The 144,179-nt window shown below is 46.3% G+C and overlaps 2 protein-coding genes across 2 annotated transcripts; both read right to left on the bottom strand.

Annotated features, from left to right (window-relative positions):
• Positions 1-10,529: 10,529 nt before the first annotated feature.
• LOC137535476 (oocyte zinc finger protein XlCOF22-like) lies at positions 10,530-26,159 on the bottom strand. Its single transcript, XM_068257308.1, has 7 exons — positions 26,146-26,159; positions 22,669-22,788; positions 22,415-22,549; positions 22,226-22,304; positions 22,007-22,104; positions 21,603-21,891; positions 10,530-12,237 (listed from the first exon to the last, which is right to left on the bottom strand). Exons 2-7 carry the CDS (start codon positions 22,762-22,764, stop codon positions 10,943-10,945), a joined length of 1,992 nt encoding a protein of 663 aa, XP_068113409.1. The 5' UTR covers positions 22,765-22,788; positions 26,146-26,159; the 3' UTR covers positions 10,530-10,942.
• Positions 26,160-32,221: 6,062 nt separating this feature from the next.
• Positions 32,222-138,198, bottom strand: LOC137535495 (zinc finger protein 585A-like). Its single transcript, XM_068257329.1, has 8 exons — positions 138,154-138,198; positions 122,342-122,476; positions 122,135-122,213; positions 121,915-122,012; positions 121,300-121,810; positions 107,777-109,113; positions 100,185-100,189; positions 32,222-35,914 (listed from the first exon to the last, which is right to left on the bottom strand). The coding sequence occupies exons 2-8, from the start codon at positions 122,363-122,365 to the stop codon at positions 34,693-34,695; spliced, it is 3,276 nt and encodes a 1,091-aa protein (XP_068113430.1). The 5' UTR covers positions 122,366-122,476; positions 138,154-138,198; the 3' UTR covers positions 32,222-34,692.
• Between the last annotated feature and the right edge of the window lie 5,981 nt (positions 138,199-144,179).

The following is a 144,179-nucleotide window of genomic DNA, read 5'->3' as shown; positions in this document are numbered from 1 at the left end:
AGAAGACTAAGAGAATAGGACCAGCAGAGCGAGCATTCATATCTGGGGCTACCAGAGACAATTACAGCCATAACAGAGACAGCACAAGCTGTGTTTGCAGCATTACTACCTAATCTGGACACTGAAATGTTCTGCATAATGTGCATACATGGAGCTCTGCCACACTTATACAGCCCTGAAATGCCCAGAGATGTGATTGGTCGCATTACATGGAATAGAGAGATCTAATCCTGCAAGCTGCATGATTTTTGTGTAAACTGAATGGTGTAAGCACCGGGGAGGTTCAATAAACTTTGTGCAGCTTGAAGGAACCGTATTGCTTCTCCTGAAGGATACCAGGGCCTAGGCCAGTGATGGCTAACCTTGGCAATCCAACTGTGGTGAAACTACAAGTCCCAAGAGGCACTGCAATACTCTGACAGCTCTAAGCATAATTCAAGGAGGCAGAGACATGATGGGATTTCTAGTTTTGTCACAGCTGGAGCGCTAAGGTTAGCCATTACTGGCCTAGGCTACGGCCTACCATTGGAAGTCCATACTACCAACATTACTCTTGGATGTTGGGCCTCTTTAAAGGATACCCGAAGTGACACATGACATGATGAGATAGACATGTGTATGTAGAGTGCCTAGCTCACAAATAACTATGCTGTGTTCCCTTTTTTATTTTTCTGCCTGAAAGAGTTAAATATCAGGTATGTAAGTGGCTGACTCAGTCCTGACTCAGACAGGAAGTGACTGTAGTGTGACCCTCACTGATAAGAAATTCCAACTATAAAACACTTTTCTAGCAGAAAATGGCTTCTGAGAGCAGGAAAGAGATAAAAAGGGGAATTTATTATCAGTGAGGGTCACACTGTAGTCACTATCCTAGTCAGGACTGAGTCAGACACTTACATAACTGATATGTAACTCTTTTAGGCAGAGAAAGAAAAAAACGGAACACAGCATAGTTATTTGTGTGCTAGGCACGGTACATACACATGTCTATCTCATCATATCACCTCGGGTATCCTTTAAAGTGAACCTCCGGACTAAAAATCGACTCAGCAGCACTGAAAAGGCCTGGTGTTTCTTTAACAGTATCACAGCATCAGAACTTTGTTTCTCTTATCCAAGCCTCATTTTTAGCTGCACAGAAGAAAACTGCCCGGGCTTTTTTCCCCTGATGCTGTGCAAAGCATGATGGGATTTCTGATGTTGTTGCTCTCGTTCTGCTGTTGTGGTGCAATTTTTTTTTTTTACATTTTGAATTTCACATTTGAAGCCTAGCGTGTGCAGCTGGGAGGGGTTATCAGGACACAGGACAGTTGGAACTGTGTCTCATACTCCCTGTCACCTCCTTTCAACCAAAAAGATGGCTGCCCCCATGACAAAGATGGCAGCCCCCATGAATCACAAACATTTGCCTGTTCTTTTAAAACAGGGTGGATAAAAAATTATATTACCTATCTATTCTAATTAACATAACTAATGTAACATAATGACAGTATGTTTATTTAGGCTGAAGTTCCCCTTTAAATTCATAGGTCCTGAGTGCAAACTTAAAGGACAACTGTAGAAAGAGGGCTATGGAGGTGGCCATATTTATTTCCTTTTAAACCATGCTAGTTGCCTGGCACCCCTGTTGCTCTATTTGGCTGCAGTAGTTTCTGAATAACACCAGAAACAAGCATGGAGCTAACCCAGCCAGATCTGACAATAATGTCAGAAATATATTATCTGCTGCATGCTTGTTCAGGGGCTATAACAAAGTATTAGAGGCAGATGATCATCAGGGCAGCCAGGCAACTGGTATTGCTTAAAAGTAAATAAATATGGCAGCCTCAATATCCCTCTTGCTTCAGTTGTCCTTTAACACAGTAAGACAGCTACTTGGTCTAACTGACTCGGTACAGATTTTCACTGACCCTTCTCCTGCTACCTTGGCAAGTCAGACGATTTCCATCTAATTACTCTACAGGAAGCTAACATAAGATACAGATGGGGCTTCCCCTTCACCTGACACTTTCTGCACAACCAACGGCAGCTTCCTGCGAGAACTCGTGAAGATGGAAGGAAAGCCCTGAATAGTGCCGGCATTCAGGTAATCGCTGGGCTTCTCCTTCGGAGACCACAACCCACATGGGCAGTCAGATGGCTTCACACCACACCTGCTACTCCAAGACTGAATAGGAGAGGACAACTCACACCAAGAGAGGATATTTTTTTTTATTTCTTCTTTCTCAAGAAAAGAAAAGAAAAAAAGATCAGATGAGACAAAGAACTGGAATGCAAGTCGATTTAGGTGCATCCCTTACAGTCGTCTCCTGAAGCTTTTACAGGGAATCTTCCCCCCGACAATAATGGGTCCCCAATTAAGCAAAGGTAGTCTCTATAAAACTCACTGGAGCCTCTCCATAAACTCCAACCATGCTGTCCATTGGCCATGAAACTTTCCGGACTTATTTTGTGCCGTTAGAACCAGTTCCTCCATCCTCATTGTATTATTGAGGGCCTCAGCCAGGTCTACTGCCCTCAATTGGGCATCTCATTTCCAATTCTTAGCTATCAAATACCTGACCAAGCGAGGATATCAATTCTCCGTGACCTTCTCCAAAGCAGTTCACCATCCCGCTAGATTGGGGTTGTAAGTTGCACTTATTCCATGAAAGCTCTTTAATTTAGAACTGCCACTGATCATTAAAGAGAACCTGAGATGAATCAAAAATAAAAATGTATACATACCTGGGGCATTCAATAAAAATGTGTTTTCCTACCTTTTATTACCCATGCAGTTATGATATTTGGGAATTTGTAGACAATATTACTTGTGCACAAAAGCAAAGTACAGTTTATCTGCTCTGAAAGCTGCCATTGCATTTTACTGCATAGCTGCTATATTTATATATTAATGTATCTAGCGATCACTTGAGGATACAGCCGGTATGGCTTACCCTGCTGCTGCACAACTCCCGTCGGTGTTAATTACTATTCCCCCTCCCGGTCGGTGTGGATGGTGGGGAATGATGTAATTCGTCTTCTAGCTCTTGCTGGCGGCCAAATTACAGTGTTTTAAAAGTAACATAAGCTCCATTGTCTAACGGTGCCAAAGTTACTCACTGTGCTGCTATAGCTGTAATTCCTATTACGGTCTATGGTGGCGCCGGCTGCACCCAAATCTCCTGTGCTGGATTCCTTGTGCTCGTCTTGAGGATGTCCTCCTCCCAATTAATATGCCCCCCCCCCCCCCCCCTGTAATTATTCTGTGTCCGTCTCTGTCTCCCTTGTGTCCTTCTGTGTCCCCCATTGTTCCCCTGTGTCCTCCATCATGTCCCTTTGTGTCCTTCCTTGTCCCACATGTGTCTTCCTTAATGCCCCTTTGGGTCCTCCATTGCACCCCCTCCTATCCTTCAATGTTTCCTTGTGCCCTCCATTGTCCCACTCTGTGGCCACTATTCTCCCTGTGTCCTCCTTTGCCCCCCCCCCCCCGGTTCCTCCTTCGCTTCAACCATGCAGAGTAATTAGCAGCAGGTATGTGTCTCACCTGATCCAAGGATCCCCACGGCAATCAGCAGCTTCCCTTCTCCCTCACCCTTCCCCTAGTGCTGGCTTCTGCTGATTGCATCAGTGCACACGAAGCCATACCTCCCATTTCATGGAACATCCATATGCAATTAATATATGATCAGCCAATCAATGAGTGCATGGTTGTTCAAGTGTTGAACCGAGTGGTCCTGGTGAGTGGCGGTGCGATTACGGTTTCTGGTTGATTGTTGTTTATGGCCCAGCCTTCCCTCCTGGAAACAGGTGGTGGGGCTGGCTAGTGCTTTTTTAAAACAAATCTCTCACTGCCTGGTAAATTTATTTTGGCAATTATACATGACCGCCACTAGGGGAACAGTAAGGGAGAGGAGAAGCCGCTGATCGCTGTGAGTGCCCTCAGATCAGGTGTGACACCGCACGGTAATTACTTAGTAATCACTCTGCAGGGGAGGAGGGGGTGAAAGAGAACACAGGCCAGTATAGAGAATCCCCGACATCGCAGCAGGTTGGCAGTCCGTATCAGTGGCCATTCGTAATTCTGGGACTCCCTGTATTCAGAATATAAGATGCAGTATTTGCCCCCACTTTTGGGGGAGGAAATGTGCTTCTCATAGTCTTAAACATATGGTCCATCCCAAACTCATAGCCTGACCGTGGCTGCCTGTATGTGCTCTGGTCCTTCCCACAAAAGCTCAGATTCAAAACCAGTTGGAGGCTGAATGACTCCCTTTTACTGAACCCACGCTTGAAAAATGAAATGAGGTATCAACAGAGGAAATGCGGTTGGCACTGCAGCTTTTAATAAAGATGCTTGCAAAAGTACAGTGGTACTGTATAGTGCAAACAGTGATAACATGTGCAAGATCAATGACTAGGGATGCTCATTCGGATTCCGCGGAAATGCAATTTCTGAAATTCCGATCGGAAATTGCATTTCCTCATCGGAATGCGGAAATCGGTAATGCAAGTGCAGTAGGCGGAAATTTCCGCCGGAAATCGCGGAAATTCCGCCCGACTTTAACATAGATTTTCTCAAAAACTATAAGTTCTTTTTGAAAACTTTTTTTTGCATCTTGTTCAGAAGATTATGTTTAATAAACCCTGAAAATTTGGTGTTTCTAGGAATTACGGGGGCTTTGCTATTAACCGCTAAAGTCGGCGGATTTTTACTGTAATATAAAATGCAGAAAATCTGCATCTGCCTATTTTCTGCATTTTACATTACAGTAAAAATCCACCGACTTTAGCGGTTAATAGCAAAGCCCCCGTAAGTTCTAGAAACAACAATTTGCAGGGTTTATTAAACAGAATCTTCTGAACAAGATGCAAAAAAAAGTTTTCAAAAAGACCTTATAGTTTTTGAGAAAATCGATGTTAAAGTCGGGCGGAAATTCCGCGATTTCCGGCGGAAATTCCGCATTGGAATGCGGAAATTAATAGCGGAAAGCGGAATCGGTAATTGGCAATGGCGGAATGCGGATTTACCGCGGAATCGGAAATTGGCATTCCGACCATCCCTATCAATGACCAGACAAGTACTTATCGTGACAGTTCTGCTGGGGGGGCAGCTGTGGGCGCCAGAGGGTGCACGGTTCCACGACCGCCTCGCTGTGGTGTGAACCTTGCCTCCTCTGAGGCGCGTGCACACAAGCACACTGCTTGGACGTATCTATTTACAATCCATTCAGGATCTAATCTTATACACTACAGCAGTTGTTCGGAGTGTCTGCCAGTCATCTACTACTGTTTGCAAAAATGAAATTAGGGCTGAACTAAATCATTACTTTACTGGTAATGATACTAATGGATCCACCCACAATATGTTTGTCTGGCCCACAAGGGCTTTGTCAGGGCCATACTGACTTAAAAATGTTCCTGGCTAAAAAGCCAAGTGGAGAATTTACAATATAAGCTGCAGATTGATGATCCGTGGCTCATGAAGCAGCACCAGCCAGATATATCTTAGAATGGAATAAAGACACGGAGCTGCAAGTGAATGCTATATTAGCCAATAGTACAGAGAAGGCTCTGCGCTGGACAAGGGCAAAGTATTATAGACAAGCCAACAAACAAAGCAAAATGCCGGCAAACTGAAGCAGGTCGATAACTTTAATCTCATACATAAGATACAATCAAATAAAGGAACAGTCACTGAAAATCATAAGAGAATCTATGAGGTCTTTTACACAAATTCTATAAGCACTTGTAATCTGAAAGGGAGTCACCCAATAACAAGAGGATAGATCACTTTGTTACATCAGAGTCCTTCCCCAAAATGTGCTGTGAGCAAAGAGACAGCTAAACCTCCCATATCTCACAAACTGAAATATTAGGCACTATTAATAAACTACCCACTAGAAAGTCACCTGGCCCAGATGGTCTTGTGCTGGGTACATGTTTTTCAGCTCGATAGATGAATTCGATAGATAATTCCCGACATGTCTGATATTCCTTCTGATCGATTCTGCCCTCAATTTCTCATAGAAGTGAATGGAAAAAAAGATAAGAAAAACGAGCGGAAGATAAGAGAATTGAGTGCAGAATCGAGCAGAAAAAAATGATCGGGTGGAAAATCGAGGGGAAAAACATATCGTGTGTACCCAGCATTACAGGCATTTATTATAAATACCTTGCAATCACACTAGCTCCCTATCTCGCAGTCACACCAGCCCCCTATCTCGCATTCACACCAGCCCCCTATCTTGCATTCACACCAGCCCCCTATCTCGCATTCACACCAGCCCCCTATCTCGCATTCACACCAGCCCCCTATCTCGCATTCACACCAGCTCCCTATCTCGCAGTCACACCAGCCCCCTATCTCACATTCACACCAGCCCCCTATCTCACATTCACACCAGCCCCCTATCTCGCATTCACATCAGCCCCCTATCTCGCAGTCACACCAGCCCCCTATCTCGCATTCACATCAGCCCCCTATCTCGCAGTCACACCAGCCCCCTATCTCGCAGTCACACCAGCCCCCTATCTCGCATTCACACCAGCTCCCTATCTCGCAGTCACATCAGCCCCCTATCTCGCATTCACACCAGCCCCCTATCTCGCATTCACACCAGCCCCCTATCTCACATTCACACCAGCCCCCTATCTCGCATTCACACCAGCTCCCTATCTCGCAGTCACACCAGCCCCCTATCTCACATTCACACCAGCCCCCTATCTCACATTCACACCAGCCCCCTATCTCGCATTCACATCAGCCCCCTATCTCGCAGTCACACCAGCCCCCTATCTCGCATTCACATCAGCCCCCTATCTCGCAGTCACACCAGCCCCCTATCTCGCATTCACACCAGCTCCCTATCTCGCAGTCACATCAGCCCCCTATCTCGCATTCACACCAGCCCCCTATCTCGCATTCACACCAGCCCCCTATCTCACATTCACACCAGCCCCCTATCTCGCATTCACACCAGCTCCCTATCTCACATACACACCAGCTCCCTATCTCGCAGTCACATCAGCCCCCTATCTCGCATTCACACCAGCCCCCTATCTCGCATTCACACCAGCCCCCTATCTCACATTCACACCAGCCCCCTATCTCGCATTCACACCAGCCCCCTATCTCGCATTCACACCAGCCCCCTATCTCACATTCACACCAGCCCCCTATCTCGCAGTCACACTAGCTCCCTATCTAGCATTCACACCAGCCCCCTATCCCGCATTCACACCAGCCCCCTATCTCGCATTCACACCAGCCCCCTATCTCGCATTCACATCAGCCCCCTATCTCGCATTCACACCAGCCCCCTATCTCGCATTCACACCAGCCCCCTATCTCGCATTCACACCAGCCCCCTATCTCGCATTCACACCAGCCCCCTATCTCGCATTCACACCAGCCCCCTATCTCGCATTCACACCAGCCCCCTATCTCGCATTCACATCAGCCCCCTATCTCGCATTCACATCAGCCCCCTATCTCACATTCACACCAGCCCCCTATCTCACATTCACACCAGCCCCCTATCTCGCAGTCACACTAGCTCCCTATCTAGCATTCACACCAGCCCCCTATCTCACGTTCACACCAGCCCCCTATCTCACATTCACACCAGCCCTCTATCTCGCAGTCACACCAGCCCCCTATCTCGCATTCACACCAGCCCCCTATCTCGCATTCACACCAGCCCCCTATCTCGCATTCACACCAGCCCCCTATCTCACATTCACACCAGCCCCCTATCTCGCAGTCACACTAGCTCCCTATCTAGCATTCACACCAGCCCCCTATCTCGCATTCACACCAGCCCCCTATCTCGCATTCACACCAGCCCCCTATCTCGCATTCACATCAGCCCCCTATCTCGCATTCACACCAGCCCCCTATCTCGCATTCACACCAGCCCCCTATCTCGCATTCACACCAGCCCCCTATCTCGCATTCACATCAGCCCCCTATCTCGCATTCACATCAGCCCCCTATCTCGCATTCACACCAGCCCCCTATCTCGCATTCACACCAGCCCCCTATCTCGCATTCACACCAGCCCCCTATCTCGCATTCACACCAGCCCCCTATCTCGCATTCACACCAGCCCCCTATCTTGTAGTGACAACAAAGGATGATTTGCATATTCAGCAGTGATGCATTGTGGGATGCATCATATTCTCACTCCACTCGGAATAATCACAAATTCCATCTGTTTTAAGAAGGCAAACTTGTTTTGCATAACATTTTAGTAAGAGGGCTTTTTGGTCCTTTGTAGCCCCCTTACACACACCTAGGGCTTCCATTTTCTTGTAAAAAACACATTTAAAATTTCACTGGGTAGCTGTAATGTAAGCCAATGAAGTATTTTGAATTTTCTTTTTTAAATCAAAATCAATATTTAAATCAATAGAGTATTGTACCATGTTAGCCGTAAGTAAAAGCAAGAGGTTTTGAATCAGGATGATACCATTTATTGGCTAACTTAATGGATGACTGTAGTAAGAGGTATATGGAGGCTGCCATATTTATTTATTTTACACAATACTAGTTGCCTGGCAGCCCTGCTGGTCTATTTGGCTGCAGTAGTGTCTGAATAACACCAGAAACAAGCATGCAGGTATTCTTGTGAGATCTGACAAGGTCAGATGGGCAGCACGGTGGCGTAGTGGTTAGCTCTCTCGCCTTGCAGCGCTGGGTCCCTGGTTCGAATCCCAGCCAGGGCACTATCTGCAAAGAGTTTGTATGTTCTCTCCGTGTCTGAGTGGGTTTCCTCCGGGCACTCTGGTTTCCTCCCACATTCCAAAAACATACGGATAAGTTAATTGGCTCCCCCTAAAATTGGCCCTAGACTACAGTACTTACACTACATAATATAGACATATGGCAATTGTAGGGATTAGATTGTGAGCTCCTTTGAGGGACAGTTAGTGACAAGATATATATATACACTGTACAGTGCTGCGTAATATGTCGGCGCTATATAAATACTAAATAATAATAATAATAATCTGACAAGGTCAGAAACACCTGATCTGCGGCATGCTTGTTCAGGGGCAATAGCTAGAAGTATTAGAGGCAGAGGATCAGCAGGATAGCCAGGCAACTGGTATTGCTTAAAAAGAAGTGGATATGGCACCCTTAAAAGAATAAGAGTAACCAAGCTTTCTGCTATTTCAGAATAGCTGAATGCTTGCTTACTCAAATTCTTTTAAGTTAGCCAATAAATGGTATCTTCCCGAAGATGTAACAGTCCTCCTCAAACAACAAGTAGCAGAACAGAGCACCCACATCCTTGTCCCTGTTTAAATTACCGACCAGTAATCGCAATTTCAAGTTCATAATCGGCATTCGTAATTGAAAAGAATTATGAATGCCGATTACAAGTGTACACAAAATTGGGCCTAAACAAAAGTGGGGACACCGAGAGCCCAATATAGTGTAATAAGCAACACTATAGGTTGGAATTGAAAAGTATATAGTGTGTATACTCACAAAAGTGGGTTACCTCCTAGGTAACAGGTAACCAATGTACAGGCAGGTGAGGAGATTAGACCTGTCCTCACTCACACCAGGATTAAAAGTCACTCTCTGTAGATAAGGAAATAAGAGATGGAGATTGACCCCTGTAACAGAGGCGCTTATCGTGACCTTGACACTGTACTGCGTGTACTCCTATTTGTTATTGCCTGAGGAAGCGGGAATTTACCTGTGAAACGCGTTGCATGGTTGTCTGGAGTATATAAATAAACCTGCATTGTTAAAAAGCTGACAGTATCTTGTCTACTTCAAGGAGGCGAGTCCACCACCACCTCCTGAGGAATTTTAAACTTTTTAGTACCTTTTATCCTGCTGGTGCCTCTGTTCGCTCTTATATTACAAAATTGGGCCTGTAAGTATTTGAAATTTTGATGACCCGTCAGCAATTTTGAGCACTTTGAGTAATGTTAATTTATAACAAAATTTCAATGGCTGGCCGAGGATTGCTATACAGTGCTCTCCCCAGGCTCTTTTAGCTCCACCCGGCTAATTTTGGTGGGCACCCAGCTGTCCTCCTTATTCTCCTCCTGTGCTGTAAGCAGAGTTGCACCAGCCCTGCATTTCCACCTCGCACCCCACCCAGCTACTTTTTCATGCCACCTGTCTGGAGAAAAATTCTGGGGAAAACACTGCTATACAGCCACAATATGGCTGTATAATAATCCCATGCCCACTTCAACTACTGTATTTTTGGACCAAGAAAAAAGTTTTTGTTGTTCCCAGCTTGGGAAATAAAATAAAGCTGCAGGGCCCCACCTCCTGAGCCTGTTTAACCCCTAATCCCCCATGCAGACTGGAATAGCCAGAATGCGGAGACCCGGCCATGTGGGCCTCCGCACCCTGAGCTATACCATCCCGCATGGTCCATGGTATGGGTGAGGAGCTCTGGAAAGAAGGGCTGGCAAAGCCAGATGCTCGCCCCCTCCCCAGGTAAATGAGTATAGGGGTACTTAGCCATTTCCAGAAAGAGTTCAATGTAAATAAAAACACAACTACAAATATGTAGTATTTGATGTTCTAAATTAACAAATAATACGTAACTTTAATTAATCAGAATTCTGTGTAAAGATACTTCTGTGTACACTTTGCAAGAAATAAGAGACTTTGAAAAAGAAGATTTATAGCCCAGTGATTTACACCTAAAATATTTCCCCCAGTCAGCACGATTAGGGCTTCTCACCAGTATGAGATCTTTTATGTGCAACAAGGTTTGATTTACTACCAAAATACTTCCCACACTCAGAACATTAATAAGACTTCTCACCAGTGAAAGTTCTCTCATGTATGAAAAGGCTGGGTTTTGCTAAAAACAAACAAACAAACAAGAAAATCATTTCCCACACCCAGGCATGAATTGGTTTTCTCATTAGAGTGATGATTATGACTGACAAGATTTGTTTTATGCCCAAAACATTTCCCCTAATAGGTCTTCTCATTAGTGTGAGTTCTTTCATGTATGTTAAGACTATTTTTATACCCAAAACATTTCCCACACTCAGCACATGAGTAGGGTTTCTCCCCAGTGTGGGATCTCTCATGCCTGGCAAGATTTGTTTTATGCCCAAAACATTTACCACACTCAGCACATGAATAGGGCTTTTCATTAGTGTGAGATCTCTCGTGGAGGGCAAGGCCTCCTCTGTCTCCAAAACATTTGCCACACTCAGTGCATGAATAGGGCTTCTCACCAGTGTGAGTTCTTTCATGTATGTTAAGACTTTTTTTATGCCTAAAACATTTCCCACACTCAACACATGAATATGGCTTCTCACCAGTGTGAATTCTCTCATGACTGACAAGCAGTGATTTACACCTAAAACATTTCCCACACTGAGCACATGAATACGGCTTCTCCCCAGTGTGAGATCTCTCATGTCTGACAAGATCTGATTTAAAAACAAAACATTTCCCACACTCAGCACATGAATACGGCTTCTCACCAGTGTGAATTCTCTCATGACTGACAAGCAGTGATTTACGCCCAAAACATTTCCCACACTCAGCACATGAATAGGGCTTTTCCCCAGTGTGAGCTCTTTCATGTCTGTCAAGACTTTTTTTATGCCCAAAACATTTCCCACACTCAGCACACGAATAGGGCTTTTCCCCAGTGTGAGATCTCTTGTGATTGACAAGCAATGATTTACGCCCAAAACATTTCCCACATTCAGCACATGAATAGGGCTTCTCACCAGTGTGAGATCTCTCATGACTGACAAGATGTGATTTAAACCCAAAAGATTTCCCACACTCAGTACATGTGTAGGGCTTCTCACCAGTGTGAAATCTCTCATGCGTGACAAGGTTTGTTTTATGCCCAAAACATTTTCCACATATAAAACATGAAAAGGGCTTCTCACCCGTATGAGATCTCTTATGTGAAAAAAGATTTGCTTTCTGTGCAAAACATTTCCCACACTCAGCACATGAATAGGGCTTCTCACCAGTGTGAGATGTCTCATGTCTGACAAGAAGTGATTTCCAAACAAAACTTTTCCCACATATGCAACAGGAATAAGACCCTCCAGCAGGGGGAGAGCTGTGCTGGGTATGAGGCCCCTCAGGGTTAGACAGGTGAGGCGAGTCTGAAGGAATATTTGGGGTAACCAGGATATCTGCAGGAGACTCTTGTCCAGTGACATCATCATCCGTTGTACAGTCTGTGGATACAGAGAGACGAGTCTCTGAGAGGTTCCTGATGCCGGGACTCCGCCCTGCAAATAGAGAAACATCATCACTTCCTGTTAGAGAATTCTGAGGGGAGGAACAATTATCATTAGGGATGAGAGGAAAGAGGATGGTCGGCACTGCTGTACAACTTCCTTTATTTGGCAATGTGCAGACAAGTAGGCTGTGTGTTACATCATCACCTCACAGTCCATAAGAAGAGACTAAACACGTACCGGTGCGGGGGTGGGTAATGGTGGGTGCTGGTTGCTGGGAGCCTGACGGCAGTTTCACACACAGGCGCTTCTTCAGAGGCTATGACAAGGGGGCGGGGCTATATCTGTTCTAGTTGGAGAAAGTGCTTTACTGTAATAGTAACCTGCAATCCAAGATTACAGTGTGGGGAGGTCAGGGAGAGCGAGGCCAAACAACACGGCCGCTATTCCTAATGGAATTACAAGTCCTGCTGCAGCAGCTAATTATACAAGCCACTAACATAATATCCCATGATGAATATAGGGCAGGCCATGCAGAGCAGAGAATCTGGCTGGAATAGTCAGCAGTGTGTTTTATGGTAAGGCTGTAGCAAGGAAGACAAATACATGTAGTCAGTAAGGCCTAGTTGCCACATGGCGTCTATATGTAAAATCCAGAGCTGCTTCTTCTCTATAGGATATTTGCTCCCTATTCCCACCCCTAGAGGGAGTGCTTCCTGAATTTGTTCTATGACACACCTTGGAGACCCTCACACATTGAGCTTTGCTGGAGTATTACATGTCTACTAAAAATACATACACATTTATAACCCCTCCTACAGGAAATACATACACGTTTATAACCCCTCCAACAGGAAATTGGCCACACACGGAGATAATTGGGGAGGAATAAGTGAATACTAGATGCCAGTAGTGGTGGTGAAGGATTATTGGGTTATGGGCGGTGCACTACTAGGACCAGCAGACCTGTCTCCAACAGCACTGAGGTCTTATACAGGGGCCAGTAGTGGATACTAGATGCGAGTAGTGGTGTAAGTACTCCTGGGTCGCGGCTTGACTTCCTATTGGAGGAAGCTAATAGAGGCAGAGAATGGAGGGGGGGAGCAACTTATTGAGGGTTGATGCGGAGGAGGCTGATTGACAGCCTCACATAAACAAAGCAGGCTAGCAACAAGCAGATTGTCGCTAGCCTGGCGATCTTTTAAAGCGGAATATAACCCTGCATTTCAACTTTGCTCTAAAACATTATTTACAGTATATTATATGCAAGAACTATATGTAGAGTGAACACCGCTACATCTCACCACACTCCACGACAGTGCACGACCTGGTCAGCAAGTCCAATAATCATGAGCAAAAAGAAATGGTCCGCACTTGTCAATGAAGGTTTCCTTTATTGTTGGACATATCCAAAACATCCGAGGCAAACATCAGATAGCTGACATGTTTCGGACTAACTGTCCTTAATCATAGCTAACAGAGTAATGACCATCTGGACATATAAATAGTGTCTGCACAAGGTTACCGCCCCCAGGTCCCACCCGCACGGGCGGAGTCACCTGGGCAGGTGCAGAATAAAAACACATATGCAAATATACAAAAATAAAATTAAATGAAATGTAAAGTGAAAACTATTTATAAAACAAGGAACAGCGTTCTCAGATTTAAGACAAACAAATAATAAGGGGTATACATGCAGAGAGCAAGGAGAGAAAAAATCATGTAATAGTGGTGAGGTCCCATCTGGCATTTAAGCCATGTGGGATTCTAGTATTTAGTTCAAATATCCACTCGGCTTCTCTCCGCAATAATTTTTTGCGCAGGTCGCCGCCTCTTGTGGACGGCATGACTCTCTCTATACCACAATATGAAAAATTAGTCATATCCCCCCTGTGGACTTCCCGAAAATGTTTCGCCACATTACTGATGTGAGAGGTATGCCAACCTGCACCCAAGTAATGTTCCGCTATCCTCTCCCTCAAGGGCCGGGTGGTGCACCCCACATACTGCAGGGAACAAACCCCACAGGTAATGAGGTACACCACATATCTAGTACCACAGTTAATGAACTGTTTGATGTTGTAACTTCGGCCCGTTGAGAGAGAGACGGCGACTTTGGCACTGCCATGTACACGACAATATCTGCAGGTCGGCACACCACATCTGAAGGAGCCGACAGTTGACAACCACGTTCTACAGGTGGACCCAGAGTTAAATAGACTAGGGGACAACATCTGTCCCAAAGTTGGTCACATCGACCGAGATCACGATCCCGTGATAAACACAATAAACGCAAGGTCAGTTTTAGTTCCCCTGAGGCAACAGTTGTTCAGGAGGCACCAGCGTTTCCTGCTGGTGACCCCCAGTCAGGGGTGCAGCCGCAGTCAGGGAGCCAGCATGTGGAGCAACTGTCAGGGTCAAAAAACTTGCAGGGTCAGCCATCCTATTACAGGAGGCACAAGTTTCACAGGAAGAGGGGAGGGGGCAGAGGAGGAAAACGCGGAGAGCAGGTATGAGAAATCGTGGTAAATTACCCACCTTTTCTCATGATGGAGATCAATCCAATAATGTGGTGAATTTGTCTAAACATGTATTAAGTGATATTGAAATAAAGATCCTTTCTAAGGGCTTGTCTTTTGCACCTACTTGCCACTTGAATGTTTTCGAAACTCTTTTGGATGTCAATAAATTTGTTAGATCATTGTTACTCAGGAAGCATTTTGATCAAGGGGACGACTCCTCACAGGCTCAGTCCTCTCTGCGGACTTTTGACATCCCCCAAATCGGGGACTTCAGCAATACCCGCGCTAGGTGGACATTAGACGCCTTGTCGTCTGATAGCGCGGGTATGGTGACTCTGAATGATGTCAAACCAGTCGGCATAAGAAACCCGGATTTTTATCCGATTTCAGAGAGGTCTTTGCATGTGGAGAATTTCCAAGATTTGGTGGAGAAAGATCTCCTTGATTTGGCTGGCAACTTGACTGGTGCAGGTCCATCTAATATCACTGCTGCGGAGCGACTAGCCCTCAGGAGTCTGCAGAAGAATGACAAAATTGTCATCAGAAACGCAGACAAGGGGGGATCGGTGGTCGTTCTCGACAGTGATATGTATAGAAATGAGGCTTTAAGGCAATTGGAGGACAGTGACACATATATGGTCTTGAAGACTAACCCCACTGTTGATTTCCAGCAGAAGCTATTCAGCCTCCTATCTTGTGGTGAAAGTATGGGAATATTTGATCATAAAATGTCGGAATATTTGGGGGTTAAATCTCCTGTTGTGCCCATCTTTCACCACTTGCCAAAGATCCACAAGCCGGGCTATCCTCCAGAGGGGAGACCCATAGTGGCGGGCATTGGCTCTCTGGGCGAGCGCCTGGGTTGTTGGGTGGACTCTCTGCTACAGCCCCTTGTTAGGCGATTGCCGGGTTATGTGAAGGATACAAAACATTTACTAGCCAGCTTGGAAGATTTCCAATGGCAGGACAATTACTCGTGGGTAACCATTGATGTAAAGTCCTTGTATTCTTGTATCCCACATGACCTGGCACTTCAATCCCTGGAGTTCCATCTTACCCGTTATGCCGATTATCCAGCCGACCTCTGCACATTCATCTTGATGGCCGTCGAGTACCTCCTGGCCCACAATTACTTCATGTTTGACGGCAGGTTCTTCCTCCAGAGGCAAGGCGCCTCCATGGGCGCCAAATTCTCACCGTCCCTTGCTAATCTTTACATGGGATGGTGGGAGGAGCGCTATTTGTTTGGGGGAGCCTGTCGTCTGCTGGAAAGTGCTGTGTGGTACGGGAGGTACATCGACGACCTGTTAATCATATGGAATGGCAATAGTGCGGAGGTCAGGTCTCTGGTTGAATATTTTGGTAGCAATAACCAGAACTTACAGTTTACTTACTCCGTGGGTGAGGATTCCATTAGTTATCTTGATTTGACTCTTAGAGGTGACCCCATTCAGGGCGTAATTGTGACTACTACCTACAGAAAGCCATGTAGTGGTAACACTGTTTTGAGGGCAGACAGTTGCCATCCTGCCCACACCATACGTGGCATACCTGTGGGCGAATTTGTAAGAGCGAAGCGGAATTGTTCCGACTCTTGCAATCTAGAACACGAATTGAATGTGGTGGAAGCTCGCCTTAAGGAAAGGAGGTATCCAGGATGGTGCATTAAACGGGGTAGATCCAGAGTGGACAGGAGATCTAGAATCGACTTAGTTAATACTCCAGAACCCCATCAATTAGAACCCTCCAGACCCACCTTTGTCACAATGTATTCATCTGAATACAAGAAAGTTGTTGATATAGTTGCTAGATACCTTCCGGTCTTACAGGCGGACAGTGGCCTCACATCAGTTTTACAAAACGGAGTCAGGTTTTCTAGTAGAAGAGCGCCAACTTTGGGACAGATGTTGTCCCCTAGTCTATTTAACTCTGGGTCCACCTGTAGAACGTGGTTGTCAACTGTCGGCTCCTTCAGATGTGGTGTGCCGACCTGCAGATATTGTCGTGTACATGGCAGTGCCAAAGTCGCCGTCTCTCTCTCAACGGGCCGAAGTTACAACATCAAACAGTTCATTAACTGTGGTACTAGATATGTGGTGTACCTCATTACCTGTGGGGTTTGTTCCCTGCAGTATGTGGGGTGCACCACCCGGCCCTTGAGGGAGAGGATAGCAGAACATTACTTGGGTGCAGGTTGGCATACCTCTCACATCAGTAATGTGGCGAAACATTTTCGGGAAGTCCACAGGGGGGATATGACTAATTTTTCATATTGTGGTATAGAGAGAGTCATGCCGTCCACAAGAGGCGGCGACCTGCGCAAAAAATTATTGCGGAGAGAAGCCGAGTGGATATTTGAACTAAATACTAGAATCCCACATGGCTTAAATGCCAGATGGGACCTCACCACTATTACATGATTTTTTCTCTCTTTGCTCTCTGCATGTATACCCCTTATTATTTGTTTGTCTTAAATCTGAGAACGCTGTTCCTTGTTTTATAAATAGTTTTCACTTTACATTTCATGTAATTTTATTTTTGTATATTTGCATATGTGTTTTTATTCTGCACCTGCCCAGGTGACTCCGCCCGTGCGGGTGGGACCTGGGGGCGGTAACCTTGTGCAGACACTATTTATATGTCCAGATGGTCATTACTCTGTTAGCTATGATTAAGGACAGTTAGTCCGAAACATGTCAGCTATCTGATGTTTGCCTCGGATGTTTTGGATATGTCCAACAATAAAGGAAACCTTCATTGACAAGTGCGGACCATTTCTTTTTGCTCATATTATATGCAACCAGCATTTTTTTTTACTAGACCAGCATTGGAAGGGTTACACAGAGTTTTAAAGTTCCTGGAAAGAACTGCAGATGCATCCGAAGCTCAGATAGATACATTTTGTTTACATAAATGTATTTAAGTGTTGAATGTTACACACTTTGGCTGTCCTCCAGCTCAGTCAGAGAGAGTGAGTCACATTCAACACTTAGATACATTTATGTAAACAAAATGTAACTATCTGAGCTTTGGATGCATCTGCAGAAATCTCCAGGAACTTTAAAACTCTGTGTAACCCTTCCAATGCTGGTCTAGTAAAAAAAAAATGCTGGTTGCATATAATATACTGTAAATAATGTTTTAGAGCAAAGTTGAAATGCAGGGTTATATTCCGCTTTAAGAGGGGACAGCAGAAAGCAGGGGGTTATCGGCTGGTCAGAGCTGAAGGTGGCTTCTCCGGACTGGAATAACAAGAGCCCAGCAGAGGTTGCCAGTGTGGCTGAGGGGTGGCCTATGCCCATGAGGCGCTGTCGGGCCCGTTTGGCCATCTGATCTGGGGAGTCCTTTCATATTGGAGGGGGGGGGGGAGAATACTGTGGCTTGCCATTTACCCCTCCATATTTTGAAGTGCAAGTTAAGAGCCCTAATGTATGAGAGACTGGACTTGAGTATTGATCCCTATTTTACTACAATTCTTAGAGTGCGGGGGGGGGGGGGGGGGGGACTGGCTGGCAGTGGCAATAGAATGACTCAGAGGCATGTCATTGTGCACACGACATGCCTCTGGGTCCTATTAGGATTTCAGTATGCCGCCTCGGGTTCTCTAGAAGCTCTACACCCAGCGGTGCACACTTGTGAGGTGTTACTGACCATAACGATTCATCCGCCTGTTATCCACCCCCGCACCGGTACGTGTTTAGTCTCTTCTTATGGACTGTGAGGTGATGATGTAACACCCAGCCTACTTGTCTGCACATTGCCAAATAAAGGAAGCTGTACAGCAGTGCCGACCATCCTCTTTCCTTTCTGAATAATGTATTGCTGAAACTCTAGCCAGAGCACGCCATCTCTCTGCAAAAGCGGGGGTGATCCAGATTAGTAATGAGAAAAAAACAAAACACATAAATTCAGGCACATCACCTCTGGTTACCTGGGTACTTCTGCGCAGTGTAGGTGACTAAGCATAAGAATGCATTCTTCTGTGAACAAAGACCCCGGCTTTTAACTTAGCTGTAGGGATAACAGTTGTGCCTGGATGAGTGAATCTGTGAATACATTTGTTTGAACATTTGTATGCAAGTGTGCGAAGGGTTACTTATTTTTGCCAGATCAGTGATGTCATGTCTAGGAGAACCCATGGAGAAGCATGTGACTTGTTTGATCAGCTGATAGATTTGCAAAGCTCTGATTTGCAGTGATTATATCTCACTTTAGCACATGATCCTGACCAGCAAATGAGAGACTTGCACATCTCTCACCTGACCACACTGATCACATGCTTCTCCATGAGCTCTCCTAGACTGACCATCGCTGATGCAGATATTGTCCCTCCTCCCTCTAGAGCCACAGTGCCAACGGTATCATGAATCCACATACATATATCATTAGGGAGGGTCAGTGAGCTCAGGGGAGCAGACACTGCGGCAGCCGGGGGGGCCAGAGCTTTAAGGGGCCCTTACCTACTACTTCACTCCCTCTGATAAAGGGGCCCATCCTTCAGATCAGGTGTTTTTGTGGCTACACTTGTTATGGGTGTGAAGGTTATGATGGCCACACTTGTCTTATGACCCTTGTGAGATGGGCCTCCAGGCTGTGAGCATTGGAGGGGCATCAAAATATTGCTGGGGGCCCCATAATTTGTAGTTATGCCCCTGAGTGAGCTGCTGATAAATTCAAGTTGATGCAAATGCAGCTTGAAAAATGGACCAGATGCAGCAGCTGCATAACTTTGCATATCATTAGCATAGGATTTGCACCATCTCAGAGTTATTAGCATGTCACTGCCCAAGTGTTTCCCATCTCTGCTGAGGATACAGAATGATGCAGAATTATTAACATTAAGCAGGTCAGTGACATATTACAGCAGCATTTCTATAGTGTGGCCATGTGGACAGACAAAGGGGACATTTAATATAGATAAATGTGAAGTCAGGCACTTTACATAGTTATGTTTTATGTACTGGCTTGAGACAAAATTCAAACCCTGGTCAGAGTCTCAAATCCCACATCAAGGGCAACACCCTCCTTACCAGCACACTATCCATCTGACCCAATATAGGAAGGATATTTACCTTCTAGAACAGGTACAAAGATGGGCATCTAAATGAATCAGAGGGATGGAAGGGCTCACCGAGAAAGGTTAGAAAAAATGGGCTTACATCATCCCTATAACTTCATAATCAAAGCACATTGCATATGGGGTATTATTTGATTCCTCACATTCACCCCCTAACCAGCTCCTGTCATAACCAGCTCAGAATCTCATATCTGACTTTTTCTCACTCAGGTCACTTCTAAAATGTTAGTACATGGTCTTATAATATCTTGTTTAGGCTATTGTAACATACATAGTGTGCTTATCCCTCATTACAGGCACACTGTGCAGTCACATTACACACATCACACCCCTATTACTTCTCACATTCCCTCTGTACATAGTGTGTTTATACCTCATTACAGGCACACTGTGCAGTCACATTACACATCACACCCCTATTACTTCTCACATTCCCTGTGTACCTAGTGTGTTTATACCTCATTACAGGCACACTGTGCAATCACATTACACATCACACCCCTATTACTTCTCACATTCCCTCTGTACATAGTGTGTTTATACCTCATTACAGGCACACTGTGCAGTCACATTACACATCACACCCCTATTACTTCTCACATTCCCTGTGTACCTAGTGTGTTTATACCTCATTACAGGCACACTGTGCAATCACATTACACATCACACCCCTATTACTTCTCACATTCCCTGTGTGCATAATGTGTTTATACCTCATTACAGACACACTGTGCAGTCACATTACACACATCACTCCCCTATTACTTATCACATTCCCTGTATGCATAGTGTGTTTATACCTCATTACAGGCACACTGCGCAGTCACATTACACATCACACCCCTATTACTTCTCACATTCCCTGTGTACATAGTGTGTTTATACCTCATTACAGGCACACTGTGTAGTCACATTACACACATCACACCACTATTACTTTTTACAAATTCCGTTTGTACATAGCGTATTTATACCTCATTACAGGCACACTGTGCAGTCACATTACACACATCACACCTCTTTTACTTCTCACATTCCCTGTGTACATAGTGTGTTTATACCTCATTACAGGCACACTGTGCAGTCACATTACACATCACACCCGTATTACTTCTCACATTCCCTGTGTACATAGTGTGTTTATACCTCATTACAGGCACACTGTGCAGTCACATTACACACATCACACCCCTATTACTTCTCACATCTCCTGTGTACATAGTGTGTTTATACCCCATTACAGACACACTGTGCAGTCATATTACACACATCACACCCCTATTACTTCTCACATTCCCTGTGTACAGTGTGTTTATACCCCATTACAGACACACTGTGCAGTCATATTACACACATCACACCCCTATTACTTCTCACATTCCCTGTGTACATAGTGTGTTTATACCTCATTACATGCACACTGTGCAGTCACATTACACACATCACACCCCTATTACTTCTCACATTCCCTGTGTACAGTGTGTTTATACCTCATTACAGGCACACAGTGCAGTCACATTACACATCACACCCCTATAACTTCTCACATTCCCTGTGTACATAGTGTGTTTATACCTCATTACAGGCACACTGTGCAGTCACATTACACATCACACCCCTATTACTTCTTACATTCCCTGTGTACATAGTGTGTTTATACCTCATTACAGGCACACTGTGCAGCCACATTACACACATCACATCCCTATTACTCCTCACAATCCCTCACCCCACTTCATGTGATCTATACTGCACCCAAAGATAAATATCTTGGTCAATTTAATAATTTTGCAGAATTTCTAATGTTTGTCACTCACCACTGCTTAAACTTGTAATAATGTCTTTCTCTTTAGATGCTCCCATCATGTTTCCCTCCTCCACAGACTTCTGTTCACTCCTCACATAAAACTCTTTTTCTTCCTCTTTACATGCCTCCATCATGTCACCCTCCTCCACAGCTTGCTGATCACTCCTCACATACGCCTCTTCTTCTTCCTCTTTAATAGTTACCAGCATGACACCCTCCTCCATAGACTGCTGATCACTCCTCACATATGTCTCTTCTTCCTGTTTAACCACAGCACTTCCATGTATCAATTCTCCACCCTAAGTGCACAAAATGAGAGATAATTAAAAGTAAGTGAAGACAGACAACAGGATATGCAGAAGGAAAAAAATGTCACACAGTCTGGAGTCTCTGATGACAGTCACTTCAACCTACCTGATAATGGTGGGAGATGGTGGGATCTTCCTGTGGACAATCCTGGGAGTAAAGAGGACCTGTACATCTCTCTGGTGGGTTTCTGTTACTGGATACATCTGTAGGAAACACACACACACTGACTGAATACATTGTCTCTATGTGTTTATCAGATAATGGAGGATCTAGGTGGACCCCATACTGCTCTCTCCTTTGTAAGAAATTTAAGTCTCCTCTTACCCAGTGATGTGATGTGAGGCTGATTCTCCATCATGGCTACCTTAAAGAGGTCCTTGTGTCCTTCTATATACTGCCACTCCTGCATGGAGAAATAGACGGTGACATCCTGACACACAATGATACAGTCACCTCCCATAGACAACCCTTGCTGTTACTGATTAATATCCCATAATTCCCAGCACCGCTCACCTCTCCTGTCAGCAGCTCTATCATCTTCCTGGTGATTTCCAGAATCTTCTGCTTGTTGTGTCCCTCAGATATCAGGGAGTGAGATGAGGGAACTGTGATGGTCACATGATCACCAGACTTCACTGGAGGAAAACTCTGTATGGAAAGACCAACAATAATGTCACATGAATCCCACTCACCACTCTGGTCACCTGTTTTTTTTTTCTTATTAGAGATAAAAGTGATGCCATGTGACCTCCCAGAATCCTCCTCACCTCTCCAGTCAGCAGATAGATGATCTCCAGGGTGAGGTTGAATATCCTCTCGGTCATGTGACTCTGGTCCTCGTCCATCCTCAGTGATTTGGTCATGTGATCTGTACAGGATGCAGCTGCCTTTTGATAGATAGTAAGAGGAAAATAATCTAGGTTGCACAGTTGTCAGTGGTGAAACTGCTGATACAGGATCCCCCTCCCCCAGCACTCCCCATTGCAGTGGCGTACCTAGGGTATTTGACACCAAGTGCCACCTTCCCCCCTCAAAAAAAAGAAAGAAAAAGTAGTGAGCAGCTAGACAGTGGTAGGATTACTGCAGATTGTGAGCCCCTTTGAGGACAGTCAGTGACATGACTATGTGCTCTATACAGTGCTGCAGAAGATGTCAGTGCTATATAAATACATAATAATAACATGGTAGGACATTACACTATGACTATGGTAGGATTAGATTGTGAGCTCCTCTGCGGACAGTCAGTGACATGACAATGTACTCTGTAAAGTGCTGCAGATGATGTGAGCACTATATAAGTACATAATGTTGACCCTGTTGTGTTCGGCTACCCCAGCTAAGAAATTCAATGCAGAGTATTGCATGCTTGGAAGCTGTGCTGATAGCTTACCTCATCTGCTGTGCATTTTCTGACCTCCTGTCCACTCAGCTCTCCTCCTAGCATCTGGCCCCTCTTCCTGCATCACGTGATTTCATGCGTGCAGGGAGAGGTGCCAGCACTAGGGAGAGAGCTGAGCAAACAGGATGTCGACAGCACTGGACTCCAGGCGCAGGAAAGATCAGCACGGCTTTCACACGCGCAATACTCTGCAAGCTGGGGGGAGCCGAGCACAGCGGACACGGGTGGCTGCACAGGGCTCAGGGTGTCACCTCCCAACATGAAGACACCCGGGGTGGGTCATGCTGCTTAGCAGTAGAAACGCCTCTGCCCCAATGCAATCACTGGTTTATAGCTGCCTGTGCACTACACTCACAGCTTGCTGCAGTCCTGTCCTCCCTCTGCCTCCTCTCCAGCTGGCCTTCTCTCCTCACATCCCCCTCCCACTGTTACCATTCCTGTGATGTTACAGCAGTGCTGGTAGTGGTAGATGGATGAGGATATGAGGAGAGGCAGAGACTGAGGCTAATGGGAGCAGAGGACTGGAGCACACTGTGACAGCTAGCTATAAACCAATATAATCCTTCCTCTTACTACTCTGCATGAAGGTGGGGGAAGGGAGCAATACTGGAGTGTGGGCATGGCTATACTGGGGGAGAAATGGAGTTACTGGTGTGGGGGGACATTATATACTAGAGGATAATGGCAATGCTGGGGACACAGGGTGGACATGGCTATACTGGGAAAGAAATTGCATTACTGGGGTGGGGATATTATATACTGAAGGATAATGGCAATGCTGGGTACACAGGGGGACATGGCTATACTGGGGAAGAAATGGCATTACTGGGGTGGGGGACATTACATACTGGAGGATAATGGCAATGCTGGGTACACAGGGGGACATGGCTATACTGGAAGGACATGCTGTCTTGTCTCTGATGTGACTGGAATGAATTAGTACTAGGAAGGTGAAATGCCAACCATAGTCAGTGCTGTGTAGCTGCTTCCTAGGTGCTCTGCTATTTGCAGTTCTCCAGCCAGGGAACGCCCAATAGTCCTTTTTGGGGACTCTTCCTGACCATCAAAAACGTTTTGAGGACTCACAAGGACATTGACCCTGCTGTACTTACTGCATTTGTTGCTGATTTTATGTTACGTGGTAAGTTGCAGCAACACAAAACCTCCATATACAGTGTTGTGTGTGGCTGTGTCATGGTTATAGCCCAGCATCACTGCGCAAAAGGAATTTAGTCTCCAGGTGTGCCATTTCAGTGTTTCCCCCTGGCCCTTTATTTCTTAAAATTTGGTGATCAAATGTAGTGAGTTTTCCATAAGCAGGAAGCAGACTTATCTATGCAGATTACCACTGGGTCCCCTAAAGTAGACTAGCACCCCATAATCTATGGCACATGTAGGGGGACCACTAGAAAACTGGAAAACAGGTCACATCAGTTATATAAAAGTAGAGGTGGGGCAACAAATCCACACATCCCACAAATATTTTAAAAGATCTGAGACTCATGAATTTGAATCCCGAGGTCATTTACTGCAATTTGGATCTGACGAATCTTGACGCTACGTCCCAATGCTTCCACTGCTCCCCTGTCCTCCTCTCCTCCCCCCTCCGCATAGATACAAGTAATGGTTTACCTAACCCATTGAGCCTGCGGTGATCAGAGACCTCGCTCTTCCCCTAGTGCCGGCTTACGCTGATCATGTCATCAGCAGAAGTCGAGCACTAGGGGAACAGTGAGGAGGAAGAGAGGCCTGTGGTTGCTGCTGGAATCCATGGATCAGGTGAGCCGCTACTTGTATTTATGCAGAGGGGCGGAGGATTGGGGTGAGCGCAGAAAGACAGGGTGAGCGGAAGACACGCGGGCTACCTATACTGATGGCACCCTAACCTAGCTATCTATACAGGGGGCAACTATACCTGGCTAGCTATACTGGGGGCACCTTTACCTAGCTATCCATATGGGGGGCAGCTATACCAGAAGCTTCCTATACTGGGGGCACCTTTACCTAGCTATCTATATGGGGCAGCAATACTTGGCTACCTATACTGGGGGCACCTTTACCTAGCTATCTATATGGGGGCAGCTATACCGGGGGCACCTTTACCTAGCTATCTATATGGGGCGGCTATACCTGGCTACATATACTGGTGGCACCTTAACCTAGCTATCTATACAGGGGACAACTATACCTGGCTAGCTATACTGGAGGCACCTTTACCTAGCTCTCTATATGGGGGCAGCTATACCTGGCTAGCTATACTGGGGGCACCTTTACCTAGATATCTATATGGGGCAGCTATAACTGGCTAGCTATACTGGGGGCACCTTTACCTAGCTATCTATATGGGGGCAGCTATACCTGGCTAGCTTTACTGGGGGCACTTTTACCTAGCTAGCTTTATGGGGGCAGCTATACCTGGCTAGCTATACTGGGGGCACCTTTCCCTAGCTACCAATAATACTGCGTGTACCTTTACCAAGCTATCTATACAGAGGGGCAACTATACCAGAAGCTACCTATACTGGGGGAATTTATGCCTGGCTACCTACACTGGAGGCACCTATACTCGGGGCAACTATATCTGGCTACCTATACTGGGGGCCCCTTTACCTAGCTCTCTATATTGGGGCAGCTATACCTGGCTAGCTATACTGGGGGCACCTTTCCTAGCTACCAATACTGAATGTACCTTTACCAAGCTATCTATACAGGGGGCAACTATACCAGAAGCTACTCTCTTGTATGCCAATTACTTCAAGGGGGGTGATCAGGATAGTGACAGGAGTAACAAACTATGTCCACTGTGACATTTGCTCTGCTCAATGTCTAACAATCACACAATTACCTCCTCCAGCCGTGTGCTCTCTCCACTTCCTGCAAATTCTCTTCCTGCTGTGATACATCACTTCCTGTGTGTAAGGTTGCCATCGTGTGGTGAACAGACTTATTGCAGCCTATATTTGTGGACTATCCTACACTCAGCAATCTATACTTATTATTATTATATTTTCTGTAGCTATACAACAGCCTCATCTACAGAAGCATTCCATATAGTAATATCAATAATAATGATGTAGTGTGTAGTATGATATAGTGCTGTGTGTAGCAGTCAGTGTAGGGGGAGGAGGAGCTGCTGCTGCTGATACAGGTGCAGTGTTAGAGAGGCTGCAGCTGCTGATACAGGGACAGTGTTAGAGAGGCTGTAGTGTGATATAGTGCTGTGTAGCAGTCAGTGTAGGGGGAGGAGGAGCTGCTGCTGCTGCTGCTGCTGATACAGGGACAGTGTTAGAGAGGCTGTAGTGTGATATAGTGCTCTGTAGCAGCCAGAGTAGGGGGAGGAGCTGCTGCTGATGCAGGGACAGTGTTAGAGAGGCTGTAGTGTGATATAGTGCTGTGTAGCAGTCAGTGTAGGGGGAGGAGGAGCTGCTGCTGCTGCTGCTGCTGATACAGGGACAGTGTTAGACAGGTTGTAGTGTGATATAGTGCTGTGTAGCAGCCAGTGTAGGGGGAGGAGCTGCTGCTGCTGATACAGGGACAGTGTTAGAGAGGCTGTAGTGTGATATAGTGCTGTGTAGCAGTCAGTGTAGGGAGAGGAGCTGCTGCTGCTGATACAGGGACAGTGTTAGATAGGCTGTAGTGTGATATAGTGCTGTGTAGCAGCCAGTGTAGGGGGAGGAGCTGCTGCTGCTGATACAGGGACAGTGTAGAGAGGCTGTAGTGTGGTATACTGCTGTGTAGCAGTCAGTGTAGGGAGAGGAGCTGCTGCTGATACAGGGACAGTGTTAGAGAGGCTGTAGTGTGATATAGTGCTGTGTAGCAGTTAGTGTAGGGAGAGGAGCTGCTGCTGCTGATACAGGGACAGTGTTAGAGAGGCTGTAGTGTGATATAGTGCTGTGTAGCAGCCAGTGTAGGGGGAGGAGCTGCTGCTGATACAGGGTCAGTGTTAGAGAGGCTGTAGTGTGATATAGTGCTGTGTAGCAGTCAGTGTAGGGAGAGGAGCTGCTGCTGATGCAGGGACAGTGTTAGAGAGGCTGTAGTGTGATATAGTGCTGTGTAGCAGTCAGTGTAGGGAGAGGAGCTGCTGCTGCTGATACAGGGACAGTGTTAGAGTGGCTGTAGTGTGATATAGTGCTGTGTAGCAGCCAGTGTAGGGGGAGGAGCTGCTGCTGATACAGGGTCAGTGTTAGAGAGGCTGTAGTGTGATATAGTGCTGTGTAGCAGTCAGTGTAGGGGGAGGAGTTGCTGCTGATGCAGGGACAGTGTTAGAGAGGCTGTAGTGTGATATAGTGCTGTGTAGCAGTCAGTGTAGGGAGAGAAGCTGCTGCTGCTGATACAGGGACAGTGTTAGAGAGGCTGTAGTGGGATATAGTGCTGTGTGGCAGTCAGTGTAGGGAGAGGAGCTGCTGCTGATACAGGGACAGTGTTAGAGAGGCTGTAGTGTGATATAGTGCTGTGTAGCAGTCAGTGTAGGGGGGGGGGAGCTGCTGCTGCTGATACAGGGACAGTGTTACAGAGGCTGTAGTGTGATATAGCGCTGTGTAGCAGTCAGTGTAGGAGAGGAGCTGCTGCTGCTGATACAGGGGCAGTGTTAGAGAGGCTGTAGTGTGATATAGTGCTGTGTAGTAGTCAGTGTAGGGGGAGGAGGAGCTGCTGCTGCTGATACAGGGACAGTGTTAGAGAGGCTGTAGTGTGATATAGTGCTATGTGTAGCAGTCAGTGTAGGGGGATGAGCTGCTGCTGATACAGGGACAATGTTAGAGAGGCTGTAGTGTGATATAGTGCTGTGTGTAGCAGTCAGTGTAGGGGGAGGAGCTGCTGCTGCTGATACAGGTGCAGTGTTAGAGAGGCTGTAGTATGATATAGTGCTGTGTAGCAGTCAGTGTAGGGGGAGGAGCTGCTGCTGCTGATACAGGGACAGTGTTAGAGAGGCTGTAGTGTGATATAGTGCTGTGTAACAGTCAATTTAGGGAGAGGAGCTGCTGCTGGTATTACAGGGACAGTGTTAGAGAGGCTGTAGTGTGATATAGTGCTGTGTAGCAGTCAGTGTAGGGGGAGGAGCTGCTGCTGATGTAAGAGAGGCTGTACTGGATATCTTGAGAGATACCAAACACACTCTGCAGGTCCTTGGGGAAGTGAGTCTGACTATCCGCACGCTGTTGGGGACAGCCGACGTGTCGTGTGCGGTTAAGCAATATCTTACCAAAACTGATATGAAATCTGAACAGTGTAATTTTATCCTATGTTTGTTGGAACTTGCCCTCACGCATAATTATTTTTGGCATGGGGGTGACTACTATGTCCAAAAAAGGGGATGCGCAATGGGAGCGGGATTCTCTCCCAGTTTCGCCAATATCTTCATGGCGGCCTGGGAGGAAGAGGTTTTGAATAAGAGTGAATCTATAAAGGTCATCAAATGGTCAAGATATATAGATGATCTGCTTATTCTGTGGGATTGAACTGAAACAGAGTTTCAATCCTACATAGAGGTGCTTAACGGTAACGATCTTAACATCGACCTTAATGCTGTATGTAGCCAAGAATCGGTTGTGTTTCTGGACCTGGAAATACTGAAGAGTGGTGATGAGTTATGGACCAGAACACACTTCAAGAGCACCGATAGAAATGGTTACATACCAGTAGGAAGTTGCCATCACTCCAGGTGGATGAAAGCTATCCCGAAAGGACAGTTCCTTATGCTGGGGATACACGGTACGTTTCTGTACCGTGTATCGACCAGCTGATCGGGCCAGCTGATGATATTCAGCTGGCCCGATCAAGCCGCTCGACCCCCGCTGGCGGACAATGGCAGGGAATCGAGCGCCGATAAGGAAGCGCCGGCGGGGACGATCAGTAATCGATCCGCGCGGACGCAGCTGGGGCTCAATCCGGCGGCTAAAGGCCCATACACATGTTGTATTTTTCCGAACGTCCTGTCGTTCACACGCCAAATTGAGCGTGTGTACAGTCCATCGTTTGGGTGATAAGACTAATTTTGAGCGATCCGCCAGGCGGATCGCTCAAGACCAGTCTTATCACCCGAACAACGGTCTGTACACACGCCCGATTTGGCCTTAATCGGCCTCCGAATCAACCCGTGTATTCCCAGCATTAGACTGCGGAGGAACAGTTCTACTCTCTCTATCACCAGCAGTCTGTTAGCACAGAGATTTAGAGATAAGGGGTATAGTAAGATGGAGGTGGAGAGAACTAGATTGGAGGTGGCACGAGTCGATAGAGCTACCACATTTATCACTAAAGTAAGGGGGGAGAGGAATTTTCATTTTGGGTTCCTTACAGGGTTTAGCAATCAACATAGGCAGTTAGAAAATATTATTAAGAAACACTGGGGAATACTGAAACAGGACTCCACTCTTAAAACTGCCATTCCAGATAAACCTAAGATCCTTTATAGAAAGGCACCTAATTTGGAAAATTATTTGGTCAAAAGTTGTGTCAATCCCCCTAAGCAACCTACTAACCCGTGGCAAAAGGACGGGTTTCACCCATGCAGAACATGTGAGGATGGGCTGACTGTTAGAAGAAAAAAGATACATTCACAGCGGGGAAAACTTTTAAAATTAAAGGATTCATGACGTGTAGAACCAAATATGCAGTGTATTTGATCTGGTGGGAGTGCGGCCTTCAGTATATAGGCCGCACGACCAGAGCCTTATACAAAAGGTGGGGAGAGCATCTGTATAATTCTAGCAAAGGCTTTAAACAGCATAATCTATCTAAACATGTTGGGGAGACCCATAGCTCATGCATTAAGACCCTGAGGATATTTGGGCTTGAGAAATTGACCCCAAGCTGGATGGGGTGTAACAGGGAAAGAGCCATCTCGCAGAAGGAAACACAGTGGTTCTACAGGATGAACACTGACACCTAGTGGACTCAATGTGGAAATAGATTTAAACTGTTATATTAATAATAGCTAGGGGGGGTGTACATGTCTTGAACTATGATGACTTAGCAATGTCTTTGCACTAATGAGGGTGACAGTATTAGTAACCTTATGTACTCCATTTGTAACACTGAGACAGTATGGTGGTTGGTGACAAGTGTACCCAGCCATACATACGCAAGCGTGGAGCTGACGATTGGTGTGCAGGCGCCGGCCAATTCTGCCGAATGTGCGCAGATGCGGAAGCAGTTGCTAATCACGCCCATGTCTACACTCAAAACAGCAAGAAAGGGTATTTATTAGACGTCACTCTTCGTGGCTGTTAGCCCCTGATGAGTTGCTAAGGCAATGAAACGTTGGGCAGAGCCACAGAGTGACGTTACCCACGTGTGCTGCCGGTCGGATGCGGCTGGATAAGCGCATGTTGTTTTTTTACAATTTTTTTACTATTTTATATTGTCTTACTGGATTTGACTATTGACACAGCCTTGTTTGGGAGGAGGTGACACACTGCTATATATGGTGTATATTTGGATGAGTGTATATCACCGATAGCATCCCCTACTCGCCGCTGAGTGGTTGTACATGTCAAGCCAGTTGTGTTCTTTAAAGGCATACCACGCCTGAATTTCTGTAAGCAGTATTTTCTTTTACAAATAAACCTTTTTTTATGCTTTTACGCGATGTGGAGTATATTTTTTCACTAACAGTCGCAAGGAGACCCGGCGGAGACAGTGCCAGCCAGCCAGGCTGCGAGGTGACTAATACCTCGGATGCTGATACGGGCCCGGAAGGCCGCACCATCTGGTGAGTCTATGCCTAAAGGGGGAAAGCCCAGATGAATTTACTGTGAAGTTGCTCCCTTGTGTGAGGACTATCTGAGCGCCTACCTATTACCTATCAGAGACTGTATGAGTGAAAACACACACTGAGGAGGAGTGCTTCATCGGTTGCAGTCTTTATTAGGACACTCTGATGTGAATCTATTGCATATTATATTGTAGAAGTTTTTTATTTTATATTGCATGAGCGCAGTATTGGGTGTTTGTATTTGATTTTAGTGGATATAGTGATGTGTAGCAGTCAGTGTACCTTTCCTGATGCTCACCCACCCTTCTACTTTCCATGTCACCTCTTCTGACCTTCACCCATGCTTACACCCACGTTATCTCTATGGTCCCTTACTCCCATGTCACCTCTCCTGACCCTAACCCACCCTTCTACTTTCCATGTCACCTCTTCTGACCTTTACCCATGCTTACACCCACGTTATCTCAATGGTCCCTTGCCCCCATGTCACCTCTCCTGACCCTAACCCACCCTTCTACTTTCCATGCCATCTCTACTGATCCTAACCACCCTGCCACTCCCCTCCATGTCATTTTGTAAAGATTGATAACTTCATACAGATGGTATCTAGGACCAAGGTTTTTGACTTTTTTTCCTTAAACCAATCAGAAACCTGAAATGCATTGTCCTTTCAGAAAATGTGACACCTAAGAAGACAAATCTCTCTCCATAGCAGAAGGAGTGTGAGGGGGTTTCTCATGGGATTGGGGCTGTCTATGGCCATTATGCTTCATGTATTCCAGTTACTCTGGAGGTTCTGACCAAATTCTGCTATAATCTCTGTATCTGATGGATGTGAGTCACCCAACACCGGTAACAGATCATCTGCATAATATGAGATTTTATCTGATAAACCTGCTGCTACTAAGCCTTTCTCCTGTGGTTGGGGTGTAAGTCTAATGCCAGGGGTGCCATGGCTGGAGCCAATAATAGGGGTGATAGAGGGCACCCCTATCTATCCCCCGCACAGGAGGAGCCTCTGTCCCCAGCATCTTCATCTCCACATTCCCATACACCCCCCATATATTATTCATGGTCCTCTTCCTCACAATGACCCCAGCGTGACCCCCATGGAGAAGAGGAATAATTACTGTGATTACACAAGAAGCAAGGAATTCTGGGACAGGCATAATGTCTTTATTCAATAAAGAAACAGGTCTGTAAAACAAAGAGAATACACCAATAAAGGCAGATACAATGTTTATTTCAGAAAGGATTAGAGCACAACAATCACTAAATGATGAAGTTACAGAATATCTGGAGGAATAAAAATGATAACACACAAAGCAGCCAAACAGAATAACCCCCCAATAAATTATGTCTCTGCAGGTTATCTAACAATCACACAGCCATGTATACCCCCCCCCCCCATCTGCCAGAGAGACCTACAGAAGCCTGAATGTGAGGGGCTAATGCCTGATACCTCTCAGAGGAGCAGCCGTGTATAAATCCCCCAGAACACTGAGCACAGGGCACCTCTGAGCCCTTCTCTATAGGGAGGAGTCCTGGTTACCAGCCCCCAGTTACACCTCATAGAGAGAGGTAAGGGGCCACATACCCCCCAGCTATAGGTGCAGGGGCTGCTCTGACACTCCTAGGATTGGAGGGACCCCCCAGAACACTGTGCATGAGGCACCTCTGAGCCCTTCTGTATAGGGAGGAATCCTGGTTACCAGCCCCCAGTTACACCTCATAGAGAGAGGTAAGGGGCCACATACCCCCCGGCCATAGGTGCAGGGGCTGCTCTGACACTCCTAGGATTGGAGGGACCCCCCAGAACACTGTGCATGAGGCACCTCTGAGCTCTTCTCTATAGGCAGGAATCCTGGTTACCAGCCCCCAGTTACACATCATAGAGAGAGGTAAGGGGCCACATACCCCCAGCCATAGGTGCAGGGCTGCTCTGATATTACTAGGATTGGAGGGAACCCCTTGCCCAAATGACTGAAGCCACACAGACAGAACACCAGACACCTCTATGGAGACTGCACAGATCTAGGAGGACCACTGTGACAGAACAAGGGGCTCTCACCTTATACTGCTATGAAACTGCATGAGATAAATGAATGTAAAATACCTACTAAATGCACACCACCTCCTTTCTTCCCCACAGAAATACCTTTATCAGCATCTGACATTGTACTACAAACAGAATATAAAGTTTGTATTAACCAGAATGGATGAGCAAATAAAATGTGTGAGTTTAACTTATAGTTGGCACTGTTTATTATAAAGCTATAATGGATGTAAATGGAGAAATAGTGTGTTTTTTTCAATTTTTTCCCTTATTTTCTCTTTAAAATGCATAGAAAATAAGGTGATTACTGAACAAAATTATCACACACTAAAAGCCTAATTTGTCCTGAAAAAAACCTCCAAAAAACAATATATAGATCATTTAGGTGCGATAAGTAATAATAAAGTTATTGACGAATGAATAGGAACAGCGCTGATAAGTGAAAATTGCTCTCGTCCTTAAGTGGTTAATCACAGGAGAGATATTTGGAGATGCACCAGATTTCCACCCTAATAGGATTTGCAGTGACCTCTCTCTTACAGGAATAGGAAGCTATAGGGGCCCTCTTACTCCTCATCAGAAAGAGGAGGTGGCAGCAGAACACATATCTCATGACAAGATTGCAGAATGCATCAGTTAGCCATGCAATGAAAATTGTATTGTTAAGGGACACTCCAACAAATCTAATTTGTTACTTTGTGTATACTGTAGTGAGGAAGGCATCCTGGGGACTCTCAGTTTTCAGAGAGAACAGGGCTGTGTGAAGTTGACGCAACCCCCTTCCCCCCCCCCAGTGATCCAATCTCTCTGAATATCAGTCCTGTGTGTATCCAGCGTAACATTGCTGGGAGATAAATCCCTCTCTGCTTATCTTACTGGACTTTGTGCATTCAGCTCACATCTCTTCATGTTTCCTGAATATAAAACAAAGACACAGATAGAGGGAAATTTCTTCTCCTCAGTTCAGTCTGGATGAATGGGAACTTCTAATATCCCCACATCTGCAGCTCACAGCAGGTAAATAACAATGTTATATAGAACTTTCCTAGAGTCTCACATTCTTATTTTTACATTAACACGTTATATTCTGAATAATGGACAGCAGCCACAGTGAAACAAAATCTAGTTTATTCAGCTCTATAGAAAAACAAATACTTATCTTTTAGCACTCTATTGTTGTCAGGAGTGTTTGTTCAGCCAGATAGAAGTGTTTTGGCTTTTATGTACTCTTCAGGAAAGCCATGGCTGCATTAGACTGCAGATCCTGACTTATGTCCATACATAAAGCACCTGGTTTACTAACCCTTACAATGGAAAAAAAAGTTTAAACTAGGCTGGGTACTATTCAAACCCGTATCTACCTCATTATGTCACCTCAGCTCAAGGACTTTAACGCTATAAAGTAGCATAAAAGAGTCCTCGGGATTCTGGGTAAATAAACTTCCTTATACACTTTGCAAGAAATAAGAGAGCTTCTCACCAGTAAGATATATTTCATGCACAATTAGGTTTGATTTACTACCAAAACATTTTTCACACTTAGCACATGGATAGGGCTTCACACCAGTGTGAGATCTCTCATGTCTGACCAGATGTCATTTAAAGTCAAAACATTTCCCACACTAAGCACATGAATAGGGCTTTTCACCAGTGTGTGATATCTCATGTTTGACAAGACTTCTTTTATGTCCAAAACATTTCCCACACTCAGCACATGAATAGGGCTTCTCGCCAGTATGAGATCTCTCATGTGTGACCAGATGTGATTTACGAACAAAACATTTCCCACACTCAGCACATGAATAGGGCTTCTTACCAGTGTGAGAGCTCTCATGTCTGACAAGCTGTGATTTACAAACAAAACATTTCCCACACTCAGCACACGGATAGGGCTTCTCACCAGTGTGAGATCTCGCATGTATGATAAGCAGTGATTTACAAACAAAACTTTTCCCACACTCAGCACACAAATGGGGCTTCTCATCAGTGTGAGATAACTCATGTCTGACAAGCTGTGATTTAAACCCAAAGCATTTCCCACACTTAGCACATGAATAGGGCTTCTCACCAGTGTGAGATTTCTCATGTCTGACAAGATCTGCTTTATGCCCAAAACATTTCCCACATTCAGCACATGAAAAGGGCTTCTCACCAGTGTGAAATTTCTCATGTCTGACAACCTGTGATTTGAACCCAAACCATTTCCCACACTCAGCACATGAATAGGGCTTCTCAACAGAGTGGGATCTCTCATGTCTGACCAGATATAATTTAAGAACAAAACATTTCCCACACTCAGAACATGAATAAGGTTTCTCACCAGTGTGAGATCTCTCATGTCTGACCAAATATGATTTATGAACAAAACATTTCCCACACTCAGCACATGAAAAGGGCTTCTCACCAGAGTGAGATCTCGCATGTATAACAAGACTTATTTTATGTCCAAAACATTGCCCACACTCAGCACATGAATAGGGCTTCTCACCAGTGTGAAATCTCTCATGTCTGACCAGACTTATTCTATGCCCAAAACATTTCCCACACTCAGCACAGGAATAGGGCTTCTCACCAGTGTGAGTTCTCTCATGTCTGACAAGACTTATTTTCTGCCCAAAACATTTCCCACACTCAGAGCATGAATATGGCTTCTCACCAGTGTGAGTTCTCTCATGGCTGACAAGATGTGATTTACGAAAAAAACATTTCCCACACTCAGCACATGAATAGGGCTTCTCACCAGTGTGAGATCTCTCATGTCTGACAAGGTCTGTTTTATGCATAAAACATTTCCCACACTCAGCACATGAATAGGGCTTTTCACCAGTGTGAGATCTCTCATGTCTGACAAGACTTGATTTCCATACAAAACTTTTCCCAAACATGGAACGGGAATAAGACCCTCCAGCAGGGGAAGAACTTTGCTGGGTATGAGGCCCCTCAGGGTTAGATAGTTGAGGGGAGTGTGAGGGAATATTTGATGTAACCAGGATATCTGCAGGATACTCTTGTCCGGTAATATCATCATCCATTGTACAGTCTGTGGATACAGAGAGACGAGTCTCTGAGAGGTTCCTGATGCCGGGACTCCACCCTGCAAATAGAGAAACATCATCACTTCCTGTTAGAGAATTCTGAGGGGAGGAGCAATTATCATTAGGGATGAAAGGAAAGAGGATGGTCGGCACTGCTGTACAACTTCCTTTATTTGGCAATGTGCAGACAAGTAGGCTGTGTGTTACATCATCACCTCACAGTCCATAAGAAGAGACTAATCACGTACCGGTGCGGGGGTGGATAATGGTGGGTGCTGGTTGCTGGGAGCCTGACGGCAGTTTCACACACAGGCGCTTCTTCAGAGGCTATGACAAGGGGGCGGGGCTATATCTGCTCTAGTTGGAGAAAGTGCTTTACTGTAATAGTAACCTGCAATCCAAGATTACAGTGTGGGGAGGTCAGGGAGAGTGAGGCCAAACAACACGGCCGCTATTCCTAATGGAATTACAAGTCCTGCTGCAGCAGCTAATTATACAAGCCACTAACATAATATCCCATGATGAATATAGGTCAGGCCATGCAGAGCAGAGAATCTGGCTGGAATAGTCAGCAGTGTGTTTTATGGTAAGGGTGTAGAAAGGAAGACAGATCCATGTGGTCAGTAAGGCCTGGTGGCCACATGGTGTCTATATGTAAAATCAGTGCTGCTTCTTCTCTTGGTATTTAATACTCCCTATTACTACCCCTAGAGGGCACTGACATTTAATACTCCAGCAAAGCTCAATGCCTGAGGGTCCCCAATGTGTGTCATAGAATGAATGCAGGAAGCACCCCCTCTAGGGGTGGAAATAGGGAGCAAATATCCTAAGAGAAGAGGAATTACTGATTTTATGTAGTGACACCATGTGGCCACCAGGCCATACTGACTACACGGCTCTGTCTTCTTTTCTACACCCTTACCATAAAACATACTGTCGACTAGTTAAGCCAGCTAACTTAGCTAGTTAACCTGACCCACCTCGGCGTCAGCTGGTAGCCTAAGTGGAAAGCAAGGTAGTGCTGCTCCTACCCCCATTCACCACAATGGGGATGGAAAAGGAGCTCTTGGTAATCTGCACAAACTGTAGAAGCAAATCCACAACACATCGATGGCTTCAATAAAACTCCTCTGTTTATTAAATGGTGAAAGCTGGACAGACAAATGTGTGACGCATCTCACACAGTGATGTGTGTTTAGTCATAGCCTGACACTGACATGTACAGACAGGAAATACATCCACCTTTATAACCCCTCCCACAGGAAATGGCTGACACGTCTCACACAGCGATGTGTGTTTAGTCATAGCCTGACACTGACATGTGCAGACAGGAAATACATCCACCTTTATAACCCCTCCCACAGGAAATACATACATATTTATAACCCCTCCCACAGGAAATACATACACCTTTATAACCCCTCCCACAGGAAATACATACACCTTTATAACCCCTCCCACAGGAAATACATACATGTTTATAACCCCTCCCACAGGAAAGTGGCCACATACAGAGAAAAGGGGAGGAGTAATTAACCTACATATCAACAAACCTGAAAGTGAGGGAGAGAAATAACACACTAGAACATCAATAAATCAGATGCAATTCCCAACATGCATTAAGGCCATCAGGTCTCTGTGTACCAAGGTGGAAAATCCACACCCATCACCTCACATACCAACAGCTCATGATAAATATCTCCTCTACAAATAGGACAAATAGTTATCTCTAACCCTTTACATATCATCTTTATGGAATTCAGCAAATTGTTTTGATAAATTATATCCCAAGAAGTTTTAAAAGCTCTCCTGAAATGTTCAGCAATCCTTATCCTGAAAGGCCCAGTGTGAAAATCTGAGGTCGGGATGGAGAGCGGGCAGAAGTCCTACACCCAGTGGCCAGCACTTGTCAGGTGTTATTTACTAAAGCAATTTATCCATCCATTATCCACCCCCGCACCGGTACGTGTTTAGTCTCTTCTTATGGACTGTGAGGTGATGATGTAACACACAGCCTACTTGTCTGCACATTACCAAATAAAGGAAGCTGTACAGCAGTGCCGACCATCCTCTTTCCTTTCCGAATAATGTATTGCTGAATCTCCAGCCAGAGCACGCCATCTCTCTGCAAAAGCGGGGGTGATCCAGATTAGTGATGTCATGTCTAGGAGAACTCATGTGATTTGTGAGATCAGCTGATAGATTTGCAAAGCTCTGATTTGCTGCGATCACATCCGGCTTTAGCACATGATCCTGACCAGCAAATCAGAGACTTCTATATCTATCACCTGACCACACTGATCACATGCTTCTCTATGAGTTCTCCTAGACAGACCATCGCTGATGCAGATATTGTCCCTCCTCCCTCTAGAGCCATAGTGCCAACGGTATCATGAATCCACATACATATATCATTAGGGAGGGTCAGGGAACTCAGGGGTGTGATTACAGGGAGCAGACAGCCGAGGGGGCCAGAGCTTTAAGGGGCCCTTAGCTACTACTTCACTCCCTCTGATAAAGGGGTACAGCCTCCAGATCAGGTATGTGTGTGGCTACACTTGTTATGGGTGTGAAGATCAGGATGGCCAAACTCGTTCTATGACCCGTGTGAGATGGGCCCCCAGGCTGTGAGGCTGCTGATAAATTCTAGTTGATGCAAATGCAGTTTGGAAATGGACCAGATACAGCAGCTGCATAACTTTGCATATCATTAGCATAGGATTTGCCCCATCTCAGAGTTATCAGCATGTCACTGACCATCACCTGTTATCAGACTAACAGAGAACTGCAGAAGGTTCAGTCTATTTATTAATGATCCAGCAGATGGAATACCGAGAAGTGTTTCCCATCTCTGCAGAGGATACAAAATGGTGCAGCATTATCAATACTAAGCAGGACAGTGACATATTACAGGAGGACGTCTATAGTGTGGCCATACAGAAAGAGGGGAGGTCTTTAATATAAATAAATGTAAAGTCAGGAACCTCACATAGTTACATTTGGTTAAAAAAAATTTCTATCAAACAAAAAAGAAGACAATAGATGGTGCCTAAGAAGAGAAACAACAGAGGAGAAAGAAAAACACAGCAAAGCACTACTCTGTGACCGGTATTCCAGACCAGTAACCTCCAAATTAGCGGGATTTATGCATCCATGTCATACCCCCCCCCCCACCATCACTTCCACTCCGTCCTGCCAGTCATCACCATCTATTCCCTCCATCATCTGTCATCCAGTCATCCAAACATCTCTACTCTCTCATATCCGCCATATTACACTCCCTCCTCTGGTGTACGAGAGGAATCAGCGCAGGAGACTTGGGCATGGGATACAGCCTGTATGACTTGTCCTGCTCCTACTCAGATTCTCATCGATATTAAATACTAGTCCCCCTCCAGGCCACCATGGATGGTGGGGAATGACATAATTCAGCTTTCAGCAATTGCTGGAGGCCGAATTATAGTGTTTTATAAGCAAGTTCAGCTCCGTCTTCTGACGGCGCCGACGTTACTCAATGCTGCGCCCAAGTCTCCTGCGCTGGAATGAAAGTGTTCACTCCTCTGTTCCATGAAACACCAGTCACCTCTGCTCCTTCATGTCCCCCATACACAATAATTCACCCCATCCCATAACCACACGCAATGCCAATCATCTCTACTCATATCTGCCACTTGCCAGACATCCTGAGGCCCCCACTCACACCAGCTGCCAGTGAATTAGAAAAGTAAAGACAGACAACCGAATATGCAGAAGGAATAAACGTCACACAGTTGAGTCTCCGATGACCGTCACTTCCACCTACCTGATAATGGTGGGGGATGGTGAGATCTTCCTGTAGACTATAATTCTCACTCAGGACACTACTAAAATGTTAGTACATAGTCTTATAATATACTGGTAGACCTAAGCCCGTTTAAAAATGGGCTCTAGTCTCTCTCACTGCCGCCACATGTCAGCGCGCATGTGTGCACGTGAGCACAGCCGCCCCCCCCCCCCCCCCCCTCCTCCTGTCCCAAGGGCTACAGATGCACAGTAGCCAAAAACCACGGACTCAGGGACAGGAGGATCACACAGGGACAGTTAGGTTTTGTTATATAGGATTGTTTGGACTATTGTACCATACATAGGGCAGCATTCACTAAAGGCACAGCGGTAAAATCATTCTGTTTGGTACAATATCGCATTCGGTATTTTACTCTTTTTCTTCCACATTCACTAAAAAGTTTTCCCGCATAAGGCAGAAGTTTGGTAATTTACCGAACAAACATGCCTCAGTTCACTAAGCCCTGGTGACTAAGTGTCACCTACCAGCGTGGAGCAGGTCAGCGGTGGGCCAGGGAACAGTGGCAGTGAGTATGGTTTGGTATTTTCTGTAAGCAGGGAGCTGCACGTATCACTCAGGACCCGTTTCCACTAACGTAAATTCGCATGCGTTGTCCGCATGCAAATTCGCATAACCAATACAAGTGGATGGGGCTGTTTCCACTTGTCAGGAATTCTGTGCGGTCTGCTCTGCAGAAGAAATCTGCACGGCAGAGCCGTCAGAATTCGCTTGCCGCACACAAATCGCCGCTAATGTAATAGGAAAACCGCAAGCATGTTAGTCTTGCGGTTTTCCCAGCGTTTCCGCGTGAAAACCCATGTCAATGATTGCCGGCATAGACATGGTTAATATAGCATAGCGCAAACCGCGAGCGATGCAGATTCGTTGACGCGATTTTCGCGTGAAAAACGCAACGCACAAGTGGAAACGTACCCTCAGAAGTTTTCTGTCCTGTGCATCCCGTCATCCATTTAGATCTGCTGCAGCCACCAGGGGGAGCTCTTCTGCATGCCAGACTACAGATTTCCAGAGAGATGCAGGGATGCCTCTTGAAAAGTCACCTTCCTCTGCTTTGATACCGTAAAAACCCAACCGAATACCCTTCGCATCAAATCAGAGTGAGAAGCAGGCTGTGTGGCTCTCCCCAAAGGCTGTCTGTCAAATCTACCGCACAGAGACAGCGTGGAGAGAGTTATCAGCAGGTAAGAGCTGTCGCTAAATACTGATCGCTTTGCCCGGTAAACAGAATGCAGACGTTGTAAATTGCAATTTCTTCACTTTTCCTGAGCCAATTACCAGGCAAGTCGGTAATATTAGTTTTCTGTGTGAAAATAGGTTTAGTGAATTGTAATTTGGGAAGGTGATCGGTAAAATCAGCTGTTTTCAGCATTACCGAATGTGGTAATGCTTTGTGAATGCTGCCCATAGAGTGTTTATACCTCATTACAGGCACACTGTGCAGTCACATTACACACATCACACCCCTATTACTTCTCACATTCCCAGTGTACATAGTGTGTTTATACCTCATTACATGCACACTGTGCAGTCACATTACACACATCACACCCCTATTACTTCTCACATTCCCAGTGTACATAGTGTGTTTATACCTCATTACAGGCACACTGTGCAGTCACATTACACACATCACACCCCTATTACTTCTCACATTCCCTGTGTACATAGAGTGTTTATACCTCATTACAGGCACACTGTGCAGTCACATTACACACATCACACCCCTATTACTTCTCACATTCCCAGTGTACATAGTGTGTTTATACCTCATTACATGCACACTGTGCAGTCACATTACACACATCACACCCCTATTACTTCTCACATTCCCAGTGTACATAGTGTGTTTATACCTCATTACATGCACACTGTGCAGTCACATTATACATCACACCCCTATTACTTCTCACATTCCCTGTGTACATAGTGTGTTTATTCCTCATTACAGGCACACTGTGCAGTCACATTACACACATCACACACCTATTACTTCTCACATTCCCCTGTGTGCATAGTGTGTTTATACCTCATTACAGGCACACTGTGCAGTCACATTACACACATCACACCCCTATTACTTCTCACATTCCCTGTGTACATAGTGTGTTTATACCTCATTACAGGCACACTGTGCAGTCACATTACACACATCACACCTCTATTACTTCTCACATTCCCTCTGTACATAGTGTGTTTATACCTCATTACAGGCACACTGTGCAGTCACATTACACACATCACACCCCTATTACTTCTCACATTCCCTGTGTACATAGTGTGTTTATACCTCATTACAGGCACACTGTGCAGCCACATTACACATCACACCCCTATTACTTCTCACATTCCCTGTGTACATAGTGTGTTTATACCTCATTACAGGCACACTGTGCAGTCACATTACACACATCACACCCCTATTACTTCTCACATTCCCTCTGTACATAGTGTGTTTATACCTCATTACAGGCACACTGTGCAGTCACATTACACACATCACACCCCTATTACTTCTCACATTCCCTGTGTACATAGTGTGTTTATACCTCATTACAGGCACACTGTGCAGTCACATTACACACATCACACCCCTATTACTTCTCACATTCCCCTGTGTACATAGTGTGTTTATACCTCATTACAGGCACACTGTGCAGTCACATTACACATCACACCCCTATTACTTCTCACATTCCCTGTGTATATAGTGTGTTTATACCTCATTACAGGCGCACTGTGCAGTCACATTACACATCACACCCCTATTACTTCTCACATTCCCTGTGTACATAGTGTGTTTATACCTCATTACAGGTGCACTGTGCAGTCACATTACACATCACACCCCTATTACTTCTCACATTCCCTGTGTACATAGTGTGTTTATACCTCATTACAGGCACACTGTGCAGTCACATTACACACATCACACCCCTATTACCTCTCACATTCCCTGTGTACATAGTGTGTTTATACCTCATTACAGGCACACTGTGCAGTCACATTACACATCACACCCCTATTACTTCACACATACCCTGTGTACATAGTGTGTTTATACCTCATTACAGGCACACTCTGCAGTCACATTACACACATCACACACCCCTATTACTTCTCACATTCCCTGTGTATATAGTGTGTTTATACCTCATTACAGGCACACTGTGTAGTCACATTACACACATCACACCCCTATTACTTCTCACATTCCCTGTGTACATAGTGTGTTTATACCTCATTACAGGCACACTGTGTAGTCACATTACACACATCACACCCCTATTACTTCTCACATTCCCTGTGTACATAGTGTTTATACCTCATTACAGGCACACTGTACAGTCACATTACACACCCCAATTACTTCTCACATTCCCTGTGTAGATAGTGTGTTTATACCTCATTACAGGCACACTGTGCAGTCACATTACACACATCACACCACTATTACTTCTCACATTCTCTGTGTACATAGTGTGTTTATACCTCATTACAGGCACACTGTGCAGTCACATTACACATCACACCCCTATTACTTCTCACATTCCCTGTGTATATAGTGTGTTTATACCTCATTACAGGCACACTGTGCAGTCACATTACACACATCACACCCCTATTACCTCTCACATTCCCTGTGTACATAGTGTGTTTATACCTCATTACAGGCACACTGTGCAGTCACATTACACATCACACCCCTATTACTTCACACATACCCTGTGTACATAGTGTGTTTATACCTCATTACAGGCACACTCTGCAGTCACATTACACACATCACACACCCCTATTACTTCTCACATTCCCTGTGTATATAGTGTGTTTATACCTCATTACAGGCACACTGTGTAGTCACATTACACACATCACACCCCTATTACTTCTCACATTCCCTGTGTACATAGTGTGTTTATACCTCATTACAGGCACACTGTGTAGTCACATTACACACATCACACCCCTATTACTTCTCACATTCCCTGTGTACATAGTGTTTATACCTCATTACAGGCACACTGTACAGTCACATTACACACCCCAATTACTTCTCACATTCCCTGTGTAGATAGTGTGTTTATACCTCATTACAGGCACACTGTGCAGTCACATTACACACATCACACCACTATTACTTCTCACATTCTCTGTGTACATAGTGTGTTTATACCTCATTACAGGCACACTGTGCAGTCACATTACACATCACACCCCTATTACTTCTCACATTCCCTGTGTATATAGTGTGTTTATACCTCATTACAGGCACACTGTGTAGTCACATTACACACATCACACCCCTATTACTTCTCACATTCCCTGTGTACATAGTGTGTTTATACCTCATTACAGGCACACTGTGTAGTCACATTACACACATCACACCCCTATTACTTCTCACATTCCCTGTGTACATAGTGTTTATACCTCATTACAGGCACACTGTACAGTCACATTACACACCCCAATTACTTCTCACATTCCCTGTGTAGATAGTGTGTTTATACCTCATTACAGGCACACTGTGCAGTCACAATACACACATCACACCACTATTACTTCTCACATTCTCTGTGTACATAGTGTGTTTATACCTCATTACAGGCACACTGTGCAGTCACATTACACATCACACCCCTATTACTTCTCACATTCCCTGTGTACATAGTGTGTTTATACCTCATTACAGGCACACTGTGCAGTCACATTACACATCACACCCCTATTACTTCTCACATTCCCTGTGTACATAGTGTGTTTATACCTCATTACAGGCACACTGTGCAGTCACATTACACACATCACACCCCTATTACTTCTCACATTCCCTGTGTACATAGTGTGTTTATACCTCATTACAGGCACACTGTGCAGTCACATTACACATCACACCCCTATTACTTCTCACATCCCCTGTGTACCTAGTGTGTTTATACCTCATTACAGGCACACTGTGCAGTCACATTACACACATCACATCCCTATTACTTCTCACATTCCCTCAGTACATAGTGTGTTTATACCTCATTACAGGCACACTGTGCAGTCACATTACACATCACACCCCTATTACTTCTCACATTCCCTGTGTACATAGTGTGTTTATACCTCATTACAGGCACACTGTACAGTCACATTACACACATCACACACCCCTATTACTTCTCACATTCCCTGTGTACATAGTGTGTTTATACCTCATTACAGGCACACTGTGCAGTCACATTACACATCACACCCCTATTACTTCTCACATTCCCTGTGTACATAGTGTGTTTATACCTCATTACAGGCACACTGTGCAGTCACATTACACACATCGCATCCCTATTACTTCTCACATTCCCTCAGTACATAGTGTGTTTATACCTCATTACAGGCCACTGTGCAGTCACATTACACATCACACCCCTATTACTTCTCACATTCCCTGTGTACATAGTGTGTTTATACCTCATTACAGGCACACTGTACAGTCACATTACACACATCACACACCCCTATTACTTCTCACATTCCCTGTGTACATAGTGTGTTTATACCTCATTACAGGCACACTGTGTAGTCACATTACACACATCACACCCCTATTACTTCTCACATTCCCTGTGTACATAGTGTGTTTATACCTCATTCCAGGCACATTGTACAGTCATATTACACACATCACACCCCAATTACTTCTCACATTCCCTGTGTACATAGTGTGTTTATACCTCATTACAGGCACACTGTGCAGTCACATTACACACATCACACCACTATTACTTCTCACATTCTCTGTGTACATAGTGTGTTTATACCTCATTACAGGCACACTGTGCAGTCACATTACACCCCTATTACATCTCACATTCCCTGTGTACATAGTGTGTTTATACCTCATTACAGGCACACTGTGCAGTCACATTACACATCACACCCCTATTACTTCTCACATTCCCTGTGTACATAGTGTGTTTATACCTCATTACAGGCACACTGTGCAGTCACATTACACATCACACCCCTATTACTTCTCACATTCCCTGTGTACATAGTGTGTTTATACCTCATTACAGGCACACTGTGCAGTCACATTACACACATCACACCCCTATTACTTCTCACATTCCCTGTGTACATAGTGTGTTTATACCTCATTACAGGCACACTGTGCAGTCACATTACACATCACACCCCTATTACTTCTCACATCCCCTGTGTACATAGTGTGTTTATACCTCATTACAGGCACACTGTGCAGTCACATTACACACATCACATCCCTATTACTTCTCACATTCCCTCAGTACATAGTGTGTTTATACCTCATTACAGGCACACTGTGCAGTCACATTACACATCACACCCCTATTACTTCTCACATTCCCTGTGTACATAGTGTGTTTATACCTCATTACAGGCACACTGTACAGTCACATTACACACATCACACACCCCTATTACTTCTCACATTCCCTGTGTACATAGTGTGTTTATACATCATTACAGGCGCACTGTGCAGTCACATTACACATCACACCCCTATTACTTCTCACATTCCCTGTGTACATAGTGTGTTTATACCTCATTACAGGCACACTGTGCAGTCACATTACACATCACACCCCTATTACTTCTCACATTCCCTGTGTACATAGTGTGTTTATACCTCATTACAGGCACACTGTGCAGTCACATTACACATCACACCCCTATTACTTCTCACATCCCCTGTGTACATAGTGTGTTTATACCTCATTACAGGCACACTGTGCAGTCACATTACACATCACACCCCTATTACTTCTCACATTCCCTCTGTACATAGTGTGTTTATACCTCATTACAGGCACACTGTGCAGTCACATTACACACACCACACCTCTTTTACTTCTCACATTCCCTGTGTACATAGTGTGTTTATACCTCATTACAGGCACACTGTGCAGTCACATTACACATCACACCCCTATTACTTCTCACATTCCCTGTGTACATAGTGTGTTTATACCTCATTACAGGCACACTGTGCAGTCACATTACACACATCACACCCCTATTACTTCTCACATTCCCTGTGTACATAGTGTGTTTATACCTCATTACAGGCACACTGTGCAGTCACATTACACATCACACCCCTATTACTTCTCACATCCCCTGTGTACATAGTGTGTTTATACCTCATTACAGGCACACTGTGCAGTCACATTACACACATCACATCCCTATTACTTCTCACATTCCCTCAGTACATAGTGTGTTTATACCTCATTACAGGCACACTGTGCAGTCACATTACACATCACACCCCTATTACTTCTCACATTCCCTGTGTACATAGTGTGTTTATACCTCATTACAGGCACACTGTACAGTCACATTACACACATCACACACCCCTATTACTTCTCACATTCCCTGTGTACATAGTGTGTTTATACATCATTACAGGCGCACTGTGCAGTCACATTACACATCACACCCCTATTACTTCTCACATTCCCTGTGTACATAGTGTGTTTATACCTCATTACAGGCACACTGTGCAGTCACATTACACATCACACCCCTATTACTTCTCACATTCCCTGTGTACATAGTGTGTTTATACCTCATTACAGGCACACTGTGCAGTCACATTACACATCACACCCCTATTACTTCTCACATCCCCTGTGTACATAGTGTGTTTATACCTCATTACAGGCACACTGTGCAGTCACATTACACATCACACCCCTATTACTTCTCACATTCCCTCTGTACATAGTGTGTTTATACCTCATTACAGGCACACTGTGCAGTCACATTACACACACCACACCTCTTTTACTTCTCACATTCCCTGTGTACATAGTGTGTTTATACCTCATTATGATCTGGTCATCTAAGATGGCGCCCACGAGGCTGCCTCGGTCACAAGGCTCCTGGCAATTTTAGATGTTTAGCCAATTTTAGTTAGTTTTTAACTAGTTTTCTTTGCGTGACCACGCTGACAACTGTACTGTCCCACTCCTGTGAACTGAGCGAAGCAATTTCAATCGAAGGATGAAAGGGGAAAGTGGCTATTAGGCATCTGTGCTTACCTGCCAAGAGGGTGATCCAGCCGCCCTGCTGCCGACTGAACAGCCTGCTCCGGCATATCCAGGCAACCTGCTCCAGGACACCAAGTGGGGAGCCATCGGCATCCGGCAAGAAGCGGTGATCCGTGACTGATGCAGAGAGCCGCGGCGCGGACTACTGGGCTGCCATCGCTACAAGGCAGCTCTGCCTTCGCCCAGCGCCGCCGCTGCTGTACAGAAAAACTTACGCCGGGAGGGCCTCCACCTCCGACGGCCAGCCCTTCGGCATCTACGCTGCCTGCTGTGATAAACGCGGAATACCGGGCTGCCATTGCTCCGGGGCCGCCCTGCGTGCCCCACGTGTGCACCACGTGCTCGGGCTGCCTCTCCTGCTTCTCCTCCCGAGACGGCTTCTGGGGCCAGGCAGGCCGGACTGCCTGCTCCTCCTGGCCTGCTTCCAGCTGCCGCTGCCACCGACGATCAGAGCGTGTCCTCCCTGCAGCGGGCCCCCCCTAGACCTATCAACACCGGGGAGGGACTCCTGTACCGGCCTGTCGGGCATGCCACATGCTGCAGCTGCGGATCCTCCACTCCACAGAGAGACCTACTCCGGGAAGGCCTCCACCTCCTCTCCGTCGGCCAGCGGGCTCCTCCTCTGGCATCATCTGGGATCTTCCGTGCCCCCTGGGTTCTACCACCACCAGAGGGGACTCCTGGATCGGCCTGTCGGGCCTGCCGCTGCTGACCCTCTCCGGACACCACCAGGCCACACGCGGTGAGACACACTCCTCTGTCTGCTTCTCCCCTGCTGCTGCATACACACCAGCCACACACGCTGAACCCCATGCTGGAGATTCATCTGTCTGCCACCCGGTCCTGCCAGTTGTCCCCGCTTGTGAGTGGCTTCCTGCTCCGTAACACCGTAGCAGGCCCCTGACGTGGCTCCCACGAGACCTTCAGCTTCGGTACTGCTGCCACTAGGCCCCCAGCCCTGGTACTGCTGCTGCTTCTTTCCTGTCCTCCTCCACATCTGCCTTGGGTACCTGACTCCCACATCGGTCTCCAGTCCCAGGCCCCACAGCGTCACTCTGGACCCTGATGAGCCAGGTCCTTGGTCCACCAACAGACCCCCCTGCTCGACCCAGGCCCAGCTATGGCTATACGGTGAGACCGATCACATTATCCTCCTATTTCTGCTATAAACTGTTGCCTGTATAGCTATCACGAACTATTGCTCATTTGAACTTGCCTGCGCACCTACTGATCTATTGCCCACACAACTGCTACGAACTACTGTCCACATAACTGCTATTTCTAGGATCTTGTGCCTGTAAAACTGCTACTATCTACATTGTACTAACTGCCCGTAAAGCTGCTATTAGCTACTACTACTACTGTAAACTACTGCCTAGATAACTGCTGCATAAACTGCTATATACCTCGATCTATTGCTTGAACTACTACTGGAACCGTTGCTGCATAACTGCTATGTTCCCCGAGCTACTGCCTGCATAACTGTCGTGGTTTGACCCATTGCTACCACCGCTTCATGTGCTGCCCTTAGCTCTGCCATTGTCTAAAACCGTGCCTTGCTGCCAACCTGTCGGCCCCCAGGAACCCAGCTGCGCCTTTCTCACTGTTGTCAGGCACCCGGCACCTTCCCTGCCAGGGCTCCCCGTCCCTGTACCCCCACTGGGCCCTGTACCACCATCCAGGCCACAGCACTTACACCTATGGGAGGGGAGTCAGCTTTACAGAATATCACCACCCTGACCAGAGAGGAGATCCTGAAATGGGAAACCATCGCCGGAAACAACCCGCCAAAGGGTGAGCCCCTGTGGGACATAGTCACTGAACACATCAAACATCTCACAAACAGAGCCGAAGTTGCCCCAAACAAACGCTACAGAGGTAGAAGAGCCGGCGCACTCGTGAGACTCAAGAGAAAAGGCCTTCGCTCCTCCATTCCTGCCATCCTGTTAGCGAATGTTTGCTCTCTGCCCAACAAAGTGGATGAGCTGCTCCTACTACTTAGCAGCAAATCCTCGATCGGTAGGAACACTCCGGTCCTCTGCTTCACCGAGACCTGGCTGAGCGAACGTGTTCCTGATCACTCCCTGCTTGTACCAGGCTACGACCTTCTCCGTGCGGACCGTGACCCCACGCTCTCTGGGAAAAAGAAAGGAGGGGGCATTTGCTTTTATATTAACACCACCTGGTGCCCCAACACCTCCATTCTCAGCAAGGCCTGCACGCCGGAAGTCGAGTTTCTAGCCGTCATCTGCAGACCACAGTACTCCCCCAGGGAGTTCTCATCTCTAATTCTTGTCGGAGTCTACATCCCACCTGACGCTAGCACCAAGGATGCTCTACGAATACTCAGCGACAGCATCTCACGGTGGGAGACCGCCCACCCAGAGGCCCTCATCATCATCCTGGGCGACTTCAACAACGCAAATCTGTGGCAGGAGAAGCCCCGTTACAAGCAGAACATCACCTGCCCCACCAGGCACGACAAAAACCCTGGATCACTGCTACACGGTCCAGAAGGACGCATACAAGGCCTGCCAGGGTGCCCCACTGGGAAACTCCGATCACAACCTAATCCATTTGATCCCCACCTACACGAGGCTCCTGGAGACCGCTAAGCCCACTATCAAGTCTGTCAAGAAGTGGACAGATGAGGCCAAGCTGGAGCTGCAGGCGTGCTTCGACTGCACTGACTGGTCATCCTTGGAGGCACCCACCCTTGATGAATGGTCGGAGATTGTCACCTCCTACATCAGTTTCTGTGAAGAAATGTGCATCCCTTCTAAGACCTTCAAGGCCTACCCCAATAACAAGTCCTGGTTCAACAATAAGCTGCGCCAGCTTCGAAAACGCAAGGAGCAGGCGCACAAGTCTGGCTCCCAAGAAAAATTATGGAGGCCAGGTACGCCCTGAAACGGGAACTGCACGCCGCAAAGAGAGCCTACTCTGACAAGCTGGGACTCCGTCTCCAATCCAACAACTCGAGGGAGGTATGGCAAGGCCTAAGAGCGGTCACTAACTTCAAACCCCCCCCCCCCCTCAAACGGTGACCCCAAGCACTCAGCTGGCCGAGGAACTGAACGAGTTCTACTGTAGGTTCGAGCAACAGCCCAAACAGGTCGGGACTCCGGGGTCGGTGATGACAGCGGCACCCTCCTCACTGAGTGACCAAGACATCACTGCATCGGTTGCAGTCCAAGAAGCAGAAGTCCTCATGCTGCTTCGCAAGCTCAACCCCAGGAAGGCTTCAGGCCCGGATGGAGTGTCATCGAACTGCCTAAGAACCTGTGCAGACCAGTTGGCTCCGGTCCTCACCACTCTATTCAGAAAATCGCTAGCGGAAGGTACAGTCCCCTCCTGTTTCAAGAGGTCCACAATTGTACCAGTCCCAAAAAAGCCAGGCAGCACAGACCTCAACAACTTTAGACCCGTGGCTTTAACACCTACCATTATGAAGGTTCTAGAACGGCTAGTCCTCGCTCACCTGAAACGCACCACTGATGCACTGCTTGACCCACTCCAATTTACATACAGGGCCAACAGGTCCATTGAGGACGCCATAAACATCACCCTGGCACACATTATGGAGCACCTCGACCGGCCTGGCTCCTATGCCAGAATCCTGTTCCTGGACTTCAGTTCAGCCTTCAACACGATCTGCCCAGACACCCTGGTTGACAACCTGGCGCAGCTCGGTGTTGACCCCACACTTCGCGCATGGGTCAAGAGCTTCCTTTCAGACAGGACACAACAGGTCAAGCTCGGAAACTGCTCCTCCAGCATGAGAACTACCAATACAGGGGCACCTCAAGGGTGTGTACTGTCCCCGCTTCTATTCTCTACGTACACCAATAACTGCACTTCCGCCTCAGACTCCGTCAAGGTCATCAAATTTGCTGACGACACAACAATCATTGGTCTCATCGGCGAAAACGGAGAGCGGGAATACCGCAGGGAGATAGGGAGAATATGCGAGTGGTGCAAGAACAGCAACCTGGTCCTCAACGCAACAAAGACTGTTGAGCTGATTGTCGATTTCAGGAGGAACCCTCCCACCCACCCACCAGTCTACATAGGCGAGACCGAAGTCTCCAGAGTATCATCAGTCCGGTTCCTCGGCACAACCTTATCCACTGATCTAAGGTGGGAACAGAACACCATCAAAATTCAGAAGAAGGCACAGCAGAGGCTTTTTTTCCTGTGTCAACTTAAAAAATTTGGTATGCCTCGGGAGCTGCTGACCAGCTTCTACACCGCTACCACGGAGTCCATTCTTTGCTCCTCAGTTATCGTCTGGTATGCCCGCGCAACGGCCAGCGACAGACATAAACTGCAAAGAATCATTAGTGAGGCGGAAAGGATCATCGGATCGCCTCTGCCACCTCTTGATCTCCTCCACGCGGCTAGGATGAGGAAGAGGGCCACCAGGATTTCCTGCGACCCCGCCCACCCTGGCAACCGCTTTTTTGAGCCCCTCCCATCTGGCCGCAGCTTCCGAACTATCCCAACCAAGACCACAAGACACAGGAATTCTTTCTTCCCCCAGGCAGTTCTGCTGCTCAACAACTCTGACCCCTGATTCTTCTGTCCCAGTCCGCAACCAGCATACTGCAACCAGCTCTTCTGCCTTCTCTTCTGCATCCCTAACACCCAATATCTCAATAGATGTTATCGCACTGTTATGCTGCTAGTATGTGGAACTGTAGCCGCAAATGTATTGTAAATGCTGTCAGTATGTGTAATTGTCACTGAATAACATGTAAAATGTACAACTGTCATTACGTACTTGCCCAAGCCATGTGTACCACAAGCAATTCCGAGTACGGCACCACCGTACTTGGCGAATAAATCCATCTTGTAACTTGTATTACAGGCACACAGTTCAGTCACATTACACACATCACACCCCTATTACTCCTCACATCCCTGTGTACATAGTGTGTTTATACCTCATTACAGGCACACTGTGCAGTCACATTACACACATCACACCCCTATTACTTCTCACATTCCCTGTGTATATAGTGTGTTTATACCTCATTACATGCACACTGTGCAGTCACATTACACATCTCACCCCTATTACTTCTCACATTCCCTGTGTACATAGTGTGTTTACACCTCATTACAGGCACATTGTGCAGTCACATTACACACATCACACCCCTATTACTTCTCACATTCCCTGTGTACATAGTGTGTTTATACCTCATTACAGGCATACTGTGCAGTCACATTACACACATCACACCCCTATTACTTCTCACATTACCTGTGTACATAGTGTGTTTATACCTCATTACAGTCACACTGTGCAGTCACATTACACATCACATCCCTATTACTTCTCACATTCCCTGTGTACATAGTGTGTTTATACCTCATTACAGGCACACTGTGCAGTCACATTACACATATCACACCCCTATTACTTCTCACATTCCCTGTGTACATAGTGTGTTTATACCTCATTACAGGCACACTGTGCAGTCACATTACACATCACATCCCTATCACTTCTCACATTCCCCGTGTACATTGTGTGTTTATACCTCATTACAGGCACACTGTGCATTCACATTACACATCACACCCCTATTACTTCTCACATTCCCTGTGTACATAGTGTGTTTATACCTCATTACAGGCACACAGTGCAGTCACATTACACACATCACACCCCTATTACTGCTCACATTCCCTGTGTACATAGTGTGTTTATACCTCATTACAGGCATACTGTGCAGTCACATTACACATCACACCCCTATTACTTCTCACATTCCCTGTGTGCAATAATGTGTTTATACCTCATTACAGGCACACTGTGCAGTCACTTGACACATCACACCACTATTACTTCTCACATTCCCTGTGTACTTAGTGTGTTTATACCTCATTACAGGCACACTGTGCAGTCACATTACACACATCAGACCCTATTACTTCTCACATTCCTGGTGTACATAGTGTGTTTATACCTCATTACAGACACACTGTGCAGTCACATTACACATCACACCCCTATACACATATTCCCTCCCCCGCTTATTGACATTATGTGATCTATGCTGCACCCAGGAGAGACTCATTTCTTAGTCAATGTAATAATTTTTTTTAATGTCTAAACTAGTTTATCACTCACCACTGTTCAGCCTTGTAATAATGTCTTCCTCCTTAAATGCCCTCATCATGTCACCCTCCTCCATAGACTGCTGATCACTCCTCACATACGTCTCTTCTTCTTCCTCTTTAATTGTCCTCATCATGACACCCTTCTCCATAGAGTGCTGATCACTCCTCACGTATGTGTCTTCTTCTTCCTCTTTAATTGTCCTCATCATGACCCCATCCTCCATATACTCCTGATCACTCCTCATATACGTTTCTTCTTCTTCCTCTTTAATTGACCCCATCTTGTCACCCTCCTCTGTAGACTTCTTACTTACATAGGTCTCTTCTTCTTCCTCTTTAATTGTCCTCATCATGACACCCTTCTCCATAGTCTGCTGATCACTCCTCACATACGTCTCTTCTTCTTCCTCTTTAATTGCCCTCATCATGTCACCTTCGTCCATAGACTGCTGATCACTCCTCACATACGCCTCTTCTTCCTCTTTAATTGTCCTCATCATGCCACCCTCCTCTGCAGACTGCTGATCACTCCTCACATATGTCACTTCTTCTCCCTGTTTAATCACAGTATTCGCATGTATCAATTCTCCACCCTAAGTGTACAAAATGAGAGATAATTAAAAAAAAGTGAAGACAGACAACAGGATATGCTGAGGTTATAAATGTCACATAGTTTGGAGTCTCTGATGACCGTCACTTCCACCTACCTGATAATGGTGAGGGATGGTGGGATCCTCCTGTGGACAATCCTGGGAATAAAGAGGACCTGTACATCTCTCTGGTGAGTTTCTGTTACTGAATAAATCTGTAGGAAACACACACACTGACTGAATACATTGCCCTCTATGTGTTTATCAGATGATGGGGGATCTAGGTGGACCCTCCATACTGCTCTCTCCTACGTAAGAAATGCAAATCTCCTCTTACCTGGTGATGTGAGGGGCGGCTGATTCTCCATCATGGCGTCCTTGTAGAGGACCTGGTGTCCTTCTATATACTGCCACTCCTGCATAGAGAAATAGACAGTGACAAACTGACAACTTATAGGAACCTGACACGCACACCATGATAGAGTCATCACCCAGACACACTTTATTTGGATTGAGGAAGTGGGCAGAGACCCAAATGCGCGCGTTGCCTGTGCTTATTTTATAAATATATATATATATATATATATATATATATATATATATATATATATATACATAGGGTGCTGCAGCACACAACAGGAAAACAGTGACAGGGGCTCTTGGTTATGCTTTAACGCGTTTAAGCTCACCAACTGCGCCAAAGTGTCCATGATCTGGTGAGTCCTACTCTAACCAGGCAAAAATGCTAGTTTTTATCAGCGTTCTAGTGGGAACCATGCCAAAAGCCCAGGGGTCAGCTAAATGGGAGAAATGAAATTAAAAACACCTCACCTTCTACTAGCTACTAACTGAACTATGAGCACCGCTCATTTATGTGCTTAACTGTGCTAGAGATGGGTGTGGTTATGCACGCTCACAGGGGAAAATAATATATAAAATATCAGGGGATGAGCAGCCCCTCTGTATTTATATATTTCTTATGGAGATTGGGGTTCTCCAGTGCTGCGTGCATGCTTTGCATAGTATTGCATAAAATTCGGTTTGTGCTGCTCATCCCTTGGCTTATGTTATGTTCCCCTGTGGGCGTGCATAACCACGCCCATCTCTAGCACAGTTAAGCATATAAATGAGCGGTGCTCATAGTTCAGTCAGTAGCTAGTAGAAGGTGAGGTGTTTTTAAATTCATTTCTCCTATTTAGTTGACCCCTGGGCTTTTGGCATGGTTCCCACTAGAATGCTGATAAAAACAAGCATTTTGCCTGGTTACAGTACATATAAATACAGTGGTGCTGCAGCACACAACCGGAAAACAGTGACAGGGGCTCTTGGTTACGCTTTAACGCATTTAAGCTCACCAACTGCGCCAAAGTGTCCCCGATCTGGTGAGTCCTACTCTAACCAGACAAAAATGCTAGTTTTTATTAGCGTTCCAGTGGGAACCATGCATTTTTGCCTGGTTAGAGTAGGACTCACCAGATTGGGGACACTTTGGTGCAGTTAGTGAGCTTAAACACATTAAAGAGTAACCAAGAGCACCTGTCACTGTTTTCATGTTGTGTGTTGCAGCCCCTCTGTATTTATATATGTCTTATGGAGATTGGGGTTCTCCAGTGCTGCGTGCATGCTTTGCATAGTATTGCATAAAATTCGGTTTGTGCTGCTCATCCCTTGGTGTGTGTGTATATATATATATATATATATATATACACACACACACACACACACAGTGGGTTGCAAAAGTATTCGGCCCCCTTGCAGTTTTCCACATTTTGTCACATTACTGCCACAAACATGAATCAATTTGATTGGAATTCCACGTGAAAGACCAATACAAAGTGGTGTACGTGAGAAGTGGAACGAAAATTATACATGCTTCCAAGCATTTTTTACAAATAAATAATTGCAAAGTGGGGTGTGCGTAATTATTCAGCCCCCTTTGGTCTGAGTGCAGTCAGTGATGGGCGGGTGCAAATCCCGCGGCCTTGAGCGCTCCTAACTATCGGCGGCAGCTGCAGCAGCGTGACAGGAGGTCGGCGTCTGCTCCCCGAGAAGGCTCCTCCGGACTGGGTTGAGCGAGACAGCCGACCACCGAGGATTACCGGTAATCTGGGCAATACTCTAACACCTTACAGCAGCCCTGTAGATGGTGAAATCCGAATTGGGACGGAAACTGACAGGACATAAAGCTTATGGTGAGATCACTCCATACACCGGCATAATCCGTTACTGCAATATTGCAAGCAGAAGTTGTTCAATTATTTCTACCTGCACTTAAACTATCTCCCCCTCTCTGAAGAAAAGGATACATGGTACCGGTACCAGAAGGGGTGTATGATTGTATGAGTGTGTATGGTGTGGATATTGAGTGAGCGCTCTATCATGGCTGTGTTTTAAATGATTTTAATTGGTTGGTCTGCAACTTTTGATATACGAATTCCAAAATAAAGCAAATTTTGTAACTTTATATACCTATGAGAGACCAGAATTTATTTACCCATAATACTGAGTGCAGTCAGTTGCCCATAGACATTGCCTGATGAGTGCTAATGACTAAATAGAGTGCACCTGGGTGTAATGTAATGTCAGTACAAATACAGCTGCTCTGTGACGGCCTCAGAGGTGAGTACATTTGAAATCGGCGCCGGTAGACTTGGGCGCAGGATACAGCGGTATATAGCTGATCCTGCTTCTGCACAAGTCCCGATTTAATTACTATTCCCCCTCCAGGCCGCCATGGATAGTGGGGGAATGAAATAATTCGGCTTCCAGCGGTTGCTGGAGGCCGAATTATTATGTTTTTAAGCAACCTCGGCTCCGTCTTCTGACGGAGCCGACGTTACTCACAGAGCGCTGCAATAGGACTGATTTCTATTGTAGTCTATGGAGGCGCCGGCTGCGCCCAAACTAGCAGCGCTGAAAAGCACTGCTCCGTCAGAGGTTGTCTAAGAGAATATTGGGAGCAACAACACCATGAAGTCCAAACAACACACCAGACAGGTCAGGGATAAAATCATTGAGAAATGTAAAGCAGGTTTAGGCTACAAAAAATTTCCAAAGCCTTGAACATCCCACGAAGCATGGTTTAAAGGGGAACTGTAGTAAGAGGTATATGGAGGCTGTCATGTTTATTTCCTTTTTATCAATACCAGTTGCCTGGCAGCCCTGCTGGTCTATTTCTCTGCAGTAGTATCTGATTAAAACCAGAAACAAGCATGCAGCTAGTCTTGTCAGATCAGACTTATAAGTCTGAACCACTGAAACACCTGATCTGCTGCATGCTTGTTCAGGGGCTATGGCTAATAGTATTAGAGGCAGAGGATCAGCAGGGCTGCCAGGGAACTGGTATTGTCTAAAAGGAAATAAATATGACAGCCTCCATATACCTCTCTCTTCAGTTCCCCTTTAAGGGATCATTCAGAAATGGAAGGAGTATGGCACAACTGTAATCCTACCAAGACAAGGCCGTCCACCTAAACTCACAGGCCGAGCAAGGAAAGCGATGATCAGAAATGCAGTCAAGAGACCCATGGTGACTCTGGACGAGCTGCAGAGATCTACAGCTCAGGTGGGGGAATCTGTCCATAGGACAACTATTAGTCGTGCACTGCACAAAGTTGGCCTTTATGGTAGAGTGGCAAGAAGAAAGCCATTGTTAACAGAAAAGCATAAGAAGTCCCGTTTGCAGTTTGCCACAAGCCATGTGGGGGACACAGCAAACATGTGAAAGAAGGTACTCTGGTCAGATGACACCAAAATGGAACTTTTTGGCCAAAATGCAAAACACTATGGCTATCATACATAAAGGAGCTGTCGGTAAGGGGAATCAATGCGGGAAAACACCGCTGCCGATATTTTAGACTTCTGGGTGGGCATTCATAAAAATATATCCAGTTGCGATAGCAGTGCGGAGATTCCCCGAACTCGGCTGGCGGTAGGCAGGCGGTAGGCTTGCTTCATAAAAATATATCCAGTTGCGATAGCAGTGCGGAGATTCCCCGAACTCGGCTGGCGGTAGGCAGGCGGTAGGCTTGCGGAGACACGGAAGCTGGCGAGTTGATACATTTCTCCGTGTTCCGCTCTGCTGCAGCTGCCTGGGAGGTCTGTGTGTCTCCATTCACTTACATTGGTATCGCCACATCAGAGGGAGCGGTACTTCCCGACCTCACACCGCTTGCGGTGATCTTCATGAATTAACATTTTTCTACATTTGTTCCGATAATCACAGCACAAGGCGGTGATTTATCACTCTGCTCGGTAGTGTCATTTTTTCATGCGGAAAGAGCCTTTATGAATGCTGACTTTGCTGAGTGTTCAGTAAAGTCAGCTGTTTTAAGCATTTCCGCATGCGGAAATGCTTTATGAATGATAGCCTATGTGTGGCGGAAAACTAACACTGCACATCACTCTGAACACACCATGCCACCATGCCCACTGTCAAATATGGTGGTGGCAGCATCATGCTCTGGGGGTGCTTCTCTTCAGTAGGGACAGGGAAGCTGGTCAGAGTTGATGGGAAGATGGGTGGAGCCAAATACAGGGCAATCTTGGAAGAAAACCTCTTGGAGTCTGCAAAAGACTTGACGGGGCAGAGGTTCACCTTCCAGCAGGACAACTACCCTAAACATAAAGCCAGGGAAACAATGGAATGGTTTAAAACAAAACATATCTATGTGTTAGAATGGCCCAGTCAAAGTCCAGATTTAAATCCAATCGAGAATCTGTGGCAAGATCTGCTGTTCACAAACATTGTCCATCTAATGTGACTGAGCTGGAGCTGTTTTGCAAAGAAGAATGGGCAAGGATTTCAGTCTCTAGATATGCAAAGCTGGTAGAGACATACCCTAAAAGACTGGCAGCTGTAATTGCAGCAAAAGGTGGTTCTACAAAGTATTGACTCGGGGGGCTGAATAATTATGCACAACCCACTTTGCAGTTATTTGTTTGTAAAAAATGTTTTGAATCATGTATGATTTTCATTTCACTTCTCATGTGTACACCACTTTGTATTGGTCTTTCATGTAGAATTCCAATAAAATTGATTCATGTTTGTGGCAGTAATATGAAAAAATGTGGAAAACTTCAAGGGGGCCGAATACTTTTGCAAGCCACTGTATAACAAGTATGTCCACCCCGACCTCTGCTCTGCCCAATATATAACAAGTAAGTCCACCCCGACCTCTGCTCTGCCCAATATATAACAAGTATGTCCACCCCGACCTCTGCTCTGCCCAATATAAAACAAGTATGCCCACCCCGACCTCTCCTCTGCCCAATATATAACAAGCATGTCCACCCCAACCTCTGCTCTTCCCAATATATAACATATATAACAAGTATGTCCACCCTGACCTCTGCTCTGCCCAATATATAACAAGTATGTCCACCCCGACCTCTGCTCTGCCCAATATATAACAAGTATGTCCACCCCGACCTCTGCTCTGCCCAATACATAACAAGTATGACCACCAACCTCTGCTCTTCCCAATATATAACATATATAACAAGTATGTCCACCCTGACCTCTGCTCTGCCCAATATATAACAAGTATGTCCACCCCGACCTCTGCTCTGCCCAATATATAGCAAGTATGTCCACCCCGACCTCTGCTCTGCCCAATATATAACAAGTATGTCCACCCCGACCTCTGCTCTGCCCAATATATAACAAGTATGTCCACCCCGACCTCTGCTCTGCCCAATACATAACAAGTATGACCACCAACCTCTGCTCTTCCCAATATATAACATATATAACAAGTATGTCCACCCTGACCTCTGCTCTGCCCAATATATAACAAGTATGTCCACCCCGACCTCTGCTCTGCCCAATATATAGCAAGTATGTCCACCCCGACCTCTGCTCTGCCCAATATATAACAAGTAAATCCACCCCGACCTCTGCCCAATATATAACAAGTATGTCCACCCCGACCTCTGCTCTGCCCAATATAAAACAAGTATGCCCACCCCGACCTCTGCTCTGCCCAATATATAACAAGTATGCCCACCCCGACCTCTCCTCTGCCCAATATATAACAAGCATGTCCACCCCAACCTCTGCTCTTCCCAATATATAACATATATAACAAGTATGTCCACCCCGACCTCTGCTCTGCCCAATATAAAACAAGTATGCCCACCCCGACCTCTCCTCTGCCCAATACATAACAAGTATGACCACCCTGACCTCTGCTCTGCCCAATATATAACAAGTATGTCCACCCCGACCTCTGCTCTGCTCAATATATAACAAGCATGTCCACCCCGACCTCTGCTCTGCCCAATATATAACAAGTATGTCCACCCCGACCTCTGCTCTGCTCAATATATAACAAGCATGTCCACCCCGACCTCTGCTCTGCCCAATATACAACAAGTATGTCCACCCCGACCTCTGCTCTGCCCAATATATAACAAGTATGACCACCCCGACCTCTGCTCTGCCCAATATATAACAAGCATGTCCACCCCGACCTCTGCTCTGCCCAATATACAACAAGTATGTCCACCCCGACCTCTGCTCTGCCCAATATATAACAAGTATGACCACCCCGACCTCTGCTCTGCCCAATATATAACAAGTATGTCCACCCCGACCTCTGCTCTGCCCAATATATAACAAGTGTGTCCACCCCGACCTCTGCTCTGCCCAATATATAACAAGTATGTCCACCCCGACCTCTGCTCTGCCCAATATATAACAAGTATGTCCACCCCGACCTCTGCTCTGCCTAATATATAACAAGTATGCCCACCCTGACCTCTGCTCTGCCCAATATATAACAAGTATGACCACCAACCTCTGCTCTTCCCAATATATAACATATATAACAAGTATGTCCACCCTGACCTCTGCTCTGCCCAATATATAACAAGTATGTCCACCCCGACCTCTGCTCTGCCCAATATATAACAAGTATGTCCACCCCGACCTCTGCTCTGCCCAATATATAACAAGTATGACCACCAACCTCTGCTCTGCCCAATATATAACAAGTATGTCCACCCCGACCTCTGCTCTGCCCAATATATAACAAGCAAGACCACCCCGACCTCTGCTCTGCCCAATATATAACAAGTATGTCCACCCCGACCTCTGCTCTGCCCAATATATAACAAGTATGTCCACCCCGACCTCTGCTCTGCCCAATATATAACAAGTATGGCCACCCCGACCTCTGTTCTGCCCAATATATAACAAGTATGCCACCCCGACCTCTGCACTGCCCAATATATAACAAGTATGTCCACCCCGACCTCTGCTCTGCCCAATATATAACAAGGATGTCCACCCCGGCCTCTGCTCTGCCCAATATATAACAAGTATGTCCACCCCGACCTCTGCTCTGCCCAATATATAACAAGTATGTCCACCCCGACCACTGCTCTTCCCAATATATAACAAGTATGACCACCCCGACCTCTGCTCTGCCCAATATATAACAAGTATGTCCACCCCGACCTCTGCTCTGCCCAATATATAACAAGTATGTGCTAGTGTTGTCCGGATCATGAACGATTCGGATCTTTGATCCGAATCTATTTTGTGAGTCGAATCATCCGAATCATCAAAATGAACGATTCGGATCGCAAAAGGGGCAGGGCCAGGAGCGACATGCACCCCTCTCAGCGGGCAGCGGGGTCCTGGAAGCAGAGCAGAGATGGATCGCTCTGTTAAAGGGGAGGCAGCCTTGCACAGCCACAAGTAGATGAGAGAGAGGGTACATCGGTGCCACTGCCAGATATGTGTCGAGCACACATACTGGCTGAAATGTGCTGCTCATTATAGGCTGTCTGTTCCGTAGTTGTGCACAGTGAACACATTGGAAACTTTTGGCACAGCTCAGTAACGTTACAGGCAGCATGCTGGGCTAGGACAGGGCAGGTGCTGTGATTGCAGGGCAATATGATCCTCCTGCACTGCCATAAACAGCTGCACTTTACTTCTAGGAATGCTTTGGGGAATGGGAGTTGAGAATATACAGATGAATATATAGGTGATATATATGTAAAGCATATGATTGCAGCATGTGGGTATTGTGTGCAAACAAACATTTCTGCTCTCTGCTCGTCCCTCCTCCCTTCTCTGTCCACTCCCTGCCCTCTGTCCATCTTCTCCCCTTCTCTGTGTGTCCACCCCCCTCTCCTTCTCCTGTCCTGCTAGTCATTTCACCCCCGAATGCTTCCCTTGTAAAATGATCCGAGATTCGGATCAAAGATCCGGATCTTTTCAATGATCCGATTCGAATCATCCGGATCATTGAAAAGATCCGAACTTCGCATCTCTAGTATGTGCACCCCGACCTCTGCTCTGCCCAATATATAACAAGTATGTCCACCCTGACCTCTGCTCTGCCCAATATATAACAAGCATGTCCACCCCAACCTCTGCTCTTCCCAATATATAACATATATAACAAGTATGTCCACCCCGACCTCTGCTCTGCCCAATATAAAACAAGTATGCCCACCCCGACCTCTCCTCTGCCCAATACATAACAAGTATGACCACCCTGACCTCTGCTCTGCCCAATATATAACAAGTATGTCCACCCCGACCTCTGCTCTGCTCAATATATAACAAGCATGTCCACCCCGACCTCTGCTCTGCCCAATATATAACAAGTATGTCCACCCCGACCTCTGCTCTGCTCAATATATAACAAGCATGTCCACCCCGACCTCTGCTCTGCCCAATATACAACAAGTATGTCCACCCCGACCTCTGCTCTGCCCAATATATAACAAGTATGACCACCCCGACCTCTGCTCTGCCCAATATATAACAAGCATGTCCACCCCGACCTCTGCTCTGCCCAATATACAACAAGTATGTCCACCCCGACCTCTGCTCTGCCCAATATATAACAAGTATGACCACCCCGACCTCTGCTCTGCCCAATATATAACAAGTATGTCCACCCCGACCTCTGCTCTGCCCAATATATAACAAGTGTGTCCACCCCGACCTCTGCTCTGCCCAATATATAACAAGTATGTCCACCCCGACCTCTGCTCTGCCCAATATATAACAAGTATGTCCACCCCGACCTCTGCTCTGCCTAATATATAACAAGTATGCCCACCCTGACCTCTGCTCTGCCCAATATATAACAAGTATGACCACCAACCTCTGCTCTTCCCAATATATAACATATATAACAAGTATGTCCACCCTGACCTCTGCTCTGCCCAATATATAACAAGTATGTCCACCCCGACCTCTGCTCTGCCCAATATATAACAAGTATGTCCACCCCGACCTCTGCTCTGCCCAATATATAACAAGTATGACCACCAACCTCTGCTCTGCCCAATATATAACAAGTATGTCCACCCCGACCTCTGCTCTGCCCAATATATAACAAGCAAGACCACCCCGACCTCTGCTCTGCCCAATATATAACAAGTATGTCCACCCCGACCTCTGCTCTGCCCAATATATAACAAGTATGTCCACCCCGACCTCTGCTCTGCCCAATATATAACAAGTATGGCCACCCCGACCTCTGTTCTGCCCAATATATAACAAGTATGCCACCCCGACCTCTGCACTGCCCAATATATAACAAGTATGTCCACCCCGACCTCTGCTCTGCCCAATATATAACAAGGATGTCCACCCCGGCCTCTGCTCTGCCCAATATATAACAAGTATGTCCACCCCGACCTCTGCTCTGCCCAATATATAACAAGTATGTCCACCCCGACCACTGCTCTTCCCAATATATAACAAGTATGACCACCCCGACCTCTGCTCTGCCCAATATATAACAAGTATGTCCACCCCGACCTCTGCTCTGCCCAATATATAACAAGTATGTGCTAGTGTTGTCCGGATCATGAACGATTCGGATCTTTGATCCGAATCTATTTTGTGAGTCGAATCATCCGAATCATCAAAATGAACGATTCGGATCGCAAAAGGGGCAGGGCCAGGAGCGACATGCACCCCTCTCAGCGGGCAGCGGGGTCCTGGAAGCAGAGCAGAGATGGATCGCTCTGTTAAAGGGGAGGCAGCCTTGCACAGCCACAAGTAGATGAGAGAGAGGGTACATCGGTGCCACTGCCAGATATGTGTCGAGCACACATACTGGCTGAAATGTGCTGCTCATTATAGGCTGTCTGTTCCGTAGTTGTGCACAGTGAACACATTGGAAACTTTTGGCACAGCTCAGTAACGTTACAGGCAGCATGCTGGGCTAGGACAGGGCAGGTGCTGTGATTGCAGGGCAATATGATCCTCCTGCACTGCCATAAACAGCTGCACTTTACTTCTAGGAATGCTTTGGGGAATGGGAGTTGAGAATATACAGATGAATATATAGGTGATATATATGTAAAGCATATGATTGCAGCATGTGGGTATTGTGTGCAAACAAACATTTCTGCTCTCTGCTCGTCCCTCCTCCCTTCTCTGTCCACTCCCTGCCCTCTGTCCATCTTCTCCCCTTCTCTGTGTGTCCACCCCCCTCTCCTTCTCCTGTCCTGCTAGTCATTTCACCCCCGAATGCTTCCCTTGTAAAATGATCCGAGATTCGGATCAAAGATCCGGATCTTTTCAATGATCCGATTCGAATCATCCGGATCATTGAAAAGATCCGAACTTCGCATCTCTAGTATGTGCACCCCGACCTCTGCTCTGCCCAATATATAACAAGTATGTCCACCCTGACCTCTGCTCTGCCCAATATATAACAAGTATGTCCACCCTGACCTCTGCTCTGCCTAATATATAACAAGTATGCCCAGCCCGACCTCTGCTCTGCCCAATATATAACAAGTATGTCCACCCCGACCTGTGCTCTGCGCAATATATAACAAGTATGCTCACCCCGACCTCTGCTCTGCCTAATTTATAACAATCACACAATTACCTCTTCCAGCCGTGAGCTCTCTCCACCTCCTGCTATTTCTTTTCCTGTCTTTGTTATGTCACTTCCTGTGTGTAAGATCGCCATCTTGTGGTCAATATACTAACTGCAGCCTCTGTTTGAGGAATCTCCTGCACGCAGCAAACTATTATTATAATTATACTTATTGTTATTACAATTTTCTGTTGCTGCAGCTTCATCTACAGAGCAGACACATCACATAAAGAAATAACAAAAATAATGAATAACAAGAATTCTAACAATAATAATCATTATTCCCCAGATAGTTGCTGGATGTGTAGAACTGCCATAGGGATGTGTTGCCATAGTTGCAGGAAGTGTCAGTTTCTTGCAGCAGACTGGTAGAAAGAGGCAGAATTACTGAAAAAATATTTTGGTCTGGGATGTCTATTTTAAATATGATGAAAGACATTATATGATACCAGGGGCGGACTGACAACTCATGGGGCCCCCCGGCAATAGGAGATTATGGAGCCCCCATACCAGTGTTTCCCACCTTTCATGTTATATTTTTACAGACTAAGATATAATAATTTACTGACAACAGTAAATATGTTATATTGTGATATTTTATACTGTTAAAAAACCCCTGCGCCAAAATGGGTGTGGTCACGCAACAGAATGTGGGCGTGGTCATGGGTGGGGCAAAATATACATGACCTTAGCAGTGGTGTAAAAGGTCTGCCGGGGAAGTTTGAACTCTGCCGTAGTGTTTTCCCCCAAAATACATGCAATCTGACAGCATTTCACCAAAAATCCATGCAATTTGGCAGAGGTTCCTCCAAAATACAGATAATATGGCAGTCGTTCCCCCAAAATAGACGTTATCTGGCAGCAGCGGTTCACTCAAATACACATAATTTGGCAGCGGCTCCCCAAAATATGCGTAATCTGGCAGCGGATCACCAAAAATACATGTAGCAGCAGTGGTTCCCTCAAAATACACAGAATCTGGAAGCAGCAGTTCCCCCATTATACACAATCTGGCAGCAGTTCCCCAAAAATACACTTAATCTGCCAGCTGTTTCTCAAAATACACTTAATCTGGCAGCAGCAGTTCCCCAAAAATAGTTAATCTGGCAGCAGTTCCCCCAAAATAGGTGCCCCCAGTATAGGTAACCAGGTCAAAACTAGTGTTGGGCGAACACCTAAATGTTCGGGTTCGCGAACGTTCGCCGAACATCGCCGCGATGTTCGGGTGTTCGACCCGAACTCCGAACATAATGGAAGTCAATGGGGACCCGAACTTTCGTGCTTTGTAAAGCTTCCTTACATGCTACATACCCCAAATTTGCAGGGTATGTGCACCTTGGGAGTGGGTACAAGAGGAAAAAATTTTTTAGCAAAAAGAGCTTATAGTTTTTGAGAAAATCGATTTTAAAATTTCAAAGGGAAAACTGTCTTTTAAATGCGGGAAATGTCTGTTTTCTTTGCACAGGTAACATGCTTTTTGTCGGCATGCAGTCATAAATGTAATACATATAAGAGGTTCCAGGAAAAGGGACCGGTAACGCTAACCCAGCAGCAGCACACGTGATGGAACAGGAGGAGGGTGGCGCAGGAGGAGAAGGCCACGCTTTGAGACACAACAACCCAGGCCTTGCATGAGGACAAGAAGCGTGCTGATAGCAATTTGCGTTTTGTCGCCATGCAGTCATAAATTTAATACAGATGAGAGGTTCAATAAACAGGGACCGGAAACGCTAACCCATCACAGATGTTCATTGTTCATGTTACTTGGTTGGGGTCCGGGAGTGTTGCGTAGTCGTTTCCAATCCAGGATTGATTCATTTTAATTTGAGTCAGACGGTCTGCATTTTCTGTGGAGAGGCGGATACGCCGATCTGTGACGATGCCTCCGGCAGCACTGAAACAACGTTCCGACATAACGCTGGCTGCCGGGCAAGCCAGCACCTCTATTGCGTACATTGCCAGTTTGTGCCAGGTGTCTAGCTTCGATACCCAATAGTTGAAGGATGCAGATGGATTGTTCAACACAGCTATGCCATCTGACATGTAGTCCTTGACCATCTTCTCCAGGCGATCGGTGTTGGAGGTGGATCTGCACGCTTGCTGTTCTGTGTGCTGCTGCATGGGTGTCAGAAAATTTTCCCACTCCAAGGACACTGCCGATACCATTCCCTTTTGGGCACTAGCTGCGGCTTGTGTTGTTTGCTGCCCTCCTGGTCGTCCTGGGTTTGCGGAAGTCAGTCTGTCGGCATACAACTGGCTAGAGGAGGGGGAGGATGTCAATCTCCTCTTTAGTTTCAAAATATTTTATTAAGAATTCCGATAAAAACTTACAGCTTTTAGATTGGCCCTTATCAGAAGGGCATTTTTTAACAGAAACAAATTAACATATACAGAACATGTATAAACAGAGAACAGTCATACAGGTCAAATCAATGTTCGAGGAAGGAGCAGCCAGGTGGTCGGGAAGAGTGCCTAAAAGGAGAGGGCGCATGACCTAAGTCCCACCGATGTCGAGGCTGAGAGCCAGGGCTGCCAGGTACGTGTAAATGGCAAGGTTGTATCATTGACTATTGCTAGTAATCTTTCTGAGATAAGTATTTCCATGACAATGGCATCTGCCATGTCAATTGAAAGGGTAGGTTTTAGCCACTGGCGGGCAAGATGAAGGCGGGCTGCCTTGGCAACGTGTTGGGCCAGCCTATGATGTGGATACTTCCATCTCTGAGGCTTATGCCCTAAGAGTAGTTGGAAAGGGTCCGGTGCCAGGGGGATCTCCAAGGCTGTACCAATTGCTGTTGCTACTTGAGCCCAATACTTTTTTGCAACAGGGCAGAACCACCATATGTGTGCGAGGTCACCCAGTTGGCCGCAACCCCTAAAGCATAGAGGAGATTTGTCATTGGAGATAGTGTGCAATCTCTGGGGGGTGATATATGTACGATGTAATATTTTATAATTAGTTTCTATGTGGGAGTAATAATTACTACCTTTTGCTAGGGTAAGGCAACATTTGGACCATTGTTTGATAGTGAGTGTCTGGCCCAGATCCTCCTCCCAAGCTATCATTGACATAGATTTAGTCGCCTCTAGAGGCTGTGATAACGTTGAGTATAGGTAAGATATAAGGCCACCCTCCAGAGGTCGTTGAGCACACCAATGTTCGTATGTGGTACGAGTCGGGGAAATGGGAGCAGATTGTGTGAGGGTTTTTAGAAAGTGGAATATTTGTATCGCTCTAAAATGCTCTTTAGGTGGGAAGGAGGTGTGGGAACAGAAGTTAGTCCAGTTCGGAAACTGCCCATTGACTAAAAAGTTAGCTATGTTGAAAAAGTTATGGGAGATCCACCACTGGAAGGGACGCAAATCCCATCCTGGTGGGAATTCAGGGTTTCCGAAGATTGGAAGTTGAAGAGGTATTTTGGATTGCAATTTTTTAGTGAACCTTAGTCTATGCCATAAAGAGAGTGAATGGGCTGTTAAGGGTGACTTTAGTTTGTATTTTGCAGGAGAGAGGTGTGGGGACCACTGGAGGGCCGCCAGACTAATTGGTGAAAGGAGGTCATCTTCAATGTCAGCCCAGAGGGGCCTATTATGTTTAGAGTGCAACTGGGCCAGCTGAGCAATCTGGGCGGCTCTATAATAGTTAAATAGGTCAGGGACCCCCAGGCCTCCCCCTTCTCTATTGAGAACCTGAACAGATTGTCTTATTCTGCTTTTTTTATTATTTGATATGAACCTAAAAAGAGAGGTCTGAAGGTCCCTAAGGGAGGCCCTAGTTACTTGTATTGGGAGGGATCTAAATAGATATAAGATTCGAGGCAATAGATTCATTCGGACAGTATGAATACGTCCAGACCACGAGATCGAGGGGGAGTTCCACCTTACCATATCTCCCTTCAGCTCAGACAGAATCGGCTTATAATTTAGGTTATACAGGTCTGCTGGATTTGTTGAGATTTTTATACCTAGATAGGTAATATATTTTGTTTGAAGTGATAGGCCCAGTTTAGAGGCTAGAGCTTCTGCACTTTGCTTGGGTAAATTGGCGAAGAGAACCTCTGATTTGTTAATATTCAGGGTGAGACCAGAGAGTTTTCCAAACTGTTTGACTATTTGAAGTAGAGTTGGGATCGATGTGTGCGGGGAGGAGAGGGTCAATAGCAGATCATCCGCAAAGAGGTTAACTTTGTATTCTGAGTTTTTAACATGTATACCCTGAATATCAGGGGAAGAGCGGATTTTATTCGCTAGGGGCTCAATTATCAAGGCAAAAATGGCAGGGGAAAGCGGGCAGCCCTGCCTAGTGCCTCTCTGGATAGGGATTGGAATTGGGAGATCAGTGGGGAGTTTGAGGTGAGCTACCGGTTTAGAATAGAGGCATCTGACAGCATTTAAAAAGGAGCCACCTATACCAGCTCTGTGTAAGGTGGCGTGCATAAAGGACCAGTCTATGGTGTCAAATGCTTTTTCCATGTCGAGGGATAGCATGGCGAAGGGGGTCTTAGAAGATCGAACTATGTGTAAAAGGTTGATTACCTTTCTTAAGTTGTCGGGTGCCTGCCGAAATGGGACGAAGCCCACCTGGTCTCTATGGGTTAGCAGACCTAATACTTTGTTCAGTCTAGCTACTAGTATGGCCGTAAGAATTTTATAGTCGAGATTTAAAAGTGATATAGGTCTAAAATTTTTAACATCAAGGGGGTCACGCTTGGGCTTGGGAATAACGGCTATGGCAGATTGTAGAAACTCTGGGGCTGGGGTTTTGCCATCTAAGATGGAATTAAAAATCCTTTTAAGGTAGGGAATAAGGACTTTTTTGAATTTCTTATAATAGCTGGCCGGGAAGCCATCAGGGCCCGGGGCTTTTCCATTTTTTAACTTTTTGATGGCAAAAAAGATTTCTTGGTCGGAAATTGGTAGGTTCAGGGCCGCAGCTTTATCAGGGAGAAGTGCAGGGGTTTTGAGGTTTTGGAAAAAGGAATTAGCTATGGAGTTGGGGGGTTCTGTAGGTTTAGCAGTGTAGAGGGAATTGTAGTAGTCTGCAAATGCTTTATGTATTTTGAGCGGGTCTGATGTAATCTCACCTTGGTTGGTTTTAATTTGTAGAATTTTATTAGTGGAATGAGCTTGCCTGAGCTTTCTGGCTAACCAGGTATTGGGCTTGTTGTATTGTACGTATACTTTTGATTTGGTCCATCTGATAGCCTTTTCTGTCCGAGCCGACAGGAGGACATTAATTTGGTTCTGAGTGTCTTGTATCTGTCTATAGAGGTATCTAGAGGGGGAGGAAGCATGTGCTATTTGAAGTTGGGAGAGCTTATGCTCAAGGTTTAGTTGCTTCTCTGTTTTGAGCTTTTTTCGTTGGGAGGCTATTTTTATAAATCGACCTCTAATAGTTGGCTTGTGTGCCAGCCAAAGAATATCTGGTTTAATTTGGTCCACATCGTTTAATTGAAAATAATTCGAGAGTTGTTCCTCCACCTCCAGAACCACCTCGTTGTCGGTCAGTAGACTTTCGTTGAGTCTCCAGGGAGGGCGAGCAATAGGTGTGGTGAGAGAGGAGCAAGCCGTCCAGACTATATCGTGGTCTGACCACGAGCTAATCATGTGTCGAGAGAACACTAAGTTAGGGATTAATGTCGCGGATAGAAGTATGGTATCAATTCTGGAGTGGCTGTGATGGGCCGTGGAAAAGAAGGTGTAGCCCCGCGTTATTGGGTTATGTTCCCTCCATGAGTCAACAAGGTGGAAGTCAGTAAGGGCTCCCCTCAGGGACCTGGCAAGCTGTTTCTGTTTCACCGAGGGGGGTTGTTGCGACCTATCCACTGTAGGGTTAGGAGCGATATTAAAGTCTCCTGCCCAAATGATAGAATGAGAGGAGTACTTCTCTAGGTTCTTAAGGATTGCGTTGATAGGGGCCATTGGGCCTTCTGGCGGAGCGTATAAATTAACTATGCAATACTTTTGTGACTGGATAGTACCTATCAGAATTATATAGCATCCTTCATTGTCTTTGATACATGTGTCAAGGACAAATGGGAGAGCATTTTTAAAAAGTGTGAGGACACCTCTGTGTTTAGTGTCAGCAGACGATGCAAAATGTCGTTGATATTGAGTGTGAAAGTATTTGGGGAATGAGGTTTTAATGAAGTGGGTTTCCTGGATACATATGATATCTGGGTTACATTTTTGATAATCTAAGAATGCTTTTCTTCTTTTGTTTGGGGAGTTTAGACCCTTTGCGTTATGAGATATTATATTGATTTGGGTCATGGTTTGACTAATTCGGGTAGTGCTAAATTAGTTTTTGGAGAATAGAGCCATGTAGAGTCACCTCCTCTCCAGGGGACCACCCCCTCCCCCCCATCCAGACCGCCCCGTAGATCATAATCCTGCATGAAAACCTTACAACATAACATTAAACTTGGCCAACATGGCCTAACACTAAGATTAGCATATTTAATCATCATTAGAGAGGAGAACATCCTCAAAATAATGAAGAGGGCTGAGGGTAATAATATAACACCGTCAGCTCTGTTCATTTGTGGGGGACAGCACTGCTTGCCCCGTCTTCTTCGACAACCTGCTAAAGAAAAATATTTTTTGGTTTTGGTTAATGCTAACAAGTAGAAATAGGACATTTATGGTCCTACAGCACCATCTAGTGCTCATTGTTTGCTATAGGTAGAATATTTAAGACATGAATAAATGCAACTGCAAAGATCCCATATAGTTGTTTAAGCGGTGAGGGGAGAAAAGGACAGGGTAAAAATGGAAATTAAAAACAGGGGATATAGAAAAAATGAAGGGGGTCTATAGTGGGGGATTCTTGTCGAACTGTGCCACTGACAAAAGTGTTTCTTGTGGAGAGCAAGGTTCGTTTGCGTGAGGAAGCTAAGAGTATTAAGCTGGGTGGAACAGTCAGGATATACCATGTGAGCTACAGATCCCTGCCCAACGCCACTGCCAGGGTCTTCATAGTTTTTTAGAGCCATCTCTGGCCCTGAGTTTGTATTGAGGGGGATACCCGTGGCCGTCAATGTGGAAAACAGTACTCACAGCTCTTGGCGTTAGGGAAGAGTTTACGTCCTCCGTCAAATTTCGGATTCCATGGAGTCCGGGCATGTAACTGAAGGGTTTGTACCCATAGAAGGGTTAGACGTTTGCTCTCGAGGCCTGTGCCGGTCTGAGTCGCTTTCTTCTGGAGGCCCATACTCTGGCCGGGCGCGAGGGTCGTTGCGGCAAGGATGTGGGTGGCATCGTATCGATCTGGATACCAGCTTGTTCTAAGTGCCTGCGCCCTTCTTCCAGTGATCTGCTGGTATATGTAGTGCCATTGTGGGTGAAGATTAAAGAGAAGGGGAATCCCCATTTATATCTTACTGTGGCTTTCTGAAGGGACATCGTCACCGGACGGAGGTTCCTACGTCTCTGGATGGTCGAGGGGGCCAAGTCGGCAAAAAGCTGAACCCCGGCTGGCGCCCCTGGAAGAACTGTAAGATTTCGAGCGGTCTCCAGGATTAGGTCTCGTACCTCTTCGTACTGGAACTTCAGGATAACATCCCTAGGTAAGTCTGGATTGCGCGCTTTGGCTAAGGCTCGGTGGATCCGGACTATTCGAAATTGAGCCTGGTCCTCTTGTGGTAGTAGCGCTGAGAAAATGGCTAAGGCCGCAGGCTTCAGGTCTAAGACTGTTTCTGAGAGGCCCCTGATGCGGATATTGGCTCTTCTGCTGCGATTTTCCATGTCTTCAAGTTTGAGCTCGAGTAGCTCAATTTTCTCATCTTGCTGATCAATTTGTAGCTTATCTGCCTCTTGTGCGTCAGCCATGTCATCTATCTGTTGTTCTACTTCGTCCACTCGGTGCCCCAGGTCTTTGATCTGATCTGTGATATTTTTGACCGCCTCTTTCAATTCTAGCCTGAAAACACGTTGTATGTGTGTGATCAGGTCCTCCTGATGGGGCGGGAGTTGTGGAGTTTCATCCAGGTCTGGATTGAAGTGTGGAGGAGAGTGGGGCTGCCTATCTGGAGTGGAAGGAGCGCTCCGTGATGCATGGCTGTTCCCGTCGGCCATCTTGGCTTTGTTGGGACGGAGGCCAGCCTGTGGAGAGGTTTTGCTTGCAGGGGTGGAGGTGGACGTTTTTGGCCCGCTCTTCTCCCTTCCGTGTCCCGACATGATGGGGAAGCAGGATCTCCCGGTAAGATGGCTGTAGGAGCGCTAATTATAGCTGGGTGATGTGTCGGAAGACGATCGAGGTGCGGAGCGGCAAAGACTTACATGCGTCCTCACCGGCGCCGCGCATGCGCCCCCCGTCAATCTCCTCTTTAAAGTCTCCACAAGGGCCTGCTGGTATTCTTCCATTTTGACCTGTCGGACTCTTTCTTCAAGCAGTTTTGGAACATTGTGTTTGTACCGTGGATCCAGAAGGGTATAAACCCAGTAATTGGTGTTGTCCAGAATGCGCACAATGCGTGGGTCGCGTTCAATGCAGTCCTAGGCCGAAGAGGTCATAGCCTAGGGTCACAAAAACCTGTTTATTTGGGCTATTTCAATGGTAGTGATGGTGACGTACATAAATCTCAGCCATGGCCGTTAGCAACATCTGAATTTCACGAAATGTCTCATGCAGGTAGAAGACATATTGTTAGACTTGGATTCCAAAGATGGGGTCCCTACATCTCTGCAAACCAGAGTTACAGGGGTCCAAAATTGGTAAAATCCCCCATAGGCTTTCATTGGGCCTCCTATTTACAGTTCCAAAATCTCACATCTTTTCAAAGGGCAAATGATCAGCAGTGGCAAATTTTCTAGCATTGTAGGGACCCTTAGGGGGAACATGACTGGTGAGTTTCGGGCCCCTAGGCCGAAGAGGTCATAGCCTAGGGTCACAAAAACCTGTTTATTTGGGCTATTTCAATGGTAGTGATGGTGACGTACATAAATCTCAGCCATGGCCGTTAGCAACGTCTGAATTTCACAAAATGTCTCATGCAGGTAGAAGACATATTGTTAGACTTGGATTCCAAAGATGGGGTCCCTACATCTCTGCAAACCAGAGTTACAGGGGTCCAAAATTGGTAAAATCCCCCATAGACTTTCATTGCCTCCCTATTTCACTTTCCAAAATCTCACATCTTTTCAAAGGGCAATGGCTCAGCAGTACCAAATTTTCTAGCATTGTAGGGACCCTTAGGGGGAACATGACTGGTGAGTTTCGGGCCCCTAGGCCAAAGAGGTCATAGCCTAGGGTCACAAAAACCTGTTTATTTGGGCTATTTCAATGGTAGTGATGGTGACGTACATAAATCTCAGCTATGGCCGTTAGCAACGTCTGAATTTCACGAAATGTCTCATGCAGGTAGAAGACATATTGTTAGACTTGGATTCCAAAGATGGGGTCCCTACATCTCTGCAAACCAGAGTTACAGGGCTCCAAAATTGGTAAAATCCCCCATAGACTTTCATTGTCTCCCTATTTCACTTTCCAAAATCTCACATCTTTTCAAAGGGCAATGGCTCAGCAGTACCAAATTTTCTAGCATTGTAGGGACCCTTAGGGGGAACATGACTGGTGAGTTTCGGGCCCCTAGGCCGAAGAGGTCATAGCCTAGGGTCACAAAAACCTGTTTATTTGGGCTATTTCAATGGTAGTGATGGTGACCTACATAAATCTCAGCTATGGCCGTTAGCAACGTCTGAATTTCACGAAATGTCTCATGCAGGTAGAAGACATATTGTTAGACTTGGATTCCAAAGATGGGGTCCCTACATCTCTGCAAACCAGAGTTACAGGGCTCCAAAATTGGTAAAATCCCCCATAGACTTTCATTGCCTCCCTATTTCACTTTCCAAAATCTCACATCTTTTCAAAGGGCAATGGCTCAGCAGTACCAAATTTTCTAGCATTGTAGGGACCCTTAGGGGGAACATGACTGGTGAGTTTCGGGCCCCTAGGCCCAAGAGGTCATAGCCTAGGGTCACAAAAACCTGTTTATTTGGGCTATTTCAATGGTAGTGATGGTGACATACATAAATCTCAGCTATGGCCGTTAGCAACGTCTGAATTTCACGAAATGTCTCATGCAGGTAGAAGACATATTGTTAGACTTGGATTCCAAAGATGGGGTCCCTACATCTCTGCAAACCAGAGTTACAGGGCTCCAAAATTGGTAAAATCCCCCATAGACTTTCATTGCCTCCCTATTTCACTTTCCAAAATCTCACATCTTTTCAAAGGGCAATGGCTCAGCAGTACCAAATTTTCTAGCATTGTAGGGACCCTTAGGGGGATCATGACTGGTGAGTTTTGCCACTGCTGAGCCATTGCCCTTTGAAATGGTGTGAGATTTTGGAACGGTAAATTGTAGGCCCAATGAAAGCCTATGGGGGATTTTACCAATTTTGGAGCCCTGTAACTCTGGTTTGCAGAGATGTAGGGACCCCATCTTTGGAATCCAAGTCTAACAATATGTCTTCTACCTGCATGAGACATTTCATGAAATTCAGACGTTGCTAACGGCCATGGCTGAGATTTATGTACGTCACCATCACTACCATTGAAATAGCCCAAATAAACAGGTTTTTGTGACCCTAGGCTATGACCTCCTTGGCCTAGGGGCCCGAAACTCACCAGTCATGTTCCCCCTAAAGGTCCCTACAACGCTAGAAAATTTGGTACTGCTGAGCCATTGCCCTTTAAAAAAGATGTGAGATTTTGGAAAGTGAAATAGGGAGGCAATGAAAGCCTATGGGGGATTTTACCTATTTTGGAGCCCTGTAACTCTGGTTTGCAGAGATGTAGGGACCCCATCTTTGGAATCCAAGTCTAACAATATGTCTTCTACCTGCATGAGACATTTCGTGAAATTCAGACGTTGCTAACGGCCATGGCTGAGATTTATGTACGTCACCATCACTACCATTGAAATAGCCCAAATAAACAGGTTTTTGTGACCCTAGGCAATGACCTCTTCGGCCTAGGGGCCCGAAACTCACCAGTCATGTTCCCCCTAAGGGTCCCTACAATGCTAGAAAATTTGCCACTGCTGATCAATTGCCCTTTGAAAAGATGTGAGATTTTGGAACTGTAAATAGGAGGCCCAATGAAAGCCTATGGGGGATTTTACCAATTTTGGACCCCTGTAACTCTGGTTTGCAGAGATGTAGGGACCCCATCTTTGGAATCCAAGTCTAACAATATGTCTTCTACCTGCATGAGACATTTCGTGAAATTCAGACGTTGCTAACGGCCATGGCTGAGATTTATGTACGTCACCATCACTACCATTGAAATAGCCCAAATAAACAGGTTTTTGTGACCCTAGGCTATGACCTCTTCGGCCTAGGACTGCATTGAACGCGACCCACGCATTGTGCGCATTCTGGACAACACCAATTACTGGGTTTATACCCTTCTGGATCCACGGTACAAACACAATGTTCCAAAACTGCTTGAAGAAAGAGTCCGACAGGTCAAAATGGAAGAATACCAGCAGGCCCTTGTGGAGACTTTAAAGAGGAGATTGACATCCTCCCCCTCCTCTAGCCAGTTGTACGCCGACAGACTGACTTCCGCAAACCCAGGACGACCAGGAGGGCAGCAAACAACACAAGCCGCAGCTAGTGCCCAAAAGGGAATGGTATCGGCAGTGTCCTTGGAGTGGGAAAATTTTCTGACACCCATGCAGCAGCACACAGAACAGCAAGCGTGCAGATCCACCTCCAACACCGATCGCCTGGAGAAGATGGTCAAGGACTACATGTCAGATGGCATAGCTGTGTTGAACAATCCATCTGCACCCTTCAACTATTGGGTATCGAAGCTAGACACCTGGCACAAACTGGCAATGTACGCAATAGAGGTGCTGGCTTGCCCGGCAGCCAGCGTTATGTCGGAACGCTGTTTCAGTGCTGCCGGAGGCATCGTCACAGATCGGCGTATCCGCCTCTCCACAGAAAATGCAGACCGTCTGACTCAAATTAAAATGAATCAATCCTGGATTGGAAATGACTACGCAACACTCCCGGACCCCAACCAAGTAACATGAACAATGAACATCTGTGATGGGTTAGCGTTTCCGGTCCCTGTTTATTGAACCTCTCATCTGTATTAAATTTATGACTGCATGGCGACAAAACGCAAATTGCTATCCGCACGCTTCTTGTCCTCATGCAAGGCCTGGGTTGTTGTGTCTCAAAGCGTGGCCTTCTCCTCCTGCGCCACCCTCCTCCTGTTCCATCACGTGTGCTGCTGCTGGGTTAGCGTTACCGGTCCCTTTTCCTGGAACCTCTTATATGTATTACATTTATGACTGCATGCCGACAAAAAGCATGTTACCTGTGCAAAGAAAACAGACATTTCCCGCATTTAAAAGACAGTTTTCCCTTTGAAACTTTAAAATCGATTTTCTCAAAAACTATAAGCTCTTTTTGCTAAATTTTTTTTCCTCTTGTACCCACTCCAAAGGTGCACATACCCTGTAAATTTGGGGTATGTAGCATATAAGGAGGCTTTACAAAGCACGAAAGTTCGGGTCCCCATTGACTTCCATTATGTTCGGAGTTCGGCTCGAACACCCGAACATCGCGGCCATGTTCGGCCCGAACCCGAACATCTAGATGTTTGCCCAACACTACACGTGACCCGTTCGGCCAATCACAGCGCTAGCCGAACGTTCGGGTAAAGTTCGGCCATGCGCTCTTAGTTCGGCCATATGGCCGAACAGTTATACCGAACACCATCAGGTGTTCAGGCGAACTCGAACATCACCCGAACAGGGTGATGTTCTGCAGAACCCGAACAGTGGCGAACACTGTTCGCCCAACACTAGTCAAAACGTATCCCCAGTGGAAGTAACCAGGTCTATAGGTTTTACCAGTGCATGTATCCAGGTCTATAGGTGTCCCCAGTATAAGTAGCCTAGTCTACAGGTGTCCCCAGAATTGATAACCAGGTCTATAGATGTCCCCATTTAAGATAGCCAGGTACATAGATGTCCCCAGTTAAGATAGCCAGGTCTATAGGTGTCCCCAGTATAGGTAGCCAGGCAGTGGCGTAACAATAGGCCCTGCAGCCCCTGCGCCCGCGGGGGGGCCCGCCCCCCCCCCCCCCCCTGGGGCCCGCTCGGGGGCGTTTTGTGGGGGCTGGAGGGGTGGCAGCATGAGGGGAAAGCCTTGGCCACAGTCGGCGGGGAGAGGGGAAGTTCCTCCCCTCTCCCTCACCTCGGGGCTCTCCCCTCTGCGCTCCCCTCCAGCTAGTTACAGTGTGTGGGCAGCGGGCAGCGGCGGGCAGATACATACCTTCTTCCGTGCGTTCCATCGCAGACTTCTCGCTCTAGCGGCTGACGTCACTTCCGGAAGTGACGTCAGCCGCTAGAGCGAGAAGTCTGCGATGGAACGCATGGAAGAAGGTATGTATCTGCCCGCCGCTGCCCGCTGCCCACACACTGTAACTAGCTGGAGGGGAGAGCCCCGAGGTGAGGGAAAGGGGGGGAACTTCCCCTCTCCCCGCTGACTGTGGCCAAGGCTTTCCCCTCATGCTGCCACCCCTCCAGCCCCCACAAAACGGCCACGAGCGGGCCCCAGGGGAGAGGGGGGGGCGCTCTGAAATTCTGCAGGCGGGCCCGGTGGGGCCTAGTTACGCCCCTGTAGCCAGTTCTACAGGTGTCTCCAGAATAGGTAGCCAGGCCTATAGGTGTCCCCAGTACAGATAGCCAGGTCTATAGGTGTCCCCAGTACAGATAGCCAGGTCTTTAGGTGTCCCCAGTATATGTAGCCAGGTGTATAGGTGTCCCCAGTATAGCCAGGTCTATAGGTGTCCCCAGTATATACAGCCAGGTGTATAGGTGCCCCCAGTATCGGTAGCTAGGTCTATAAGTGCCACCAGTATATGTAGTCAGGTGTATAAGTGCCCCCAGTATATGCAGCCAGGTGTATAGGTCTCCCCAGTATACAGGGCCGGATTTACACCTCAGGAGCTTGTAGGCACAGAGGTTCTGGTGCCTTAAACTCCACCCCTCAGTACAGGCCACACCCCCAATTCCCGGTCTTTTTTTTTTCAGTTCAATCAGTTGAACTCCCAGGGTGCTTTATTAGAGAAGGCTAAACATCACTGGTGGGGTAAGGTTTATACCAATATCTAGCTATACAGAGAGATGAGAAGCATATTTGGCGCTGAAACCCAGATAATTAAGGTAAAAATGTGTATCCTGAATAATTTAGTACAATCTGCCATTTGTAATTGGAGTTCATCTTTAAAGAAAAACCTGAAGTGAGAAAGTACACATCAGGTTTGCTACTTACCTGTGTAGAGGTAAGGCTTTATAGTGTACCCATAGCTTTATAGGCCCAGCCATTCTAGCGATGTCCTCAGTTGAAGGTATTTGACATGGACGATTATTTGGCACCCAAAGCTTTCCTCACAGCTACAGAAGGCCCACACAAGCCTACTGGACAAGCAAGGGCCAGACTCCTGCATGCCTAATACAGATGGGCTCATTTTTGGCAGTTGTCAGGGAGCAAAAGAGCTATTCAACCTATCTGAGTTGAATAGCTTTAATGGAGGACAGCACTGAAATGGCCAGAACTATGGGCGACTATGAGATCCAGAGCCTTCCCTCTAAACAGGTAAGTAGCAATACTGAAGTGACTTTCGCACACTTTAAGGACACTAAAATATAAACTAACAATATAAACAGATCAGAATGACAGCAGAAGAGCCAGCATGAATAAGACAGCAGTGAATAGAGAGAAATGATTGACACAATTTCCAAACTACAGCAAACTTCCATAAAGGACCACTATCACATAAAAATGACTTTAGAAATCCACACAGTAGGTATAGAATAAGCACAGGGCAATCAGAGGCTTTGTTTTCAAGGTTTATTTTAATTCTAATACAAAATACATTTAACCTCTTGACGACCAGCTAACGCCGATCGGCGTAAACTGGTTGTGTGCGGGTTTCCATGGAGCGTCCGTTCCATGTCAGTTCACGGAGGGTGTCTCCGTGAACTGCCTGCGAGCCTCCGATCGCGGCTCGCAGGCGAAATGTAAACACGCGGGGTAGAGATCCCCGGTGTCTACACTGTACGGTGCTGCAGTAGCGCCGTAAAGGAGATCAGCGCTCCCCAGCCTCTGATAGGCCGGGGATCGCCACCGTCTGATAGGCTGAAGCCTATCAGAGGCGGTACAGGATGCATCGCCGTCCTGTACCGCCCACAGAGCCAGGGAGAGGGAGGGAAGGAGAGGGAGGGGGGAATAGCGCTGCGGAGGGGGACTTTGAGGAGCCCCCCCCGCAAGGCACAGCAGAGCGGCGGCGATCAGACCCCCCCTCCCCAGCAGGACATCCCCCTAGTGGGGAAAAAAAAGGGGGGGGGGGGAAAGCTGATCGCCCTGCCTGCAATACGATCTGTGCGGGGGGCTGAAGAGCCCACCCAGCACAGATCAATGGGAAATCACTTGGTCGGCAAGTGGTTAAAGGGTACCTGAACAGAGACCATTTTTTAAAAGGAAAACCTATGAGGGGACCTCCTGGGCCCCCTCTGTTCCGTGCTATCCCTCTCCATATTTTGAGCAAATGGAATCCAGTCACTCAGCTTTATGCTTGGCTTTGGTGCACCGGGCATACATGAGCTTATAAGTGACACATCTCCTGTGTACCAGAGTGCACGCATCTGAACTGGGCCTGTATGGTATCTCTACCAGAAAGGTCCACAGAAAACAAGCTTTCATATGCACGAATTTGCTTTCTGTGGGCCTGTGCAACTGTTCAGAGTCACTGTTGCCACCAATGAGAGAAAATCTGATGAAGAGGCACTGAATCAACAGGAAGGGGCCCAGATGGAAACAGCACCTCTCCAGAGGTGTCCGTATATCAGTAATTATGTGTCTTTAATGGTGGCAACAAAGAATGGTGGCAACAGTTTTTTCCACGTAGGTGCCAGTCACATGCCTTTGTTCCTGTCTGTTAAAGGAGGGTCAGGGCCCTTTAAAGCTGCACAGCAAGATATCAACACAAGCGCAAGGCAGATTCACTCAGTTTGATTGGGGGAAATGTGCTGCCTTGAAGTGTTAGCTTCACTTACACCTGTCCTGATGAAACATTTAAAAGTCCCTCACTGTAAGTTTTCATGTAGCAGCTCACACTCTTACCTTACCCCCAGAGTCCCAGATGCTGCCACCACCACCACCAGGCAGCTCTCCATCCCTCTACAGTGTCTTCTCTTGTGTCACCTCAGTCACCCACTGCAGTTATGCAGTGCATCCTTGCAGAACTCTGCTTTCAACTCGCTTCCCACAGACACTGTAGCCACCCACACTCAACCCACAGACACAGAGTACACCCACAGACACTGTAGCCACCTACACTGAACCTACAGACACAGAGTACACCCACAGACACTGTAGCCACCTACACTGAACCTACAGACACAGAGTACACCCACAGACACTGTAGCCACCTACACAGAACCTACAGACACTGTAGCCACCTACACTGAACCTACAGACACGGAGTACACCCACAGACACTGTAGCCACCTACACTGAACCTACAGACACAGAATACACCCACAGACACTGTAGCCACCTACACAGAACCTACAGACACTGTAGCCACCTACACTGAACCTACAGACACGGAGTACACCCACAGACACTGTAGCCACCTACACTGAACCTACAGACACAGAGTACACCCACAGATACTGTAGCCACCTACACTGAACCTACAGACACGGAGTACACCCACAGACACTGTAGCCACCTAAACTGAACCTACAGACACAGAGTACACCCACAGACACTGTAGCCTCCTACACTGAACCTATAGACACAGAGTACACCCACAGACACTGTAGCCACTCACTCTGAACCCACAGACACATGGTACACCCACCCACAGACACTGAAAGCCACCCACACTGTATACACACTTACTTTTATCCTATGTGGCTATGATCGCTGCCACATGCCTACTCTCTAGTGGAGAGCATGTCACAGTTCAGGAGGAAGGGAGGGGCTGCTGCTGGGTACTGCTTACCCTCTCCTTCCAGCACAGCAATCAAGTGCTCTGTCGGAGCAAATATATGCTACAGCAGGAAAGGGAGCACCACGCATGGCTAATGAGCTGCTTCTGCAAGTGTGAGCCAGGGTTCAGAGCAGAAAGTCTGGCTGCAGACTTGCAGTGCATACCTAAGATCAAATCTTCTGCACTATTGTATAGCACTCCGGCTGCAGTAACTTTTTAGGAGCAGGTTAGGTAAAGGAAAGCTGCATATTTGTTACTAAAAAATCAAAGTCTTAATCTAAAGTTATCATTACTCATTTTGCTCCTGAAGGACATCTGGGATAGTGTGACACTGCCGCCCTACGTGAACAGGAGAGGGGAGAAGAGCTTTCTTCCTACCTTTGCACTCACTTGCCTCTGTCCCCCAGCGTTCAGGCAAATTGAATTGGGAAATGATGCCCACCCACATGGTTCACTTCCTAGTTCCCTGAAAGCAGAGACTGAGAAGCGCCGCCCCCCCCCCCCCCATGCACGCAGCTGCTGCTGAGAAGGTAGCGATGCGTGCAGGCATGAACAAATACAGCGGGGGCAGAGAGACTGGGACACATTAGCCTGGCTGACTGTCGCTCACTGTATGGGCGGATGATAAAACGGCCACGGTATCCTCACATAAGTGGGCGGGGCAAGTGGGGGAGTCATTGATCGCAGTCTCGCTTTTTAATCAGAATGAAGAGGGGCATTTGGCATGCCGCCCTTGACCAATAGGGCGCCTCTAGGCACGTGCCTACAGTGCCTTATGGTAAATCCGGCCCTGCCAGTATATGCAGCCAGGTGTATAGGTCTCCCCAGTATTGCCAGGTCTATAGGTGCCCCCAGTATATGTAGCTAGGTCTATAAGTGCCCCCAGTATATGTAGTCAGGTGTATAAGTGCCCCCAGTATATGCAGCCAGGTGTATAGGTCTCCCCAGTATAGCCAGGTCTATAGGTGCCCTCAGTATATGTAGCTAGGTCTATAAGTGCCCCCAGTATATGCAGCCAGGCTTGTAGGTGTCTTCAGGAGGGGAGACAGCCAGTGAAGGAGGGCGATTTGCATAGCAGCAGAGAAGGGGGGAAGTTCCCCCCCCCCTTCCCTCACCTTGGGGCCCCCCTTCCTGGCTCTCCCCTCCAGAATCTGTAAAGTGTCGCATAGTGCTCACTGTGCGACACTTTACAGATTCTGGAGGGGAGAGCCAGGGAGGGCGGCCCCAAGGTGAGGGAAGGGGGGGGGAACTTCCCCCCTTCTCCGCTGCTATGCCCATCGCCCTCCTTCACAGCTCAGGGTTCTCTGGCGCCCCCCCCCCCCCCCCGAGTCGGACCCTCGGTCTGTGCCCGAATGCCCTAATGATCAGTCTGCCCCTATATGATACTCTGTTACTATTGTTAGATATAAGAATATTAGTTTAACATTGATTCCCCTTTGCCATGCTAGCAGATATTGCCATTAGGGATGGCAGAACATGTTTCCGACAGACTGTCCCCAGCGAACGTGCACTGCTAGCGTGCTGGCAGGTAGCGCAAACATAGTTAAATGTATAGTTAGATATTTGGGTTGAAAAAAAGATGTACATCCATCGAGTTCAGACAGAGAAAGTACAACACCAGCCTGCTCCCTCACATATTTCTGATAATCCAGAGGAAGGTGATAAACCCTTACAAGGCATGGTCCAATTAGCCCCAGAAGGGAAAAAATTATTTCCTGACTCCAGATGGCAATCAGATAAAATCTCTGGAACAATGCTGGCCATTCATGCACACCCTATACCATTTTTTCACATGTCACCCTGAAGTCAGATGGGACAGGATGGTCAATCAGACATGATTACCTCCCAGGCCACTCCTCCACCCTATATAAGGCATGATCCAGGCAGCCAATTTTCATTCTGAATTTGTCAGTTTAGGGAAAGATGCTGCACCTGCTGCTGCAGTTAAAGGTCAGTGAGAGATAAGCTGTAGTGTGATATAGTGCTGTGTAGCAGTCAGTGTAGGGGAGGAGCTGCTGCTGATACAGGGACAGTGTTAGAGAGGCTGTAGTGTGATATAGAGCTGTGTAGCAGTCAGTGTAGGAGGAGGAGCTGCTGCTGCTGATACAGGGACAGTGTTAGAGAGGCTGTAGTGTGATATAGTGCTGTGTGGCAGTCAGTGTAGGGGGAGGAGCTGCTGCTGCTGCTGATACAGGGATAGTGTTAGAGAGGCTGTAGTGTGATATAGTGCTGTGTAGCAGTCAGTGTAGGGGGAGGAGCTGCTGCTGCTGATACAGTGACAGAGTTAGAGCGGCTGTAGTGTGATATAGTGCTGTGTGGCAGTCAGTGTAGGGGGAGGAGCTGCTGCTGCTGCTGATACAGGGATAGTGTTAGAGAGGCTGTAGTGTGATATAGTGCTGTGTGGCAGTCAGTGTAGGGGGAGGAGCTGCTGCTGCTGATACAGGGACAGTGTTAGAGAGGCTGTAATGTGATATAGTGCTGTGTAGCAGTCAGTGTAGGGAGAGGAGCGGCTGCTGATACAGGGACAGTGTTAGAGAGGCTGTAGTGTGATATAGTGCTGTGTAGCAGTCAGTGTAGGGGAAGCAGCTGCTGCCTATACAGGGACAGTGTTAGAGAGGCTGTAGTATGATATAGTGCTGTGTAGCAGTCAGTGTAGGGGAGGAGCTGCTGCTGCTGATACAGGGACAGTGTTAGAAAGTCTGTAGTGTGATATAGTGCTGTGTAGCAGTCAGTGTAGGGGGAGGAGCTGCTGCTGCTGATACAGGGACAGTGTTGGTGAGGCTGTAGTGTGATATAGTACTGTGTAGCAGTCAGTGTAGGGGGAAGAGCTGCTGCTGCTGATACAGGGACACTGTTAGAGAGGCTCTAGTGTGATATAGTGCTGTGTAGCAGTCAGTGTAGGGGGAGGAGCTGCTGCTGCTGATACAGTGACAGAGTTAGAGCGGCTGTAGTGTGATATAGTGCTGTGTGGCAGTCAGTGTAGGGGGAGGAGCTGCTGCTGCTGCTGATACAGGGATAGTGTTAGAGAGGCTGTAGTGTGATATAGTGCTGTGTGGCAGTCAGTGTAGGGGGAGGAGCTGCTGCTGCTGATACAGGGACAGTGTTAGAGAGGCTGTAATGTGATATAGTGCTGTGTAGCAGACAGTGTAGGGGGGAGGAGCTGCTGCTGATACAGTGACAGTGTTAGAGAGGCTGTAGTGTGATATAGTGCTGTGTAGCAGTCAGTCTAGGGGGAGGAGCTGCTGCTGCTGAAACAGGGACAGTGTTAGAGTGGCTGTAGTGTGATATAGTGCTGTGTAGCAGTCAGTGTAGGGGGAGGAGCTGCTGCTGCTAATACAGGGACAGTGTTAGAGTGGCTGTAGTGTGATATAGTGCTGTGTAGCAGTCAGTGTAGGGGAAGCAGCTGCTGCCGATACAGGGACAGTGTTAGAGAGGCTGTAGTATGATATAGTGCTGTGTAGCAGTCAGTGTAGGGGGAGGAGCTGCTGCTGCTGATACAGGGACAGTGTTGGTGAGGCTGTAGTGTGATATAGTACTGTGTAGCAGTCAGTGTAGGGGAGGAGCTGCTTCTGCACATACAGGGACAGTGTTAGAGAGGCTGTAGTGTGATATAGTGCTGTGTAGCAGTCAGTGTAGGGGGAAGAGCTGCTGCTGCTGATACAGGGACACTGTTAGAGAGGCTCTAGTGTGATATAGTGCTGTGTAGCAGTCAGTGTAGGGGGAGGAGCTGCTGCTGCTGATACAGTGACAGAGTTAGAGCGGCTGTAGTGTGATATAGTGCTGTGTGGCAGTCAGTGTAGGGGGAGGAGCTGCTGCTGCTGCTGATACAGGGATAGTGTTAGAGAGGCTGTAGTGTGATATAGTGCTGTGTGGCAGTCAGTGTAGGGGGAGGAGCTGCTGCTGCTGATACAGGGACAGTGTTAGAGAGGCTGTAATGTGATATAGTGCTGTGTAGCAGACAGTGTAGGGGGGAGGAGCTGATGCTGATACAGGGAAAGTGTTAGAGAGGCTGTAGTGTGATATAGTGCTGTGCAGCAGTCAGTCTAGGGGGAGGAGCTGCTGCTGCTGATACAGGGACAGTGTTAGAGTGGCTGTAGTGTGATATAGTGCTGTGTAGCAGTCAGTGTAGGGGAAGCAGCTGCTGCCGATACAGGGACAGTGTTAGAGAGGCTGTAGTATGATATAGTGCTGTGTAGCAGTCAGTGTAGAGGGAGGAGCTGCTGCTGCTGATACAGGGACAGTGTTAGAAAGTCTGTAGTGTGATATAGTGCTGTGTAGCAGTCAGTGTAGGGGGAGGAGCTGCTGCTGCTGCTGATACAGGGACAGTGTTGGTGAGGCTGTAGTGTGATATAGTACTGTGTAGCAGTCAGTGTAGGGGAGGAGCTGCTTCTGCACATACAGGGACAGTGTTAGAGAGGCTGTAGTGTGATATAGTGCTGTGTAGCAGTCAGTGTAGGGGGAGGAGCTGCTGCTGCTGATACAGGGACAGTGTTAGAGAGGCAGTAGTGTGATATAGTGCTGTGTAGCAGTCAGTGTAGGGGAAGCAGCTGCTGCCGATACAGGGACAGTGTTAGAGAGGCTGTAGTATGATATAGTGCTGTGTAGCAGTCAGTGTAGAGGGAGGAGCTGCTGCTGCTGATACAGGGACAGTGTTAGAAAGTCTGTAGTGTGATATAGTGCTGTGTAGCAGTCAGTGTAGGGGGAGGAGCTGCTGCTGCTGATACAGGGACAGTGTTGGTGAGGCTGTAGTGTGATATAGTACTGTGTAGCAGTCAGTGTAGGGGAGGAGCTGCTTCTGCACATACAGGGACAGTGTTAGAGAGGCTGTAGTGTGATATAGTGCTGTGTAGCAGTCAGTGTAGGGGGAGGAGCTGCTGCTGCTGATACAGGGACAGTGTTAGAGAGGCTGTAGTGTGATATAGTGTTGTGTAGCAGTCAGTGTAGGGAGAGGAGCTGCTGCTGATACAGGAACAGTGTTAGAGAGGCTGTAGTGTGATATAGTGTTGGGAGAACAGTGTTCGCCACTGTTCGGGTTCTGCAGAACATCACCCTGTTCGGGTGATGTTCGAGTTCGGCCGAACACCTGATGGTGTTCGGCCAAACTGTTCGGCCATATGGCCGAACTAAGAGCGCATGGCCGAACGTTACCCGAACGTTCGGCTAGCGCTGTGATTGGCCGAACGGGTCACGTGGTTCGGACCCGAACGCGCTCTGATTGGCCGAACGGGTCACGTGGTTCGGGTAAATAAATATCCGATCCACGTTATTTCTCCGCCATTTGTCTGTGGGTTTAGCTTTGGGTAGGCAGGCAGGGTAGTTCTCTCTCCAGCCAGGCTAGCCAGGGTCCCCCCAGTCATTGTGTCGCTGCTGGGAACAGTAGTACACCGCTCACCCACACTATATAGCATTGTGTTTACTGCCACTCTGTGTGTCTGCTGGGAACAGTAGTACACCGCTCACCCTGTATAGCATTGTGCTCTGTGTCACTGCTGGGAATAGTAGTACACCGCTCCGCCACACTATATAGCATTGTGTTTACTGCCACTCTGTGTGTCTGCTGGGAACAGTAGTACACCGCTCACCCTGTATAGCATTGTGCTCTGTGTCGCTGCTGGGAATAGTAGTACACTGCTCAGCCACACTATATAGCATTGTGTTTACTGCCACTCTGTGTGTCTGCTGGGAACAGTAGTACACCGCTCACCCTGTATAGCATTGTGCTCTGTGTCGCTGCTGGGAATAGTAGTACACTGCTCAGCCACACTATATAGCATTGTGTTTACTGCCACTCTGTGTGTCTGCTGGGAACAGTAGTACACCGCTCACTCTTTATAGCATTGTGCTCTGTGTCGCTGCTGGGAATAGTAGTACACCGCTCAGCCACACTATATAGCATTGTGTTTACTGCCACTCTGTGTGTCTGCTGGGAACAGTAGTACACCGCTCACCCTGTATAGCATTGTGCTCTGTGTCGCTGCTGGGAATAGTAGTACACTGCTCAGCCACACTATATAGCATTGTGTTTACTGCCACTCTGTGTGTCTGCTGGGAACAGTAGTACACCGCTCACCCTGTATAGCATTGTGCTCTGTGTCGCTGCTGGGAATAGTAGTACACCGCTCACCCACACTATATAGCATTGTGCTTACTGCCACTCTGTGTGTCTGCTGGGAACAGTAGTATACCACTCACCCTGTATAGCATTGTGCTCTGTGTCGCTGCTGGGAATAGTAGTACACCGCTCAGCCACACTATATAGCATTGTGTTTACTGCCACTCTGTGTGTCTGCTGGGAACAGTAGTACACCGCTCACCCTGTATAGCATTGTGCTCTGTGTCGCTGCTGGGAATAGTAGTACACTGCTCAGCCACACTATATAGCATTGTGCTTACTGCCACTCTGTGTGTCTGCTGGGAACAGTAGTACACCGCTCACCCTGTATAGCATTGTGCTCTGTGTCGCTGCTGGGAATAGTAGTACACCGCTCAGCCACACTATATAGCATTGTGTTTACTGCCACTCTGTGTCGCTGCTGGGAACAGTAGTACACCGCTCACCCACCACTGTATAGCATTGTGCTCTGTGTCGCTGCTGGGAATAGTAGTACACCGCTCAGCCACACTATATAGCATTGTGTTTACTGCCACTCTGTGTCTCTGCTGGGAACAGTAGTACACTGCTCACCCACCACTGTATAGCATTGTGCTCTGTGTCGCTGCTGGGAATAGTAGTACACCGCTCACCCACACTATATAGCATTGTGTTTACTGCCACTCTGTGTCTCTGCTGGGAACAGTAGTACACCGCTCACCCTGTATTGCATTGTGCTCTGTGTCGCTGCTGGGAATAGTAGTACACCGCTCACCCACACTATATAGCATTGTGTTTACTGCCACTCTGTGTGTCTGCTGGGAACAGTAGTACACCGCTCACCCACCACTGTATAGCATTGTGCTCTGTGTCGCTGCTGGGAATAGTAGTACACCACTCACCCACACTATATAGCATTGTGTTTACTGCCACTCTGTGTCTCTGCTGGGAACAGTAGTACACCGCTCACCCTGTATAGCATTGTGCTCTGTGTCACTGCTGGGAATAGTAGTACACCGCTCACCCACACTATATAGCATTGTGTTTACTGCCACTCTGTGTGTCTGCTGGGAACAGTAGTACACCGCTCACCCTGTATAGCATTGTGCTCTGTGTCACTGCTGGGAATAGTAGTACACCGCTCACCCACACTATATAGCATTGTGTTTACTGCCACTCTGTGTCACTGCTGGGAACAGTAGTACATCGCTCACCCACCACTGTATAGCATTGTGCTCTGTGTCGCTGCTGGGAATAGTAGTACACCGCTCACCCGCCACTGTATAGCATTTCTGTACTGCCACTGTACTGCTGCCATTCAGCGTGTACTTTTAAGGATAAGTGAAATGAAGAAGAAATCCTGTGAAAGAGGGAAGGGCAAGGGAAGAGGTGTTCCCCCTGACGGTTCACGTACAGGCCACAGTGGAGCACCGAAGAAAACCCACTCAATACCGCCCATGTTGTCCAGGAAATCAACCCTCACAAATCCAAAAGAACAGGACCAGATAATTAATTGGATGACCTCTCAAGCGTCCAGCAGTGGGTTAAGCAGCACCAGCACATGACGCACGAGGTCCGAGTCCTCAGCCAGTTACAAGGAGCCAGTGGGCACAAAGCAGACACAACCGGCAGCGACACCACGCACACAACTGCCAAATAACCAGTCCGAAGAATTTCCTCAGGACACAATGGGGTATTCGCAGGAGCTATTCCCAGCCCAACAAACTTCCACCTTTCAAAGGTCAATGGAACTGACAGAAATTTTGTGCCCGGATTCACAACCATTGACTGTGGGAAATGCACCGCGCACTGAAATGCAAGGCGAGTCCGAGGAGGACTCGGAAACCCAAATCCCAGATCAAGTTGGGCAGGAGGGGTTTCAATTGCAGGAGGTTGGCCGAGAAGATCTTGAAGACGACGTTGGAGTGTGCTGCGCAGAGGTTGTTGTGGGGAGCTCTACTCCACGGCGGCGGCCCACAATCACATATGACGAGTTTGAGGAGATGGAAGAGGAGGAGGAGGGTATGGACAATGTTGACAGAGACCCAGATTTTGAATGTGAAGGAGAACATCGCCGTCGTAGCAGCAGCACAGATGAGTCTGTTGAAGAACCCACTGCTGCACGAGTTCGACTTGTGCCACAAGGTAGGCGGCGTGAAATTTCAGGCACCACAAGCGTGGAAGTTCAAGTGAGACAAAAAAGAGGCGCAAACAGAAATCGCCAGCAAGGCAGGTGCTCCAAAGTCTGGCCTTTCTTTGAAGACTGCAGTGAGGATGGTATCATGGTGATTTGCAAGGTGTGCAAGACCCGCCTGAGCAGGGGGAAACATATTAACAACCTCTCCACCACCAGCATGACCCGCCACATGGTATCCAAACATCCCACTCTGTGGCCGCCAGGACAGGGTACCAGCAGCAACACTGCCTCCCTTGGGGTCACCAGACTCACCACCAGACCCTCCTCAGCAGCAGCAGTAGCCCAGCCATTGCGTGGTTCACAATAACATTCACAAACATCAGACGACGCTGACACTGTCACTTTCCGGAATAGTGCTCTTGAGGTCTCCCAGTCATCAAACACAACAACCAACAGCCGTTCAGTGTGCAGCCCTACAGTTCAGTTGTCTGTCTCGGAGATGCTTGAGCGCAAGAGGAAATTGCCAGCAAATGACCCCCGGGCCGTGGCAGTAACAGCCAGCATAGCCAAGCTTCTGACCTGCGAAATGCTGCCATATCGAGTGGTGGAGACAAACAGCTTCAAGGGCATGATGTCAGTGGCCATCCCACGTTACATGGTTCCCAGCCGCTACCACTTTGTGCGCTCTGCAGTGCCTGAGTTGCATGAGCACGTGGTCAGCAAAATAACCTGAAGCTTGAAGAATGCCGTTGCCTGCAAGGTTCACCTCACCACTGACACCTGGACGAGTGCGTTCGGCCAGGGTCGATACATCTCCCTTACCGCGCACTGGGTGAACCTTGTAGAGGCTGGCAGCGATTCCTCACCTGCTACGGCGCGGGTGTTGCCCACGCCGCAAACAGCTGCACCGCCGTCCCTCCCACTCGATAACAACAGCAGCACCTACCTCTCTGACTCCTTCTCCTCCAACGCATCTCAAAGCTGTACCTCATCCGGAAACGCTAACCCAGCAGCAGTAGGATCGTGAAAGCAGTGCAGCACAGCTGTTGGCATGCGTCAGCAAGCGTTGCTGAAGCTGATCTGCCTTGGGGATAAGCAGCACACAGGGGAGGAAATTTGGAGGGGAATAAAGGAACAGACGGATTTGTGGCTGGCACCGCTGGACCTGAAACCGGGCATGGTTGTGTATGATAATGGGAGTAATCTCATTCGCGCTTTAAGGTTGGCTAAGCTGACACACATCCCTTGCCTGGCGCACGTGATGAACATAGTAGTTCAGCGGTTCCTGAGGACATACCCAGGCGTGGCCGATCTTCTGTTGAAGGTGCGACGAGTGGCCAAACATTGTAGAAATTCCAGTACTGCTTCGGGGGCACTCGCCAAGATGCAGGAGCGCTTCAATCTCCCCCACCATCGCTTGCTGTGTGATGTCCCTACGCGCTGGAATTCTACGCTGCACATGCAGAAGAGTGCAGTGGTCCAGTACATGACGGCGCAGTACCGAGGTGCATCCGGACAGCTGCCAAGCTTCGGTGGATCCGATTGGGCCAACATGTTGGACCTCTGCCAAGTCCTCCAAAATTTCGAGCAATCCACGTTGCTTGTGAGCAGTGACAACTCTTCAGTCAGCATTACCATACCACTGCTGTGTTTACTGAAGAAGTCAATGTTGAAAATCAAGGAAACAGCTGTCATGATGCAACTGGGGGAATCTGAAGGAGAAAATGATCAGCGTGATGGTACCAACATCAGGCCATCCGCCTCAGGAAACGCTGGCCCCAGCAGCTATGACGAAGAAGAGGAGGAGGAACAGTTGGAGTTGGAGCAGGAATTTCATGCCACCACTGACGAGGGCCAGAGCGGTGCACGTTGGACTTCCACAATTCAGCGCGAATGGTCAGCAGAAACAGACCAGGAAGAAGGTGACGACTATGATGCATCACAACAACTATCACAACGCTCACAAGAGGATGATGAGGATTCTGGCAGGACTCTGGCACACATGGCTCAATTCATGCTAGACTGCATTGAATGCGACCCACGCATTGTGCGCATTCTGGACAACACCAATTACTGGGTTTATACCCTTCTGGATCCACGGTACAAACACAATGTTCCAAAACTGCTTGAAGAAAGAGTCAGACAGGTCAAAATGGAAGAATACCAGCAGGCCCTTGTGGAGACTTTAGAGAGGAGATTGACATCCTCCCCCTCCTCTAGCCAGTTGTACACCGACAGACTGACTTCCGCAAACCCAGGACGACCAGGAGGGCAGCAAACAACACAAGCCGCAGCTAGTGCCCAAAAGGGAATGGTATCGGCAGTGTCCTTGGAGTGGGAAAATTTTCTGACACCCATGCAGCAGCCCACAGAACAGCAAGCGTGCAGATCCACCTCCAACACCGATCGCCTGGAGAAGATGGTCAAGGACTACATGTCAGATGGCGTAGCTGTGTTGAACAATCCATCTGCACCCTTCAACTATTGGGTATCGAAGCTAGACACCTGGCACGAACTGGCAATGTACGCAATAGAGGTGCTGGCTTGCCCGGCAGCCAGCGTTATGTCGGAACGCTGTTTCAGTGCTGCCGGAGGCATCGTCACAGATCGGCGTATCCGCCTCTCCACAGAAAATGCAGACCGTCTGACTCAAATTAAAATGAATCAATCCTGGATTGGAAACGACTATGCAACACTCCTGGACCCCAACCAAGTAACATGAACAATGACCATCTGTGATGGGTTAGCGTTGCCGGTCCCTGTTTATGGAACCTCTTATCTTTATTACATTTATGACTGCATGGCGGTACAAAGCATGCTATCCGCACACTTCTTGTCCTCATGCAAGGCCTGGGTTGTTGTGTCTCAAAGCGTGGCCTTCTCCTCCTACGCCTCCTCCTGTTCCATCACGTGTGCTGCTGCTGGGTTAGCGTTTCCGGTCCCTGTTTATGGAACTTCTTATCTTTATTACATTTATGACTGCATGGCGGCAAAAAGCATGCTATCCGCACACTTCTTGTCCTCATACAAGGCCTGGGTTGTTGTGTCTGAAAGCGTGGCCTTCTCCTCCTGCGCCTCCTCCTGTTCCATCACGTGTGCTGCTGCTGGGTTAGCGTTTCCGGTCCCTGTTTATGGAACCTCTTATCTTTATTACATTTATGATTGCATTACGGCAAAATGCATGCTACCTGTGCAAAGAAAACAGACATTTCCCGCATTTTAAAGACAGTTTTCCCTTTGAAACTTTAAAATTGATTTTCTCAAAAACTATAAGCTCTTTTTGCTAATTTTTTTTCCTCTTGTACCCACTCCCAAGGTGCACATACCCTGTAAATTTGGGGTATGTAGCATGTAAGGAGGCTTTACAAAGCACGAAAGTTCGGGTCCCCATTGACTTCCATTATGTTCGGAGTTCGGCGCGAACACCCGAACATCGCGGCCATGTTCGGCGAACGTTCGCGAACCCGAACATCCAGGTGTTCGCCCAACACTAGTGTGATATAGTGCTGTGTAGCAGTCCGTGTAGGGAGAGGAGTTGCTGCTGATACAGGGACAGTGTTAGAGAGACTGTAGTGTGATATAGTGCTGTGTAGCAGTCAGTGTAGGGGGAGGAGCTGCTGCTGCTGATACGGGGACAGTGTTAGAGAGGCTGTAGTGTGATATAGTGCTGTGTAGCAGTCAGTGTAGGGGAGGAGCTGCTGCTGCTGATACAGGGACAGTGTTAGAGAGGCTGTAGTGTGATATAGTGCTGTGTAGCAGTCAGTGTAGGGGGAGGAGCTGCTGATAGAGGGACAGCGTTAGAGAGGCTATAGTGTGATATAGTGCTGTGTAGCAGTCAGTGTAGGGAGAGGAGCTGCTGCTGATAGAGGGACAGCGTTAGAGAGGCTATAGTGTGATATAGTGCTGTGTAGCAGTCAGTGTAGGGGGAGGAGCTGCTGCTGATACAGGGACAGTGTTAGAGAGGCTGTAGTGTGATATAGTGCTGTGTAGCAGTCAGTGTAGGGAGAGGAGCTGCTGCTGCTGATACAGGGACAGTGTAAGAGAGGCTGTGGTGTGATATAGTGCTGTGTAGCAGTTAATGTAAGGGGAGGAGCTGCTGCTGCTGCTGCTGCTGATACACTGACAGTGTTAGAGAGGCTGTAGTGTGATATAGTGCTGTGTAGCAGTCAGTGTAGGGAGTGAAGCTGCTGCTGATGATGATACAGGGACAGTGTTAGAGAGGCAGTAGTGTGATATAGTGCTGTGTAGCAGTTAATGTAAGGGGAGGAGCTGCTGCTGCTGCTGATACACTGACAGTGTTAGAGAGGCTGTAGTGTGATATAGTGCTGTGTAGCAGTCAGTGTAGGGAGAGGAGTTGCTGCTGATACAGGGACAGTGTTAGAGAGGCAGTAGTGTGATATAGTGCTGTGTAGCAGTCAGTGTAGGGAAAGGAGCTGCTGCTGCTGATACAAGGACAGTGTTAGAGAGGATGTAGTGTGATATAGTGCTGTGTAGCAGTCAGTGTAGGGGGGAGGAGCTGCTGCTGATACAGGGACAGTGTTAGAGAGGCTGTAGTGTGATATAGTGCTGTGTATCAGTCAGTGTAGGGGAGGAGCTGCTGCTGATACAGGGACAGTGTTAGAGAGGCTGTAGTGTGATATAGTGCTGTATGTATTATATATGTAGAGACCAGCGCTAAAATTGCATGCAATGAGTCCCTATACAAAGGAATGTTGAGTTTATATATAAATAATGTCCGCCAGTTCATTCAAAGATCAGGGCAGTCGTTTGCGCTCTATATGGACTTTGGTGAGTCCCCTTTAAATCAGATAATGTAAATAGACAGCGCTCCGCTTGTACCAGGATATCACTTCACTCCCAATAGAGTAACACTCACCCCGCCTGTGTGACCACTGCGAGATTGGTCAGATATCGCTCTATGTTGTCCAATCGTCTTCTGCTGGTTGGTGGTTAGAAGTTGTCCTTTCCCTGCGCTTTTCAGATGTCGTCCAGATGCTGCTGTTCCTATATGCAGTAGGCTCAGAGGAGAGGAAAAAGACCTCACATAGCGTGATTCCGTATGATTAAAAAAACCTTTATTTAATAATGCACTTACAGACTTGTGCAGGGTAACAGCGCTCAGAGTTTAACGGGCTCCCCCCCCGTGCCTCTCCGGATAGGCTGGTTGGTGTCCCCGCTAATCGTTCAGTAGTAGTGCTGTATGTAGCAGTCAGTGTAGGGGGAGGAGCTGCTGCTGCTGATACAGGGACAGTGTTAGAGAGGCTGTAGTGTGATATAGTGCTGTGTAGCAGTCAGTGTAGGGAGAGAAGCTGCTGCTGCTGCTGATACAGGGACAGTGTTAGAGAGGCTGTAGTGTGATATAGTGCTGTGTAGCAGTCAGTGTAGGGGAGGAGCTGCTGCTGCTGATACAGGGACAGTGTTAGAGAGGCTGTAGTGTGATATAGTGCAGTGTAGCAGTCAGTGTAGGGGGAGGAGCTGCTGCTGCTGATACAGGGACAGTGTTAGAGAGGCTGTAGTGTGCTATAGTGCTGTGTAGCAGACAGTGTAGGGGGAGGAGCTACTGCTGCTGATACAGGGACAGTGTTAGAGAGGCTGTAGTGTGATATAGTGCTGTGTAGCAGACAGTGTAGGGGGAGGAGCTACTGCTGCTGATACAGGGACAGTGTTAGAGAGGCTGTAGTGTGATATAGTGCTGTGTAGCAGTCAGTGTAGGGAGAGGAGTTGCTGCTGATACAGGGACAGTGTGAGGGCTGGAGCACACCGAGCGGGTTCTGACGCGTTTTTACAGCCGCTTGCGGCTGTGGATACGCTAGGGTAATGTATTTCAATGGGGTGGTTCACACCAGAGCGGGAGGCGTTTTGCAGAGATGCATACTCCTGGGCTGAGGCATTTTTTGGATTTCGGAGGCGTTTCTGCCTCCAATGTAAAGTATAGGAAAAACGCCAACCGCTCTGAAAAACGCCAGTTCAGAGCGGTTTTGCAGGCGTTTTTGTTACAGAAGCTGTTCAGTAACAGTTTGCTGTAACAATATATGAGAACATGCTGGGTCAGAAGCTGTTATCCGATTCATTGTCAGATGTGTTGCCAGAGAGATATGACATCTCCTTGTGTTTCATATCTCTTTCTTCCCTAATGAGGGGGGTGGATCTGGTTTAGAATCTCCACCCCAGCAGAGAGGGGGTTAAACCTGTGCTGCAGACCCAATAATGTCCTTTGTCAGTCCTCATGGACCACTGATAATATGGCTGGAGTATTTCACAATATTGCTGGAATGTACAAGGATTTTCCAGAACTTTAATACCTCAGCAGATGCATGGTCACATCACACACTGTCTCAGCATCCGTTATTTTCTTATTTCTAATTCCTTGTATTTTGCTATTATTAGTATTTAATATTTATATAGCGCCAACATCTTCCTCAGCGCTGTACAGAGTATATTGCTGTGCAACTCTCTGATCATTGTTAGATGTTTTTGACAATACAGTATTTTTATGCCTTTTATTATGCAATGAATGGTTAATCCATGTCGGTGTTGCCTGTGCTCTGAATAGCCCAGTAAAGAGTCCTGCCTTCTGTACAGACGTTACCAGACAGATTGCTGTATTGTGATATCTCTAGTTAGGTTGTTGCAGTGACCTCTCTCTTACAGGAATAGGTAAGTTTAGGAGGCCTCTCACTCCTCATCAAAAAGAGAGCTGGTGGCAGCATAGCAAATTTCTCATGACAGGATTGGAAATGTATTGGTTAGCCTTGCAATCAACATTGTATTGTGTAGGGACACTCCAAGCAATTTAATTTGTTACTTTGTGTATACTGTAGTGAGGAAGGCATTCCGGGCACTCCCAGTGGCCAGGGACAGAATTGCAGCAAGGCTGTGTGGAGTTAACCACCCCCCGATGATCCAGTCACAGTCTCAGTGATCTAATCTCTCTGAATATCAGTCCTGTGTGTGTCCACTTAAGGTAGCCATACACTGGTCGATTTGCCATCAGATTCCACCAACAGATATTTCCCTCTCTGATTGAATCTGATCAGAGAGGGATCATATGGCTGCCTTTACTGCAAACAGATTGTGAATTGATTTCAGCCTGAAACCGTTCACAATCTGTGGTGGTGGTGGTGCTGCCACCACTAACCGTCCACCTCCCCCGCCGCATACATTACCTGCTCCGGGCGGCGCGAGTCCCCAGGTCTCCGCTGTCTTCTCCGCTCTGGTCTGGTCTCCGGATCCAGCAGGCTTTACTTCTTCCTGTCTGGGGGAAGTTTAAACAGTAGAGCACACTCTACTGTTTAAACTTCCTGCCGGGACAGGAAGGAGTGAAGCCTTCTGGATTCGGAGCCCAGCGAGGAGACGGAGCAGCAGTGACCGGGGGAATACTCGCCGGCGGAGCAGGTAATGTATTGCAGCTGTATTCAGGCACTCGAACGCCGCTAGCGACGCGCTCCCTACCCGCGGGCGATCGACGGTAATTTACTGCACGGAGCGATCGACGGCATTGATCTATTTCGGGACGAAATAGATCGAAATTTTGCGTTAACGATTTGACAGCAGATTTGATCCCCGTGATCAAATCTGCTGTCGATCGGCGGGGAATCGGCCTAGTGTATGACCAGCTTTAACCACTCAATGACAATTGGAGGTTTATAAACGTCCAGTGTATTTGTGGAGAGTGCACCACCAGTTTGTTACTAAATGAGGCACATGTGGTATTTTAACCATGATGAGTTGTACAATACATTTTGGTGGGTCTTACAGCTTGGACACACATAACATAAAAAATAGGTACGGACAAACTCAATCCAACATAAAAAAGTCATTTTCAAAATTATGATCAAATTTGAGAAAGTTTTAGCAAAACTACAAAAACCATATGTGGTAACATTTTAACCATGATAAGTAGAAGAATAGAGTTTAAAGAGTTTTAGGGTTGAGGCCCATGTCTTGTGTATTCTTTTTAGTCACAAACTGAATCAAAGACAATGACATTTTTGCATATTCTGTACCAAAATAAAACTTGTAAAATGAAAACAAAGTGACAGAATATGAAAGAAACAACAAACGAAAAACAGAAAAAAAAGACAACTTTATTTCCAAATACAATATTGTCACCATACATTGTGCTAGGAACATAATCTAAACGTTGTTATAACCAAGATGGATAAGCAAATATAACTTGTGGGTTTAACATATAGTTAGCATTGTTTATTGTAAAGCTATAATGCATGTAAATGGAGAAATAGTGTCCTTTTCTGTGTTTTTTTCCCTTCTTTTCCCTTCAAAATGCATTTAAAATAAGGTAATTGCTAAACAAAATGATCACACATTTAAAGTCTAATTTGTCCTGAAAAAAAAAATACACAGATCATTTAGGTGTGAATAGTAGTAATAACATTATTGGTGAATGAGTGGGAGCAGTGCTGATATGTGAAAATCGGTTTGGTCCTGAAGTGGTTAAAGTGAACCTCCAGATTAAAAATCTACTCAGCAGCACTGAAAAGGTTTGGTGTTTCTTTAACATTTTCATAGCATCAGAACTTTATTTCTCTTATACAAGCCTCATTTTTAGCTGCACAGAAGAAAACTGCCCAGGCATTTTTCCCCGATGGTGTGCAAAGCATGATGGGATTTCTGATGTTGTTCTCGTTCTGCTGTTTTGGTGCAAACTTTGAAAAAAAAATTTGAATTGGAGATTTAAAGCCTAGCGCGCGCAGCTGGGAGGGGTGATCAGTACACAGGACAGTTGGAACTGTGTCTCATGCTCCCTTGTCACCTCCTTTCAACCAAAAAGATGGCTGCCCCCATGAAATCACAAACATTTGCCTGTTCTTTTAAAACAGGGTGGGTAAGAGATTATATTATCTATTTTAATTAACTTAAATTAACTAATGTCACTCTAAAATTTTTACAATAAAAAGCATATCATTCTATTCATTATGTTCTGGGCCCCACTGTGCTGTTTCTGCCACTCCCTGCTGCAATCCTGGCTTGTAATTGCCAGTTTTAGGCAGTGTTTACAAACAAGAGACATGGCTGCTAACCAGCTTGAGATAGTCTGAAAGGAGAGGAGAGCCTGCAGGGGGTGTGGAGAGCGTGTGTATAACTTCTATCCTATCACAAGCAGAGCAGCACATTCCTGCCTGAGCCCGACAAAGCTGACAAAGGAAAGGCGATTAGATTATATAACAGAGATAATACAGCCACTGTGCAACTAGTAAAGGCTGCAGTAAGACAAACCACATTAGAACAGGTATAGGAACTTATAGGATAGAAGAAATAAGGCTGAACATTTTGTTACAAAGTCTCTTTAATGACAGTATGTTCGTTTAGGCTAAAGTTCCCCTTTAAAGGTACGTACACGTGTCTGATATTTCTGAACGGCTTATCGTTCAAACCAGCCATTTGAACAACAGTTGGACGTGTGTACATTCAATCGTTAGGAACTGATAGCAGCAGTTTTGACTGATACGCTCGGCGGATCCGTGGACTAACTGTCGTTCAAACAACGGTTAGGTCCGTACATTTGTGCAAATAGCTTGTTTGAAAGTCTATTACTTTGACACTAATAGACATTCAAACAACAGTCGTCTGATCAGTCTTTTGATCTGGTCCATTGTTCAATCCAGTCCATAGACCAGTCAAACGACATTGAAATTAGCTGTAATTAGCATTTCAGATGTTTTGTTGTCTGTGTGTCCAAGGAGTTTGAACAACTTTATGTTTGAATGACAAGTCGTTCAAATGTCTGGTCTGAACGACAATCGGGCATAAAATCAGAAGTGTGTACGTACCTTAACATTGCTGGAAGATAATTCCCTCTCTTCTTATCTTACTGGACTTTGCACATTCAGCTCAAACCTTTTCATGCTTCCTGAATACTGTTTAAAACAAAGACACAGAGATACAGAGAGAGGGAAATTTCCTCTCCTCAGTTCAGTCTGGATTAATGGGAGCTTCTAATATCCCCACATCTGCAGATCACAGCAGGTAAATAATATTATATACAACTTACTTGGAAACTCACATTCTTATTTCCACTTTAACAAGTTACATTCTAAATTATAAACAGCAGCCACAGTGACACAAAAATCTGGTTTATTCAGCTCCAAAGAAAAACAAATATTTATTTTTCAGCATTCTCTTGTTGCTAGGAGTGTTTGTTTAGCCAGATAGAAGTGTTTTGGTTTTTATGTACTCTTCAGGAGAACCATGGCTGCATTAGACTGCAGATACTGACTCATTTCCACAGATAAAGCAGCTGATTTATTAACCCTTAAAGTGGACCTGAACTCTTGCACAGGACTGAAATAATACATAGATCAATGCACCCTGTATGTATTTAGAGATTTTAGCCTGCTTAATTCCCCTCATTTGCGTCTAATCCCAATTTATAATCTGCTCTCCCCTGTGTCACATGACTGCCTATGGCAGAGATGGCAGATAAGCCCATTTGAAAGCATAGAAGATTAATATGTCTGCTTCCATGCATCAGGAAGTAAAAACAGTGAATATTTATTTTAGGATTTGTATCAGGTGCAGTAAAGACAACTTTACTTACGGTAACGTCTTTTCCAGTAGTCAGAAGGACAGCACCCCTGGATGAGACTTGTCTCCCTCCCAATCGTGGACAGGAACTGCAAAAGAAAGATTTGCATAACAAATAGGCAGCCATATATAAGCTACTAGCTTACCCTCAGTACTTCAGTTAATACAAAAGATGACACGGACCGGTATAAATGCCTACTTACATAATTATTATTCCACCCAAAAATAGGGCGGGTTGCAGGGGTGCTGTCCTTCTGACTACTGGAAAAGACGTTACCGTAAGTAAAGTTGTCTTTCCCAGAACGTCATTGGACAGCACCCCTGGATGAGACGATGTACCAGATATGAGATCTAGGGCGGGACCACTGCCTGCAGTACTTTTCTTCCAAAAGACAAATCTGCTGCGGCTGAGATGTTTAGGCGATAATGCCTCACAAAGGTATTGTGACTTGACCAGGTAGCAGCTCTGCATATCTGTTCTATTGATGCCCCTGACCTCTCTGCCCAGGAAGTCGATATTCCTCTTGTAGAATGAGCTCTAATTGAAGACCCTAACTGCTTCCCTTGAGCTTGATATGCCAATGTAATAGCCTGTCTGATCCATCGTGCTAGAGTCGTTTTGGACGCCTTGTTGCCTCTTTGTTTCCCAGCAAATAGAACGAACATTGCGTCAGTTTTTCTCCATGGACCTGTTCTCTCCATATATTGTATAAGACATCTCCTTACATCCAGGCAATGAAGTCTCTTTTCCTTGTCATTGTTAGGATTCTCACAAAAGGAAGGAAGGAAGATTTCTTGATTCCTGTGAAATGAGGAAACAACCTTTGGTAGAAACGCTGCATCCGTGCGTAACGTAATTCTATCTTCAGAAATGATGCAGTAGGGCTCTTTAATAGACAATGCCTGCAATTCACCTATTCTTCTAGCTGAAGTAATGGCTAGCAGGAAAATGGTTTTTAGAGTAAGAAATTTATCCGAAATTTGTGATAATGGTTCAAAAGGGGCTTCACATAACCCCTGTAAGACAGTATTTAAATCCCATGAGGGTATTCTGGACCTGATTGCTGGTTTCAGTCTCTTTAAAGCTTGGAAGAATCTTAAAATTAGATTTTCTTCTGCCAGCCGTCTTTCTAGAAATACGCTTAGAGCAGATACCTGTACCTTCAGAGTGCTTATACTAAGCCCCTTCTTGTATCCACACTGAAGAAATTCTAATACGGATTTAAGTGATGTATTGTCACAAGATCTTTCCGAGCACCATTCGTTATACACTCTCCAGGCCTTTTGGTATATTACTCGAGTCACCTTCTTCCTACTCTGTATCAAAGTTTCTGATAGTTCGTCTGAAAAGCCCTTGGACTTCAGGATGCCCCATTCAGCTTCCAGGCTGAAAGGTGAAGGCTGTTTAAACTCGGATGCCACACTGGACCCTGGGACAGCAAGTGAGGTATGGGAGGAAAGACTATCGGATCTGTAACCGCTAGTGTTCTTAGTGACGTGAACCATGGTCTTTTTGGCCATAGTGGAGCTATCAGGATTACTCGAGCCTTGTCCTGAATAATCTTTTTTATTACTTGTGGTAGCAATGGAATTGGAGGAAATGCATACATCAGTAACTCTCCCCAATTGATCGAGAAGGCGTCTACTTTCCAAGGTAGGTCCTCTGGAAACAGGGCACAAAATTGCTGACATTTCGCATTCGCTCTCCTTGCAAACAGGTCTACTTCTGGGCAACCCCATTGTAACGTCACCTGCTGAAAAACTTCCAGATCTAGTGACCACTCGTTCGAGTCTAATTTCCTCCTGCTGAGGTAGTCCGCCAAGTGGTTTGAGGTTCCCTTTAAATGTATCGCAGTTAACGATAAAAGATTTCTCTCCGACCAGAATAGGATCTTTGCCGTCTTTTCCCATAAGGGTTGACTCCTCGTGCCCCCCTGCCTGTTCAGGAAAGCTACAACGCTCCTGTTGTCTGTTCTTATTCTGACATGAGAATTCTCTATTAGGGGGCCGAAATGTAGTAAGGCTTGCCATACTGCTTGCAACTCCCTGTTGTTCGATGACTGTGACCTTATTGTCATATTCCATGATCCTTGAGCCGGCAGAGAATTGAAGTGGGCTCCCCAACCCCACAAACTGGCATCGGTTGTGATTGTATTCTGTTGTGGATAATTCCACAGATGACCTGGAGATAGATGATCCAGACGTTGCCACCAGATAAGGGAAGTCTTTACACTTTGTGGAATGATGATCTTCTTGTCTAGAGTCACCAGAGACCTGTTCCAAGATTTCAAAATCCATATTTGTAGAAATCTCGCATGGAACTGTCCCCACTGGATCGCCGGAAAGGCAGAGGTTAGAAGTCCTAGAAGAGCCATGGCTTTTCTTAGCGATATGCTTCTTAATCTCTGAAATGAGAAAATACTATTAAAAATAGAAATGATCTTCCTATCAGGTAACAACAGTTTCTCTTCTCTGGTAGAAATATTGAAATCCAAAAATTCTAGACACTGGGAAGGAATCAGAGCAGACTTTTCCCAATTAATTAACCAACCTAACTCCTGGAGGACGCCCAGAGTTATAAAAAGCTGATCATTAACGGATTTTTCAGAAGAAACCCATAATAAAAAATCATCAAGGTAACCGACAATATTAACGTGTCTTAACCTGAGAAGAGCTAATACTTCAGACATAACCTTAGTAAATAGCCATGGGGCAGACGATAGTCTGAAAGGCAAGGCATTAATTGAAAATGTCTTACCTCTCCTTCCATCCACACGGCAAACCTCAGGTATTGTTGGCAGGATAAATGGATTGGTAGATGTAGATACGCATCCTTCAGGTCTAGGGATGCCAAAAAATCGTCCTTCTGTAAAAGATGAACTACAGATCGAATATTGTCCATCCTGAATTTCCTGTATTTGATTTTCAGATTCAATTTCTTTAGGTTTAGAATCAATCGATAGGCTCCTTGAGGCTTTTTTACCAGAAAGATTGGGGAGTAGAATCCCTGTTCTCTTTGACATGCTGGAACCTGTCGAATTACTCCTTTCTGAAGAAGAGACTTTACTTCTGACTGGAGGGCTACTAATAAGGCTGGGTTTTTTGGACAGGGTGTTAAGACAAAGTTTTGAGGGGGGAGATGTTCGAACTCTATTCTGTAACCCTCTAATATTATGTTTAGTAACCATTGATTGGTGAATAGTTGTTGCCATATTTCGTAAAAGTTGGTGATTCTCCCCCCCACCGGAATGATGGCGTCATTGTTTGTTTGTCTTTTTAATATTAGTAGCGGTATTGCGGGGTCCTTGTTGCCTGTAAGGAGCCCATCTTCTACCCCTGGAGGATTTACTATCCGTTTCATTTTTAGCGGGGGCCCGAAATGGCCGTTTATTCTGAAAGGGGCGCTTCCTTGGGAAATTTTTCTTATTATCTGCTGTACGATCTAGTGTATCGTCCAGCTTAGACCCAAACAGAAGATCTCCTTCACAGGGGATACCACAAAGCTTAGATCTGGATGAGTTATCCCCATTCCATGTCTTAACCCATACTCCCCTTCTAGCTGAGTTCACTAGTGCGGTGGTACGGGCTGTTAATTTAACCGTATCGTCTGCTGCATCAACCATAAAATCTGAGGCATTAGTGATTTTAGGAAAGTCATTAAGGATTTCTTCCCTAGACACCCCATTTGCTATTTTATACTGTAATTCTGCCAACCAAGTCTTCAGAGATCGACTCACTGCTGTCGATGCTACTGCCGGCTTAAAAGTTAATGAAGCAGACTCCCAAGCCCTACGCAAAACATTATCCATTTTCTTGTCTATTGGGTCTTTAAGGTTTCCGAAATCCTCAAACATAAGGTCTGATTTTCTTGAAACCCTGGAAAAGGACGGATCTAGTTTTGGCGGAGGGCCCCAATAAGCCTGGTCATCAGGAGAAAAAGGATAACGCTTAGATAAAGATTTTGGCCAAAAGGCCCTTTTCTCAGGATTTTGCCACTCTTTCTTGATCAAAGTTTTAAGAGTAGAATGGACCGGGATGAACCTGGATTGGGGGTCCGCCAAACCCTCATACATTTGGTCAAGGGGTGACAAGGGTTTTCGCTCTGATTTAATACCCATTGTTTCATGCATGGATGTCAAAAGATCCTTCATTAATTCTGTAGAAAAAGCAAACTTTTGTGGTTTTTCAGTCTTATCCATCTCCTCCCCCTCGGATATTTCATCTAATGCAGAAATTTCTCCCTCAGAAAATTGAGAACCTTCTACCTCACTATCTCTGCTTCTCCTAGCCTGTACAGGAGCACGAGATAAAGGAATTGGAGATAAACCACTGACATTAAGGTTAACAGGAACCTCATTGCTAGGACCAGGCATTTCAGCAGGGCTGGGAGCTACAGTCTGAGAAGAAATGGCAGAATCTTTAATTTCCTTGATGGCTGAAGACATTTCTGACCGCATCCATCCCATCAGATCCTTAAAGATTACTGGTGATTCATCCTTAACCAGTTTGTTTGTACAATCCTGGCACAGCTTTTTTGAGGTAGAGGATGACAAGCGAGAGGAGCAAATGGCACATTTCTTCACAGATTTACTAGATCCACTAGACTGTGTGGAAGATTTGTCAGATTTGTCCTGTTTTCCAGGCTTTTCATGTTTTTCTGGCTAAAAAACACAACAAGCCAACCATTAGTACCCTCTCTAGTATATATTAAAATACACATATATACACACTGTATAATTTGTACATAAGTACTTGCCAGAGAGGTATCTTGGGCTGGCCTGGCAGACTGCGCAGGAGCTGACCCAGTAGCGTCCTCCATGCTCACTTTAGACAACCAGAGTGAGTCAGGAAACAGATTTAAATAATCATCACATGATACAAAGAAATGCAAACAGCCACCTGAATACTCAGTTCATTAGCATGTTTCTCATTTGCATAAGCCTTTCAAAGGTTAGCCAGTCGCGGCACCTGCCGCTTAATTGCTTAAGCTTATTAGCATAATTATCCCCCTTCTGAGGCACCTGCCGCATGTAAACCGTTACCTTAGCGGATCAGCTGATGCTGATCCGCAATGACCGCCGCGGCCGCCTGCCGCCTGATCTGAGTCACACTGGACGCTGCGCGTGACGACTTCCGGGTAGACCCGGAAGTACCTTGTCTCCCAAGCGCGCCTGCGCTATATCTCCGCTGCCTTGTACGGAGAAGCCTCCTCCACGCTGCAGGGCTCCCACTGTCACCTGAATCAGCCTAACTGGAGCCCTGAAAAGACGTTGCCCCTGAACACCTGTCAAGGATAGCACTCTGGAGACCTCTCCTCTGTATTCCGTCCGGGACAGGAAACTGAACTGAAGTACTGAGGGTAAGCTAGTAGCTTATATATGGCTGCCTATTTGTTATGCAAATCTTTCTTTTGCAGTTCCTGTCCACGATTGGGAGGGAGACAAGTCTCATCCAGGGGTGCTGTCCAATGACGTTCTGGGAAAGAAATGTTTTTTGTTTAAAAGGTTATCATGTTGTTGTGTATTTTTTTTAGAGCAGAGAGGAAGTTCTGAGTTCAGGTCCGCTATACAATTTCTCTTTAGATAGATCCGATCTGATCTTTGATCATTTTTCTTATCAATTTTCTGATCACTTCTATACAAAATCAATCAGAAAAACAATCGGAAATCAGATTGGATCTGTTGGAAATTATCTATTCGACCCATCTATCTGAAGGGAAATTGTATTGTGTGTACCAGCATTACAATGGTAAAAACACAGCTTAGGCTGGGTACTATTTATACCCATGTCTACCTCATTATGTCACCTCAGCTCAGGGAATTGAATGCTTTAGAGTCGCAGGAAAGAGTCCTCAGGATTCTGTGTAAATATACTTCCTTGTGCACATTGCAAGAAATAAGAGAGCTTTGTAAGAAAACACTTATAGCCCAGTGTGATTTATGCCTAAAATATTTCCCCCAGTCAGCACGATAAGGGCTTCTCACCAGTATGAGATCTCTCATGTACAACAAGGTATGATTTACTACCAAAACATTTTCCACACTCAGCACATGAATAGGGCTTTTCACCAGTGTGAGATCTCTTATGATTGACAAGCAGTGATTTAGATCTAAAACATTTCCCACACTCAACACAGGAATAGGGCTTCTCACCAGAGTGAGATCCCTCATGACTGACAAGCTGTGATTTATACCTAAAACATTTCCCACACTCAGCACATGAATAGGGCTTTTCATCAGTGTGAGATCTCTTATGATTGGAAAGACTTTTCCTATGCCCAAAACATTTTCCACACTCAGCACATGAATAGGGCTTCTCACCAGTGTGAGATCTGTTATGACTAACAAGCTCTGCTTTATGACCAAAACATTTCCCACACTCAGCACATGAATAGGGCTTCTCACCAGTGTGAGATCTCTCATGACTGATAAGATGTGATTGCTGCCGAAAAAATTTCCCGCAGTCAGCACATGAATACGGCTTTTCACCAGTGTGAGATCTCTCATGACTGACAAGATGTGATTTCTGCCGAAAAAACTTCCCACATTCAACACATGAAAAGGGCTTCTCACCAGTGTGAGATCTCTCATGTGTGACAAGACTTCCTTTACGTGCAAAACATTGCCCACACTCAGCACAAGAATAGGGTTTCACACCAGTATGAGATCTCTCATGACTGACAAGCTGTGATTTCAACCCAAAACATTTACCGCACTCAGCACATGAATAAGGCTTCTCACCAGTGTGAGATCTCTCATGATTGACAAGCTGTGATTTACAACCAAAATATTTTCCACACTCAGCACATGAATAGGGCTTCTCAACAGTGTGAGATCTTTCATGTAGGTCAAGAATTTCTTTATGCCCAAAACATTTCCCACACTCAGCACATGAATAGGGTTTCTCACCAATGTGAGATTTCTCATGTCTGCCCAGATGTGATTTCTGTGCAAAACATTTCCCGCACTCAGCACATGAATAGGGTTTCAAACCAGTGTGAGATCTCTCATGACTGACAAGCTTTGATTTACACCCAAAACATTTCCCACACTCAGAACATGCATAGGGCATCTCACTTGTGTGAGATCTTTCATGCATGTCGAGATTTACTTTATGCCCAAAACATTTCCCACACTTAGAACATGAATAGGGTTTCACACCAGTGTGAGATCTCTCATGTTTGACAAGGTGTGATTTCTGTGCAAAACATTTCCCACACTCAGCACATGAATAGGGCTTCTCACCAGTGTGAGTTCTTTCATGTATGTGAAGATTTACTTTAAGCCCAAAACATTTCCCACACTCAGAACATGAAAAGGGTTTCACGCCAGTGTGAGATCTTTCATGACTAACAAGGTATGATTTCAACCCAAAACATTTCCCACACTCAGCACATGAATAGGGCTTCTCACCAGTGTGAGATGTCTCATGTCTGACAAGAAGTGATTTCCAAACAAAACTTTTCCCACATATGCAACAGGAATGAGATCCTCCAGCAGGGGGAGAGCTGTGCTGGGTATGAGACCCCTCAGAGTTATAAAGGTGAGGGAAGGCTGGGGGAATATTTGGGGTAACCAGGATATCTGCAGGAGATTCTTGTCCAGTGACATCACCATCTGTTGTATAGTCTGTGGATACAGAGAGACGAGTCTCTGAGAGGTTCCTGATGCCGGGACTCCACCCTACAAATAGAGAAACATCATCACTTCCTGTTAGAGAATTCTGAGGGGAGGAACAATTATCATTAGAGATGAAAGGAAAGAGGATGGTCGGCACTGCTGTACAGCTTCCTTTATTTGGCAATGTGCAGACAAGTAGGCTGTGTGTTACATCATCACCTCACAGTCCATAAGAAGAGACTAAACACGTACCGGTGCGGGGGTGGATAATGGTGGGTGCTGGTTGCTGGGAGCCTGACGGCAGTTTCACACACAAACGCTTCTTCAGAGGCTATGACAAGGGGGCGGGGCTATATCTGCTCTAGTTGGAGAAAGTGCGTTACTGTAATAGTAACCTGCAATCCAAGATTACAGTGTGGGGAGGTCAGGGAGAGCGAGGCCAAACAACACGGCCGCTATTCCTAATGGAATTACAAGTCCTGCTGCAGCAGCTAATTATACAAGCCACTAACATAATATCCCATGATGAATATAGGTCAGGCCATGCAGAGCAGAGAATCTGGCTGGAATAGTCAGCAGTGTGTTTTATGGTAAGGGTGTAGAAAGGAAGACAGATCCATGTGGTCAGTAAGGCCTGGTGGCCACATGGCGTCTATATGTAAAATCAGTGTTGCTCCTTCTCTTAGGATATTTGCTTCCTATTACCACCCCTAGAGGGAGTGCTTCCCACATTTGTTCTATGATACACCTTGGGGACCCTCATACATTGAGCTTTGCTGGAGTATTACACACATCAGCCCATTCTAAAGTTGGTAATATGGATATGGATCAAAAACTCCCAAGAGAAGCAGCAGCTCTGATATTACATATAGACACCATGTGGCCACCAGGCCTTACTGACTACATGGATCTGTCTTTGTTTCTACACCCTTACCATAAAACACACTGTCAACTAGTTAAGTCAGATAACTTAGCTAGTAAACTTGATTCACCTTAGCATCAGCACGGTAGTACCGCTCCTACCCCAAGTTTTAACTGTTTTATTGTTTTTGCTCAATGACACATTCATCGAAGTATGCCAGAGCTAAAATGTATGAACTTTTGATGCTTTTTTTCTCTTTCCTGCTCTCAGAAGCCATTTTCTGCTAGGAAAGTGTTTTATAGTTAGAATTTCTTATCAGTGAGGGTCACACTGTAGTCCCTTCCTGTCTGAGTCAGCCACTTACATACCTGATATTTAACTCTTTCAGGAAGAGAAAGAAAAAAAAGGAACACAGAATAGTCATTTGTGTGCTAGGCACTATGCATACCCATATCTATCTCATGTCACCTAGGGTATCCTTTAAATGGTCAAAGCAGGACAGACAGAAATGGCTGACGTGTCTCTCACAGTGATGCGTGTTTATTCATAGCCTAACACTGACATGTAGAAACAGGAAATACATACACGTTTATAACCCCTCCCACAGGAAATACACGTTTATAACCCCTCCCACAGGAAATGCATACACGTTTATAACACCTCCCACAAGAAATACACGTTTATAACCCCTTCCACAGGAAATGCATACATGTTTATAGCCCCTCCCACAGGAAATTGGCTACACACAGAAATAATGGGAGAGGAGTAATTAACATACATATCAACAAACCTGAAAGTGAGGGAGAGAAATAACACACTATCAAATCAATAAATCAGATGCAATTCCCAACATGCATTGAGGCCATCCGGTCTCCGAGTACCAAGGTGGAAAATCCACACCCATCACCTCACATACCAACAGCTCATGATAAATATCTCCTCTGTATATCGGATGAATCCTTTTCTCTATACCTTTACATGGGAAACACCTCATATCAGCTTTATGGACTTCAGAAAAGTGTTTCCATACATTATATTCCCAGAAATGTTAAATGCTCTCCTGAAATGTTCCTCAATCCGGACCCTGAAAGACCTAGTGTGAAAATCTGAGGTCAGGATGGAGAGCGGGCAGAAGTACTACACACTTTACTAAAGCAATTTATCCACCTGTTATCCACCCCCGCACCGGTGCGTGTTTAGTCTCTTCTTATGGACTGTGAGGTGATGATGTAACACACAGCCTACTTGTCTGCACATTGCCAAATAAAGGAAGTTGTACAGCAGTGCCGACCATCCTCTTTCCTTTCCGAATAATGTATTGCTGAATCTCTAGCCAGAGCACGCCATCTCTCTGCAAAAGCGGGGGTGATCCAGATTAGTGATGTCATGTCTAGGAGAACTCATGTGACTTGTGTGATCAGCTGATTTGCAAACCTCTGATTTGCTGTGACCACATCCTGCTTTAGCACATGATCCTGACCAGCAAATCAGACACTTACACATCTATCACCTGACCAAACTGATCACATGCTTCTCTATGAGTTCTCCTAGACAAAACCTTCACTGATCCAGGTTATGAGGGTTACCAGGGGTAGGCAAGGGTGTGAACATTGGAGGGGAGGGAGGGGGGGAATTAAAGTTTTGCTGCAGGCCCCATAATTTGTTGTTACGCCCAAATGAGTTGCTGAAGATGATGCAAATGCAGTTTAAAAATGGACCAGATGCAGCAGCTGCCTAACTTTGCATATCATTAGCATACAATTTGCACCATCTCAGAGTTATCAGCATGTCACTGACCATCACTAGTTATCAAGCGTGTATGTGGCCTGCCCACGATCCTTCCTCTATGCCACAGTCTCGCCAGGACCCTGGACGAAATTATGACGAAACTTGTCGGGACGCAGTGGCAGTCACGTGGTGCGGTCTTTCCTCTCACGCTACACGGGTCCTGGCCAGACCACGGCATAGAGGAAGGATTGTGGGCAGGCCACATACACACTTGTTTTAAAGAAACCTGAATGTAATTTTATTGCGTTGTTATTAAAAAAGAAGTTAATGCACTATTGGAGCGCTTCTTTTCCTTTCTATTTTACAGTCTCCAGCACCTGGTCCCACCCAGTGAGAAGCAGCTCCATAGTGCACCAACAAAGGACATCGCCATAAATGTGTACACCACCGTACCAGTATAATTAGATAGAGCAGGTTAAACATTGTTTGTCCTTTGCTTTCATCACTAGTTATCAGCCTGACAGAGAACTGCAGAAGGTTCAGTCAATAAATAACCACCTCAACCTACAGTGTTGTTCACCTTACGCATCCGAGCAACTTTCACCTCCCATTCATTCGCCAATAACTTTATCACTACTTATCACAATGAAATGATCTAGATTTTGTTTTTCTACCACCATTTAGGCTTTCTTTAGGTGGTACATTTTGCTAAGAATTAATTTATTCTAAATCCATTTTAACAGAAAGATTAAGAAAGAAATGGAAAAAATTCATTATTTCTCAGTTTTTGGCCAATATAGTTTGAAATTAATATACGCTACCGTAATTAAAACCCATGTATTTTATTTGCCCATTTGTCCTAGTTATTACATAGTTTAAATTATGCCCATATCACAATTTATTGTGCCGATATTTTATTTGAAAATAAAGGTTCATTTTTTCAATTTGCATCCATCACTATTTACAAGCATATAATTTAAAGAATTATATTACTATACTCTTTTGACATGCATATTCAAAAAGTTCTGACCCTTAGATAACTATTTATGTTGTTGATTTATTTTTTTAACTGTAATTTTTTTAATTAAAAATGTTATATGGGTAATTTTTGGTGTCGGAGGTAAACAGCTAATTTTAAATGTAATATAATGTATTTATTTAATAAAAAAATGTATGTGGTTGTAGTTTTACTATTTGGCCACAAGATGGCCGCAGTCAAAAAGTCCTGGAAGTAAGCGATCTCGCTTCCAGGAAGCATTAGGAGGATGGAAAACTTTTTTTTCTGCAGAAAAACTCCGGCCTCTAATAAGTTTTTCTGCAGGGGACTTAGATCAATAAATGGGAACTATATTCCAAACTCCACATCTCTGAGAACCATCGGCTCTATTCTGTATGCCACCGGATCAAACGGATGATAGATATTAAAAAAGCGTTTGCATGTTGGGAACTGGTACTTGGGGTCAATTCTCTTGAGTCCTCGGACAGTCAGGAACATCCCAATGGGGGAACCCCAAGCAAAGAATATTTCCGGGTGAAACTTATACTGTGGATAATTAATTCTGACCTAACGGCAAGCGGCAGGAACGCGCGTGATCAGAGCAGTGGCAGCAGCAGAGTCTATCTGGATAGATATATCCGTTAAATAGACTTAAGTGGTTAATGATCTAGCAGATGGAATACAGAAAAGTATTTCGCATCTCTGCAGAGGAAACAGAATGATGCAGAATTATTAACACTAAGCAGGACAGTGACATATTGCAGTAGGATCTACAGTGTGGCCATATGGACAGACAGAAGGGACATTTAATAATAGATAAATGTGAAGTCAGGCACTTTACATAGTTATGTTTTATGTACTGGCTTGAGACGGGATTCAACCCTGGTCAGAGTCTCAAATCCCACATCAAGGGCAAGACCCTCCTTACCAGTACACCATCCATCTGACCCAATATAGGAAGGATATTTACCTTCTAGAACCGTTACAAAGATGGGTATCTAAATGAATCAGAGGGAGGGAAGGTCTCACCGAGAAAGGTTGGAAAAAACTAAGCTAATATCATCCCTATAACTTCACATCCCAAAGCACATTGCATATGGGGTATTATTTGATTCCTCACATTCACCCCCTAACCAGCTCCTGTCCTAACCAGCTCAGAATCTCATATCTGACCTTTTCTCACTCAGCTCACTTCTAACATGTTAGTACATGGTCTTACAGTGGCTTGCAAAAGTATTTGCCCCCCCTGAAGTTTTCCACATTTTGTCACATTACTGCCACAAACATGAATCAATTTTGTTGGAATTCCACGTGAAGGACCAATACAAAGTGGCGTACACGTGAGAAGTGGAACGAAAATCATACATGATTCCAAACATTTTTAAAAAATAAATAACTGCAAAGTGGGGTGTGCATAATTATTCGGCCCCCTTTGGTCTGAGTGCAGTCAGTTGCCCATAGGCATTGCCTGATGAGTGCTAATGACTAAATAGAGTGCACCAGTGTGTAATCTAACGTCAGTACAAATACAGCTGCTCTGTGAGGGCCTCAGAGGTTGTCTAAGAGAATATTGGGAGCCACAACACCGTGAAGTCCAAAGAACACACCAGAAATTTAAAGCAGGCTTAGGCTACAAAAAGATTTCCAAAGCCTTGAACATCCCACGGAACACTGTTCAAGCGATCATTCAGAAATGGAAGGAGTATGGCACAACTGTAACCCTACCAAGACAAGGCCGTCCACCTAAACTCACAGGCCGAACAAGGAGAGTGCTGATCAGAAATGCAGTCAAGAGGCCCATGGTGACTCTGGACAAGCTGCAGAGATCTACAGCTCAGGAGGGGGAATCTGTCCATAGGGCAACTATTAGTCGTGCACTGCACAAAGTTGGCCTTTATGGAAGAGTGGCAAGAAGAAAGCCATTGTGAACAGAAAAGCATAGGAAATCTCGTTTGCAGTTTGCCACAAGCCATGTGGAAGATGGTGCTCTGGTCAGATGAGACCAAAATGGAACTTTTTGGCCAAAATGCAAAATTCTATGTGTGACAGTAAAATAACACTACGCAACACTCAGAACACACCATCCCCACTGGCAAATATGGTGGTGGCAGCATCATGCTCTGGGGGTGCTTCTCTTCAGAAGGTGTTGATGGGAAGATGTATGGAGCCAAATACAGGGCAATCTTGGAAGAAAACCTCTTGGAGTCTGCAAAAGACTTGAGACTGGGGCGGAGGTTCACCTTCCAGCAGGACAACGACCCTAAACATAAAGCCAGGGCAACAATGGAATAGTTTAAAACAAAACATATCCATGTGTTAGAATGGCCCAGTCAAAGTCCAGATCTAAATCCAATTGAGAATCTGTGGCAAGATCTAAAAACTGCTCTTTACAAGCACTGTCCATCTAATCTGACTGAGCTGGAGAAGTTTTGCAAAGAAGAATGGGCAAGGATTTCAGTCTCTAGATGTGCAAAGCTGGTAGAGATATACCCAAAAAGACTGGCAGCTTTAATTGCAGCAAAAGGTGGTTCTACAAAGTATTGACTCAGGGTGCTGAATAATTACGTACACCCCACTTTGCAGTTATTGATTTGTAAAAAATGTTTGGAATCATGTACGATTTCCGTTCTACTTCTCACGTGTACTCCACTTTGTATTGATCTTTCACGTGGAATTCCAATAAAATTGATTCATTTTTGTGGCAGTAATGTGACAAAATGTGGAAAACTTCAAGGGGGCAGAATACTTTTGCAAGCCACTGTATATCTTGTATTCACTATTGTAACATACATAGTGTGCTTATACCTCATTACAGGCACACTGTGCAGTCATATTACACACATCACACCCCTATTACTTCTCACATTCCCTGTGTGCATAGTGTGTTTATACCTCATTACAGGCACACTGTGCAGTCACATTACACACCACACCCCTATTACTTCTCACATTCCCTGTGTACATAGTGTGCTTATACCTCATTACAGGCACACTGTGCAGTCACATTACACACATCACACCCCTATTACTTCTCACATTCCCTGTATAGTGTGTTTATTCCTCATTACAGGCACACTGTGCAGTCACATTACACACATCACACCCCTATTATTTCTCACATTCCCTGTGTACATAGTGTGTTTATACCTCATTACAGGCACACTGTGCAGGCACATTACACACATCACACCCCTATTACATCTCACATTCCCTGTGTACATAGTGTGTTTATACCTCATTACAGGCACACTGTGCAGTCACATTACACACATCACACCCCTATTACTTCTCACATTCCCTGTGTACATAGTGCGCTTATACCTCATTACAGGCACACTGTGCAGTCACATTACACACATCACACCCCTATTACTTCTCACATTCCCTGTGTACATAGTGTAATTATACCTCATTACAGGCACACTGTGCAGTCACATTACACACATCACACCCCTATTACTTCTCACATTCCCTGTGTACATAGTGTAATTATACCTCATTACAGGCACACTGTGCAGTCACATTACACACATCACACCCCTATTACTTCTCACATTCCCTGTATACATAGTGTGTTTATACCTCATTACAGGCACACTGTGCAGTCACATTACACACATCACACCCCTATTACTTCTCACATTCCCTGTGTACATAGTGTGTTTATACCTCATTACAGGTGCACTGTGCAGTCACATTACACACATCAGACCCTATTATTCCTCACATTCCCTGTGTACATAGTGTGTTTATACCTCATTACAGACACACTGTGCAGTCACATTACACACATCACTCCCCTATTACTTCTCACATTCCCTCTGTACATAGTGTGGTTATACCTCATTACAGGCACACTGTGCAGCCACATTACACACATCACACCCCTATTACTTCTCACATTCCCTGTGTACATAGTGTGTTATACCTCATTACAGGTGCACTGTGCAGTCACATTACACACATCAGACCCTATTATTCCTCACATTCCCTGTGTACATAGTGTGTTTATACCTCATTACAGGTACACTGTGCAGTCACATTACACACATCACACCCCTATTACTTCTCACATTCCCTCTGTACATAGTGTGGTTATACCTCATTACAGGCACACTGTGCAGTCACATTACACACATCACACCCCTATTACTTCTCACATTCCCTGTGTACATAGTGTGTTATACCTCATTACAGGTGCACTGTGCAGTCACATTACACACATCAGACCCTATTATTCCTCACATTCCCTGTGTACATAGTGTGTTTATACCTCATTACAGACACACTGTGCAGTCACATTACACACCCCTATTACTTCTCACATTCCCTGTGTACATAGTGTGTTTATACCTCATTACAGGCACACTGTGCAGTCACATTACACACATCACACCCCCATTACTTCTCACAATCCCTGTGTACATAGTGTGTTTATACCTCATTACAGGCACACTGTGCAGTCACATTACACACATCACACCCCTATTACTTCTCACATTCCCTGTGTACATAGTGTGTTTATACCTCATTACAGGCACACTGTGCAGTCACATTGCACACACCACACCCCTATTACTTCTTACATTCCCTGTGTGCATAGTGTGTTTATATCTCATTACAGGCACACTGTGCAGTCACATTACACACATCACACCCTATTACTTCTCACATTCCCTGTGTACATAGTGTGTTTATACCTCATTACAAGCACACTGTGCAGTCACATTACACACATCACACCCCTATTACTTCTCACATTCCCTGTGTACATAGTGTGTTTATACCTCATTACAGGGACACTGTGCAGTCACATTACACATCACACCCCTATTACTTCTCACATACCCTGTGTACATAGTGTGTTTATACCTCATTACTGGCACACTGTGCAGTCACATTACACACATCACACCCCTATTACTCCTCACATTCCCTGTGTATATAGTGTGTTTATACCTCATTACAGGCACACCGTGCAGTCACATTACACACCTCACACCCCTATTACTTCTCACATTCCCTGTGTACATAGTGTGTTTATACCTCATTACAGGCACACTGTGCAGTCACATTACACACCTCACACCCCTATTACTCCTCACATTCCCTGTGTACATAGTGTGTTTATACCTCATTACAAGCACACTGTGCAGTCACATTACACACATCACACCCCTATTACTTCTCACATTCCCTGTGTACATAGTGTGTTTATACCTCATTACAGGCACACTGTGCAGTTACATTACACATCACACCTCTATTACTTCTCACATTCCCTGTGTACATAGTGTGTTTATACCTCATTACAGGCACACTGTGCAGTCACATTACACACCTCACACCCCTATTACTTCTCACATTCCCTGTGTACATAGTGTGTTTATACCTCATTACAGGCACACTGTGCACTAACATTATACATCACACCCCTATTACTTCTCACATTCCCTGTGTACATAGTGTGTTTATACCTCATTACAGGCACACTGTGCAGTCTCATTACACATCACACTCCTATTACTCCTCACATTCCCTGTGTACATAGTGTGTTTATACCTCATTACAAGCACACTGTGCAGTCACATTACACACATCACACCCCTATTACTTCTCACATTCCCTGTGTACATAGTGTGTTTATACCTCATTACTGGCACACTGTGCAGTCACATTACACACATCACACCCCTATTACTCCTCACATTCCCTGTGTATATAGTGTGTTTATACCTTATTACAGGCACACCGTGCAGTCACATTACACACCTCACACCCCTATTACTTCTCACATTCCCTGTGTACATAGTGTGTTTATACCTCATTACAGGCACACTGTGCAGTCACATTACACACCTCACACCCCTATTACTTCTCACATTCCCTGTGTACATAGTGTGTTTATACCTCATTACAGGCACACTGTGCAGTCACATTACACACCTCACACCCCTATTACTCCTCACATTCCCTGTGTACATAGTGTGTTTATACCTCATTACAAGCACACTGTGCAGTCACATTACACACATCACACCCCTATTACTTCTCACATTCCCTGTGTACATAGTGTGTTTATACCTCATTACAGGCACACTGTGCAGTTACATTACACATCACACCTCTATTACTTCTCACATTCCCTGTGTACATAGTGTGTTTATACCTCATTACAGGCACACTGTGCAGTCACATTACACACCTCACACCCCTATTACTTCTCACATTCCCTGTGTACATAGTGTGTTTATACCTCATTACAGGCACACTGTGCAGTCACATTACACATCACACCCCTATTACTTCTCACATTCTCTGTGTGCATAGTGTGTTTATACCTCATTACAAGCACACTGTGCAGTCACATTACACACATCACACCCCTATTATTTCTCACATTCCCTGTGTATATAGTGTGTTTATACCTCATTACAGGCACACTGTGCAGTCACATTACATATCACACCCCTATTACTTCTCACATTCCCTGTGTACATAGTGTGTTTATACCTCATTACAGGCACACTGTGCAGTCACCTTACACACATCACACCCCCATTACTTCTCACAATCCCTGTGTACATAGTGTGTTTATACCTCATTACAGGCACACTGTGCAGTCACATTACACACATCAGACCCTATTATTCCTCACATTCCCTGTGCACACAGTGTGGTTATACCTCATTACAGGCACACAGTGCAGTCACATTACACACATCACACCCATATTACTTCTCACATTCCCTGTGTACATAGTGTGTTTATACCTCATTACAGGCACACTGTGCAGTCACATTACACACATCACACCCTATTACTTCTCACATTCCCTGTGTACATAGTGTGTTTATATCTCATTACAGGCACACTGTGCAGTCACATTACACACATCACACCCCTATTACTCCTCACATTCCCTGTGTACATAGTATGTTTATACCTCATTACAGGCACACTGTGCAGTCACATTACACATCACACCCCTATTACTTCTCACATTCCCTGTGTACATACAGTGTTCTCCCCAGAATTTTTTTCCAGCCGGGTGGCATGAAAAAGTAGCCGGGTGGGAAATTATGGTCACGATGGGTGGGGAAAGAGGGTTATGTTGTCTGCTACTACTAGGTGAGAATGGACAGGGAGGATCATGCTGGAGAGAAGAGTAGGTGGAGCATGCTGGTTGTTACCTGGTGAGGTAATCATGCTAGGCATTTCCAATAGGGATAGAGGATTACACTAAGCGATGCTAATGGAGAAAGGCATCTTGCACTGAATGGTGCCTTTTTGATGTGCAATCCGATAAAGTGCTGCCAAAGCCGGATTAATACCAGAAAGGGGCTGTGGACAGGGTGACTAATTTAGGCCCAAAACCACACATCCCCACAGACTATTTTGTTATCTAATTCAAAAAGTCTCACAATAGTTTTGGCTGACATAGTGGTAGTAAACCCAGTGTAGACATGCTTGTTGTTTGTCTATGCTAAACAGCATACACTACAAAGTAAAATAAAAGTGCTTGGGGGTTTCTGCTGTGGCTTCTCTCCTTAAACAAAATCAAGCACTGGTAAACAGACATACATACTGTATACAGGAAATACAGTATATGGAGGACAGAGGGGGGTTGAGTAGAAGAAGTTAATACAAACTTAAGGGAAGAGGAATAAGTGTGAGTGTCTGGGAGGGAGATAGATTCTTTGAGGGACAGAGAGTGTGTGTGTGAAAAGGAATGGGAAAGGGGAAAGAAAAAAAGAGGGAGAAAGTGTGTGAGAGAGAAATGTGTAAGAGGGAGAGTGAAAAAACAGACTAATGCAGAAAAGAAAATGTATCCGAGTGGACAGCACACTGCAGGAAGTCTGCAGACTGATGTCCAGGACAGCTAGCTATGTAACGTCTCCGGGCAGAGCAGTGGGGGAAGGGAAGCAGTCGTGGCTGTAAAGTTGTTTAATACCTGTCTCGGTAGCACAGAGACAGCAGCTGACAGTCATCACAAGGATTCTGTTGCTGGGGGACCATTACTGCTATCAGCTAGCCATCTGCCCTGCTGTTGCTCTCCCCGGCATGAACGAGAGCTGCTACACACTGTTCTCTATGTGCTCTGAGCTCTGATCGGGGGAGGCTGGAGCACGTGCTGGTAAATTTCCTGCATGATGGGAAGACAGGAGGAGGAGAGCCCGTCCTCTGCACTACTCAGGCAGATCAGTGACTCACCAGAGGGAACACAGTAAGCCCAAGTTCTCTCGGCTCTTTCTCTGTGTGCTGAGCTCCTCCTTCAAAGCTCCCGCGGTCTGGCTTGTAATGTCAGGAGCTGAGGAGGAGGGCGGAGATTGTGTCAGAGTGACAGCGGCCAGCTCCAATGCCACAGCCGCTGCACACTGTGCTGGACAAGTGTGGAGAACGGCAAATACGCTGCAGACAGAGAGTAGTGATCACAGCAGCCGGGCAGGGACTGAGATCAGCCGGGCCCAGTTAAAAGGTTCTGGGGAGAACACTGTACATAGTGTGTTTATACCTCATTACAGGCACACTGTGCAGTCACATTACACACATCACACCCCTATTACTTCTCACATTCCCTCCCCCCACTTCATGTGATCTACACTGCACCCAGCAGAGACAAATTTATAATTTTGTTGAATTTATAATGTTGATCACTCACCACTGGTCAACCTTGTAATAATGTCTTCCTCTTTAGACACTCCCATCATGTCACCCTCCTCCACAGACTGCTGATCACTCCTCACATACGTCTCTTCTTCTTCCTCTTTAATTGTTATCAGCATGACTCCCTCCTCCATAGACTGCGGATAACTACCCATATATGTCTCCTCTTCTTCCTCTTTACTGGTCATCATCATGTTCCCTCCCTCCATAGACTGCTGATCACTCCTCACATACATCTCTTCTTCTTCCTCTTTAATTGTCCCCATCATGTTCCCCTCCTCCATAGACTGCTGATCACTCCTCACATATGTCTCGTCTTCCTCTTTAATTGTCCTCATCATGCCACCCTCCTCCATAAACTGCTGATCATTCCTCACATATGTCTCTTCTTCCTCTTTAATTGTCCTCATCATGCCACCCTCCTCCATAGACTGCTGATCACTCCTCACATATGTCTCTTCTTCTTCCTGTTTAACCACAGTATTCGCATGTATCAATTCTCCACCCTAAGTGTACAAAGTGAGAGAGAAGTGAAGACAGACAACAGGATATGCAGAAGGAATAAATGTCACACAGTTTGGAGTCTCTGATGACCATCACTTCCACCTACCTGAGAATGGTGGGGGATGGTGGGATCTTCCTGTAGACAATCCCAGGAATAAAGAGGACCTGTACATCTCTCTGGTGGGTTTCTGTTACTGGATACACCTGTAGGAAACACACACACTGGCTGAATAGATTGTCTCCATGTGTTTATCAGATGATGGGGGGAGCTAGGTGGACCCTCCATGCTGGTCTCTCCTGTACAAGAAATGAAAGTCTCCTCTTACCCGGTGATATGAGGGGCAGAGGATTCTCTATCATGACGTCCTTGTAGAGGTCCTGGTGTCCTTCTATATACTGCTGCTCCTGCATGGAGAAATAGATGGTGACATCCTGACATCTTATAGAAACCTGACACATAATGATACAGTCACTGCTCAGACACCCCCCTTGCTATTACTACATAATGTCCCATAATTCCCAGCACTGCTCACCTCTCCTGTCAGCAGCTCCATCATCTTCCAGATGACTTCCAGAATCTTCTGCTTGTTGTGTCCCTCAGATATCAGGGAGTGAGGTGGGGTCACCGTGATGGTCACATGATCACTAAACTTCACTGGAGGAAACGTCTGTATGGAAAGACCAACAGTAATGTCACATGAATCCCACTCACCACTCTGGTCACCTGTGTGTTTTTTTCTTATTAGCGATAAGAGTGATGTCATGTGACCTCCCAGAATCCTCCTCACCTCTCCAGTGATGTGATCTGTACAGGATGCTGCTGCCTTTTGATAGATAGTAAGAGGAAAATAATCAAGGTTGCACAGTTGTCAGTGGTGACACTGCTGACACAGGATCCACCTCCCCCAGCACTCCCCATTGCAGTGGTGTACCTGGGGTATTTGACACCTGGTGCCGATTATCCACAGACGCCCCCCCCCCCCCCACTCCCCCCCCCAAAAAAAACAAAAAGTAGTGTGCAGCTAGACAGTGGTAGGATTAGATTGTGAGCTCCTCTGAGGACAGTCAGTGACATGACTGTGTACTCTGTAAAGTAACAAAGAAAGGGATGTCCCGCTACACCGTTGTAGGGTAAAAAGATTTCTCCGACTTAATTGAACACATCAGCAAAAACACAGACAAAGGCTCACGCGTATCGGAGCTCTACATGGCTCCTTAATCATAGCTATGATTAAGGAGCCACGTAGAGCTCCAATACGCGTGAGCCTTTGTCTGTGTTTTTGCTGATGTGTTCAATAAAGTCGGAGAGATCCTTTTACCCTACAACGGTGTAGCAGGACATCCCTTTCTTTGTTGCTGCTGCTGGATGCTCTGAGTCCTTCGCTCCCGTTGGCTGCATTGGTGGTTGCAGCGATCCACACCACTTTTCTTTACTCTGTAAAGTGCTGCAGAAGATGTCAGTGCTATATAAATACATAATAATAATATGGTAGGACAATAAACTATGGTAGGATTAGATTGTGAGATCCCCTGAGGACAGTCAGGGACATGACTATGTACTTTGTAAAGTGCTGCAGAAGATGCCAGTGCTATATAAATGCATAATAATAATATGGTAGGACCTTAGACTATGACTATGGTAGTATTAGATTGTGAGCGCCTCTGAGGACAGCCAGTGACATAACCATTATTATTATTATTATTATTTATTAGATTTATATAGCGCCAACATATTACGCAGCGCTGTACAATAAATAGGCTTACAGACAATGATAACAGGGTTGACAGAACAATACAGGTAACGGACCATAGATACAACAATACAGGTAATAGCAATAAGATACACAACACAATGCAGATAATAGTACAATGCCAGATCATAAACTGGAATGGTAGTGGTAAAAAATTACCAGTTCCAAATTCTGGGTAAAGTGCACACAGTCAAGTATGATACACAAGGGAAGAGGGCCCTGCCAAAGGCTTACAATCTAGAGGGAGGGGCTGGTGACACAAAAGGAGGGGGTGCATCAAGAAGTTATTGGCAGAAAGGATTAGGGTAGTGTCGAGTTGATGTAGGCCTCCTTGAACCATGTACTCTGTATAGTGCTGCAGTTGGTGTCAGTGCTATATAAATACATAATCCTATATAATAAACCCTAACAGTCCCTGCATCTTCCTCCTCCTGTCCATGTGTCTGTGTTTTTCGGCTACTGCACATGTGTAGCCAACAGGAGGAGGATGGGGACAGGTGGCGGGCAGCCGTTTGTGCGTGCGGCGGGTAGAGCAGCCGGACGCGCGCGTGGCGGGGAGCACGGCCGTGTGCCCTGATGTCACAGCCATAGTGCCAGTTATCTAACAGGTGGGCTAAATGACTAGTGATAATAATAACATGGTAGGACATTAGACTATGCCTATGGTAGGATTAGATTGTGAGCTCTCAGGATGAGTGGAGCTCTCATTGCCAATTAGCAGGCATAAGTTTGTAGCGCTCGCTATGCTTCTCTGATAAGGCGTGTTAACACTGATAAGACATGCTGATTGTCTTAGTGAATCAAGCCATATGAAACTCTAACGTGCTGCAGAAGATGTCAGCTCTATGTAAATACATAATGGCCTCGATTCATAAAAGGCTTTGCGCTAAAAAAAAAATCTCGTCAGGATAAAACTGCATTCGGTATTTTAGACTTCTTTGTGCTAATTCATAAACCTTTTCACTGGTGCGTAGAAATGAGGGGATTTTCCGAACTGAGCTATCGGTAACATGAGGAATGTAGCTGGCTGAGTTGTTACATTAATGAGTAGCTGGCTGAGTTGTTACATTTGGCTGTTCTCTGTGCAGAGACAGCGTTACAATAAAAGAGGCATTCCAGCTTCAGTTTAGATGTGCATGTTTAGTTTTACTGCCTCTCCTTCCCATGAATCTGCTTTGAATATTAGTCTTTCTAAACCCTCTATTCAATTGCCACAGTGCAGAAGAACTTCAAGAGACTTTACACATGCCAGGCTTGATATTCACCTCCAGCAAAATCTACATCTGAAAAACAGGTACCCAAGAGGTTAATCACTCAGCCTGGGGTACTCAGGGAAGCGTCGTTTGTTCCGATGGCTCTGCTGCTGCCGGTGTCTCACTGCTTCTGCTGAGTCTCCATTCACCCCTGCACTTATCGCTGTCTTATCACCTCTTCATAGCAGGCGGTATTCTCCGTGCCATTACCGGCCTGCTCTAATCTTTATGAATTGACATTTCCTGACATGTGCTGGAGGTGTTCACCGCACAAGGCGGTAAATTACCAGACTGCTCGGGAATTTCAGCTTTTCATGCGGTAACAGGATTTATGAATTAACATTTTGCTTAGTGCTCGGTAAAGTCAGCTGTTTTCTGCATTACTGCATGCGGGAATGCTTTATGAATCGAGGCCAATGTGGCCCCTGCTATGTTATGCTCCCCCCAGCTAATAAATTCAATGTAGAGTATTGCGCGCTCCGACCTCCTCTTTGCTCAGCTCTCCTCCTAGCATCTGGCACCTCTTCCTGCATCACGTGATTTCATGCGTGCAGGGAGAGGTGCCAGCACTAGGGGGAGAGCTGAGCAAACAGGATGTCGACAACACTGGACTCCAGGTGCAGGTAAGATCAGCACGGCTTTCACACGTGCAATACTCTGTAAGCTGGGGAAGCCAAGCACAGCGTACACGGCGGCTGCACAGCGCACTGGGTGTCTCCTCCCCACCATGAAGACAACTGGGGCGGTATGCCCCTGCTGCTTTGTGGTAGAAATCCCACTGCCCCATTGCTGTCACTTGTGGGTGGTGGGGCCAAACAGAGCATTGCAGGAAAGCATAATAAGCTGGTGTACAGCTACCTGTGCACTATACTCACAGCGTGCTGCAGTCCTGTCCTCCCTCTGCCTCCTCTCCAGCTGGTCTTCTCTCCTCACATCCCCATTTACTGCTCTGCATGGAGGTGGGAGCAATACTGGAGTGTGAGCATGGTTATACTGGGAAAGAAGTGGCATTACTGGGGTGGGGGACATTACATACTGGGGGATAATGGCAATGCTGAGGGGACACAGGGTGGACATGGCTATACTGGGAAAGAATTGGCATTACTGGGGTGGGAGGACATTACATACTGGAGGATAATGGCAATGCTGGGGGACACAGGGAGGGCATGGCTTTACTGGGGGAGAAATGGCAACACTGGGGTGGGGGGCATTACATACTGGAGGATAATGGCAATGTTGGGGGAAACAGGGGGGACATGGCTATACTGGGAAAAATGCATTACTGGTGTGGGGGGACATTACATACTGGAGGATAATGGCAATGCTGGGGGACACAGGGAGGACATGGCTATACTGGGAAAGAAATGGCATTACTGGGGTGGGGACATTACATACTGGTGGATAATTGCAATGCTGGGGGAAACAGGGGGGGCATGGCTATACTGGGGAAGAAATGGCATTACTGGGGTGGGGGACATTATATACTGGAGGATAATGGCAATGCTGGGGGACACAGGGAGGACATGGCTATACTGGGAAAGAATTGGCATTACTGGGGTGGGGGACATTACATACTGGAAGATAATGGCAATGCTGGGGGACACAGGGGGACATGGCTATACTGGGAAAGAAATTACATTACTGGGGTTGGGGATATTACAAACTGGGGGATAATGGCAATGCTGGGGACACAGGGGGACATGGCTATACTGGAAGGACATGCTGTCTTGTCTCTGATGTGACTGGAATGAATTAGTACTAGGAAGGTGAAATGCCAACCATAGTCAGTGCTGTGTAGCTGCTTCCTAGGTGCTCTGCTATTTGCAGTTCACGTCCTTCTTGGGTACTATTTCTGACTATGAAAAAGCTTTTGAGGACTGACAAGGACATTGACCCTGCAGTACTTACTGCATTTGTTGTTGCTTTTGTGTTACGCGGTAAGTTGCAGCAACACAAAACCTCCATATACAGTGTTGTGTGTGGCTGTGTCATGGTTATAGCCCAGCATCACTGTGCAAAAGGAATTCAGTCTCCAGGTGTGCAATTCCCCGGGCCCCTAATTTCTTAAAATTTGGTGACCAAATGTAGTGAGTTTTCCATAAGCAAGAAGCAGACTTTTACCTATGCAGATTACCACTGGGTCCCCTAAAGTAGACTAGCTCCCCATAATCTATAGCATATGTAGGGGGACCACTAGAAAACTGACAGGTCATATCAGTTATATAAAAGGAAAGGTGGGGCAACAAATCCCTTGAATATTTTAAAAGATTCGAGATTTGTGAATTTGGATCCCGAGGTCATTTACTGCGATTTGGATCTGACGAATCTCAAAGCTACGTCCCCGTGCTTCCACTACTCCCCTGTCCTCTCCTCCCCCCTCCGCATAGATACAAGTAGTGGTTTACCTAATCCATTGAGCCTGCGGTGATCAGAGACCTCTCTCTTCTTCCTCACTATTCCCCTAGTGCTGCCTTCTGCTGATCATGTCATCAGCAAAAGCTGACACTAGGGGAACAGTGAGGAGGAAGAGAGGCCTGTGCTTACTGCTGGAATCCACGGATCAGGTGAGCCGCTACTTGTATTTATTCAGAGGGGCGGAGGATTGGGGTGAGCGGAGGACATGGGGCTACCTATACTGGTGGCACCTTTACCTAGCTAACTATATGGGGACACTATACCTGGCTACTTATACTGGACTGGAGGCAACTATACCTGGCTATAGGGTTGCCACCTTTTGACTAAAAAAAATACCGGCTTTGTGGTGTGGTTTTGAGGTATGGCCTAAAAGTGGGAGGGGTTTTTAGGACCTTTTTTTTCAAAACTAGCAGAAGAAAGATGAATATTTACTGAAATAGAAACAAATGTTAAATAGTTTAAAGAACACCTGTAATGGAAAAAAGTGCCCCTGGGTGGTACTTACCTCGGGAAGGGAACGTCTCTGGATCCTAATGAAGCTTCCCCAATCCCCCGTCCTCCTCGGTCAGCCCGATCCTGTGCTAGGTTCCCAGGACAAAAGAAAACAAAAACAATCCCTGTTGCTGCTGTGTGCAGGCGTAGTAGCAGCTTCCCACTTGGGCTCCATCAGAAATAGCCAAACCTGATTGGGTGTGCTCTGCAGTGCAGGCACGAGATGTCTGCGGCCGTGCAGTAGAACGGACCCAATCGGGCTGAGCTATTTCTGCCAGGGCCTGTGCAGGAAGCCGCCAGTGTGTGCATCCACAAACACCAAAAAGGAGATCTTGGGGGGGTCCCAGTGCTGGATTCCCTCTACTGCAGAGGATGGGAGAAGCCTTTGAGTTCCAGAGACTTCTCCCTTCCAACGTAAGTACCCTCAGGGCTTTTATTTTCCCCCACAGGTACACCTTAAAGGATACCCGAAGTGACATGTGACATGATGAGATAGACATGGGTATGTACAGTGCCTACCACACAAATAACTAGGCTGTGTTCCTTTTTTTCTTTCTCTGTCTGAAAGAGTTAAATATCAGGTATGTAAGTGGCTGACTCAGTCCTGACTCAGACAGGAAGTGACTACAGTGTGACTCTCACTGATAAGAAAATTCCTCTTTTTATCTCTTACTTGCTCTCAGAAGCCATTTTCTGCTAAGAAAGTGTTTCATAGTTGGAATTTCTTATCAGTGAGGGTCACACTGTAGTCACTTCCTATCTGAGTCAGGACTCAGTCAGCCACTTACATACCTGATATTTAACTCCTTCAGGCAGAGAAAGAAAAAAAGGAACACAGCATAGTTATTTGTGTGCTAGGCAACGTACATACACATGTGTATCTCATCATGTCACATGTCAGTTCGGGTATCCTTTAAAGGACTTGCGAGGTGAAAAGAAAAAAAAAATCACTACCTGCGTCTAGTTTGAATCCACGGAGGACCCATCCGCGCCCTTCGTTTACTTCCGCCGGGTCCCCGCTCTGTTACAAGCCCCCGGTCGGCTCCCGACCCCACGGCCCGGGTAGGGCTCTCATTCCTCAAGAAGAATGGCCACTGGAGCCACAGCTGTGCAGTCCGCGTAGAGGCGAGTGCGGCTGCGCAGCTCTGGGGCTCCTCCCACCACGTCCTCACTACGGGCTGTCTCCTGAGCGTGGATCGGGGGGAGGCCCTAGAACTCACATCTATGTGGACTGCGCAGCCGCGGCAAGCTCCGGCAGCCATTTTACTTGAGGAATAAGAGCCCGACCCGGGCCATGGGGTTGGAAGCCGACCAGGGCCAGTAACAGAGTGGGGACCCGTCGGAAGTAAACGGAGGACGTGGATGACGTCCTCCATGGATTCAAAATAGATGCAGGTAGTGAATTTTTTTTTTTTTACTTTTCACTTCGTAAGTCCTTTAAAGGTGCCCATTCATGATATAATTCCACGACCGATTGATCGCTTTCAATCACTATGGTAATCGATTGGAGATAATCGGTAGTGCCCATTAACGACCAAATTACCGGTAGCCAAGTCGATCAGATTAATGGATTGATCTGTTTTTTGGATCTATCCCATCAAATTGGCTCGCAGGAATTTGGCCACCAATGGGCATGACTGATTGTTTCAGACTGATTACCTTGGAAATGATTGGCCACAGAATTGTATCAGTAATGGGCACCCCAAAATGTACCTGAGATGGGGGGGGGGGGGGGAATATAAAAAATGTATACATACCTGGGGCTTCCTTCAGCCCTCTCTGGCCTGATCGCTCCCGCGCCGCCGTCCTCTGCTGCCTGCAGCCTCTACAACTGGCTGGAGGAAGTCCCAGGTATGTATACATTTCTTATATCCTATATCTCCCCGTCTCAGGTTTACTTTAAGAGACTATATTGGTAGGTGAACAGAGGCGCCAGAAGGATAAAAGTACATAACATTTTTAAAAAATTGCTGGGAGGAAGTGGTGGACTCGCCTCCGTTAAAGCAGACACCAAGGACTGTAAATATATAGATATACACATTTATTGAAAATACCCCAAAGATGCAACGCGTTTTGCGGGCACAGCCCACTTCTTCAGGCAATAAGCAGGGGATAAACAAAAGCAATTCAGTTAGAGCAAGCAGAGCGCCTCAGACAGAGGTGCTCTGCTTGCTATAACTGAATTGCTGTTAATCCCCTGCTTATTGCCTGAAGAAGTGGGCTGTGCCCGCGAAACGCGTTGCATCTTTGGGGTATTTTCAATAAATGTGTATATCTATATATTTACAGTCCTTGGTGTCTGCTTTAACGGAGGCGAGTCCACCACTTCCTCCCAGCAATTTTTTAAAAATTTTATGTACTTTTATTCTTCTGGCGCCTCTGTTCACCTACCAATATATTTGAGTCCACCCCAGGTGGAGGGGTGATCTACCCCCTTTCTTCCTATCTACAGAGAGCGACTTCTTAATCCTGAGTGAGGACAGGTCTAATCTCCTCACCTGCCTAATGAGTGGTTACCTAGGTGGTAACCCGTGTTTGTGAGTATTACCATCTTACTGTTTCATTTATCCAATTAATTTTGACATACTACACCATATTGGGCTCTCGATTTCTCTTCAACTTTACTTTAAGAGACTGGAAGGGAGGATACAGGCTAATGGAGGGTTGAAAAGAGACAGTGTGAGTCTATGTGTGACTATGTGTAGAGTATGTACAGTATGTGTGTGTGTCCACTTTGCTACCTGCTCAGTTCAGCTGCTGCCTTTAGATACTCTCCCCTCTCCTTGCTCTCACACAGCACAATAGCTGTGACAAGTCATCTGGATCTCTCTCCTCCTCACACTGCTGCCTGGGGGGCTGGGCTGGTAGCTCAGTGCTGATTTTTACTGTGTGACCACTCTCCTTGGATGCTGAAACTCCACTCATGCAGCAAATCACAGTACAGAGCCTGTGAGCTGCAGATTGCAATCAGGGACGGTGCACAGCACCTCATGCTGTCAGCTCAGAGGCAGCACAGACTCTCTGCTCTCAGCTTCCTCCTGAGTCCTCACAAGCCAGTGGGGGGGGGGGGGGGGGGGGGGGACAGCCTGAAACAATCCCTTGTGATTGGCTGGCAGTGCCTGGAGCCCGGTGGCCAGCCAATCCATGAAAAGAGAGAGAGAGAGCTCACAGGTTTTCCAGCAAATGACATGCAGGTACAAACTTAATAATGACACCAACTTCATAGCATACATTCTGGCTGTACCAGTTGGATACCGGCTGGGTGGCAACGTTACCTAGCTACCTATACTAGGTGCAACTATACCTGGCTTCCTATATTAGGTACAACTATATCTGGCTACCTATACTAGGTACAACTATATCTGCCTACCTATACTAGGTGCAACTATACCTGGCTACCTATACTAGGTGCAACTATATCTGGCTACCTATACTAGGTGCAACTATACCTGGCTACATATACTAGATGCAACTATACCTGGCTACCTATACTAGGTGCAACTATACCTGGCTACCTATACTAGGTGCAACTATACCTGGCTACCTATACTAGGTGCAACTATACCAGGCTACCTATACTAGGTGCAACTATACCTGGCTACCTATACTAGGTGCAACTATACCTGGCTACCTATACTAGGTGCAACTATACCTGGCTACCTATACTAGGTGCAACTATACCTGGCTACCTATACTAGGTGCAACTATACCTGGCTACCTATACTAGGTGCAACTATACCTGGCTACCTATACTAGGTGCAACTATACCTGGCTACCTATACTAGGTGCAACTATACCTGGCTACCTATACTAGGTGCAACTATACCTGGCTACCTATACTAGGTGCAACTATACCTGGCTACCTAAACTAGGTGCAACTATACCTGGCTACCTATACTGGGTGCAACTATACCTGGCTACCTATACTAGGTGCAACTATATCTGGCTACCTATACTAGATGCAACTATACCAGGCTACCTATACTAGGTGCAACTATACCTGGCTACCTATACTAGGTACAACTATGCCTGGCTACCTATACTAGGTGCAACTATACCTGGCTACCTATACTAGATGCAACTATACCTGGCTACCTATACTAGGTGCAACTATACCTGGCTACCTATACTAGGTGCAACTATACCTGGCTACCTATACTAGGTGCAACTATACCTGGCTACCTATACTAGGTGCAACTATACCTGGCTACCTATACTAGGTGCAACTATACCTGGCTACCTATACTAGGTGCAACTATACCTGGCTACCTATACTAGGTGCAACTATACCTGGCTACCTATACTAGGTGCAACTATACCTGGCTACCTATACTAGGTGCAACTATACCTGGCTACCTATACTAGGTGCAACTATACCTGGCTACCTATACTAGGTGCAACTATACCTGGCTACCTATACTAGGTGCAACTATACCTGGCTACCTATACTAGGTGCAACTATACCTGGCTACCTATACTAGGTGCAACTATACCTGGCTACCTATACTAGGTGCAACTATACCTGGCTACCTATACTAGGTGCAACTATACCTGGCTACCTATACTACATGCAACTATGCCTGGCTACCTATACTAGGTGCAACTATGCCTGGCTACCTATAATAGGTGCAACTATACCTGGCTACTTATACTAGGTGCAACTATACCTGGCTACCTATACTAGGTGCAACTATACCTGGCTACTTATACTAGGTGCAACTATACCTGGCTACCTATACTAGGTGCAACTATACCTGGCTACCTATACTAGGTGCAACTATACCTGGCTACCTATACTAGGTGCAACTATACCTGGCTACCTATACTAGGTGCAACTATACCTGGCTACATGTACTAGGTATAACTATATCTGCCTACCTATACTAGGTGCAACTATACCTGGCTACCTATACTAGGTACAACAATATCTGGCTACCTATACTACATGCAACTATGCCTGGCTACCTATACTAGGTGCAACTATACTTGGCTACTTATACTAGGTGCAACTATACCTGGCTACCTATACTAGGTACAACAATATCTGGCTACCTATACTAGGTGCAACTATACCTGGCTACCTATACTAGGTACAACAATATCTGGCTACCTATACTAGGTGCAACTATACCTGGCTAACTATACTAGATGCAACTATACCTGGCTACCTATACTAGGGGCAACTATACCTGGCTACCTATACTAGGTGCAACTATACCTGGCTATGCAACTATACCTGGCTACCTATACTAGGGGCAACTATACCTGGCTACCTATCCTATACTAGGGGCAACTATACCTGGCTACGATATCACAGGTCACACAACTCTGATGTTCAGGATCTGTGAGATTCGAAACTTGAAAGGTTCCTGATCTTTTTGAATCTGGATTTGAGGAAATTGTGGATTCCTCCAACTACTATATAAAAGTCTCTTTTATGGCAATTACTTCAAGGGGGGTGATCAGGTTAGTGACAGGTGTACTCTGACCTCCTATGTAACAAAGCATGTCCACCCCGACCTCTGCTCAATATAGAACAAGTATTTCAACCCAGACCTCTGCTCTGCCCAATATATAACAAGTATGTCCACCCCGACCTCTGCTCTGCCCAATATATAACAAGTATGTCCGCCCCGACCTCTCCTCTGCCCAATATATAACAAGTATGTCCACCCTGACCTCTGCTCTGCCCAATATATAACAAGTATGTCCACCCCAACCTCTGCTCTGCCCAATATATAACAAGTATGTCCACCCCAACCTCTGCTCTGCCCAATATATAACAAGTATGTCCACCCCAACCTCTGCTCTGCCCAATATATAACAAGTATGTCCACCCCAACCTCTGCTCTGCCCAATATATAACAAGTATGACCACCCGACCTCTGCTCTGCCCAATATATAACAAGTATGTCCACCCCGACCTCTGCTCTGCCCAATATATAACAAGTATGTCCACCCCAACCTCTGCTCTGCCCAATATATAACAAGTATGTCCACCCCGACCTCTGCTCTGCCCGATATATAACAAGTATAACCACCCCGACCTCTGCTCTGCCCGATATATAACAAGTATGTCCACCCCGACCTCTGCTCTGCCCAATATATAAAAAGTATGTCCACCCCGACCTTTGCTCTGCACAATATATAACAAGTATGTCCACCCCGACCTCTGCTCTGCCCAATATATAACAAGTATGTCCACCCCGACCTCTGCTCTGCGCAATATATAACAAGTATGTCCACCCTGACCTCTGCTCTGCCCAATATATAACAAGTATGTCCACCCCGACTTCTGCTCTGTCCAATATATAACAAGTGTGTCCACCAGGACCTCTGCTCTGTCCAATATATAACAAGTATGTCCACCCCGACCTCAGCTCTGTCCAATATATAACAAGTGTATCCACCCCGACCTCTGCTCTGCCCAATATATAACAAGTATGTCCACCCCAACCTCTGCTCTGCCCAATATATAACAAGTATGTCCACCGCAACCTCTGCTCTGCCCAATATATAACAAGTATGTCCACCCCGACCTCTGCTCTGCCCAATATATAAAAAGTATGCCCACCCAGACCTCTGCTCTGCCCAATATATAACAAGTATGGCCACCCCGACCTCTGCTCTGCCCAATATATAACAAGTATGTCCACCCCGACCTCTGCTCTGCCCAATATATAACAAGTATGTCCACCCCGACCTCTGCTCTGCCCGATATATAACAAGTATGTCCACCCCGACCTCTGCTCTGCGCAATATATAACAAGTATGTCCACCCCGACCTCTGCTCTGCCCAATATATAACAAGTATGTCCACCCCGACCTCTGCTCTGCCCAATATATAACAAGTATGGCCACCCCGACCTCTGCTCTCCCGATATATAACAAGTATGTCCACCCCGACCTCTGCCCAATATATAACAAGTATGTCCACCCCGACCTCTGCTCTGTCCAATATATAACAAGTATGTCCCCCGACCTCTGCTCTGCCCAATATATAACAAGTATGTCCACCCCGACCTCTGCTCTGCCCAATATATAACAAGTATGTCCACCCCGACCTCTGCTCTGCCCGATATATAACAAGTATAACCACCCCGACCTCTGCTCTGCCCAATATATAACAAGTATGTCCACTCCGACCTCTGCTCTGCCCAATATATAACAAGTATGTCCACCCCGACCTCTGCTCTGCCCAATATATAACAAGTATGTCCCCCTGACCTCTGCTCTGCCCAATATATAACAAGTATGGCCACCCCGACCTCCACTCTGCCCAATATATAACAAGCATGTCCACCCCCAACCTCTGCTCTGCCCAATATATAACAAGTATGACCACCCCGACCTCTGCTCTGCCCAATATATAAAAAGTATGTCCACCCCGACCTTTGCTCTGCACAATATATAACAAGTATGTCCACCCCGACCTCTGCTCTGCCCAATATATAACAAGTATGGCCACCCCGACCTCTGCTCTGCCCAATATATAACAAGTATGTCCACCCCGACCTCTGCTCTGCCCAATATATAACAAGTATGTCCACCCCGACCTCTGCTCTGCCCAATATATAACAAGTATGTCCACCCCGACCTCTGCTCTGTCCAATATATAACAAGTATGTCCACCCCGACCTCTGCTCTGTCCAATATATAACAAGTATGTCCACCCCGACCTCTGCTCTGCCCAATATATAACAAGTATGTCCACCCCTGCTCTGCCCAATATATAACAAGTATGTCCACCCCGACCTCTGCTCTGCCCAATATATAACAAGTGTGTCCACCCCGACCTCTGCTCTGTCCAATATATAACAAGTATGTCCACCCCGACCTCAGCTCTGTCCAATATATAACAAGTGTATCCACCCCGACCTCTGCTCTGTCCAATATATAACAAGTATGTCCACCTCGACCTCTGCTCTGCCCAATATATAACAAGTATGTCCACCCCGACCTCTGCTATGCCCAATATATAACAAGTATGTCACCCCGACCTCTGCTCTGCCCAATATATAACAAGTATGTCCACCCCGACCTCCGCTCTGCCCAATATACAACAAGTATGTCCACCCCGACCTCTGCTCTGCCCAATATATAACAAGTATGTCCACCCCGACCTCTGCTCTGCTCAATATGTAACAAGCATGTCCACCACAATCTCTGCTCTGCCCAATATATAACAAGTATGTCCACCCCGACCTCTGCCCTGCCCAATATATAACAAGTATGTCCACCCCGACCTCTGCTCTGCCCAAAATGTAACAAGTATGTCTACCCCGACCTCTGCTCTGCCCAATATATAACTAGTATGTCCACCCCGAACTCTGCTCTGCCCAATATATAACAAGTATGTCTACCCCGACCTCTGCCCTGCCCAATATATAACAAGTATGTCCACCCCGACCTCTGCTCTGCTCAATATGTAACAAGCATGTCCACCACAATCTCTGCTCTGCCCAATATATAACTAGTATGTCCACCCCGAACTCTGCTCTGCCCAATATATAACAAGTATGTCTACCCCGACCTCTGCCCTGCCCAATATATAACTAGTATGTCCACCCCGAACTCTGCCCTGCCCAATATATAACAAGTATGTCTACCCCGACCTCTGCCCTGCCCAATATATAACAAGTATGTCCACCCCGACCTCTGCTCTGCCCAATATATAACAAGTATGTACACCCCGACCTCTGCTCTGCCCAATATATAACAAGTATCTCCACCCCAACCTCTGCTCTGCCTAATATATAACATATATAACAAGTATGTCCACCCCAACCTCTGCTCTGCCCAATATTTAACAAGTATCTCCACCCCAACCTCTGCTCTGCCTAATATATAACAAGTATGTACACCCCGACCTCTGCTCTGCGCAATATATAACAAGTATGTCCAACCCGACCTCTGCTCTGCCCAATATATAACAAGTATGTCCACCCCGACCTCTGCTCTGCCCAATATATAACAAGTATGTCCCCCCCGACCTATGCTCTCCCAATATATAACATATATGTCCACCCCGACCTCTGCCCTGCCTAATATATAACAAGTATGTCCACCCCGACCTCTCCTCTGCCCAATATATAACAAGTATGTCCACCTTGAGCTCTGCTCAATATGTAACAACGATGTCCACCCCGACCTCTGCTCTGCACTGCCCAATATATAACAGGTATGTTCACTAGTGTTGTCCGGATCATGAACGATTCGGATCTTTGATGAGTCGAATCATCTGGATCACCAAAATGAATGATTCGGATCAAAAAGGGGGTGGAACCAGGAGCGGAACGCCCCCCTCTCAGTGGGCAGCGGGGTCCTGGAAGCAGAGCAGAGATGATTCGCTCTGTTGGAGGGGAGCCAGCCTTGCATGGACAGGTAGATGAGAGAGCGGGGATATCGGTGCAACTGCCAGATATGTGTAGAGCACATATACTGATATACTGGCTATAATGTGCTGCTGATTTTAGGCTGTCTGTTCCGTAGTGCTGCATAGTGAATAAATGGGAAACTTTTGGCTCAGAATGAACTTTGCAGACAGCGTGCTGGGCTAGGACAGGGCAGGCACTGTGATTGCAGTGCAATATGATCCTCCTGCACTCTGCTCTAAACAGCTGCACTTAACTTCTTCCTAAATTTATGATGCGTGTTGGAGGTGAAAACAGGACACATTGGGGTGGGGAATGCTTTCTTTCACTGTGAGACATTTGCATTCAAAGTATACAGATGAACATGTAGGTGAAATATTTTTAAAGAATGTGGGTAATGTGTGCAAAAAAAACATTTCTGCTCTCTGCTCACCCCTCTTCGTCCACTTCCTCCCTTCTCTGTCCACTCCCTGCCCTTCTCTGTCCACCATCCCCCTTCTCTGTCTGTCCACCCCCCTCCCCTTCTCTGTCTGTCCACCCCCTCCCCTTCTCTGTCTGTCCACCCCCCTCCCCTTCTCTGTCCGTCCACCCCCCTCCCCTTCTCTGTCCACTGCAGGAAAAGTCCTGTCCTGCTAGTCATTTCACCCCCGAATGCTTCCCTATTAAAAATGATTTGAGATTCGGATCAAAGATCCGGATCTTTTCAATGATCCGATTTGAATCATCCGAATCATCGAAAAGACCAGAACCTCACATCTCTAATGTCCACCCTGACCTCTGCTCTGCCCAATATATAACAAGTATGTCCACCCGACCTCTGCTCTGCCCAATATATAACAAGTATGTCCACCCCGACCTCTGCTCTGCCCAATATATAACAAGTATGTACACCCCGACCTCTGCTCTACCCACTATATAACAAGTATGTCCACCCCGACCTCTGCTCTGCCCAATATATAATAAGTATGTCCACTCCGACCTCTGCTCTGTCCAATATATAACAAGTATGTCCACGCTGACCTCTGCTCTGCCTAATATATAACAACAGTCACACAATTACCAATTCCAGCCGTGTGCTCTCCAGTCTCCACCTCCTGCTATTTCTTTTCCTGTCTTTGTTATGTCACTTCCTTTGTGTAAGACCGCCATCTTGTGGTCAATATACTAACTGCAGCCTCATTTTGAGGACTGTCCTGCACTCAGCAAACTATTATTATAATTATACTTATTATTATTATTATTATTATTATTATTATTATTATTATTATTATTATTATTATTTTCCGTTGCTACACAACAGCCTCATCTACAGACGCATCACATAAAATAATAATAAAAAAAAATGAATAACAAGGATTCCAACAATTAATAATAATCATTATTATTCCCAAATTAGTTGCTGGAGATGTAGAGCTGCCATGTGGATGTGTTGCCATAGTTACAGGAAGTGTCAGTTTCTTGCAGCAGACTGGGAAGAAGAGGCAGAATTACTGGAGAAATATTTTGGACTGGGATGTCAATTTTAAATATTATGAAAGACATTATATGATACTCTGTTACTATTGTTAGATATAAGAGTATTAGTTTAACATTGATCGCACGATCACAGACATTTGCATGCGATAATGCAGACTTTTTTTCCTCACGATCGCGTGCAAAAGTCTGCGTTATCGTGTGCAAATGCGGGACTTTGCGCACAAAAGTCCGTGTGCGGCACTTCGCGTGCTGACTGTTTAGCACGCCCATGCTAACAGTTAGCACTGGTTTGTAAATCAAGCCATGTATGTTAACCCTATTTCTGCCTCCATTAAAGCAGGAAGTACACACACTGGAGATTTATTGCAGGACTTGTATCAGCTGTAACAAATAAATGTTTTCCGTCAAAGGTTATTATGCTGTTGCATATCTTTTAGAGCAGAGAGGAATTTCCTCCTCAGCATCTATAAAATCATCTCAGAGACTGTAGGAGGTGTGAAAGTGCACCTTAAAATTAAACACACTCGTCTTCTCTGCTTCCTTCTGTGTAAAATTGACATAAACGCAAGGAAACAAAGCTCAAAAGGCTCCATCCTAAACGCCAACAGCAGAGAAGTGAAATTACCACCTACCATTTGTGGGTGATAAAAAAATCCTTAATTAACACCAACTAGCCGCACACTGATTCAATTGATACATTTTGAGGTAATTACAGCACTTTTACCGCAAGAGGTAATTTAGGGGAAAAAAATTTGTGAATTTTAAAATGAAGATATTTTGGTAGGTATTTCTCACTACCTAAATTACCTCATGCGTTAACTCATTGTGAATAGAGCCGATAGTGCAAAGTAGGAGTCAGTGTAGGGAGAGGAGCTGCTGCTGATACAGGGACAGTGTTAGAGAGGCTGTAGTGTGATATAGTGCTGTGTAGCAGTCAGTGTAGGGGGAGGAGCTGTTGCTGCTGATACAGGGACAGTGTTAGAGAGGCTGTAGTGTGATATAGTGCTGTGTAGCAGTCAGTGTAGGAGGAGGAGCTGCTGCTGATACAGGGACAGTGTTAGAGAGGCTGTAGTGTGATATAGTGCTGTGTAGCAGTCAGTGTAAGGAGAGGAGCTGCTGCTGCTGCTGCTGCTGATACAGGGACAGTGTTAGAGAGGCTGTAGTGTGATATAGTTCTGTGTAGCAGTCAGTGTAGGGGAAGAGCTGCTACTGCTGATACAGGTACAGTGTTAGAGAGGCTGTAGTGTGATATAGTGCTGTGTAGCAGTCAGTGTAGGGAGAGGAGCTGCTGCTGATACAGGGATAGTGTTAGACAGGCTGTAGTGTGATATATTGCTGTGTAGCAGTCAGTGTAGGGGGAGGAGCTGCTACTGCTGATACAGGGACAGTGTTAGAGAGGCTGTAGTGTGATATAGTGCTGTGTAGCAGTCAGTGTAGGGGGAGGAGCTGCTGCTGATACAGGGACAGTGTTAGAGAGGCTGTAGTGTGATATAGTGCTGTGTAGCAGTCAGTGTAGGGGGAGGAGCTGCTGCTGATACAGGGACAGTGTTAGAGAGGCTGTAGTGTGATATAGTGCTGTGTAGCAGTCAGTGTAGGGAGAGGATCTGCTGCTGATACAGGGGAAGTGTTAGAGAGGCTGTAGTGTGATAGTGCTGTGTAGCAGTCAGTGTAGGGGGAGGAGCTGCTGCTGATACAGGGACAGGGTTAGAGAGGCTGTAGTGTGATATAGTGTTGTGTAGCAGTCAGTGTAGGGGAGGAGCTACTGCTGCTGATACAGGGACAGTGTTAGAGAGGCTGTAGTGTGATATAGTGCTGTATAGCAGTCAGTGTAGGGAGAGGAGCTGCTGCTGCTAATACAGGGACAGTGTTAGAGAGGCTGTAGTGTGATATAGTGCTGTGTAGCAGTCAGTGTAGGAGGAGAAAGAGCTGCTGCTGATACAGGGACAGTGTTAGAGAGGCTGTAGTGTGATATAGTGCTGTGTAGCAGTCAGTGTAGGGGGAGGAGCTGTTGCTGCTGATACAGGGACAGTGTTATAGAGGCTGTAGTGTGATATAGTGCTGTGTAGCAGTCAGTGTAGAGGGAGGAGTTGCTGCTGCAGATACAGGGACAGTGTTAGAGAGGCTGTAGTGTGATATAGTGCTGTGTAGCAGCCAGTGTAGGGGGAGGAGGAGCTGCTGCTGATACAGGGATAGTGTTAGAGAGGCTGTAGTGTGATATAGTGCTGTGTAGCAATCAGTGTAGGGAGAGGAGCTGCTGCTGATACAGGGACAGTGTTAGAGAGGCTGTAGTGTGATATAGTGTGGTGTAGCAGTTAGTGTAGGGGGAGGAGCTGCTGCTGCTGATACAGGGACAGTGTTAGAGAGGCTGTAATGTGCTATAGTGCTGTGTAGCAGTCAGTGTAGGGGGAGGAGCTGCTGCTACTGATACAGGGACAGTGTTAGAGAGGCTGTAGTGTGATATAGTGTGGTGTAGCAGTCAGTGTAGGGGAGGTGCAGCTGGATGTTTTTGTCTTATGCCACGTCTGCCAGCTAGGATTGCGTATTGTACATCTGGTCGGTTCAGATGTTGCCTTGCCCCCTTGGTGTCCTAACCATGCTTTATTCGTAGGACTAACAGATAGCTCTCTAGGCAACTTGGCCTGATGAAGGGCTCTCTGTGCCCGAAACAAGCGTGTCATTGCCTCTTCCTAAATTGCATTGTCTATGATTAAGTTTATGTTCGTGCTATAAACCTGTATTGGAAGCATTCGTAAGGAACCTTTTACAGAAATTTTTTTTTTAGAAAAAAACCCTTTTTCAATTTTGTGTCAATAAAGATTTTGATATTTTTGCATTTAAAGACCTGTATGAATTTTTTCTATGATCCTTTCTATATATACAAAGGGATGTCCCAGTAGCCTCACTAATCCAGTCCTGCCAGGGATAACCCAATAGTTTTAGTAATCCAGCCCTGCCAGGGATATCCCAGTAACCTTACTAATCCAGCCACGAAAGGGATAACCCAATAGTTTTAGTAATCCAGCCCTGCCAGGGATATCCCAGCAGCCTCACTAATCCGGCCCTGCCAGAAATATCACAGCAGCTTTACTAATCCAGCCCCACCAGGGATATCTATCTCAGCAGCCTCACTAATCCAGTCCTGCCAGGGATATCCCAGCAGCCTCACTAATCCAGCCCTGCCAGGGATATCCCAGCAGCCACACTAATCCAGCCCCGCCAGGGATATCCCAGCAGCCTCACTAGTCCAGCCCCGCCAGAGATATCCCAGCAGCCTCACTAGTCCAGCCCTGCCAGGGATATCCCAGCAGCCTCACTAATCCAGCCCTGCCAGGGATATCCCAGCAGCCTCACTAGTCCAGCCCTGCCAGGGATATCCCAGCAGCCTCACTAATCTAGCCCTGCCAGGGATATACCAGCAGCCTCACTAATCCAGCCCTGCCAGGGATATCCCAGCAGCCTCACTAATCTAGCCCTGCCACGGATATCCCAGCAGCCTCACTAATCCAGCCCCGCCAGGGATATCCCAGCAGCCTCACTAGTCCAGCCCTGCCACGGATATCCCAGCAGCCTCACTAATCTAGCCCTGCCAGGGATATACCAGCAGCCTCACTAATCCAGTCCCGCCAGTGATATCCAGTAGCCTCACTGACCCAGCTCTGCCAGGGATATCCCAGTAGCCTCACTAATCCAGTCCTGCCAGGGATATCCCAGTATCTTCACTAATCCATCCCTGCCACGGATATCCCAGCAGCTTCACTAATCCAGCCCTGCCAGGGATATCCCAGTAGCCTCACTAATCCAGCTCTGCCAGGGATATCCCAGCAGCCTCACTAATCCAGCCCCGCCAGGGATATCCCAGTAGCCTCACTAATCCAGCCCTGCCAGGGATATCCCAGTATCTTCACTAATCCAGCCCTGCCAGGGATATCCCAGTAGCCTCACTAATCCAGCCCCGCCAGGAATATCCCAGCAGCCTCACTAATCCAGCCCTGCCAGGGATATCCCAGCAGCCTCACTAATCCAGCCCTGCCAGGAATTTCCCAGTAGCCTCACTAATCCAGCCCCGCCAGGAATTTCCCAGTAGCCTCACTAATCCAGCCCCGCCAGTAATATCCCAGCAGCCTCACTAATCCATCCCTGCCAGGGATATCCCAGCAGCTTCACTAATCCAGCCCTGCCAGGGATATCCCAGTAGCCTCACTAATCCAGCTCTGCCAGGAATATCCCAGCAGCCTCACTAATCCAGCCCCACCAGGGATATCCCAGCAGCCTCACTAATCCAGCCCCGCCAGGGATATCCCAGTAGCCTCACTAATCCAGCCCTGCCAGGGATATCCCAGTATCTTCACTAATCCAGCCCTGCCAGGGATATCCCAGTAGCCTCACTAATCCAGCTCTGCCAGGAATATCCCAGCAGCCTCACTAATCCAGCCCCGCCAGGGATATCCCAGCAGCCTCACTAATCCAGCCCTGCCAGGGATATCCCAGTAGCCTCACTAATCCAGCCCTGCCAGCCTCCCAGTAGCCTCACTAATCCAGCTCTGCCAGCAATATCCCAGAAGCCTCACTAATCCAGCCCCACCAGGGATATCCCAGTAGCCTCACTAATCCAGCCCCGCCAGGGATATCCCAGTAGCCTCAATAATCCAGCCCTGTCAGGGATATCCCAGTAGCCTCACTAATCCAGCTCTGCCAGCAATATCCCAGCAGCCTCACTAATCCAGCCCCACCAGGGATATCCCAGTAGCCTCACTAATCCAGCCCCGCCAGGGATATCCCAGTAGCCTCACTAATCCAGCCCTGCCAGGGATATCCCAGTAGCCTCACTAATCCAGCCCTGCCAGGGATATCCCAGCAGCCTCACTAATCCAGCCCTGCCAGGGATATCCCAGCAGCCTCACTAATCCAGCCCTGCCAGAGATATCCCAGTAGCCTCACTAATCCAGCTCTGCCAGCAATATCCCAGCAGCCTCACTAATCCAGCCCCACCAGGGATATCCCAGCAGCCTCACTAATCCAGTCCTTCCAGGGATATCCCAGTAGCCTCACTAATCCAGCCCCACCAGGGACATCCCAGTAGCCTCACTAATCCAGCCCCGCCAGAGATATCCCAGCAGCCTCACTAATCCAGCTCTACCAGGGATATCCCAGTAGCCTCACTAATCCAGCCCTGCCAGGGATATTCCAGTAGCCTCACTAATCCAGCCCTGCCAGGGATATCCCAGTATCCTTACTAATCCAGCCCTGTCAGGGATATCCCAATATATCCTCACTAATCCAGCCCCGCCAGGGATATCCCAGTAGCCTCACTAATCCAGCCCCGCCAGAGATATCCCAGCAGCCTCACTAATCCAGCCCTACCAGGGATATCCAGTAGCCTCACTAATCCAGCCCTGCCAGGGATATCCCAGTCGCCTCACTAATCCAGCCCTGCCAGGGATATCCCAGTATCCTTACTAATCCAGCCCTGTCAGGTATATCCCAATATATCCTCACTAATCCAGCCCTGCCAGGGATATCCCAGCAGGCTCACTAATCCAGCCCTGCCAGGAATTTCCCAGTAGCCTCACTAATCCAGTCCTGCCAGGGATATCCCAGTAGCCTCACTGA

Source organism: Hyperolius riggenbachi, chromosome 10 (genome assembly GCF_040937935.1).
Source record: "Hyperolius riggenbachi isolate aHypRig1 chromosome 10, aHypRig1.pri, whole genome shotgun sequence".
In the NCBI taxonomy this organism is placed as follows: Eukaryota; Metazoa; Chordata; class Amphibia; order Anura; family Hyperoliidae; genus Hyperolius; species Hyperolius riggenbachi.
This window is presented reverse-complemented; position numbering and strand designations above follow the sequence as displayed.

Coding starts and splice junctions, on each gene's coding strand:
- LOC137535476 (XM_068257308.1), bottom strand. CDS start 22,764: ATGACCAAATCACTGAGGATGGACGAGGACCAGAGTCACATGACCGAG. Junction 21,892..22,006: donor CCATCTCCCACCATTATCAG/GTAGGTTGAAGT, acceptor TTGTGCACTTAG/GGTGGAGAATTGATACATGG. Junction 12,238..21,602: donor TATTACAAGTTTAAGCAGTG/GTGAGTGACAAA, acceptor CTCTATTTGCAG/GGCGGAGTCCCGGCATCAGG.
- LOC137535495 (XM_068257329.1), bottom strand. CDS start 122,365: ATGATGGAGCTGCTGACAGGAGAG. Junction 122,013..122,134: donor TCTGCCCCTCATATCACCGG/GTAAGAGGAGAC, acceptor TGTTTCCTACAG/GTGTATCCAGTAACAGAAAC. Junction 109,114..121,299: donor TATTACAAGGTTGACCAGTG/GTGAGTGATCAA, acceptor CTCTATTTGTAG/GGTGGAGTCCCGGCATCAGG.